At 48.4% G+C, this 144,179-nt stretch overlaps 2 protein-coding genes across 6 annotated transcripts; one reads left to right on the top strand and one right to left on the bottom strand.

Annotated features, from left to right (window-relative positions):
• The first annotated feature begins 13,554 nt into the window (after window positions 1–13,554).
• On the top strand, window positions 13,555–22,342 carry GPX4 (glutathione peroxidase 4). Its single transcript, XM_066604746.1, has 7 exons — window positions 13,555–13,664; window positions 17,348–17,442; window positions 17,541–17,685; window positions 19,758–19,909; window positions 20,986–21,010; window positions 21,084–21,143; window positions 21,599–22,342. Exons 1-7 carry the CDS (start codon window positions 13,584–13,586, stop codon window positions 21,629–21,631), a joined length of 591 nt encoding a protein of 196 aa, XP_066460843.1. The 5' UTR covers window positions 13,555–13,583; the 3' UTR covers window positions 21,632–22,342.
• A 41,280-nt stretch (window positions 22,343–63,622) lies between these two features.
• On the bottom strand, window positions 63,623–128,591 carry SBNO2 (strawberry notch homolog 2). Of its 5 annotated transcripts, none has more exons than XM_066604741.1 (32): window positions 128,424–128,590; window positions 114,039–114,212; window positions 112,295–112,383; window positions 108,907–108,994; window positions 99,760–99,921; window positions 98,520–98,606; window positions 98,339–98,435; window positions 98,089–98,249; window positions 97,595–97,728; window positions 95,948–96,038; window positions 94,439–94,582; window positions 89,215–89,332; window positions 89,021–89,126; window positions 87,708–87,861; window positions 87,270–87,446; window positions 80,378–80,475; window positions 80,210–80,289; window positions 78,480–78,674; window positions 78,244–78,371; window positions 78,037–78,165; window positions 76,131–76,266; window positions 75,916–76,028; window positions 75,751–75,822; window positions 75,547–75,655; window positions 73,886–73,957; window positions 73,594–73,737; window positions 73,388–73,482; window positions 72,506–72,598; window positions 72,299–72,430; window positions 67,432–67,508; window positions 66,223–66,413; window positions 63,623–66,128 (listed from the first exon to the last, which is right to left on the bottom strand). In XM_066604741.1, the coding sequence occupies exons 2-32, from the start codon at window positions 114,162–114,164 to the stop codon at window positions 65,707–65,709; spliced, it is 4,020 nt and encodes a 1,339-aa protein (XP_066460838.1). In that variant the 5' UTR covers window positions 114,165–114,212; window positions 128,424–128,590; the 3' UTR covers window positions 63,623–65,706. The 5 variants fall into 5 exon arrangements, with proteins under 5 accessions (XP_066460838.1, XP_066460840.1, XP_066460839.1 ...); XM_066604745.1 differs by having other exon boundaries at window positions 65,992–66,128; window positions 66,227–66,413; window positions 128,424–128,591; XM_066604743.1 differs by lacking the exons at window positions 108,907–108,994; window positions 112,295–112,383; window positions 114,039–114,212; window positions 128,424–128,590 and adding an exon at window positions 104,188–104,345.
• Between the last annotated feature and the right edge of the window lie 15,588 nt (window positions 128,592–144,179).

Genomic DNA, 144,179 nt, shown 5'->3' with positions numbered 1-144,179 from the left:
AACCTTCAGCTTCCATTGACTATGCTTCCGTTTCATCCCATTTGTATTGTATTCCGTGACTTCCCGATAACGACCCCCTGCTATTCTGACTACTCTCATATATATATATATACACACATACATATCACACCCAAAATGGAGTCCGTAGTGACCACCCTGCGGAAACAAGTGACAGAGCTCCAAGCATTCTGTGCCTCCTACCAGGGGAAGTTTGCTGCATTGCAGACATTGGTGCTAGATCATCAGAAGGAGATAATTACCTTACAGAAACAACTGTTGGATTTGCATAATTCAGGCTCGGATGTCCGCACGCTCCTGCCAGCGAAAAATGACCGGAAAAAGGTATTCTTTATTATTAACCTCCTCACTGATAAGGTGCTTGCCTGGGCCTCGCCACACATAGAGACTGGCAGCAATCTCCTCAACAGCCTCAATGCCTTAACGTCCATCTATCATTTTTTACATATACCAATGTACTAAGGTGTTATATGACTGTATATATATATATATATATATATATATATATATATATAATGACTACTTTTAACCCGCATAAGTTTATATAACAAATACATATAATATATTTCTGTCCCTTTTTTTTTTCTTCTACTCTCCCACCCTCTACCTCCTCCTCTGCCTTCTAATCTTCCAATGTGTATTTTATAGCTTGTATGTTTTAAACACCAGCTGAACTGACGAAGGGGTTATCCCTGAAACGCGTTTTCTTAAGCTGATCACGTACTTTATTAAATAAAAGGAGAAGTTTCCCAAACCTTTGGTCGCTTGCTATTTGCTTTAACCTGGAGTGTTGCGCCTTCTCCACTGCCAGTTTTTTAGTTCTATTCTCTTACTCAATGCCTTAACAACCACTATGGGTTAAATCTTTAATGATCTGAACCGTTGTACCACGACTGAGGGGGGTTGCATAGTCTACGACAAAGGCGACGTTCCGTTGCAGAATATATGGCAGAATTTCGTTGCTGGGCAAATGACACCAAATTGAATCCTGCTGCACAACAGAGCTAATTTTGCCAGATATTATCTGAGTGGGTGAAAGATGAACTTTCCAGAGTGGAGAATACTGATAATCTGGAAGACTTCATCCAGTTATGCATCTAGATTGACCAGAAACTTTTCAACAGCGAACAGAGAATGCGGGGTTCGGGCACTCTTTCAGTCAACGCACGTTTTGTGCCCAACCAAGGACTGAAGCTGCCTCCGAACCCATGTAGGTGGACGTCCTCTACAGACCTCCCTCTATCATGGAAAAAGAAAGGCGCCGGGGTTAAAATCTGTAAGTCCCAAAGGACTCTCGCCTTGGCCCATGGCAAGCCAATCCAGCTATCATTAAACAAGGGGATGCCATCTAACACACCTTTGTACCACTAATTCAGAATGGTGTGGAAAGCCTTTCTTCGCTCCACCATTTTGTCCCCCCAACTGAGATTATAACAGGCAATCAGAAGACTCAGTGCTCAGCAATGTTGGATTCAGGAGGGTGGGGGAAACTCATGGACTTATCATTTGCTCGTGAAAAGGACACTGCATCCCAACTCAAGTCCATACCAACCGGTATGGAAATTGTGGACGGGTCACCCTTGTCTTCAGGCGCAGTCACAGAGAAGACAATTGAACTGGAGCGCCACATGAACCTTGACCACCACGAGACAATTAGCTTCCAGCTCATCTCATTCCCCAAGTTTTCAGTGATTCTTGGGATCCCCTGGTTTTCTACCCATAATCCCTCTCCCATCAACTCGGAATCCAGGACTGTTGCCTTCCCTTTAAACTACTGTATGGAAAACTGCCAGATGGCACCATCCCCCCATAAACCAGTGCAAGACCTCGAGGACGACCAACAGTACCTAGAGAAATCACCAGTTCATTTCCAGATGTTCAAGAATTTTTGCAGCAAGAAGGCTGATCAGCTGCCACCTCACCGGCCATATGACTGTTCTATTGAGCTGCTCCCTGGTTCTTCTATTCCATTTGGGCGTATCTTCAACCTCGCAGAACCAGAGTTAGGAGCCCATCCGGAACATCTGGATAAAAATCTAGAAAAAGGCTTCATCCGGCCTGTTTCCTTTCCGGCAAGAACACCCATTTTCTTTGTTAAAAAGAAATATTCAACTCTTCGGCTGTGCATAGACTACTTGGAACTCAACAAGATCACTATTAAGAATTGCTACCCTTTCCCATGAATCCCAGAACTGCTGGAGAGGCTTCAGGCAGTTAAGGTCTTTATGAAACTTGACCTCAGAAGAGCATATAATCTGGTGCAAATCCGGCCCAGAGACGAGTGGAAGACGGCCTTCAGGACTCAAAAGTCCTTAAATTAGTCCCCGATTCCAAGCTGGCCAGTCACCTGGGGATCACAAAGACTTCAGAACTTCTATTTTTTCCTTCTGGTAGCCTGACTGCAGGAGGGATGTGAAGAAGTATGTCATCTCTTGCAAGATATGTGCTCAGAACAAGATGCCACGAGCTTGCCTGCTGTATTTTCTACAGCCCCTTCCAGTCCATGGAGATCTATATACATGGGCTTTATAGTGGATCTTCCCCCCTCAAAAGGGATGACTAGTGTCCTTGTGGTCATGGATCGACTTACGAAGGTGGCTCACTATCTCCATAGAGAAAATTCCCACCACCGAGCACACCATGGAATTCCAGATGATGTAGTCTCTGACAGAGGGGTCCAGTTCACCTCAAAGTTCTGGAGACATTTCTGCACGGCTCTGGGTATTACCGTAAATCTCTCTTCCGCTTTTCATCCGCAGTCTAATCGCCAGACGGAAAGAACAAATCAGATTTTGGAGCAATATCTCTGCTGCTTTAGCTCACATCTACAGGATGACTGGGTGGATTATTTGTCAACAGCGGAGTTCACTTACAACATTCACCCACAGTTCAACCGCCCAAAGCCCGTTCTATTCCAACTGCGGTACATATCCCGTCTTTATTCCTGGCCCTCCTATCAACACTCCAGTCCCAACGGTTAACCATAGATTAACAGCATTAGCAGAAAGGCAAAAGCAACTAAAAGAAACCTTAAAGGAAGCCCAGAATACCTATAAGATGTCTCACCGACTTCGCTAAGCAGTTCCTTCCTTCCAGGTTGGAGAAAAGGTGTGGTTAGCCTCCAAGGACCTGAAGGCGCACGTACCCTCTCCCAAGCTTGGGCAAAAATTCTTGGAACTTTTCCCAATTGCAGCAAGTGTCAGCTAGGTGGCATTCCAGATAAAGCTCCCGGGCCACCTGAGGATTCATCCGGTCTTTCATGTTTCCTACTAAAACCATTTCATGAGAATACTTGTGTGGGAAGACATCAATCACATCCCCCTCGTGTGAAAGGTCAGGGCCAGGACGAGTTTGTGGTAGAAAAAATTCTTGACTCCAGAGAGGTAAAATACAGTAACTTGTGAAGTGGCAAGCGTGTGGGCCAGAGGAGAACTCCTAGGAGTCAGAGAAGAATGTGCATGCCCCAAGACTCACCAGGGAGTTCCACAGAAGGTACTCCCGTAAGCCAGCCCCTGGTACATCCATCCGGAGGACATCCTGGAACAGGGGTGGCTACTGTCAGGACTTGTACAGCAACACAGATAAGAAGAAAAGATAGGTGTGCGGGGTCACCGGCCGGGCACAGGGTCGGATTCTGTAACGGGATCCCCGCATGCAAAATCTGACCCAGTCGTATGCAGCCTGCCTTAGTAGTAGGAGAAAACGAATATGGCTTAACCTCTTAAGGACCAGGCCGTGTTATACCTTAAGGACCAGACACTTTTTAGGGATTTTACCCATGTGGTTGTTTTACTGCCCTATTTTTTTTCCTTCAGCTACCAAAATTATTTTTGCTAAGTTTTTTTAAATATCTCTCTCACTGACCATTTTTTCCTGTTCTTTAGTTTTATTTAGGGCGAAAAATAATTTTTAACATTGTTTTTTGTTAAATAGTATATTTATGCTAAAATAAAGCATAGGAATGGGTTCCTCATTTTGTTTTGAATGTTTTTTATGTATGATTTCAGAATACAGGGCGATACTGTGAAGGTTTTTGTTGGTGTCGGCTTAGCAGCAGCTGAGAGCCAGGCTTTCAGCTGGGGAGACGGCAGGGTACAAGATGGCAGTGTATCACGATGGTACTACCATCTCCTCTCCTGGGAGTCAAAGTACAGGCCAGCTCAGCCCCTCTGCTGGGAGGATAAAATATAACAGTTAGTGATGAGCGAGCATACTCTCTAAGGGCAATTGTTCGAGCGAGCATTGCCCTTAGTGAGTACCTGCCCGCTCGAGAGAAAAGGTTCGGCTGCGGGCAGCGAGTGGCGGAGGAGAGCGGGGAGGAATGGAGGGGAGATCTCTCTCCCCCCCCCCCCCCCCCCCCCGCTCACTGCCGCAACTCACCTGTCACCAGCGCCGGCAGCCGAACCTTTTCTCTCGAGCAGGCAGGTACTCACTAACGGCAATGCTCGCTCATCTCTAATAACAGTCTTTTCTACCGAGGATAAGTTCCAGATTGTCTTTGTGACAATTTGTGCAAAATAATAAACATTAGCAAGCACACAAAATTCTTGCTTTTTCTCAGAAATAGCATAAATTAACTCCAGCAGTCACTCAGCCATTGACATAAATGTCTAAAATGTCTTACTGAGTCCTCAGCTCCACGTAACCCTGGCATATCACTTAGGCTCTACCGAATTTTATTCAATGCTGAACCCGGTGGGAATCAAGTTACTTTCCCAAGAATAGATCCCAATGGATAAACACAAGGATGGACTAGGGCATATCCATCTCGTCACCTCCAAGTCCTCCTCTATACACCCCTTTCATCCACAGCCGAAGGTGGTAGAAGACCAATACTCTGCTGCCGCAGTCCCAACATGGACTTGGAAGAACACTACGAGCAGTCTGTTCAGCAGGGGCGGCGATATTAGGCGGACCCTTCAAACATTCTTTTAGGTCATCCTGGAACACAAATGAGAAATTGTCCTCCCCATAATACTGCACGAAGGGCAGTAAATGTTTGAGTATAGCCCGTCGAGTCTCCATATTGTCCCAGTGAATTAAGATCCATGGTGGGTAGTGAGACCAAACAAATCCCGTATGGGTCGTGAAAAGCTGACCCCTCAAGTCTCTTCCTTCCGCTGCGGCAGAAACAGTCACCGCAGACTTCGCATTAACAGCCGCAGCACACAGGACAGATGGACGGCAACAGCTTCTGTATTTCCTTCTTGTCTCCAAAATACCAATGGGGTTTCACTGGTGGGTAGCCCGCTGGCCTGCCTGAGCAGCAGCCATCACCTCACAGTCCTGACTCTCACTCTTGTCTGAGCACACTCCTTGTGGACTCCTGCAGACATCACTAGCTCCACCTCTGGGCGATTCCAGAAACCCTCCCCAATGAAGTCCCCCCTTCCCCCTTTTTGCTCACCACCAGTAGGAATTTCTTGACGGGAAGAATCGGTGGTCTTTTTTGTGTGAGGAGGAAGGTGTCGTCTGAGCACCATTTTAAGACTCCATTTTGTCACCAAAATCTTTAGACTGTGTGCCAATGTCCAACAACGCCACTTCATCCAACAACACAACAGAGTTGTCAGGATCGGCGGTTCTCGGGGTTTACATGCCCGCATCACTGGTCCTGTCACTCTGGCTGCTGGGGTGCGGCGCAGGGGAGCCCCAGTGTTGGTGACCTCCCCTGACCACTGTAGTCCTGGATGCCGCCTGGTTACTAGGGACACAGCGGGCGCTACCCTGCGTCCCCGCTGTCAGGATTTTGTTCCTCCCTTGGCAATACAGTTCAGCGGGGGAGTGTGCATCAGCCATACTCCAACTTCTCCTGCAGGTTGCGTCCTCTAAGCTCCAGTCCCTGGAGGGTATAAGTCTCCAAGCATGTGAGACTAGACCGAGTCCCGGCAGGAGCGTCGGCGACACTGACCTCAGCGCACACCACCTCCTTCACTGACTACATCCTATGTTCTCCCATCTCTCTATTTCTAAAAGTCTTCTCTAACCCCTCAAACACCAATCACATCACACACAGCAGGTTAGGGGGACAGACAAACAGACTCCAACAAGGTTGATGACACCCACACAAATGAACTTACACATGAAGACAAACAGACCACAAGTGCTGGAGGGTCCCCAACTCTGGGCCACTACAACTTTAGGTCATTTTGTTTTTTAAGTATACATTTTTATTTTATTCTGATTTTTAAACTTATTCCTGTAACTATTTTTTTACCATCTATGTCCCCAGTGACGCCATATAAGACTTCTGGGGGTCATTCACATTGTCTTTTTTTCAATTACACACTTACATCCATAGCAGCCCCAATTGCAGGAAAAACATCCCCCTGTAGAGACAATAGTCACTGGCAGAGCTGATCTGGGTTTGCTAGGACCCTGTAGCTCTGCTGTAAAAGGGGGACCCGGCCGTCACGTGACCACCAACTTGCATAGTGGAGGAAACACTTCCACTTTTTAGTACATAGCGCTCATTGAGGCACACTGTCAGAGTCTCCCGCACGCCGTCACTCTCTCCTGCACGCCGTAGGTATCTCCCAACCATTCTGTCCTTAGTCTTTGAAGGGGGTCTCCAATCTAAAAAAGACTGAGTTGATCTACATCCTGCAGTGCCTAGAGAAGAGTTGTCTGTAGAGTCTGACCCCATTGAGGTAAAACCAAAATTAGAGGGTGTCCCTATTGTGCACGTGTCACTCTCCGCCGGTTGATTCTTGGTGCTGGGGAATCCCCTGCGGTTCTCCGGTGCTGTTGCCAGTTGTACACTTGACCATTCTGATAATCTTCCACATCACGTTGGCATTTGCTCTTTTTAGTCAGTTCGATGCTCTCCTTATGACATTTACAGATTTCTTCAGTTTTCTCAGGTAACATAGGCCACTCTATTTCCATCATTTGTCGTTTCAACAGGCTCTCTATTTTGATCATGTTCTTCTGGCCTTTCATTAATTCCAGTTGTAAATACTCAATATTGAGCAGTATCACATCAAATGAAAACTTATTTGCAATCGCTTCAAATTTCGCACAACTGTAAACGTTGTTAGTCATGAGTGTCGGACGTACGTTAGAGCGTAAGCCCCTTGGTATTTTTTGTGACTAAAGTACTCTGAGTGTCACCATGTGGAGACCATATGAGACAATCTTCTTTTTCTCAATCTCCAATTTTTTCTGTAAAAGTTGTGTGGAGGGAGTGCTAAAAAATGTACCGTACGTAGGAACATCTCAGAGGCTCCTTGTAGCGTCAGCTTCCCTATATGCAAAGGACCATGGGGTATCCGATGCAACATCTTCCGGAGCTGGGTGTTGGCTGGTTGGGGTCTACATCCATATAGTCAAAAGAAACAATAACCCGCAGCACTCACCAAAAAAACGTACTCTGGTGGAGTGGATAACGTGGAACAGGATGCCAGCCTTGAATAAGATTGGATCCTGATCCTCAGTGCAGTCCAAATAAATGAAAGTAGGCAGCATCCACAATGCATGAAAAAATAAATGAAGACTTCCCCCGGGTCCATAACAACGACGTTTCAACCTCTGCTGAGGTCTTTGTCAAGCTGATTATACATAGCCCCAAATATATATTTTTTTAAAACATACAACCAATCACATTAAGAAAATCAAATAAAAGACACCCACCACCAACTGTTGATGATCTCTCCGATTGCCACGGGAAGGTATGGATAGAAAACGCGTTGTGAAAGCAGCTCTGGTTAACCAAGAATGAACGTAAAGCTCTGGGCAGTTTAAGAGCAAACCCGTCCATTACTATCAAACCTGCCTACAAAGGCGGAGCCATTGTCATCATGAACACATCAAATTACAATCTTGGGGTCATGAGACATATGGATGACATACAGATATATGAATTGTTGAGGTGAGATCCCACGGTTCGCCTACAAATGTTATTGAAGACCATTATTGATGAGGCCCTGTCATCGGGGATCATCGATCAGTCATTAGCAGATTTTCTTTATACGTAACATCCAGTGGCACCGTATATATATATATTCTTCCCAAGATACGTAAGCAATTGGACAATCCGTTGGGCAGACTATTTGTGTTGATTTTGGGGTCTCCTGGACCATGTATTACGGGATCATGCAACATTAGCACAATCTTACATTAAAGACACATGGGACTTTTTGGTGAAATTAGAGGGTATTTACATTCTTGATGATACTATTCTAGCTACCCTGGACGTTACATCATTATACACCAATGGTACAACCACAAAAGGCCTGGAAGTAGTCAATGAACGACTGAGGTCATCTGAAATGTCCAACTCTAGCATACAGTTCACCTTGATGCTACTCAAGTTTGTTCTGCACAATAAGTTCTTTGTGTATGATGATAGATTATACCGACAGCGCCAAGGGACTGCGATTGGGTCTAATATGGCCCATACACAAATATTTTTATGGACCATGTAGAAACAACATACGTTTACACTTCTCCGCGCCGGCATCACAAGCCATGTTGGTGAAGATATATTGACGACATTTTCATGCTGTGGAATAGATTAGCAGCTGACCTGTTATTTCATAACACGGTAAATTACATTTTCCCAGAACGTAAGTTTACGTTATTATCTTCAACAGAAAATATAGAATTTCTTGTTGTAATGGTCATCAAGAAGGGAAGGTCATTGGTAACAGATTTATCTCGTAAATCAGCCGATTGTAATAATCTACTTAATTTTTCTAGCTGCCATCCTCACATGTTAGAATCGTTACCATGAAGCCAATGTCTCAGGGTGCGGAGGATTACTAGTGATGATTACATTGATCGCAGGTTGGAAGAGATGAGTGAAAAATTCCTAGGTGGGGGATACCCAGAAAATCTTATTATTGCCGCGCCAGAGAAGGCCGGGTGCTCCCCCGGAAGACCTGTTGATACCTAAAATGAAAGATAACAAACTCCCCCAGATCCCATTTATAACGACCTTTGGACCCATGAGTGAACGTATTTCAGGCGTTATTGGCCCATGTTAGGTAAAAATTGTCCCCAAGTAGAAGAATTCCGGCCCCCTCCTATGATGGCCTATGCACGTGGCTCCAACCTCTAATACACAGACACAACAGACCCTCTCTCATCCCATGTCTGGTAATTTTCCATGTTTATCATGCTCTTGTTGCAACAACTGACTCAAAGTGGATAGTTTTTGTCACCATTTGCCATTGGTATACCTGCCGCTCATCATTTGTCATTTATTTAATCTCATGTCCATGTGGTCTCCCATGTGTTGGGGAGACCACCATGGAAATCAGATCGCGTATCTTAAGTCACTAAAGTACTATACGTTCAAACAAAACAGATCTCCCCGTCCGCAAACATTCTGTATCGGCAGGACATTCTGTGAGTCAGTTAAAATTGTGTGTAATTGATCATGTTGGTAAGAACATCGGGGGAGGGGACAGGGAAAGACCCCTGAAGAAAAGGGAGTGGCGATGGATCTTCAGCCTTGACACCTTGTCCCCAAATGGATTAAATTTGGATTACACTACACAGTTTTTGTGCGGTATTACCTTATTGCGTCATATTATCTCTTTTTTTATATATGAGTTATTTGACACTTTGTCATGGCCCTTTTTATTCATTGTTGTCGGTGTTTGCTGATCTCTCCGACTACATCTGTTTTTTTGGCATACATGTGGATAGCGGCGTCTGCCTCGGCCTGCTTTTGCGATTGCCTTTTGGATTACTCTCAGCATAAAATTATTATTACTTTTGCCCCCTTTCTTCCCTCCCCGGTTTCCCCTCCCCCTATTCTCCCTTTTTACTCCTTCTTTTATCCCCTCTTTTTAGTTATGGGATGTACTATATATATATAATCATACTACATTTTTTGTTGAGTAGAAATAAAGTTTTGCACATGTTCAAACTCCCGGATTCTTTGCTTGCTTCATTCCCCTTCCAATATGCGGTAAATAACGGCAGCACATATTGATGCTTTGTGCTTTGCTGATACAATTCTACCAAGGTATATATATATACACACATCTAAATGAGCGATTGCTTATGTACTAATTGAAGCACAAGATACTCTTATTCTGATTCAATTGCTGTATATACAGCGAGGTTCGTCTCCGAACATCGTATTATAGGGGATCCGTGTTTGACACTTCACACTGTCAGGGTAAAATTCTAAGTACAGCACCAATCAGGCCCACCCCACTTGCCCCGCTGCCGACGGAAAGAAGAAAACACCACACGGAGGTCTGGTATAGTTTCTCACACGGGGACATGACTGCGCTCCGCTTTATTACAGATTACATGGGATCTTATACCCTTTTGTCCCATCACCAGGAATGGGTGATGGGCTCATTGGCTAAAATTCACAGCATAACCATATATGGGAAGTCCGGATTTCCGGCTGAGACAGTGAAAGTTCAGATGCATAGTTGAATGGTCTCCATCTTGATATGGCGCTTCTGGGAAACCGGCCAAGTACACGGCCTTGTGTCTGGTTCTTCTTTGCTGGGTTTGATACATTTTGTCTTCGCCTTGCAAGGCCTTTGGAATATCTGATGTAAGGCGACAGATTAAGTTTTTTCTCATTTGGAATTGAATAGAACTTGCATACAGGTATAAAGCATAAAAAACATATGGCAATATATACATATACCCTCACAACACAGTTACAGCCAAGGACTCTGAAATACAATTAAACTTTTGACTCCATGTATATTTGGGGAGTCAATCACAGCGGTTCCAATATTGATGGAATTCCGGCGCACCAAGTGTCCTATATAGCTAATTTAGGAGGTACTTTCCACGCATGCGCTGACGGGAGAGAGAGAGGGGTATAGCAGTTTATAGCCACAGGACCATCGCAATACCACAGCGGATCACACGCATGCGCAATAGTTGGCTTGGGGGGTTTCGTGTTGTTTGCAAGATCCGGCGCATGTCCAAGGCACATTGAAGGATGCGGGGCTGACATCTTTCGTCTGGTTAACCAGAGCCGCTTTCACGCCGTGTTTTCTCCAACAATAAGCCAACATTGCACGACGGCCACGATTATCACTCAAAAGACGGCTTTAGAGTAATAATCGTTGTGTCTAAATGGGCCTTTAGGAATACCTGGGGTGGGACGTCTCCATCATGGTCACGTTCCGTAAAAGCCCACACAGGATGTAATAATAAATGGCTGTACGGCCGCCGGGGCTTCACCAGTGTCAGATTATCAATGGCCTCGGCAATCTCCCCAGAAGTGATGTCTGTACTCAGAAGCTCTCTGATCCTGAGTGGGAGGTGGGGGGATTCCATGACATTGGCCCCAGACTCTCCACATTGGCCTTATGTCCTTTATATAGTGACACAATGTTTAGTAAGTGTATCATACATTTGGTCTGGGTTGGTGGTGTTGGGGGGGGGGGGGTATCACTTAAGAGTTCAGCCTTCGTCTCTCCCCGTTTTGTTGCTAATAACCTCTATTTATAATATTTAGATCTGGTCCTTTCCTGACAATAGAGCATTGAGATGTGGCGGAGCATCTGTGATCTTCTCAGTCGTGGCCCTCGAGGGAAGACGCTGATTGTAGGTTTCTAATAGGAACAGCCTTCTTCCTGGAGCCACAAGGGCTTTTTTTTGAGAGGGTATGTGAATCGGCTGGCCCCCGATGTGGGCCCTACGTGAGAGCCGAAACATTCAGGCGGCAGCTCAGAACTAGAGTTGTGACCCAAGAGTTCAGAGATCTGACTGGATATCTCATCATCACGTATAAGTGTTCAACCGCCACCTAAATACGGGTCTAGGAGTCACAATGAATCTCCGAAAGGACTAAGCTGTGATCCGACCATACAGATGGACAATGCCTTGTGGTCGTCAGATGGGGTATGAGGGACGTGGACATCAGAAGGTCCCCCCCCCGTGAGGTTGAGGAGAAGGGAAAATTAAAATCTCCCGCCCATAATATTTTGTACTGGGAACATGAAAAAGGTTTGTTGGGCATCACCACATTGTGGGCACGGGGTTCTCCGAGGGGGCAGAGATGTTAATAATGGCCAATTGCAGATTGTGTAATTTACCTAAAAGGACACAGACTCCGCCCTCTTGGACAGTTTCTGTCTGTTTGACTTGGAAGAGAGATGCCTCGTGTAACGGAGTGCGGACGCCTCTGTGCACCCATATAGTATCTGATGGAAGGATCTGGGGGCTACGGGAGAGATGGGCCTCCTGAAGACCACCTACATCTGGCTTATGTTTTAGGTCCGTCAGGGAAGCTGAACCCCACCATGTTATGGGACATTAGACAACCCATTGGACATCTTGTATAAGACGCATGTCCGCCTCGGCCCCCAGACCCCCGGGTCTCCTGTAAGGGTCTGCCGACCGGACCGGCTATCGGCTCAATGACCTGTAAATGATGCAACTCCCAAAGGCCCATTTAGACACAACGATTATCACCCATAAGCCGTCTTTTGATCGATACCCGTTGCATATAAACGTGCCGCCATTGTTCACTGTGCGTTCATCGGTCGTTTCTAGCAAGCTAGAACCGACCCATGGCTCTTATCAGTGCCGCACGCTGATTTTCTCAGTGGGCGGCGCTGATAGCATTCTTTCAGCTGGTATCTGGCTGGCAGTTCTCAGCGGGACAACAGCAGAAAGCTCGGAGAACAATGCAGCTGTTTGCATATATAAAACAGCTGCATTGTTCTCGGAGCTATCGCGGCGGTATCCCGCTCCGCCTGCATGACTCTTAGGTAGCGATCTTCAGCACAGAATAGAACATGCTGCGATTCGCCCCACACATGTCTACGGGCGGACATCGGACACCCGCCCATTAATCCGTCCGTGGGCATTAGCCCGTACTCATTTGTAGACCCGCTGCTGCGACTGTAAGGCCGAGGTCCCACGGCGCCGAAGGCCGCGGAAATCTTGTAGAATGACCGCACGGAAATACCGCGAGATATCTGCGGGGAAAAATGCAGCTTCCAGACCCGCAGCGTTTCCCCACCGGTGTTGGAGCCGCTTCACTCCCTCCATTCCACTGCGGCCGCCACGGAAACAGGGAGAGAATTGGCGTGCTGCGTCTTTGGATTCGGCGCGGCGTCAACTTCAGCCGCCACGGCTCGTCCGCAGCCCGATCCCGCGATTACAGTCTGCAGACATTTTGCAGCAGTTCCGCCCCGTGTGACCCAGCCTGACAGCGAGAGGAAATGCGTTCGCCTCCAGCCGCCTGCGCACGGGGCGGACCTCACATTCAGGATGCCTGCAGCAGAGTTGACCCGATGCCCGGCCAGCGTGCCGCGCCTCATACCAGCGCAAAACACAATGCGCCTTATATGCGCCAAGGACACGTGACCCATGCAAACAGCGCCCTCACGGTGGACTATGGCTGTGAACCAGCCCCGCGCTCGCCTTACTCTGCCATGCTGACCCGCGGGCGGCGGAGCTGAACATTCACCTCATCCGTGAGGTAACCGCGGCTCAGGTGGCCGGGCACGCCCATTACCGCTACTTACCCGCAACTCCGCCCAACCGCACGCTGATTGGCTGCTATAGACCACGCCCCCGCCACGATTGGCTAGAGAGTAGTCGGGAGGGCGGGACCTGGTGGAGCCATGTTGAAATCGCTGTGTAGCGGCGCCGGGCGGTCAGTGCTGCTCGGCGCTGTGAGTGGAGTCCTCGGCCGCAGAGTCATGGTGAGCGGGGTGTGTGCGGGCGGCCCACGGGAGCTCCGGGGCACTGCGGGCTGTCCGGCCGGTCTGCCGCATGGCTAGTGTGGGCGGTATGTACAGAGGTCAGAGCGGAGCCTGCTGAGTAATGTCCGGGGTCACAGTGCGCGGCGTGCGGCCGGTGCTGCTCCACAAGGCCGGACCGCGGATTACCACCGGCTTATGTCCCGCCGCTCGGCTCCTGGCTGCCGCAGCATCAGTGGGACCCTGCGGTGTCCGGTATACACTGTGTGCTGACGTCACAGCTGCAGTTATATCATGGGAGCTGCATATACGGTAGTCCGCTGTCAGAGGGATATATATATACTCCTTGTCAGTAACATCCCCCTAGAACTCCTCTAGTACCCTGTTGTACCGCCTCTAGCTTGGATACATGATGTGATACGGGGGGGGGCATGGAGCCTCTAGTACCCTGTTGTACCGCCTCTAGCTTAGATACAAGATGTGATACGGGCGGGCATGGAGGCTCTAGTACCCTGTTGTACCACCTCTAGCTTGGATACAAGATGTGATACAGGGGCATGGAGGCTCTAGTACCCTGTTGTACCGACTCTAGCTTGGATACAAGATGTGATACAGGGGCATGGAGGCTCTAGTACCCTGTTGTACCGACTCTAGCTTGGATACAAGATGTGATACGGGCGGCATGGAGGCTCTAGCACCCTGTTGTACCACCTCTAGCTTAGATACAAGATGTGATACAGGCGGCATGGAGGCTCTAGTACCCTGTTGTACCGCCTCCAGCTTGGATACAAGATGTGATACGGGCGGCATGGAGGCTCTAGCACCCTGTTGTACCACCTCTAGCTTAGATACAAGATGTGATACCGGTAGGCATGGAGGCTCTAGCACCCTGTTGTACCGACTCTAGCTTGGATACAAGATGTGATACGGGCGGCATGGAGGCTCTAGCACCCTGTTGTACCACCTCTAGCTTAGATACAAGATGTGATACAGGCGGCATGGAGGCTCTAGTACCCTGTTGTACCGCCTCCAGCTTGGATACAAGATGTGATACGGGCGGCATGGAGGCTCTAGCACCCTGTTGTACCACCTCTAGCTTAGATACAAGATGTGATACAGGCGGCATGGAGGCTCTAGTACCCTGTTGTACCGCCTCTAGCTTGGATACAAGATGTGATACAGGTGGGCATGGAGGCTCTAGTACCCTGTTGTACCGCCTCTAGCTTGGATACAAGATGTGATACAGGCGGCATGGAGGCTCTAGCACCCTGTTGTACCACCTCTAGCTTAGATACAAGATGTGATACAGGCGGCATGGAGGCTCTAGTACCCTGTTGTACCGCCTCTAGCTTGGATACAAGATGTGATACCGGTAGGCATGGAGGCTCTAGCACCCTGCTGTACCGCCTCTAGCTTGGATACAAGATGTGATACGGGGAGCATGGAGGCTCTAGTACCCTGTTGTACCGCCTCTAGCTTGGATACAAGATGTGATACGGGGAGCATGGAGGCTCTAGTACCCTGTTGTACCGCCTCTAGCTTGGATACAAGATGTGATACGGGGAGCATGGAGGATCTAGTACCCTGTTGTACTGCCTCTAGCTTGGATACAAGATGTGATACAGGCGGGCATGGAGGCTCTAGTACCCTGTTGTACCGCCTCTAGCTTGGATACAAGATGTGATACGGGGAGCATGGAGGCTCTAGTACCCTGTTGTACCGCCTCTAGCTTGGATACAAGATGTGATACGGGGAGCATGGAGGCTCTAGTACCCTGTTGTACCGCCTCTAGCTTGGATACAAGATGTGATACGGGTGGGCATGGAGGCTCTAGTACCCTGTTGTACCACCTCTAGCTTGGATACGAGATGTGATACGGGTGGGCATGGAGGCTCTAGTACCCTGTTGTACCACCTCTAGCTTGGATACGAGATGTGATACGGGGGGGGCATGGAGGCTCTAGTACCCTGCTGTACCACCTCTAGCTTGGATACAAGATGTGATACGGGGGGCATGGAGGCTCTAGTACCTTGTTGTACCACCTCTAGCTTGGATACAAGATGTGATACAGGGGGGCATGAAGGCTCTAGTACCCTGTTGTACCACCTCTAGCTTGGATACGAGATGTGATACGGGTGGGCATGGAGGCTCTAGTACCCTGTTGTACCACCTCTAGCTTGGATACGAGATGTGATACGGGGGGGGCATGGAGGCTCTAGTACCCTGCTGTACCACCTCTAGCTTGGATACAAGATGTGATACGGGGGGCATGGAGGCTCTAGTACCTTGTTGTACCACCTCTAGCTTGGATACAAGATGTGATACAGGGGGGCATGAAGGCTCTAGTACCCTGTTGTACCACCTCTAGCTTGGATACGAGATGTGATACGGGTGGGCATGGAGGCTCTAGTACCCTGTTGTACCACCTCTAGCTTGGATACGAGATGTGATACGGGGGGGGCATGGAGGCTCTAGTACCCTGCTGTACCACCTCTAGCTTGGATACAAGATGTGATACGGGGGGCATGGAGGCTCTAGTACCCTGTTGTACTGCCTCTAGCTGGGATACAAGATCCCAACAATCGTACATGTTTTCCGTACTTCAGTGGTGCAGGCGATTAGTTCGGTGTCCTAGAGTTGGGGTTGGTCCGCGTGACGCCTCGTCGGTGGGGGGGGGAGCCGCGTGACGCCTCGTTGGGGGGGGGGAGCCGCGTGACGCCTCGTTGGGGGGGGGGAGCCGCGTGACGCCTCGTTGGGGGGGGGGAGCCGCGTGACGCCTCGTTGGGGGGGGGGAGCCGCGTGACGCCTCGTTGGGGGGGGAGGAGCCGCGTGACGCCTCGTTGGGGGGGGAGGAGCCGCGTGACGCCTCGTTGGGGGGGGGAGGAGCCGCGTGACGCCTCGTGGGGGGGGAGCCGCCGCGTGACGCCTCGTGGGGGGGGGAGCCGCGTGACGCCTCGTGGGGGGAGGAGCCGCGTGACGCCTCGTGGGGGGAGGAGCCGCGTGACGCCTCGTGGGGGGAGGAGCCGCGTGACGCCTCGTGGGGGGGGGAGGAGCCGCGTGACGCCTCGTGGGGGGGGGAGGAGCCGCGTGACGCCTCGTGGGGGGGGAGGAGCCGCGTGACGCCTCGTGGGGGGGGAGGAGCCGCGTGACGCCTCGTGGGGGGGGGAGGAGCCGCGTGACGCCTCGTGGGGGGGGAGGAGCCGCGTGACGCCTCGTGGGGGGGGAGCCGCCGCGTGACGCCTCGTGGGGGGGGGAGCCGCGTGACGCCTCGTGGGGGGAGGAGCCGCGTGACGCCTCGTGGGGGGAGGAGCCGCGTGACGCCTCGTGGGGGGGGGAGGAGCCGCGTGACGCCTCGTGGGGGGGGGAGGAGCCGCGTGACGCCTCGTGGGGGGGGAGGAGCCGCGTGACGCCTCGTGGGGGGGGAGGAGCCGCGTGACGCCTCGTGGGGGGGGGAGGAGCCGCGTGACGCCTCGTGGGGGGGGAGGAGCCGCGTGACGCCTCGTGGGGGGGGGAGGAGCCGTCCTCTCTCCCTAGTACTTTGTCATGCCTTAACCTATGAGCTGTAGGAAGGCTCCTCTCCATGAGGTTCGTCGTACAGGGATCCATGTGGGGCCGCAGGGGCCGGGAGGCTCCGGCTCACATGCTACGCGGCGCGGACGTCTCATGGGTTTCTGCTTCTCTTGCAGTGCGCCAACGTGGAAGACTGGAAGAACGCCAAAAGCATCTATGAGTTTTCTGCTACCGACATTGATGGCGGCGCCGTGTCCCTGGAGAAGTACAGGTACGGCCCGTCTCCGGCCGGGACCCTCGCTGGTCTGCGCTGGTGACTAGTCATGGGATAGCTGTGTTCTTGTCCAGTAATGTCGCGTCTTCTTACAGGGGCTTCGTCTGCATCATTGTCAACGTAGCTTCAAAATGAGGAAAGACCCCCGTAAACTACACTCAGCTCGTCAACCTTCACGCCAAATATGCTGAGAGGGGTTTACGCATCCTCGGCTTCCCTTGCAACCAGTTTGGAAACCAGGTAAAGCGGATCGGTCACTGGCATGTCGTCGTGGTAACTGCAATAGGTCGTATGTCGTGTAAAAAAAAAAAAAAAGTTGGTGCAATGCACCCTGGTGGCCAATCTAGTGCATTACACCAACTGAAATCTGTCGTATGTCAACAGACCAATCAGAAACCATCAAATCCCTTCTCTTTCTATGGGACAAATGAAGATCATGGGGCAAAAGGGGAGGGATTTTTTTTTTGGTAGATTTGCCATCAAACCCGCTGCCGTTATGATATTTAGGCGAAGGAGGGAGGATGTTCCCCTACGGTGCTCGGCCCATGGATCCCGGTTGTAGATCACTCATTGCACCACGATCATTCTCCTTGGGTTGTCTGTCCCCCTCATGGTGTATTCAGAGGTGGTTACCCGTCTGACTAGTTCAGGTCTACTGGTATGTGGGGAGACGCTGTCACACGCTAACGTGTCGTGTTACCTCGGCCGCTACGAGAAACATCCAGGGAAGATCTACCGCGCCAAAATCATACAAACTTTCATGTCAAACAGCTGGTGGTCCGCGTCCTTCTAGACGGGCTGGTTCTCATTTAGCGAGTGACGTCACCGGTAGCTCGTCCGCTGGGGCCGCCCGTTTAGGCCTTATTCACACGTATGTGAGGACCGTGGTGTCCAACGGGTTCTTTCAGGCTACAGAACATCTCATGTGAAGGAACCCGTAGGAAGTGATGAGCGTCACGTGTGAAGAAGGCCTCCATACCAGCAGATCCATCCTACAGAATCCTTCAGCCTTTCCCATTGGCTGTAGAAGTGACTGACCGGTGTTTATACTGAAGAGCCAACCATGGTTTCTATGCCGGCGTAAAGTGTGCAAGAAGCTCAGACGCCCCCGTCGGCCGTCCGTCGTCGGCTCAGGTTTACACAGAACAATTCTTCTTCATTTTGCTCGTTTTTGAGCGATTGATCATTCTCCTTAGGAATAACCGTGGGAGGCCAGAGAAGCGTTGGCGGGGAGACCGCTCTACTTCATATAACTCTTGCTGCGGCTGACGCCAATAATCCGCAGCGGTTCAGTGTTCTTGTTGTAGAGTTTGAGTTTCCCAGTAACTATTGGGGGACTCGGCATCGCGCGGACGAGGCATGTTCAGATGTCGCCACTTTATGGCAGCTGTAGATCTTCCATCTCATACCGGATGGAGAAACTCCCTACAACCTCTGCCGTCTAGACGTCCCCTATAGACGCCTCTAGACTAGTATTGTGCCCCCGGGAGGCGGTTCTGTGCCGTCTGGACGTCCCCTATAGACGCCCCTAGACTAGTATTGTGCCCCCGGGAGGCGGTTCTGTGCCGTCTGGACGTCCCCTATAGACGCCCCCTAGACTAGTATTGTGCCCCCGGGAGGCGGTTCTGTGCCGTCTGGACGTCCCCTATAGACGCCTCTAGACTAGTATTGCGCTCCCGGGAGGCGGTTCTGTGCCGTCTGGACGTCCCTTATAGACGCCCCTAGACTAGTATTGCATTCTCGGGAGGCGGTTCTGTGCCGTCTGGACGTCCCCTATAGACGCCTCTAGACTAGTATTGTGCCCCTGGGAGGCGGTTCTGTGCCGTCTGGACGTCCCCTATAGACGCCCCCTAGACTAGTATTGTGCCCCCGGGAGGCGGTTCTGTGCCGTCTGGACGTCCCCTATAGACGCCTCTAGACTAGTATTGCGCTCCCGGGAGGCGGTTCTGTGCCGTCTGGACGTCCCTTATAGACGCCCCTAGACTAGTATTGCATTCTCGGGAGGCGGTTCTGTGCCGTCTGGACGTCCCTTATAGACGCCCCTAGACTAGTAGTGTGCCCCTGGGAGGCGGTTCTGTGCCGTCTGGACGTCCCCTATAGACGCCCCTAGACTAGTATTGTGCCCCTGGGAGGCGGTTCTGTGCCGTCTGGACGTCCCCTATAGACTCCTAGACTAGTATTGTGCCCCCGGGAGGCGGTTCTGTGCCGTCTGGACGTCCCCTATAGACGCCCCTAGACTAGTGTGCCCCCGGGAGGCGGTTCTGTGCCGGCGCCACCTACCTAATTGTAAACTTCTTGTTTTTCCATTCCAGGAACCTGGAGATGAATCTCAAATCAAGGACTTTGCCGCGTCCTACAAAGTAGAGTTTGATATGTTTAGTAAGATTGAGGTGAACGGAGATGGAGCCCATCCTCTGTGGAAATGGATGAAGGCCCAACCCAAAGGGAGGGGAACCCTCGGGGAGTAAGTACTGCCAATACTCTGGGGGCCTGTAAGTTACACACCAAGTTAGGTAAGAATTGTATCCGATGGCAGGCTGGCACTGCGGCATCGCCGATGCGGTGTTTGAGCTGCTACTAATGCCAATTGGACGGTTTGCTGGACTCAATCGCTGATCAGACGCTTTTTTTATATATCAAAGGGTCAATTTCCTATAGTTGTACTCAACAGAGGTATATCAAGAACGACATGGGTTTTTATTGTAACCTTCCCCACTTGAGCACTGCAGCACCGTGCTGCGGTGTATTATGGAAATGCATTGCAGCACCACGGCTATAGACACTTCCCAGCTCCTGCTTTCCCTCCTGATGAAGGCACACGGTGTAGTTCGGGGTGATCCGTCTGATACTAGTGGTGTGCTCCGTCATGCGTGTTTTAGGGCGGTTATCCCTTGAGGATACACCTGCAGGGACTCTCTGCGGCCTGAGGGTATGGCTCAGATAATCCACACCAAGGGATGTGCGGTAACCTGACGGAATTATCTGACGGACTTCACCTTTCGCCTCTCTGTAAGTGACTGCGCCTCCTTTCTATCTTGTGGCGGTTTGTTTTTTTTTCTCTGCAGTTTGGATGAGTTTTGCTGCACTTATCGTTGTCACGATGTAACCAGCTCACCGGATCGGGGCAACGGTTACATAGTGTTCCCCGGACTTTGGGTTGGTGGCAGTGGATGAGTACATGCGGTCCTCTCGCACGGGGCGAGCAGTTCCAGTGATGTTGGCTCTAGAGCTCTTACACAGAAGCAAGGATCGCAGCCGGCAGGGAGGCGGAGTGGATTGGCGCGTTCTCCCCCGCCGCCTCCATTCACTGTTAGCAGTCATTCACAAGTGACCGTCTGCTGTGTACACTGAACGGCACGTCTGCGTGCAGAAACAGAAGGCCTCTCGTCCCGCCGCCGCATGCATTTATACGGGGCGGTCATCGTTTACAATTTATGGAGTGCAGGGCTCTGAACGATCATCCGGGGTACAAGGGCCAATAGACTGGTTTAATTGCTCCTAAGTGAAGCCGGTGTAATCAACTTGTGTTTTTCCTTCTAGTGCCATTAAGTGGAATTTCACCAAGGTAAGTAAGGCTCTGCCGGGAATGTTGGTGGACCGGATTAGTCACTTCACTTATCAGGGATTTCTCGTTACAGTTCCTCATTGACAGAGAAGGGAATGTGGTGAAGAGATTCGGCCCGATGGACAATCCTGTTGTAAGTAGTAGTTTGGGTACTATAAAGTGACCCCCTGATTTCGGGACAGGAGGGCGGAAGGGCAGATTACGTGCAGCTGATTTTGTCTCCTTTCTGTCTCTTCTGCCCTCACAGTTTTCAGGTAGCCAAGATGGCTGCCACCATTATCTAATTACACTATGTACTACTCTGTGGCCAGCACTGATCACATGATCAACACTGGCCAATCACAGAGCAGGTGTTTACTGTTCTATCACTACCAATGCGCGGTGGCCCATTGGGTAGTCTAAAGATGGCAGCAACCACATTGGTTGCCTGAAAACCACACAAGTAACTGGCGCAACAGCGGGTCGCTGACACAATCCGATGCCGGTAATGTTCCCTCTCCAGTCCCAGGACAAAGTAATGGCTGCTATTGTAGAACTCCTCCAACTAGTATCAGTGTGGAGTAATGCGGAGTCCTGTCTGTCTTCTAGGTCATAGAGAAGGATCTCCCCAGCTACCTGTAGGCTCTTCCGTGCTCCCAGTGTCTGACCATGGACAGCAGTCTTCAGTCTCAGTAATGATGGTATGCTTCAAAACCGCCAGGAGGAGGCAGACCGGAAAGTGTGTTGGCGTGCACTTGTGGAAGGAGACTGTACTTCGCTGGCCGGACCTGCGGAACGGACCAAGGAATCATGTCCTTTATACCAATTTTGTTTTCTGTCACTGCTGATCCTTATGTTGAGTTAATAGAATGGCACCCCCCCCCCCATCATATCCCCTACTGGGGCATTTGTACAACCCAGTGGGGTCTCCTGTTCAGATTCCCCATCTGTGACCCATAATGAAGAGGCGCCCAGTAAGAGTGGCCACAGTGAGCAGGACCTGGGCAGTCAGCTGTTGCCCTGGACCCCGTGTTCAGGGAGGGGTTATACATCTTGGCACAGCCCCCATCTAGTATATGCAGTCTCCCATTAGTCACAGTATGGCTTGTATGTAATATTTGTATCTGGCTGGGAATGATGGTCTATAGAACGCTCCGGCCAAGAAGAAGCCTGCCGGGGTAGTATCTACAAGATGTAGAGCTGTTGGCGTCTGGCTATACCCGTCATAGCGGGTCTCTGCAGCCGCCTTGCGTCTGCTATAATCTAATCACTGATTAATTAGTTCCAACTTTGGCGCAAACCTCTTGTATCACAAACGTTCCTTCTGTAATAAACATAGCTGCTGCCCTCAAACCCTCGTATGGTGCTTGTATCTGCAGTGGTGGGCGAAGGTCATCTGGGAGTGTGGCTGAAGGATCTCGGCTGTTCATGTATGTAATGATTAAACTAATACTAGGGGGCGGCATCTTTAGCGGCTTTATTGGATTACCCTTCCTTTTATTGATCTCTAGTCCCAGACACAAACTGCAGCCGTTGCTATCTTGGTGCCTTTCGTGTATCTTTGCCCGGCTGACTTAGTTCTGCTCTGGGGCTTTCATACAGGGTGGTGGCATATCTGCACTCAATGATCAGGAAAGGAAGGGGGGGTGACCAGCGCCGTCTCTGGGGACCAAACAGCACCAGACTATAATGGGGTCCAGATGCTTTCCGCACGGCTCTTGGACTGTGGAAACTGCTGCATGCAGCGCTCGCTCCTCCGGTATTTTGAGCCAGATCTGTGATGGAACTTCCAGCCGGTGGTCCCAACACAGATGTTACATCGGCCTGAGGGCAGGAAACAAAGCCCGGTGAGAGGTGCTAATCTTGCCGATCTCGTCATACAAAAAAAGGAAAAGAAAGCGGTCAGAAAGTCGTGTGGATCAACAAATGGTACCGCGAAAAAGCACATTTCATTCTACGGAAAACCCCCCAGGGGCTTATTCACATGACCGTATATCGGCCGGGTATTCACGCCCGGCTGAGATACGGCGTCTCTCTGCAGGGGAAGGAGGCTGGAAGCTCCGGGAGCAGTGCTCTGAGCAACTGCCCCGTGGCTCTTTGCAATGGAAGAGGGTGGGATGGGGCAGAGTTAAGTCCCAGCAATTAGCTCCTCCCCTCCCATTACAAATAGTGGCGGGGGGCGGGAGCTCAGTGCATTTCTCCTGACTCTGCCAGCCTCCTCCCCCTGCAGATAGGGACACCGTATATTGGTTGTTTGTGAAAACCCTGCCGATATAGGGTTGTCTGAATAAGCCCTGAGTCCGGGGGGGAATTGCCACGGAAATTTCACCTGCAAAGTTGACGAGAGTTGCAAGAAGCTCATGCACATTCTGCGACCGCGCTGCGCCTGACAGGCCGAGCGGAATTCAAAGCCTCAACATGTCAATTGTATCGCAGTGCGGGCGCTCTACTCTATGGGGAGAGATGGCTGTGGAGGAAGAAACCGCTTTCACAACCTGCATCACCTTTCTCAGGACTACGGCTGCGCAAAGCTTGCAGAATTCTCCTGCAGTCCCGCTGTGGCCGTTCCGCAGCCCAACACTTCGCCGTTGACATAGAGAAAGATGTTGGGGCTCTTTGAATGCAGCAATAAAAAAAAAAAAAAGCGCACATGGAGGGGTTGTTCTAAGGTGGTTTTTTATGGTAAAAAAATCTAAAATGTTATAATTTTCCCAAAAGTTGGATAAATAAAGACTGCAGTTCATTCCATAGAGCCCCCATGCAGCTCCGCAGACTGGAAAATACCAATGTCATGGCTCTTGGGCTCCTGCAATGCGTCAACACAAGCAAAAAAAAAACCAACTGCACTGTTTAGGCTGTTTAGTGTATACAGCTATCCTGTTTATCCTACATGCTGAACACCATGAAATGCCAAAACCAAATGACTGAATTTGTTCCGCCCCCAATTTCCCTAAAAAAAAAAGTTATTACATTTATACACCTAAAAATGATACAATTAAAAAAAACTTGTCCCATAGGAAAAAAAAGCCTCATGGCTGATGGAAAATAAAAATGTATAGCTCTAGGAATGCGACAATGAAAAGTGAGAAATTAGTCATTAAGGTGCAAACGGGCTTCGGCTCTAAGGGGTTAAAAAGCCTTTACAGTCTGGTCTCCCATGGCAGCCATTGTGCAGGTCTATGGCTACTGACTGAAGGGCTGTGAAGGTCACCTCGGCTACCATAGAAGCTTGCCTATTACGCCCTGCCTGGGGCGGAGCTTAGTAGATTGTATATTGTATAATGATCACAAGTTCAAGTCCGCGATGAACTAATGAAGAGATTAAACTTGCACTTTTTTTTGTCACCTTTCCAAGAAAATATTGTATATCGTATTTCTTGTTCTGAATCTTGTGGATCTAGAAGGAGTTGAGCTAGGTAAATGTCCTGCTGGAGGGTTTTCTCTGAAGGGTAACTCCTTAGTGACCAAGACTGCTTGCACCTTAATGACCCGGCCAAATTTTGGGCATCTGACATGTTACTTTAACAAATAACTCCGTAAAGGTTCTGCAGATCCCGGTGATTCTGACAGTTTTTACGCCACATATTGTACTTCATTTAGGTGGTAAAAATAGGCAGAATTTGTGGCTATTTATTAAAAGTGCCAAAAGTTACAATTTTGAAAAACAAAATACAACTACAATCTGTCTAATATGTGCAAACCTACTGTGCAAAAGTTGATAAGATCTAGATTTTCATCTGTTTACCTTTATTCTGGAAGCACAATTGAAAAACTTTAGTTTTTTTTTTTAACCCTTTAGGAGTCGTGCCTCTTTAATAACATTTTGTTTTCCTGCACCATCCGAGATTACAAAAGCTCACAGGTGTCAGAACGATAGAGACCCCCCACAAATGACCCCATTTTATAAAATATACTCCTTGTATTCACTGAGGGGGTCAGGAGGGTTTTGATTCCTCAGGGTTTTTTTCAGGGGTTAATGCAATTTAGAGGGGGAAAAAAAAATAAAATGTCATATTTTTGCAAACATGTTTTAAAGACAGGATCTTTTTTTTTTCTATAGTACATGAAACTGAGGATTTACACCCCAAAATGGATCCCCCCTGTTTGTCCTGTGTACATATACCCATTATAGCCCTAATATTATGTCTGCATGCACAACGGAGCAGCCGGTGGCTTTCAGATGAGATGTTTTGCTTGAAGGCCTTTTAGGCCCCATTGCCCACTTGTAGAGCTCTTGAGCAGCTAAAACCATAGCGAACCTCACAAATGACCCCATTGTGAAAACTAGACCACTTAACGCGTTCCTCTAGGGGTGTACTGCGGATTTTGGACCCACAGTTTTTGAATGAATCTGAGCAAAAAAATAAGGGGACAAAAATGCAATTTATTTGTTTATTTTTTTGGCAATATTCATTTTAAAAACCGTTCTTTTGTACAGCACCCATATAAATGAAGACCAACCCCAAAATGGGTCCCCCTGTGTTCAAAAAAATACCTGTTGTAGCCCCGATCTACTTACTGGTCACATGGCTGGGCTTGGAATGGAGGGAAAACACATTGCTCACTTGTGCAAAAAAAAAAAAGGCCTCCTTAAAATGATCACAGATAGCGATCTGCATAAGGCCGGGTCACACAACCAGATGTGGTGGCCGGCAGCGGCCCTGCGGACGGCCGTATAATATACTACACATCACTGCCTACTCACACAGGCGGCCGTGCGCAGTAACCTTCTGTTTGTTTATATTTCCTGCGCTGTCGCGGGTACCCGCTGCCCGTATACAATGTAGATGTGTAAGGGCTGCGGCTCTGGAGCACAATGGTCTCTGCGTCATGGGTATCCACGGTAAAAGAGGGCATTCCTTCAGAACGCACCGCCTGTTGATCACAAGGGGGACGGAAAACACATTGCATGGCCTGTGAGCTGCAAGCAAGTGTGATGCAAGGTGCTGGAGGAGCGCTACTGTACCTGAAGTGAGGGAGGTGGCTTAAAAGAAAAATACCTTGCACCGTGGGTAAATGGCACATTGACAAGCCTGATATCACACCCGCCCGTGTGTAGGAAGCCTTAGTTGTCTGACTGCAGCAGAACATGAGGATTGTGGAGATGGATGAGCCTGAAAGTGGCACCGTGCCAGTCTGATCGATCTCTATTGTTTCATGTTAGAGGGTAAGGCCATGCTCTTCCACATTGTGTGGACCTAGAAGTAGTCCCACATGCGCACCTGTCTGGTTGTACCTCAGGGACCTAACCCATTGCTACTTGTGCTGATGGACAATCAGGAAGATATAATATTGTCATTCTCTGATGCACTTGCTGAAAATAATCGTTATGTCACTTCTATTGCATAGTGAATTAACGCTGCCCCCCCCCCCCTTATAAAAATAAGATTCATAATACATTATATGAACCCCAAAACGATATCAACAACAACTATGGGCCACCCCTCAAAGAACAAACACTCATACGGCCATGTCGAAGGAAGGAGAAAAACTATAGCGTTAGAAAAAAGTGGAGATGAAAAGCTCCCAAAAATTGTAGCATCCTCAAGTCCCAAAAGTCAACCCTCACCAGATGTTAAGATGCACTTGGAGGCAAGAAACACGATGAGAAACACTTCAGCACTCAGACACAGGTAATATCTAAATAAAACTGCACCATCGTTTATACTAATGCACCGTGGGCCCATCCGCCATGCAAGGGCGAACCTTCCTAGCATGCTGAAGCGTGTGTTTCGGTTACTGCATGTGTTGCAGTCCTGGCTTACCTGCATCTTCACACTAATGCCCCTTTAGATAAAACAAGCAGTTGGGCAAATGATGCTCGCTCCTGTGCTGTTACACAAAAGTGGGCATCACTGAAAGTACTGCTGGCATGGAGATGGGGGTTAGGGTGGGTGGCGAGGAGCATTCTCCCCCCACCCGCCTCCATTCACAGTAAGCAGACCGTCGTTCAGAAGTGAGCAACTGCCATTTACACTGAACGGGGCAATTAGTGTTTAAATTCCCATGTGAGCGCAGGAAGCTGAATGAAAAGGGCCGTGAGTTGTTGGAAGTGCTGACTTTTTTGTATATGTTGCAGTGGCCTCATGTGGTGCAAAGTGTTAAGGCAGCAGTATGTAGTCCTATGCTCTTGCTCCTGACCTGAAGGTTGTGAGTTCAATCCCCGCACGATCAAGGTTGACTCAACCCTCTGAGGTTAAATTGCCTGCTGAATCAGTTGTTGCTATACAAATAACAAGTCCATTTCCTACAGCAGGATTTGCTGTGGGATCCATTGGGGAGCATTGGGCCTAAGGAGGTTAAAGTACAACCAGGGGGGAAAAAACCTCTAGAACTTTGGCATCTCCAGAGTCCTAGGGCCTTACAGAGTAAAGTGAAGATGTAATTCTAACTGTACAGACAACCGTCCCTCCACAATTGCGTTTTTCAATACATTATTATTCTTTTTTTGAAAGGGAGAAAAAATAAATAAAAAATGCCTGCACCTTAAGGGGTTAAAGATCAATTTTGTGAAAGAGGGGCAGGGGAACGCAGATCCGTCTGTGTACTCTGCTGAAGAATACACAACTAACATGGAGATTTTGGTAACTTTAAGGGGAGGGGATGTTTTCTGGATGTCCTCGGGCCGCACAGAAGGGTTACGTATCTTATGACCCATATTGGACACAAGGTAATAAATCATCAACGTTAACACACGGACTATAACTTTCCCCAAAGACAAAAATCCAATGTGCTTTTTTTTTCTTCTGTTGGTTGAAGGTAAAAAAAAATTGACTCCGCGACGCCTGGAGCGTTCCTGCTTCTTTCCTCGGATGCTTATGTTATCAGTGGTTTATCTGCAAACACCTGGGAGTCATTGACTCTGCTCTACACCCTGCAGCTCCACCACCTCTGTAACTGTCCTCGGGAGGGGTATCGTCTCTCCTTAAGGAGAGCACCTAAAAGATGAGGCAAGAGACTTATAGGGCCATGCATGCTCCTCTGGGAAATATATGCAAATAAAGAAGATGGAACCTCTGCAGCGCCACCTATTGGATGGCAGCATTCCTGCAAATCAATGTCAGACCCTCTAACCCCTTCCCATCACAGGGTGTAACTGTACGTCCTGACAGAGGGGTACTTAACGCAACAGGACGTACAGTTACACCCTGGGGGTAGCGTGAGATCTTACGAGATCCCTTGCTATCTGGCAGCGGGAGAGCGTCGGGGGCGGGTGGTGTCACTATTACTACTGGGGGCAGTGTCGGGGGCGGGTGGTCACTATTACTAGGGGCAGTATAACACCTCAATACACTTACTGTGTATGGCCAGAGGCCTGGTCCTGGTCACGGTGACACTCTAATTGGACTCTCCAGATGATATGCCGCAGAGATAACGGAGACGAGTCCATTAAATTAGTAATCCGGGCGTGAGCAGATTTACTAATTGAGGAATTTGCAATGAACACAGTGGATTACAGTACTTGGTGAAAATCCAGTTGTAACAATGACACTTGAACGCTCTCTCTATAATATTTACTGTAGATAGACGACTTAGATTTGACTGAAGAATTGATAGAGATAAGCTGAAGGATAAATGACTAAGTGGATCTCAGAGACATGCTTCTCTTCTTCTGCTGTGTGATGCCAAGGGAATGGTTATTAACCGCGACCTCTTGGGGCAAAACGTGCTGTACACCTCGCTCTTGCTGTCTGACGTCCTCCTCCTTCCTGACAACGACTCACTAACTGCTCTCTCTTCCCTTCCTGCAGTTTTTAAACTCCTCCTCCTGCACAGGGACTAATAGAGCTACTTTCTTGCCCTTGGGCTCTGCACCAGTAAGATTAAACCTGACTGTCAGCCAATGATGAGCCACCTGACATCAGGCATGAGCACATTGCTTAGAGCAGAAGGGGGAGAAACAGGGTTTCTGCCACAGACGGGATCTTCTGTATCCAAGAATGGCATACAGACAGGTAAGACAGGAAAGTGTGCTGTGTGTTTTGTAGTGCCCGCTGGGACACTACAGCTCCCCCCTACTTAAAAACACAGCTGCCCTCAGCTGTAATGAGCTGCAAGGGGCAGAAAGGTGTGCCTACCAGGTATGTGTGACAGTACATAAGTTTTGAGAGTTTGAATGGTTTGGATGGGTTAGGACTAGAGATGAGTGAATATACTCGTTTCGAGTAATTACTCGATCGAGCACCGCGATTTTCGAGTACTTCCGTACTCGGGTGAAAAGATTCAGGGGGCGCCGGGGGGCGGAGGGAGGCGTGGCGGAGCGGGGGTAGCAGCGGGGAACAGGGGGGAGCCCTCTCTCCCCCCTGCAACCCCCCACTCACCCACGGCGCCCCCCGAATCTTTTCACCCAAGTATGGAAGTACTCGAAAATCGCGGCGCTCGGGCGAAAAAGGGGCGTGGCCGAGTACGTTCGCTCATCTCTAGTTAGGACAGAATCCTAGCTCCCAACTTGCTATGGGGCACATACATAGCTCTTCTGCCCAAAGACACAAAGAAAATGCATAACATTTGATGCAATAAATAACATAAAATAAATGTACTGTATGGTAGACAACCTGTAGGGAAGGAAGTTTAAAGTAATGTCATGCTGTGATTTCTGCCTAACTTCAGAGTCCTGACAAAGTTTAGCATGTATATCCTGGAAGAAACATGCAGGAACAACAACAGATTGTTCCATCAGGGTGAGCTCTGTGATAGAGTCCTTTTTCTGGGGCGATAGCTGTGATGATTGCGCAAGGGGTAAGTTCCCAACGGGTATCTAATTTTCCTGTACGGTGTTCCTTTTTCAACCAGACCTGGTCTCCAATTTGCAGGTCTGATGCATTGGCACGCTTGTCAAAATCACAAACTTGTTTTTCCCTTTTTTCTTTCAAGCATGTGGCGACAATTTCTTGCGCTCTTTTAACCCCTTAGGGACCAGCCCATTGCCTTTTTATGTGCTAGCTTGCTGGGCCTTAATCGCTGAGGACGTAAAAACATGTTTCCTGCAGGGATTTAGGCCCTGCAAACTGAGGACGTGACAGCTCCATGCTGCCGACTCCCGAAGGCATATTAACATTTTTATCAACATTTGTGAATCAGCCAACCCAAACAACCAATCACTTTGCTGGAATTGCTGAATGGGGCAGAAGTGTTGATGAAAATGTTAATATGCCTCCCGTAGGTAGCCGCTAACCTGGACCTGCCATTCCGGGCTGCGGGAACCCTCCCCCGGTCACATGATCGCCGGCATTTACCGAATGCCAGCAATCATATAAAAGTCAAGATAAATTTAAAAAAAGAAAAAAGGTAAAGATTCAGCTGCCTTGATGGATCGGATCAATCAGAGCAGTTAAAAGTACTCACCCGCCTTCTCCACGATGTCCCGCAGCGCCTCCTGCACATTTTCCGGCCTGGGAAATTAAAAGACTCTCTGGCTCTCGGCTCCCATGTGTAGCTGAGAGCAGAGAGACGTCACCGGGAGCCGCTGTATGTTATCCAATGGATAACAGCGATCATGTAAAAGTACAAAAAAGTTTTAAAAGAGTAAAAAAAAAAAAAAAAGTGTAAGTTTCATCTCCCCTCACGGATCACATCCGTGGGGGGAGATGAAATAACGTACCCAAGGCCCCGGATTTATCCTTGGACCTCACCACGGCTTCTGCGCACGCGCCCGCCACCCAAGGCCTCTGGCGATGCCCCGCGCTGGGATCTTTATCCACGGACCTTTCCCCAACTTTGGTGCATGTGCCCATTAGCAAAATGGTGGCCGCAAGTGCAGAAGCTGTGGAAGGCCCAGGAAATTCAAAGTCTCCTTGCTCCTGGCTATTAAAGGTAGCTGAGAGTCTGGAGCAGTGACCGACGGCTGCAGTGAGCGGTCCCCAGCCGCGTGATCGCCATTATACAATATATAATGGCGATTACGTAAAAGTTAAGACAGTTGAAGTTTGATGCTCCTTTCGGTTTGCGCCCCGTTGTGCATACGGACATAATATTAGGGTCACAATGGGTATGTTTCTGAACACGGGACAAACAGGAGTATCCATTTTGGGGTGAACGTCTTCATTCATACACTACCGTTCAAAAGTTTGGGGTCACCCAAACAATTTTGTGTTTTCCATGAAAAGTCCCACTTATTCACCACCATGCGTTGTGAAATGAATAGACAATAGAGCCAAGACATTGACAAGGTTAGAAATAATGATTTGTATGTGAAATAACATTGTTTTTACATCAAACTTTGCTTTCGTCAAAGAATCCTCCTTTTGCAGCAATTCCAGCATTGCACACCTTTGACATTCTAGCTGTTAATTTGTTGAGGTAAGCTTGTGAAATTGCACCCCACGCTTCTAGAAGCATCTCCCACAAGTTGGATTGGTTGGATGGGCACTTCTGGCGTACCATACGGTCAAGCTGCTCCCACAACAGCTCAATGGGGTTCAGATCTGGTGACTGCGCTGGCCACTCCATTACCGATAGAAGACCAGCTGCCTGCTTCTGCTGTAAATAGTTCTTGCACAATTTGGAGGTGTGTTTAGGGTCATTGTCCTGTTGTAGGATGAAATTGGTTCCAATCAAGCGCTGTCCACTAGGTATGGCATGGCGTTGCAAAATGGAGTGATAGCCTTCCTTATTCAGAATCCCTTTTACCCTGTACAAATCTCCCACCTTACCAGCACCAAAGCAACCCCAGAGCATCACATTACCTCCACCATGCTTAACAGATGGCATCAGGCATTCTTCCAGCATCTTTTCATTTGTTCTGCATCTCACAAACGTTCTTCTTTGTGATCCAAACACCTCAAACTTGGATTCATCCGTCCACAACACTTTTTTCCAGTCTTCCTCTGTCCAATGTCTGTGTTCTTTTGCCCATCTTAATCTTTTTCTTTTATTGGCCAGTCTCAGATATGGCTTTTTCTTTGCCACTCTGCCCTGAAGCCCAAAATCCCGCAGCCGCCTCTTCACTGTAGATGTTGACACTGGTGTTTTGCGGTTACTATTTAATGAAGATGCCAGTTGGGTACCTGTGAGGCGTCTGTTTCTCAAACTAGAGACTCTAATGTGCTTATCTTCTTGCTTAGTTGTGCAACGCGGCCTCCCACTTCTTTTTCTACTCTGGTTAGAGCCTGTTTGTGCTGTCCTCTGAAGGGAGTAGTACACACCGTTGTAGGAAATCTTCAATTTCTTAGCAATTTCTCGCATGGAATAGCCTTCATTTCTAAGAACAAGAATAGACTGTCGAGTTTCAGATAAAAGTTCTCTTTTTCTGGCCATGTTGAGCGTTTAATTGACCCCACAAATGTGATGCTCCAGAAACTCAATCTGCTCACAGGAAGGTCAGTTTTGTAGCTTCTGTAACGAGCTAGACTGTTTTCAGATGTGTGAACATGATTGCACAAGGGTTTTCTAATCATCAATTAGCCTTCTGAGCCAATGAGCAAACACATTGTACCATTAGAACACTGGAGTGATAGTTGCTGGAAATGGGCCTCTATTCACCTTTGTAGATTTTGCACAAAAAAACAGGCATTTGCAGCTAGAATAGTCATTTACCACATTAGCAATGTATAGAGTGCATTTGTTTAAAGTTAGGACTAGTTTAAAGTTATCTTCATTGAAAAGTACAGTGCTTTTCCTTCAAAAATAAGGACATTTCAATGTGACCCCAAACTTTTGAACGGTAGTGTATGTCTGCTGTACAAAAAGAAATGTTTTAAAATGACACAATTGCCAAAAAATTTAAATCGTAAATTTTCTCCATCTGCTTTGCTCAGATTCATTCAAAAACTGTGGGGTAAAAATAAGCAGTACACCACTAGATGAATGCGTTAGGGGGTCTAGTTTTTAAAATGGGTCATTTGTGGGGGTCCTCTGTCGTTTTGGCCGCTCAAGGGCTCTACAAATGGGCAATGGGGCCTGAAACACCTTCAAGCTAAATGTCTGTTCTGTAAGCCCCCGCCTGCTCCTTTCGGTTTAGTTCCCGTTGTGAATATAGACATAATATTAGGGCCACAATGGGTGTTTCTGAACACGGGACAACCGGGGGATCTATTTTGCGGTACAAGTCTTCATTCCTATGTGTGCTGTACAGAAAAATACAGTTTTAAAAATGACATAATTGCTAAAAAAATTAAAATCGCTATTTTTTTTTTCTCCTGCTTAGCTCAGATTCATTCAAAAACTGTGAGATCAAAATCCGCAGTACACTCCTAGATAAATTCGTTAAGGGGTCTAGATTTCAAAATGGGGTCATCTGTGGGGGTTCTCTGTCGTTTTGGCTGCTCAAGGGCTCTACGAGTGGGCAATGGGGCCTAAATCACCTTCAAGCAAAATGTCTGTTCTGTAAGCCACCGGCTGCTCCTTTCGGCCACAATGGAGAGGTTTCTGAACACAGGACAACCGGGAGTAATCATTTTGGGTGCAAATACTCATTTTCATGTGCATTAAAGAAAAAAAAATCCTGTCTTTTAAATGACATATTTGCAAAAATATAAAATTTTATTTTTTTCTCCTCTAAATTTACAGATGAGCGAACGTACTCGTCCGAGCTTGATACTCGTTCGAGTATTAGCGTGTTCGAGATGCTCGTTACTAGAGGCGAGCACCACGCGATGTTCGAGTTACTTTCACTTTCATCTCTGAGACGTTAGCGCGCTTTTCTGGCCAATAGAAAGACAGGGAAGGCATTACAACTTCCCCCTGCGACGTTCAAGCCCTATACCACCCCCCTGCAGTGAGTGGCTGGCGAGATCAGGTGTCACCCGAGTATATAAATCGGCCCCTCCCGCGGCTCGCCACAGATGCATTCTGACAGAGATCAGGGAAAGTGCTGCTGGTGCCGGAGCTGCTATAGGGAGAGCGTTAGGAGTTATTTTAGGCTTCAAGAACCCCAACGGTCCTTCTTAGGGCCACATCTGACCGTGTGCAGTACTGTTGAGGCTGCTTTTTGCAGTGTTGCACTTTTTTTTTTTTTTCTTTGTATATCGGCCGTGCAGAGCATTGCGTCCTGCAGTAATTTTAGATAGTCCAGGGCCAGTAGTGGTGAGGCAGGGACAGAAGACATATACTGTCTATATAGGCAGTGGGCTTTTCCGAAAAAATTTGGGAAAAAAAATCTATTTGGGCTGCCTGTGACCGTCCTGAGTGTACTGCGTCTCTGCTGGGGGTAGTTGTCCTAATTCATACGCAGCCAGCTAAGTGTTACAGCAGGCTTGCGCAAAACTCTTTCCTGGCTCTGCTGTGCGTTCCGTAAGCGAAGTCAGCCTCCAACCACAGGCCAATAAGCGGCACATTTAATTACAGCGTTCTGTTTCTGCACTACTGGTAATACACCATGCTGAGGGATAGGGGTAGGCCTAGAGGACGTGGACGTGGATGCGGGCGAGGACGCGGAGGCCCAAGTCAGGGTGTGGGCACAGGCCGAGCTCCTGATCCAGGTGTATCGCAGCTGACTGCTGCGGGATTAGGAGAGAGGCACGTTTCTGGCATCCCCACATTTTTCTCACAATTAATGGGTCCACGCGGTAGACCTTTATTAGAAAATGAGCACTGTGAGCAGGTCCTGTCGTGGATGGCAGAAAGTGCATCCAGCAATCTATTGACCACCCAGAGTTCTGCGCGGTCCACTGCTGCAACTCTGAATCCTCTGGCTGCTGCTCCTCCTTCCTCCCAGCCTCATCACTCCATTACAATGACACATTCTGAGGAGCAGGCAGACTCCCAGGAACTGTTCTCGGGCCCCTGCCCCGAATGGGCAGCAATGGTTCCAAATCCTCTCCCATTGGAGGAGTTTGTCGTGACCGATGCCCAACCTTTGGAAAGTTCCCGGGGGCCGGGGGATGAGGCTGGGGACTTCCGGCAACTGTCTCAAGAGCTTTCAGTGGGTGAGGAGGACGATAATGATGAGACACAATTGTCTATCACTCAGATAGTAGTAATTGGAGTAAGTCCGAGGGAGGAGCGCACAGAGGATTCGGAGGAAGAGCAGCTGGACGATGAGGTGACTGACCCCACCTGGTTTGCTAAGCCTACTGAGGACAGGTCTTCAGAGGGGGAGGCAAGTGTAGCAGCAGGGCAGGTTGGAAGAGGCAGTGCGGTGGCCAGGGGTAGAGGCAGGGCCAGACCGAATAATCCACCAACTGTTTCCCAAAGCGCCCCCTCGCGCCATGCCACCCTGCAGAGGCCGAGGTGCTCAAAGGTCTGGCAGTTTTTCACTGAGAGTGCAGACGACCGACGAACAGTGGTGTGCAACCTTTGTTGCGCCAAGATCAGCCGGGGAGCCACCACCACCAGCCTCACCAGCACCAGCATGCGCAGGCATATGATGGCCAAGCACCCCACAAGGTGGGACGAACGCCGTTCACCGCCTCCGGTTTGCACCACTGCCTCTCCCCCTGTGCCCCAATCTGCCACTGAGATCCAACCCCCCTCTCAGGACACAGACACTACCGTCTCCTGGTCTGCACCCACACCCTCACCTCCGCTGTCCTCGGCCCCATCCAGCAATGTCTCTCAGCGCACTGTCCAGCCGTCGCTAGCGCCAGTGTTGGAGCGCAAGCGCAAGTACGCCGCCACGCACCCGCACGCTCAAGCGTTAAACGTGCACATTGCCAAATTGATCAGCCTGGAGATGCTGCCGTATAGGCTTGTGGAAATGGAGGCTTTCAAAAGCATGATGGCGGCGGCCCCGCGCTACTTGGTTCCCAGTCGCCACTACTTTTCCCGATGTGCCGTCCCAGCCCTGCACGACCACGTCTCCCGCAACATTGTACGCGCCCTAACCAACGCGGTTACTGCCAAGGTCCACTTAACAACGGACACGTGGACAAGCACAGGCGGGCAGGGCCACTATATCTCCCTGATGCCACATTGGGTGAATTTAGTGGAGGCTGGGACCGAGCAAGAGCCTGGGACCACTCACGTCCTACCCACCCCCAGAATTGCGGGCCCCAGCTCGGTGCTAGTATCTGCGGCGGTGTATGCTTCCTCCACTAAACCACCCTCCTCCTCCTCCTCCTCCAATGCAACCTCTGTCTTGCAATCAAGATGTGTCAGCAGCAGCACGTCGCCAGCAGTCGGTGTCGCGCGGCGTGGCAGCACAGCGCTGGGCAAGCGTCAGCAGGCCGTGCTGAAACTACTCAGCTTAGGAGAAAAGAGGCACATGGCTCACGAACTGCTGCAGGGTCTGACAGGGCAGACCGACCGCTGGCTTACGCCACTGACCCTCCAACTGGGCATGGTCGTGTGTGACAACGGCCGCAATTTGGTGGCGGCTCTGCAGCTCGGCAGCCTCACGCACGTGCCATGCCTGGCCTCATGTCTTTAATTTGGTGGTTCAGCGCTTTCTGAAAAGCTTCCCACACTTGTCAGACCTGCTCGGAAAGGTGCGCCGGGTCAGCGCACATTTCCGCAAGTCCAAGACTGACGCTGCCACCCTGCGGACCCTGCAACATTGGTTTAATCTGCCAGTGCACCGACTGCTGTGCGACGTGCCCACATGGTGGAACTCTACGCTCCACATGTTGGCCAGACTCTATGAGCAGCGTAGAGCTATAGTGAAATACCAACTCCAACATGGGTGGCGTAGTGGGAGTCAGACTCCTCAATTCTTTACAGAAGAGTGGGCCTGGTTGGCAGCCATCTGCCAGGTCCTTGGAAACTTTGAGGAGTCTACCCAGAAGGTGAGCGGGGATGCTGCAATCATTAGCGTCACCATTCCTCTGCTATGCCTCTTGAGAAGTTCCCTGCAAAGCATAAAGGCAGACGCTTTGCGCTCGGAAACAGAGGCGGGGGAAGACAGTATATCGCTGGATAGTCAGAGCACCCTCATGTCTATATCTCAGCACGTTGAGGAGGAGGAGGTGGAGGAGCATGAGGAGGAGGGGGAAGAGACAGCTTGGCCCACTGCTGAGGGTACCCATGCTGCTTGCCTGTCATCCTTTCAGCGTGTATGGCCTGAGGAGGAGGAGGATCCTGAAAGTGATCTTCCTAGTGAGGACAGCCATGTGTTGCGTACAGGTACCCTGGCACACATGGCTGACTTCATGTTAGGATGCCTTTCTCGTGACCCTCGCATTACACACATTCTGGCCACTATGGATTACTGGGTGTACACACTGCTCGACCCACGGTATAAGGAGAACCTTTCCACTCTCATACCCGAAGAGGAAAGGGGTTCGAGAGTGATGCTATACCACAGGACCCTGGCGGACAAACTGATGGTAACATTCCCATCCGACAGCGCTAGTGGCAGAAGGCGCACTTCCGTGGGCCAGGTAGCAGGGGAGGCGCGGAGATCAGGCAGCATGTACAGCGCAGGCAGGGGAACACTCTCCAAGGCCTTTGCCAGCTTTATTGCTCCCCAGCAAGACTGTGTCACCGCTCCCCAGTCAAGGGTGAGTCGGCAGGAGCACTGTAAAAGGATGGTGAGGGAGTACGTAGCCGATCGCACGACCGTCCTCGGTGACGCCTCTGCCACCTACAACTACTGGGTGTCGAAGCTGGACACGTGGCCTGAACTCGCGCTGTATGCCCTGGAGGTGCTTGCTTGTCCTGCGGCTAGCGTCTTGTCAGAGAGGGTGTTTAGTGCGGCTGGGGGAATCATGGATAAGCGTACCCGCCTGTCAACCGACAGTGCCGACAGGCTTACACTCATCAAGATGAACAAAGGCTGGATTTCCCCAGACTTCTCTTCTCCACCAGCGGACAGCAGCGATACCTAAACAATACGTAGGCTGCACCCGCGGATGGAAGCATCGTTCTCTATCACCATCAAAAACGGGGACCTTTTAGCTTCATCAATCTGTGTATAATATTCCTCCTCCTCCTCCTCCTCCTCCTCCTGCTCCTCCTCCTGAAACCTCACATAATCACGCCGAACGGGCAATTTTTCTTAGGCCCACAAGGCTCAGTCATATAATTTTTCTAAACAATTTTTATACGTTTCAATGCTCATTAAAGCGTTGAAACTTTCACCTCAACCAATTTTTATTTTAACTGGGCTGCCTCCAGGCCTAGTTACAAATTAAGCCACATTAACCAAAGCGATTAATGGGTTTCACCTGCCCTCTTGGTTGGGCATGGGCAATTTTTCTGAGGTACATTAGTACTGTTGGCACACCAATTTTTTTGGGCCCTCGCCTACAGTGTAATCCAATTAATTTTTTGCCCACCTGCATTAAAGCTGACGCTACATCAGCTGTGCTGGGCACTGCAATGGGATATATTTATGTACCGCCCGTGGCTTCCTGGCACCCACCCATGCTGTCGGTCCACATGGAGTTGTAACTGCATGTGTCCACTTCTAAAGAACCCCAATCTGACTGGGGCATGCAGTGTGGGCCCAAGCCCACCTGCATTAAACATGACATTACCTCAGCTGTGATGGGCACTGCAATGGGATATATTTATGTACCGCCGGTGGGTTCCAGGGAGCCACCCATGCTGTGGGTGCACACGGAATTCCCATTGCGGAGTTGTACCTGCCTGTGACTATTTATAAAAAACCGCGGTCTGACTGGGGCATGCAGACACCTTGACAGAATGAATAGTGTGTGGCACATGGGTTCCCCATTGCTATGCCCACGTGTGCCGCTCCTGATGGCGGTGGCACAGGATTATATTTCTCACTGCTTCTGTACAGCATTGTGGGCTATCATCCTGCCCCTTTTAAAGAGAGTCGCTGCCTAGCCGTGCCAACCCTCTGAAGTGTGTGCCTGCGGTTCCTCCTCATGACAGACGCACTTATAAATAGACATGAGGGTGGCGTGGCATGAGGACAGCTGAAGGCTGCGCAAGGACACTTTGGTGTGTGCTGTGGACACTGGGTCGTGCGGGGGGGGGGGGCGGTTGGGCAGCATGTAACCCAGCAGAAGTGGCAGCGGAGTGTCATGCAGGCAGTGATTGTGCTTTGTTGGAGGTAGTGTGGTGCTTAGCTAAGGTATGCATTGCTAATGAGGGCTTTTCAGAAGTAAAAATTGTTGGGAGGGGGGGGGGCCCACTCTTGCAGCTATTGTGGCTTAATAGTGGGACCTGGGAACTTGAGATGCAGCCCAACATGTAGCCCCTCGCCTGCCCTATCCGTTGCTGTGTCGTTCCCATCACTTTCTTGAATTGCCCAGATTTTCACAAATGGAAACCTTAGCGAGCATCGGCGATATACAAAAATGCTCGGGTCGCCCATTGACTTCAATGGGGTTCTGTACAGAAGCAATGAGAAATATAATCCTGTGCCACCTCCGTCAGGAGCTACAGACGTGGGCATAGCAATGGGGAATCCATGTGCCCACACAGTATTCATTCTGTCAAGGTGTCGCATAGCTCAATCCACACTGCAAGGGGAAAGCCGTCAGCGCTCTGCCCCCTACCCAAGTCAGTCAGTGCCTTTGTGCCAGACAGGTCAAACACCGCGATGGGAACTAAGTTTGCACCAACAGCATAGGGGGGTCCTAGGAAACCCAAGACATGAACAAAAAATTGATCTGAGCGGCCAAACATGGCAGACTTGCACCGCGCCCACGACATAGGCCTCGGCCCACAGCTTCAGCAATCCTAGGCAGGAAGCGGACTGTCACTGCACCCAGGACATAGGCCTCTGCACAAACCATCAGCAATCGCGGGCCTACAGCGGACTCCTATGCTAGTGTAGCTGTGCACGTCTCATTAGCGCTGTATTGCTCCTGTAGTTTGTCCCAATGCAGTTCCCCGGATAGTAGAGCTAACGTCAGATTAAATACAGGTGGGCTTCAGCCCACACTGCATGCCCCAGTCAGACCGGGGTTCTTTATAAGTAGACACAGGCAGGTACAACTCCGTGTGGACCGACAGCATGGGTGGGTCCCAGGAAGCCACCGGCGTTACATAAATATATCCCATTGCATTGCCCAGCACAGCTGAGGTAACGTCAGATTAAACGCAGGTGGGCTTCGGCCCACACTGCATGCCCCAGTCAGACTGGGTTTTTTTTTTATAAGTAGACACAGGCAGGTACAACTCCCTAATGTGAAGTCCGTGTGGATCCAAAGCATGGGTGGCTCCCTGGAACCCACCGGCGGTACATAAATAAATCCCATTGCAGTGCCCAGCACAGCTGAGGTAACGTCAGATTAAATGCAGGTGGGCTTCGGCCCACACTGCATGCCCCAGTCTGACCGGGGTTTTTAATACATAGACACTGGCAGGTACAAATCCGTAATGTGAAGTCCCTGTGGACCCACAGCATGGGTGGCTCCCTGGAACCCATCGGCGGTACATAAATGTATCCCATTGCAGTGCCCTGCTCAGCAGAGCTAACGTCAGATACAATGCAGGTGGGCTTCGGCCTACAGTGCATGCCCCAGTCAGACTGGTAATATGTACCTTAACAGTAACCGCGTTGGTGGGAATGTGGTCGCGACTGCGGACCTAGTAGCGCGGTTTTATTTAGTTGGTTTTCGGAATGTGGCCATGATTAAGTGGGCCGTGGTGGGGGGATGGTGGGGGGGCTCTCTTGTTGTGTCGTTAAAGGTGAAATTCTTGGACTGCCACCAGACGGACCAATGCAAAGGTATTTGCCAAGAATGTTTTCATTGTTGGAGGAGGAGGGGGATGTTTTTGAAGCACTACGTGTCCTCTCCACGTGTCCGTGGTTATATGCACCTTAACAGTAACCGCGTTGGTGGGAAATGGCCTCGCCGCCATCATGTCTTTGGGAAGCCTCCGTTTCCACACCCCAGTGACATAGCATTAGCAGCGGTATAGGCAGAGCCCAGAATTAGTAACATTTCAGCGGTCGCATTAGGGACAGGCCCGAGTAACATATCACTAGCAGCAGTATAGGGGGAGCACAGTATTAGTTCCATTTCAGTAATAGTAGCAGTCAAGACAGGCCCCAGTAACATATCACTAGCAGCAGTATAGGGGGAGCACAGTATTAGTTCCATTTCAGTAGTAGTAGCAGTCAAGACAGGCCCCAGGAACATATCACTAGCAGCAGTATAGGGGGAGCACAGTATTAGTTCCATTTCAGTAATAGTAGCAGTCTAGACAGGCCCCAGTAACAATTCTGAAGCAGCAGTATAGGGGGAGCACAGTCTTAGTTCCATTTCAGTAGTAGTAGCAGTCAAGACAGGCCACAGTAACATTCCCGTTGCAGCAGTTTAGGGAGATAACAGTATCTTTTACATTTCAGTAGTTGCAGTATAGACAAGGCCCCAGTTACATTTATGTAGCAAAAGTGTAGGCCAACCCCACACACCTTGCTGTACCATGAGTGCAGGCGAAGCCCATAAAAATTACTAGGATTACACTGTAGGCGAGGGCCCAAAAAAATTGGTGTACCAACAGTACTAATGTACCTCAGAAAAATTGCCCATGCCCAACCAAGAGGGCAGGTGAAACCCATTAATCGCTTTGGTTACTGTGGCTTAATTTGTAACTAGGCCTGGAGGCAGCCCAGTTAAAATAAAAATTGGTTCAGGTGCAAGTTTCAACGCTTTAATGAGAATTGAAACGTATAAACAGTGTTTACAAAAGTAATAGGACTGAGCCTTGTGGGCCTAAGAAAAATCGCCCGTTCGGCGTGATTACGTGAGGTTTCAGGAGGAGGAGCAGGAGGAGGAGGAGGAATATTATACACAGATTGATGAAGCTAAAAGGTCCCCGTTTTTGATGGTGATAGAGAACGATGCTTCCATCCGCGGGTGCAGCCTACGTATTGTTTAGGTATCGCTGCTGTCCGCTGGTGGAGAAGAGAAGTCTGGGGAAATCCAGTCCTTGTGCATCTTTATGAGTGTAAGGGTGCCCACCCACTAGCATTTTTTTTACTGCGAAATTCGCAGCGTTTTTTTTTCGGCAGGGGTCTTTGGGCTATGGGACATGCAAAGCTAAAATCGCGATCGCGGTAAATCGCGATTTTGCGCGATCACGATTTTTACATTACAAGTCCCATAGACCCCCTGCAGAAAAAACAAAACCTGCGAATTTCGCAGTGAAAAAAAACGCCAGTGGGTGGGCGCCCTAAGCCTGTCGGCACTGTCAGTTGACAGGCGGGTACGCTTATCCGTGATTCCCCCAGCCGCACTAAACACCCTCTCTGACAAGACGCTAGCCGCAGGGCAAGCAAGCACCTCCAGGGCATACAGCACGAGTTCAGGCCACGTGTCCAGCTTCGACACCCAGTAGTTGTAGGGAGCAGAGGCGTCACAGAGTACGGTCATGCGATCGGCTACGTACTCCCTCACCATCCTTTTACAGTGCTCCCGCCGACTCAGCCTTGACTGGGGAGCTGTGACACAGTCTTGCTGGGGAGCCATAAAGCTGGCAAAGGCCTTGGAGAGTGTTCTCCTGCCTGCGCTGTACATGCTGCCTGATCTCCGCGCCTCCCCTGCTACCTGGCCCTCGGAAGTGCGCCTTCTGCCACTAGCGCTGTTGGATGGGAATTTTACCATCAGTTTGTCCACCAGGGTCCTGTGGTAGAGGCATCACTCTCGAACCCCTTTCCTCTTCGGGTATGAGAGTGGAAAGGTTCTCCTTATACCGTGGGTCGAGCAGTGTGTACACCCAGTAATCCGTAGTGCGCAGAATGAGTGTAACGCGAGGGTCACGAGAAAGGCATCCTAACATGAAGTCAGCCATGTGTACGCAACACATGGCTGTCCTCACTAGGAAGATCACTTTCAGGATCCTCCTCCTCCTCCTCCTCCTCCGGCCATACACGCTGAAAGTATGACAGACAAGCAGCATGGGTACCCTCAGCAGTGGGCCCGGCTGTCTCTTCCCCCTCCTCCTCCTCCAAAACGCGCTGAGATATAGACATGAGGGTGCTCTGACTATCCAGCGACATACTGTCTTCCCCCGCCTCCGTTTCCGAGCGCAAAGCGTCTGCCTTTATGCTTTGCAGGGAACTTCTCAAGAGGCATAGCAGAGGAATGGTGACGCTAATGATTGCAGCATCGCCGCTCACCATCTGGGTAGACTCCTCAAAGTTTCCAAGGACCTGGCAGATGTCTGCCAACCAGGCCCACTCTTCTGTAAAGAATTGAGGAGGCTGACTCCCACTACGCCGCCCATGTTGGAGTTGGTATTCCACTATAGCTCTACGCTGCTCATAGAGCCTGGCCAACATGTGGAGCGTAGAGTTCCACCGTGTGGGCACGTCACACAGCAGTCTGTGCACTGGCAGATTAAACCGATGTTGCAGGGTCCGCAGGGTGGCAGCGTCCGTGTTGGACTTGCGGAAATGTGCGCTGAGCTGGCGCACCTTTCCGAGCAGGTCTGACAAGTGTGGGTAGCCCGGTTGGAGGCTCAGCGGCGAAAGCCAGCGGTCGGTCTGCGCTGTCAGACCCTGCAGCAGTTTGTGGGCCGTGTGCCTCTTCTCTCCTAAGCTGAGTAGTTTCAGCACGGCCTGCTGACGCTTGGCCACCGCTGTGCTGCCACGCCGCGCGACACCGACTGCTGGCGACGTGCTGCTGCTGACACATCTTGATTGCGAGACAGAGGTGGCGTAGGAGGAGGAGGAGGGTGGTTTAGTGGAGGAAGCATACACCGCCGCAGATACCAGCACCGAGCTGGGGCCCGCAATTCTGGGGGTGGGTGGGACGTGAGCGGTCCCAGGCTCTGACTCGGTCCCAGCCTCCACTAAATTCACCCAATGTGCCATCAGGGAGATATAGTGGCCCTGCCCGCCTGTGCTTGTCCATGTGTCCTATACGGCAGCATCTCCAGGCTGATCAATTTGGCAATGTGCACGTTTAACGCTTGAGCGGGTGCGGGTGCGTGGCGGCGTACTTGCGCTTGCGCTCCAACACTTGCGCTAGCGACGGCTGGACAGTGCGCTGAGAGACATTGCTGGATGGGGCCGAGGACAGCGGAGGTGAGGGTGTGGGTGCAGACCAGGAGATGGTCGTGCCTGTGTCCTTAGAGGGGGGCTGCATCTCAGTGGCAGGTTGGGGCACAGGGGGAGAGGCAGTGGTGCAAACCGGAGGCGGTGAATGGCCTTCGTCCCACCTTGTGGGGTGCTTGGCCATCATGCCTGCGCATGCTGGTGGTGGTGAGGCTGGTGGTGGTAGTGGCTCCCCGGCTGATCTTGGCGCGACAAACCTTGCACACCACAGTTCGTCGGTCGTCTGCACTCTCAGTGAAAAACTGCCACACCTTTGAGCACCTCGTCCTCTGCAGGGTGGCATGGCGCGAGGGGGCACTTTGGGAAACAGTTGGTGGATTATTCGGTCTGACCCTGCCTCTACCCCTGGCCACCGCACTGCCTCTTCCAACCTGCCCTGCTGCTGCACTTGCCTCCCCCTCTGAAGACCTGTCCTCAGTAGGCTTAGCAAACCAGGTGGGGTCAGTCACCTCATCGTCCAGCTGCTCTTCCTCCGAATCCTCTGTGCGCTCCTCCCTCGGACTTACTGAAATTACTACTACCTCACTGATAGACAACTGTGTCTCATCGTCATCCTCACCCACTGAAAGCTCTTGAGACAGTTGCCGGAAGTCCCTAGCCTCATCCCCCGGACCCCGGGAACTTTCCAAAGGTTGGGCATCGGTCACGACAAACTCCTCTGGTGGGAGAGGAACCATTGCTGCCCAATCTCGGCAGGGGCCCGAGAACAGTTCCTGGGAGTCTGCCTGCTCCTCAGAATGTCATTTTCATGGAGTGAGGAGGCTGGGAGGAAGGAGGAGCAGCAGCCAGAGGATTCAGAGTTGCAGCTGTGGACGGCGTAGAAGTCTGGGTGGTTGATAGATTGCTGGATGCACTTTCTGCCATCCACGACAGGACCTGCTCACACTGCTCAGTTTTTAATAAAGGTCTACCGCGTGGACCCATTAAGTGTGAGATGAATCTGGGGACCCCAGAAACTTGCCTCTCTCCTAATCCCGCAGCAGTCGGCTGCGATACACCTGGACCAGGAGCTCGGCCTGTGCCCACACCCTGAGTTGGGCCTCCGCGTCCTCGCCCGCGTCCACGTCCTCTAGGCCTACCCCTACCCTCAGCATGGTGTATTACAAGTAGAGCAGAAACTGAATGCTGTAATTAAATGTGCCGCTTATTGGCCTGGGGTTGGACGCTGACTTCGCTTACGGAACGCACAGCAGAGCCAGGAAACAATTATGCGCAAGCCTGTAGTCAGACCTAGGTGCGTATGACTGAGCTGCTGGAATTCACAGGGCAGAACCAGTCAAGTGGCCAAAGGCCAGTGGTAGGGCTTAAGTATATTGCTTCAATTTTTTAAAATGGTGAGGTGAAAAACCAGACAGACACCGTATATATGTATACTCTTTCCCTCTGGCGGGATGACGGCGATCATGTAACGGACACAGCAGAGCCAGGAAACAATTATGCACAAGGCTGGGTATTAATGAGCGACTAGTACCCCCAGCACACACACAGTAAACTGAAGACAGTCACAGGCAGGCCAAATATAGTATTTTTTTTACAATTTTTGGGAAGAAGCCCACTGCCTATATAGCCTGTATATGGATCTCCCTGTTGGAGGATGACTGTGGTTATTGAAAGCACAGTGCAGCCAGAAAAAATTAAGCGCAAGGCTGCAGTAACACCTAGCTGGGTAATAGTTAGCGACTACTACTACCCCCAGCAGACACGCAGTAAACTGAACACGGTCACAGGCAGCCCAAAGATTTTTTTTTACAATTTTTTGGAAAAAAGCCCACTGCCTAAATAGCCTGTATACCTCTTTCCCTGCCTCACCAGTACTGCCCCTATACTCCGTAAAATGAGTGCAGACTGAGGACGCTATGGTCTGCACGCCCGATATACCAAAAAAAAAATTTTTGTGCAAAACTGCTAAAAGCAGCCTCAACAGTACTGCACACGGTCAGATGTGGCCCTAAGAAGGACCGTTGGGGTTCTTGAAGACTAAAATAACACCTAACGCTCTCCCTATAGCAGCTACAGCACTTTCCCTGATCTCTCTTAGCTTGTGTCTGTGGCGAGCTGCGGGCGGCCCCAGTTTATATGCTCGGGTGGCACCTGATCTCCCCAGCCACTCACTGCAGGGGGGTGGGATAGGGCTGGAATGTCACAGGAGGAAGTTGTAATGCCTTCCCTGTGTTTCTATTGGCCAGAAAAGCGCACAAATTTCTCAGGGAAGGAAATGTAATGGAGTCGAGCACCGCGTGGTGCTTGTCTCTAGTAACGAGCATCTCGAACACCCTAATACTCGAACGAGCATCAAGCTCGGACGAGTACGCTCGCTCATCTCTAAAATATAGATCAAAAATTTGTACAGCATGTTTGCACATATTTGAGATATTACAGTTGAAAATTTGGGGAAAAAAAAATTTCCCAATTTTTTCCCAATTTTGGGACTTTTAATAAATATACACAAATTCTATTGGTCTATTTTCCACCTAAATAAAGCACAACATGTGGCGAAAAAACAATGTCAGAATCACTGGGAGATGCAGAACCTTTACAGAGTTATTTTATGTCAAAGTGACATGTCAGATTTCCAAACTTTGGTCTGGTCATTAGGGCGCAAACAGGCTTGGTCACTAAGGGGGTTCTTCTTTGGTGGTCTTGGATCCAGTCAGATTTGGGGAATGGATTGTAATTACAGATGAGCGAGGACCAAAATGCTCGGATGCTCGTTATCCGAGTCGAGCTTTTTGTAATATTCGAGAGCTCTATTCGAGTAACGAACCCCATTGAAGTCAATGAGAGACTCAAGCGTTTTTGCACTGGACCCGCCCAGTGCCTGCCTGCCGGACGATCTCTCTCTCTCCCCCCCCCCCCCTCCGCCCTCTCCCCGCCAGCCAGCCAGATACTGTCACAGCAGGAAGTAACAAGCGCCATCGAGTAGGCTAATACTTGGACAAGCATGTTCGCTCAACTCTAATTGTAATCATCGGTCACCTGACCTCCGAGCTTGAGATCTTTCTTGGAGGCCGAACATCAGCTAATAGGGGGTATATCCAGTGGAGCAATATGGGGTATTGTTATAGGTGTAGATGAGTTCAGGGAGTAATGTGGGCCAGTGTTCTCTTTGTTTAGGAGAGATAGTTCTGAGTAATTCCAATATGGTTTGATTGGCCTTCTCACAGAGTCCATTGCCTTGGGTGGTGATATGCTGTGGTGCAAAGATTTTTGCAATCATATGTTTTACACAACTCCTGGAAGAGTTGTGACTCAAACGCTGGTCCTCTGTCCGATAGCTACGGCTGCCCAGACCAAATTCTAAGGATAAAATGCTTCCACGCGATGGCAGCGGTGGTTCTGGCGGTGAGATCTTTGACGGGGACGGCCACTGTAAACTTTGTATAGTGATCGATTAAAGTGAGTACATAACTGTCCGGACTAACTGGGCTCAATTTCTAAGTGATCAATGGCAAGAATTTCCAGGAGCTTGGTTGTGATGATAGGATGAAATGTGGCTCTGGTCATGTTGGGCTCTTCTTTTAGTTTGCACTCCTGGCACCATTTTTCGATATTGTTTCTCATGCTGATCCAATAGAAGCGTTGGCAAATGACAGCCTCTGTCTTGTAGACTCTGAAATGTCCAGATCGGTTGTGATAGGAAAGCAAAACTTATCTGGCATCCAGGCAGGTAATGACCATTTGATGCAGACGATGTCCTGATGCAGGGTCAATAGAACTTCTGTACATTTTTCTTTAAGAACAATTTCTTTGTCTTCATAACCCTTGGAGCTCAGGGTCCATGGTTTTGCGCAATATGCTTTTGGGGATAGCGCCTGTGACTAGATGTTCTTGAAGGTCTCCAAAGGTCCTACTGTCTTGCTGTAGCCAGTACGATTTCTTTAGAGCGTCCTCTGGTTCTGCTGAGCGATTAGGGGAACTGGTTTGGCAGTTTTGGTGGGGTTGGTGTAATGTAAAATCTGGCATCTCAATGTCCTCTCGAATGTCCTAGCTGGGGGAATTGTCTAGCTCAGTGGGTAGCCTAGAGAGAGCGTCAGCGTTGGTATTACTTTTTCCAGCGCGATATTTGATTTAAACCGTGAAGTTGGCTAAGCGGGACAACCATCTTTGTGCCAGTGCCCCTGGTTTGGCAGAGTTCAAGTGGGCGACTGGGTTGTTATCAGCATAGGCAGTGAAGGTAGCTGCAGCATGGTAATCTTTAAACTTTTCAATTACTGCCCCGACTAATGCAAGGGGCTCGAGCTTAAAAGAGCTGTAATTCTGATCATTTCTTTCAGCGCCATTTAATGAGCTGCCAGCGTAAGCAGCTACTCTCTCCTTGCCCTCTTGCACCTGACTAAGAACTGCACCTAGGCCCTTAAAGCTAGTATCAGTGTAGAGGTTAAATGGGAGCGTATAGTCAGGAAAGGCTAGAATGGGGGGGGGGGGGGGGGGGGGGGGGGGGGAGTAGTCAGCTTCTCCTTTAAGGCCCGGAATGCCTGCTCTTGCTCTTTCTCCCAGTTGATGGCAATGGGTCTCAAAAGGTCTCTTTCAGGTGACCGCGCACCACTTCTTGCAATGGAGCCGCTATCTGCGCAAATTTAGGAATGAAACGCGTGTAGTACCCCACAAACCACAGAAAGCTCCTGCCGTCTTTTAATCTCTTAGAGGTAGGCCAATTTCCCACAGCGCTCGCTTTTTCTGGATCTGGATATACCCCCTCAGCACTAACAATGTGTCGTAAATAGCGCACTTTGGTTTGCAGTAAGGCAGTCTTTTCTCTATCTGCCTCACTCAGGGGCACTTGCCAATATTCACTGGTCAGATCCAAGGTGGAAAAATATGTGGCTGACCCTAAAGCTGTTAGGGACTCCTCGATGCGAGGGAGAGGATAGGCATCCTTGTGGGTAACACTATTAAGCTTTTTGTAGTCTACACAGAAGCGTATGCCTCCATCCTTCTTCCCTATGGGAGCAGCCCCGGGGCTATGGCTCTCCCGGATGACATGATTGTTCTTCATCTCTTGAATCATGTTTTTGAGTTGTTGGTAGGATGAAGGTGGGATAGGTCTATTACCATTAGCGGGAATGGAGTGGCAGAGGTCCTTGACCTGGCCAAAATCAAGGCTGTGTTTGCTGAAGGCACCTTTCTTTGCTAGCGCCACATTCCTAATTCCCTGCACCTGTTCCAGAGACATCCGGGCATCGCCAATATCCAGCTCAGAGAGCCAGGAGGGAGACCGAGGGGAACCTGTCTGTACGGACTGAACTCTTGAGACACACTGTCAGTCTCACTCTCAAACACATCAGTAGGTTCCAGTAGGGACACTTGTGCCACAGCAGTATACTTATTAAGCTGTGCAGGGATATTCCCAATGTTAATGAGGCGGACCGACACCTTCCCATCAGTCATGGTAGCTAGACTTTCGGACAGCCAGTAAATATGGGTGACCGTCTATTGGGATGGGCTCCACCATGGCCTTATAAGCCAGGCCATGTAAGCCAGGACGTGCCTGGCACCAAAAGACAAACTCAGACTCCGGCGAGACTACAACTGGTCGGACGTCTTTCACACGGGCTCTTCCCACACGGCCCTGTGGATTGGCAAACCGCTGCTGAGCTGATAGGGCCTTTATAGTGGTTTTCAGCACGGCTCGCTGGGCCCGGGATGCTGTGGGCACGTTACTCTGCAGCGTTTCCAACATCTCTGCATAGCAGTTTTTAAGGATATTCATGGCCAGTGTGATGATTGGTGCATTTTTATTGGGCACATCTACTACCAGGATTCCTTGCTGGCATAGCTCTGCCTTCCCAGTATAACAGTCGGTTCCCAGCACCCCACTATAGGTACAGGTAGGCCGTTGCTTGCCACAACATTAAACTTTTTGGGCGGACAGCTAAGAACGTCGGGGGACCAATCTTTCTCAAAGTCACTCTGGCGGATAGTGACTTGTGACCCGGTATCAATGAGCCCAGGCGGGGGCATACCATCCACATATAATATCACTTCTAGACGGGGGCATACATACTTAGAAATGCCCTTCGGAATGTGTGGACCTATTGTCTGTCCTCCCGGGGTACGGTCCTTCTGCCCAGGAGTTGCCCATTTAAATGGTAATAACTATTTCATGTCCACTCAGGCGGCAGTGTTCAGAGAATAACCGTGAGGGGTGGGGATAGTTTCCGGCCAGCTGATGCGGTTCCGGTGCTAACCGGCACTGGGGTGGTAGCGACTGCGGCCTAAAGTGTGGGCGCTCTAGCTCGCTAACTTTTTGACACAGCGTGGTAACACTGCGGGTCAGCTCTGTCATCTGTTTCTGCATCTCCAGCAGTGGGGCAGACATATCACTGCTAGATTGTTCCGCCTGTCTGTATACATCACTCTTGTGGGGGCGGGGCAAGCTCTCATCACTTAAAGGGGTTGTCCCGCGGCAGCAAGTGGGTCTATACACTTCTGTATGGCCATATTAATGCACTTTGTAATATACATTGTGCATTAATTATGAGCCATACAGAAGTTATTCACTTACCTGTTCCGTTGCTAGTGTCCCCGTCTCCATGGTGCCGTCTAATTTCAGCGTCTAATCTCCCGATTAGACGAGCTTGCGCAGTCCGGTCTTCTCCCTTCTGAATGGGGCCGCTCGTGCCGGAGAGCTGCTCCTCGTAGCTCCGCCCCGTTACGTGTGCCGATTCCAGCCAATCAGGAGGCTGGAATCGGCAATGGAACGCACAGAGCCCACGGTGCACCATGGGAGAAGACCTGCGGTCCACCGTGGGTGAAGATCCCGGCGGCCATCTTCGCAAGGTAAGTAAGAAGTCACCGGAGCGCGGGGATTCGGGTAAGTACTATCCGTTTTTTTTTTTTTAAACCCCTGCATCGGGTTTGTCTCGCGCCGAATGGGGGGGGGGGGGCTATTGAAAAAAAAAAAAAAAAACCTGTTTCGGCGCGGGACAACTCCTTTAACACATTCATGCTTGTCTTAGGCTCCTCCCCCTCAGCGGTCTGGGGCTCCGTACCCAGAATAGTAATGGCCAGTTCTTTGAACTGTATGAATGTGCTATCAGGGTGCTGCACCGACAGCATCTTCAGCTCCTGAGAGTCTCCGTTAACGAACCCTCAATGATCTGTTTCCTAAGAGCCTCGTCGGCACCATCCGGCTCCTTAGGGTCAGCCCTTACTACGGCCTTCATGTCCTTCTGTAGGGACAGTGTATAATCTCTCAGTCTCTCCCATCTTTTGCTTCTTAATAAGGAACCTTTTATCTCCGCCATGGTATGCTTATCAAACAGTCTACAGTCTATATAAAATATCTTCTACTGACTTTGTGTTCGTGCAGCCATGGTTTGACCTCCTTGACAGTGGAAAATTCTAGCTGACCCATGAGCATGTCTATCTTCTGTTCCGTTGCCAGTGCATACAAGCGGAGCACTGCTCTCATCTTCCCCCCGAATCCTCTAAAGGGTATGGCGCTCACCACTATATTTAGGTAGCCATGGTGCTCCTAAGCAATAGGGCATAGTTAACGGCACAAAGCTAACGGTGCTAGAAGCTACTGGGGTTGATGCTGCAGGCGCAGTGACTGGTGCAACAACATTTGCAGGGACATCAGCGGTTGGCTAGTTGCCATCGGGGTAATGTCCAACAACCGACATCTTGAATTTAAAGCACAGAAGGTACTATCCTGTTCCTGGGATGTCAAAGTTTGAGGGCTGTAACACCCCAACACACTTACTGTGCGTACGGCCAGAGGCCTAGTCCTTGACATGGTGACACCACACTCTAATTGGACTCTCCAGATGATATGCCACAGCAATAATGGAGACAAGTAATCAGAGAGTGAGCAAATTTACTAATTGGAGTAATTTTCAATGAACGTAGTAGATGGGCGGGTGGTGTCACTATTACTACTGGGGCAACTATTAGGGGTCAGTATAACTACTCGGGCAACTATTAGGGGTTACTTTTACTGCTAAGGCAGCTATTAGGGGTCACCATTACTACTGGGGCAACTATTGGGTGTCACTCTTACTGCTGGGGATACTATTGAGAGGTACTGTTGGTTTGGGTGTAGTTTCGGAGTGTGGTTAGAAACGTGGTACTAAAGTTGAATGGTCAACAGTGCTATGAATGGGCAGAGCTGCCTACGCTGCCCATTTATAACAATGTTGACCATTCAGTTTAATTGAGATGGGCGGGGCTTAGGCAGGGACAGGAGAGACTGCATTTTAGTTCAATGGAGAAGGATGGGGCTAGGAGACACTGCTTTTCAGTTCAGTGTGTCGGCTGTCATTGGGAGCGGGCACACAGGGGGGAGAAGTGCAGGGCATTGTGGGATTGCAGCACAACGGCGCCATCTTTGAAAGCGGCTTACAGCATCAGTTTACAACGTAAGAAACACATTACAGCTGCCATTCCTGCCGTTGTGAGCCCCTGTAAGCTGTGCTTTACAATGCTTAGTGAAAGGAAAGCAGTATTATTGGGCGGACAACCCCTTTATGTTGGGTGAGAGAGCGTGATCTTCCTTAGACCACTTCTTCTGAACCAAGGTGGTCTCTACATGAGCACCCCAACTCAAACATGAGGCATTTGGGAAGTGTACTTTCATATGAGTTGAAACTCGAAACTTTCTCTGGGACAGACGGGCAAGGGTCAACCACCAGGCCCGATCGTGTTTGACAGATAGGCCCATCTTTATGAATCACTCCACACACAGGGCAATCCTGTTGCAAGGAGAGAAGATTTGTTTGGATGAGACAAAATGTGAGTTTAGGCCGACAGAATGGCTTCAATGGCTGAAGTAAGTAAGCCAAACACTTGCATGACATAAAGGAACTCTGATTATAATCAGACTGGAGTGAAATTCTTCAGTACGCCCCAACTAAGAAATGAGCGACTAGGCAAGAGTATTTCTGATTGGCTTTCTTTTCTCTCTAAGAGTTGACCATCTGCTTTGTTCTGTCAACCAGGGGAGCAGATATTTTCTTTGCAATCAGCAAAGCCCCATTGAAAACAATGGTAGAACTCTGTGATCCTTTGCCGTGGCTGTAACCGTCCTGCTAGAGGATCCCTGAAGTGATGAAACCGTCTCGCATCCACACAGCCCCCTTTGCAGAGCCCTGATCTATCTGGGACTTTGTGCTGCTTTGTTGGGTCTAAGTGACCCATTGATACAACACCAGCAGCTAAGGGCGCTGCGAGGGTCTAAGAACCTACGTCTTACCCCCATCCCCCCTGCAAAACAAAATTATGACTCCAATCTGGCAATCGGACTAATCCCCGAATCACCGACCCTTCTGAAGTGATCAGTGAGAACATGTAATATTGTATCACTCAAGAAAAGGCATCCAGAACCCGCTTACATTACCGAGTTTGTCATCAAGGTGTTCAACTTCTCAAACAGCAGGTACAGATAGTCCCCGACTTACGAACGTCACAAGATACAAACAACCCCGTCCTGCAGTATGATGTCATGCTATAGCATGACATCATACTGTGCAGCGATCAGACAGCAGACTTGATAGGCACTCTGCAGAGAAAGCCCTGGGACCTTTCAGAAGACCCCCGGCTGCCGTGGTGACCTTACGGCGTCTCGCAATCCCGTATAGGGTGCCTGAACGTTGGGTGCAGGCCGATTCTTACAGCCGACACCCGGCAGCAGCAGTTCCGACCAGCCGCACCGCTTGTCATAACTGTTAAAGCTTAAAATGCCACAGTGGCATTTAAGGCATTAACCACTCCAAGGAGCGGCGCGGCTCATCAGAAGCGCCGGGTGTCAGCAGTAAGAATCATTCTGCACCCGCAGTTGTATGGAGCGGGATCCACCCCAATCTTCTCCATACAAGCATTTGTTCAGACATACGAACAGCTTCCTGGAACGGCGCCTGTTCACAAGTAGGGGACCATCTGTACTCATGTGCCTAAAAGGATAATGTCATTGTGTTAGCCGAGTCTTACTAGACTACCCACCATGTGACAAACCATACATGGGTAGTTATTGCATATGGGAGTAGTGTGTGGTTTTCACACAGGCATCATCTGTCGATCTGCCACATAACCCAGAGCATTAAAAAAAAAAAAAAAAGGCTGAACCTTGGATTTCTGTCACATTCCTACCAGTGGACTGATTAAGTATTTACTCCTCTGCTCATTTTGTTCTGTTTTAAGTGCAAATTAATCCCATCAGGTCTGTGCCTTGTCATATGTACGTGCACATACGAGTATATATAGCGCTTCGGATATATTCCATGTAAGGCTGAGGAAGGATCCTGAGAGGTCTGAAAGCTCACTGTAACATCATGTATTTTTGTGGGCCAGTAAAAGGTCTCGTATCTACAAGATGACTTGGTTTCTCTTATTGAGAACAACCACAATTATACCAGAAACGTACACGTGGTCAGGACCAGGCGCACATTTTTGTCAAGTTGGATGAAGCCGCTAGGATGTATTGAACACATGAAGAGCCTCTTCATATAGTCAGGACACCATGGGAAATTGTAGTAAGCCGCCTCAGGAAATGCCAGGCTTAGTAAATTTTCCATGTGCATAAAATAAAAAAAATCCATGCTGTACTATGGGCCGGATTACCACTGACCACAATGGGATGGTTGGAGCTTACAGAAAGAAGGTGGCAACTAAAAGAGTTACATAACCCTACCCACTGATAGAAACCCTAATGCGGGAATACACAAGACAATACAATGCCCGACAGCGCTGCCCGTGAAGCTTGCTCCTCTGCGGTAACACAGCGCGGCCAGCAGGGAGGTGAAGCAGCCGGGGAGCGCTCGCCCCCCGCCCGCCTCCATTCACTGTTATCAGGCAGTCGTTAAGTTTTCTGCATGCATTTCCACAGGACAACAATCTGTCAATTACCCGCGGGAGCATGGGAATCAAACAACTGAATAATAGTGTAAATGGGCCCTTAGGATGCAGACCTACTTGTCCACCTCCTGAATGGAGAGGAAGGGTTGTCAAAAGATAGCTGGATGCTCTGTTCTCCATAGATAGCGATGCAGGTAAACTGGAGAGGAACGGCCTGCAATCATTGACCGGTAATACTGGGACTTTTGGGGGGCACTGTTAAAAAAGTTCTATTTTAAAAAGGACCCCAACATTGAAACTCTTGTCCAATCTGCAGGTATAATGTTATAGAGCTGGGGGACAAGTTCTACTGAAGCTTTTCCCATAAAACTATATATTTATCTCTCTGCACATTCTGAACCTACTAGTCCAGCAGGCGGTGCTATCACTTACTGACAGCTATATGCCGTCATACACAGATGGCTGTTAATCACCAATAGCTCCGCCCACTGGACTCTTCAGCTCAGAATGAGCAGAGCTATAAATGAATATACTACAAGTTCTTCTGAATCTTTCCCCATAAGACTACAGATCCGTCCGCTCGGCTCCTCTGGCTCCAGATCATTATTTTCAATCAGATCATTTATACTGAAATATTTTTGAATATAATTACCCCTTAATTTCATGACATTTATACAAGCATAAGTACAAGAAAAAATGGATTATACCTACCTGATAATCAGGTTTCCAGTAGTCTCCACGACAGCACCAATTGAGATTGCCTCCTCCTGATAGGACAGGAACAAACTGAGGTTAAAAGCTCCCCCCCTTCCCCACTTTCCTCAGTGGATTCTAACGAATTGCCGGGGTAGGAGCTCAACTTAAAAATTTTTTATTTTTTTTTTAATAAGATTATATTATATATATATATATATATATATATATATATATATATATATATATATATGTTTTTTGTATATTATATAGTTTCTTTTCTATCAATTTAGGGGGGGGGGAGGTACGGGTGCTGTCGTGGAGACTACTGGAAACCTGATTATCAGGTAGGTATAATCCATTTTTTCCCCCAGTCGTCTCCACGACAGCACCAATTGAGACGTACCAACTAAAGTTTCCCTAGGGTGGGATTGCTGCCGAGAGGACTTTGCGGCCGAAGGCCATGTCCTCGTCCTGCTGCACTTTTACCCTATAGTGTTTAACAAACATGTGGGGTTTCTTCCAGGCTGCGGCTTTGCATATCTGCTCGACCGAAGCTGAGCTATGTTCGGCCCATGAGGCTGCTACTGCCCTTGTAGGATGGGCTTTAAGAGCTAAAGGGATTTCCTTCCCGAGGGCCTTATAGGACTCTATGATGGCCAGGCGGATCCACCTGGCTATGGAGCTTTTTGCTGCTTTGCTCCCTTTATTTGGGCCACTGAACTGGATGAACAAGTTGTCGTTCCGCTTCCAGTGGCTTGTCGCCTCTATGTAGCCTAGGACTGCTCTCCTAACGTCCAGGCAGTTGAGGGTTTTTTCTTCCTCGTTTTTAGGTTTACTAAAATTTGAGGGGATTATTATGTCCTGGGACCTATGAAAATGTGATCCTACTTTTGGCATAAACGCCGGGTCCGTTTTAAGTACTAATTCGGTGGCCGAGATTTTCAGGAACGGGTGGCGAATGGACAAGGCCTGCAGCTCGCTAGCCCGTCTTGCGGAGGTGATGGCTACTAAGAAAATGGTCTTAATAGTAAGCATTTTTATGGGTAGTGCTTCGATCGGCTCGAATGGTACCGTTATCATGGCCCCTAGGGCCCAGTTAAGGTTCCAGTCTGGAAAAAGATTTATGGGCCCAGGCCGTAATCTAGTTGCTGCTGCTAGGAACCTGTTGACCCATCTGTTGTCTGAGAACTTTGTGTCACATATGGCGCTAAGGGCTGCGACCTGGAACTTCAGGGTGCTTGGAGAGAGGCCCGTCTCTAGGCCCCTCTGCAAGAACTCTAAGATTAGAGGGATGTCCGGGATAGAATCCCCGCGATCCCTTCCCTGTCTCCATGAGGAGACCCTTCTCCAACTTTCTGGTAGATAAGGTGGGTAGTCTTTTTTCTGCTGGACATTAACGTTTCTACTCCTCTCTCTGAGAATCCCTTCTCTTTTGGTGAGGATTCCTCAAGAGCCATGCTGTTAAGTGGAGCCTGTCTAGGCTCAGATGGCTCAGTGGGCCCTGCGATAGAAGACCTGTCCAGGTAGGGAAGATGACTGGGTCCTGGACGCTCAGTTGCTACAAGACCGAACCAGCTTCTTTTGGCCCAGAAGGGGGTCACCAGGATTAGTGTGCATACCTGGGTTCTGAAATATTGTAAGACTCTGGGGATCAACGGTATAGGGGGGAAGGCGTACACCAGCCCCTCTCCCCAGTCTTGGCCTAGGGCGTCTACTGCTGTCGGACGATCTCCTGGCCGGAGGGAGAAGCAATTGCTTACTTTGGCATTTTTCCCTGGTTGCGAACAGGTCCAATTGTGGGGTCCCCCACTGATTGATCAGGATTCTGAATGCTTTCAGGGAGAGAGACCATTCTCCTGGGTCTATTTGCCTCCTGCTGAGAAAGGCCGCTTTTGGTTTAGCGTCCCCTTCAAATGGGTTGCCGTGATCGAGAGGATCCGGCCCTCTGCCCAGTGGAAATTTTTCTGTGCAATGTTTTGCAGAGCAGGGGATCTTGTGCCCCCTTGGTGTCGTATATGGGCGACCGCGGTGATATTGTCTGACAGTATCTTTATATGCTGGTCCCGTAGCGAGTTCCCTAACTGCTGTAGGATCTGCCATACGGCCTGTAGTTCCCTGTGATTTGAGGACTGTTCTTTTGTTCTTTGAGGTCATGGGCCCTGAAAGAACTGGTTCCCCACGTGCGCTCCCCATCCCCAGGCGCTTGCATCCGTTGTGATGCGAGTAGCTGGGTTTTGTAGCCAATGAACCCCTCTCCGCAGGTTCTCTGGGGATGCCCACCAACGCAGGCATGCTCTATTCCTTTGCCCATATCCACTGTGAGCCTTAGGTATTTCCGGGACCCCTCGTGGATCGGTACGTGGAAATAAGCATCCTTTAAATCGATGGATGCCCTGTAGGCTCCTTTGGGAATCAACTTTATCGTTGAGGAGATGGACTCCATCTTGAATTTTCTGTATCTGATGCAGGTGTTCAGAGGTTTCAGGTTCACTATCATCCGCTGTTTCCCACAGGGTTTCCTTACTAGGAAGAGCCTGGAATAATGGCCCTGGGTCTCCTCGTTTTGCGGTACGGGGGATATTGCATTTAGTTGTTGCAGGTCCCCAACGGTTTGCCTTAGTAGGTGTAACTGTTTGGAGCCTCCCGTGATAATGAATTTTCTTCTGGGGAGGGACACCAGTTCTATCCGGTATTCCTGCTGTAAGATCTTTGGGATCCATGGGCCTTCGGAAATCGCGGCCCCTTGATCCACAAAGCCCTCCAGCCTTGCCCCTACGGGGATGGCGTCAGGGTCTCTGATTTGGCTCCCCCTGGTGGGGGTAAAAGAGGATATTCCTTCCTCTGCCCCCCTTGGGGTAACTCCAGCGGCCTGTCTTGCCCCTGCCTCGGTAGGCTGTTGCCTTGGGGCCCGGAAGAAGGTCTTCCCTCTCTGTGGCTTTTCTTCCGGGGTTTTTTTTTTTTTTTGTCGGCCGCCTTCTCTAGAATTTTGTCAAGGTCCGGTCCGAACAAAAACTGGCCGTAGAACGAGAGGGCGCATAGCTTATTTTTGACCACGATTTCAGCCATAACACTCTTCTGGCTGAGTTAGACCGGGCTGTAGCTGTCGCCGAGAGTTTGACAGTTTCGGCCGCGGCGTCGGCTAGGAAATTTGTTGCCATATGCAGGATCGGAAGGGAATTTAGGATCTGTTCCCTCGGCGTCTTATTGGTTAGGTGTAGCTGTAGCTGTTCTAGCCGTACCCCCAGAGTTCGCGCCAGACAAGTGGCTGTGATCCCTGGCCTAAGTCTGTTTGCCGCTGCCTCCCATGATTTCTTTAGAAGGCCCTCAGCTTTGCGATCCATGGGATCTTTTAACTGTGCGGCGTCCTCCACTCTTTTTGGATTATTTTGGTGATATTCTTGTGGACAGGGAAGGTATGCTTGCGCCTCTCCTCTAGTCCCCCAAATATCTCATCTCGTAGGGTATGTGGTTCTCTGGGCTCTTCCATGTTTAGGGTAGCCCTGACTGACTTAATCAATTCCATTAAGTCGTCCTGATGGAATAAGTATTTTTTGTAGTCGTCCTAATCTGAGGACTCCTCGCCGCCTGTTCCTCTTGCTCCGACCGATGGAACTCTCTGAGTCGGAAGGCTCGTCAGGAACATACGCCCTTTTCTGGCGTTTCGCTGGCGGCGCCAGCTGTGACGTTAGGGCTGATCTACCTCTTCTTTCACCAGCTTCCTAACGTCCTCCTGATTCCTCTTTAACTAGCCTAGCTACGTATGCCTTGCATAGAGGCCTCTGGTACGTAGCTGGCAGTTTTATCCCGCAATCCGCGCATTTTCTGAGTTTTGTTCTGGGGGTGATGTCTTTTATATCCCCCTGACAAATAAAGCATTTTTTGTGGGTAAATATGCAATTTTCCATACACAATACACTGGATATTGCATTGTATTTTTGCGGGTACATATGCAATTTTCCATACACAATACACTGGATATTTGCATTGTATTTTCTGCCGCACTGGCTACTTACGGCCGCTGAGGCTGAGGTTTCAGCTGTCTCTGGGGCTGGAGCACTCATTACTATACCGATGCTGCAGACACCCTGCGACCTGTAGTGCTGGTTTGTTCTGGCTTCTCTCAGGTTCCTATTTTTTTAACATTTTTCGCGCTCCTGCGCTAAGCCCCGCCCCCTTGGCTCCTGATGCAGATGCGATGACGTCATCGCGCTGGACACGTGACGCGGCGCCCCGCCCCCCGCCGTCGGAGGGCTTCCTGGAGCGCCGCGCTGTAACTTCTGCAGGGAGGACGAGGGGGACTGAGGCTCCCGCTTTGTACCCCCCATGGGCCGCCGCGGGAGGAACCTGGCCCGGGGGTTACCACCCCATGTGGCGTCCCGGGAGTCGTCTGGCTGGGAAGGGAGGACAGGGTGAGCCACTGCCTTCCGATCCGCCTGTAAGTAATCCTGGCTGGCTTCTCCACCAGCTCCTCTCAGAGATCCTGCCTCCTGGCAGGACAGGAAGACACTGAGGAAAGTGGGGAAGGGGGGGAGCTTTTAACCTCTCAGTGTGTTCCTGTCCTATCAGGAGGAGGCAATCTCAATTGGTGCTGTCGTGGAGACGACTGGGGGAAATATAGATCTACCCACGCAAATACAGTCAGGCATTCTATTTGTTCACATCAGTGTTTGGGGAGCAGTAAAGACAGGACCCCCTTAGCCAAATGGTTCCATCTGATGACTAAACCGAACAGTGCCCAATGGCCCCATTGACTTTATTGGGGGCTCGTTCAGCCAGCAGTCAAGCATTTTGCCTGAATTTACAGGATGAAGTAGCACCGCTTGCTGTCTATGCACCCTTAAAAAGGAGAAACCGTATTCACTGCAGATATTCCGGTGACAATATCTCCACCTTATGCAAGACTCCTGCCTTGTGAATGTAACCTGAGTTCTGGGCATTGTAACCTGAGACGCACAAAGCTCACAGAATATGAACTCCATTGTTTTCAATGATCTTATTCACGTGGGCGAGTTTTCCCTTGCGGCATCACTGGAAAAAATGAAAAAAAAACGGCAACCCGCTCTCGGAACGCCTTGGCCATTGTTTGCAATGGGATCTGTAATGGCAGTGGATAGCACTTGCATGTTGGGAAGTCAATGGGAAACACCTGCGATCCTCCGACATGCGAAACACACGCCTGTCGCAATATCAATGATGAAAACTCCTGGCATCTGCACGAAGCACCCACGTTGGCAACCATATCAGGCCGCGTTACTCAGCACTTGGCGCTGTGAATGGAGCCATGATGCAAGTTTTTCAGCAGACTTGCTAAAACTTTCAGCCATTGCAAAGAGTGAAATCCATGTCGACGCCGTGCAGAAATGCTCTACAGCAGGTGAAGGAGATTACTGTACAAGCTGTGAGGATAAGCTACAACTAAATACTGAAGATTTCCGTGTACAGATTCCGCAGCTTACTGCATCATGTGACTGCGGTAATAAGCTCCAGGGTGCAAATCTGCTGCGGGTCACATGCAAAAAAAATAAATAAATTCTACACACCATTCTATATATTGTGTCCACGGTGATTAGCATATTACGGTTTGATAATCCGCAGCCGGCTTCTATTTCCTCCCTGATTTTTTCAGCTGCACATTGAATGGATTTCAGAACTGCATCTGACCCCACAAGGCCACATTCAGATGTCCGGGGGCACGATTGTTGGATGCTACTCACATGGGTCAGCCCAATCCCGCGGGCCGCAGACACTGCATATCCAATTGTGGTCCGTAAACCAGACTAGAATAGGGATTGCAAGTTTTTTTCCCCCCTTATAAAAAACCTTCGTGAATAGCTTAATTTGCGATTACGGGTCGTACACTTGTCTATTAAAACATGGGGCAGGAGGCGGACAGAAGAGAGTCCCTTTGAATGGGCCGTTATGATTGCATTATTCCCAGTTCAGCCCCAGTTTCATACAAGTGTATTACAAGCGCATTACTGCGTCCATCATACAGGCCAGTGTCCAGACCCGCCGACAGGGCTTCTGATCCGAACCCAAGAGAATCGGGGTCAAGAAACTCCACTGCATTCCTGCGCCTGTAATCTTGCATGGCCTAGGTCACAAATGATAGAGGAGCTCGCAGAGGAGCTAGTAGAACGGGTTTCCCATTGACCATCCAGTGCAGGAGGGACAAGGACAGAGCAGACATGTCCCGGGACAGGAACGGTCATTGCTTCCATCAATGTTTTATTCGGAAATGCTGCAGGGTTTCCAAGTAAATACACTTTAAAGTTTGACTCTAAGCTGAGATCCAGAATCATGAAGGCGGGCCGCGCCGTATTATCGAGGTGGGCAGTGCTGCCCTCTTTTGTATATGGGGTGAGCGGTCCAATCTACATACTGCAGGCAGAGAGCGCCCGACGCGGCCCACCTCCAGGAACTTGTCACAGATTCCAATGCTGCAGCGTTTCACAATAAAACATACATGGGGTGATGAGCATGCCTGTCCTGTCATCGGGGCAGCGGTCCGGCAGGGGAAAAGCATCGTATGGCAATTTGTGGCAGGTATGGAGGGTTAGGGTGAGGGCTAACTGTTACACTTACCCTTAAGCCCAGCGTATGTGTGAGATAAAGATCGCAGCCTGCTCCCTTTCAACGCGCATCGCACACGAACAGCCCTATTCTGCTCTATGGGCTTCATATGCAGCACAGCCCCGCTATTAAACTGAGCGGAACATTAAAGAACAGGATCAAGTCACACTCATGACAGTCTGCATGCATTACACGGCCATGTGCAGCGTACTCACAGCGGCAGCCAGCTCCACACGGACTAGTAAAACTCCGCGGGACCCCTGCAGCTTTTAACGCACACGGCGTGTGAATGAGGCCCCCCAAAGGAAAAAAAAATGAATAAAAGTTCTACACCTTATATGGAGCCCAGAGTGCTGCCTTAAGGAATACAAGTCCCAACAAAACCAAGCCCTCATACTGTTATGGTGCGTACAACACGACAACCGCTTAGTAGGGTACGTTTACACGGAGCGACAATGCTGGGGGTTTGTGTTTGGAAAATTCCATGACAATATCCGCAGCATTTCACCAAAAGACATAATCGGAGTACGAACCATCATTGTGGAGTTTGACTTCAAATTAGCTGCCGATTTCAGAAGATACTGCGTTCCCTCGCCTTTCAAGTCTTTGCGCTCTAGGCACCGCCTTAATTCAGTACTCGGCGGCCTCTAGTGAGCGAAGCACCACTGGTCAAGTGATGCAGCAGCCAGCGAGGCTGCGATCACTAGAGGCCACCGGGTGCCCAGAGGTCAGATAAGATGTTGAATAAGTCACGCCCCTGACCACACCCCTTTTGGTAGGGGTGCTGCGCCATAAATTTTTTCCCACCGGGTGCCCCAAGGCTGAAAAGGTTGGGAAAGACTGGGGTAGATTATTAATGTGCAGACTTTTATGGCATATGCACAGGATATACGATGGGTCCAAAGTAGTTACACAGCCTTCATGATAAAATCCCCTTCATCCCTTCTCCCTGGGGCAGTGAATAACTTGTAGGTTGGTCAGGGGCCGACTCCTGGGACCCCGACAGATCCCGAGATCAGGGGAGCAGCAGATGTAAGATGTAGGGTCACTATAGATAGCGGAAAGCATGTACTCCACATGTGCAGCCAGCGCTCCACTCACACAGGGACGCTCCGGGGCCCCATTGTAGGGTCGTGGGGGGCCCAATGCTCAGACCCCCACCGATCTGCAAGTTATTTCCTATACACAGGATAACATAACATGAAACAAGAATAAGATCGGTGGAGGAATCAGCAGAGGCGCTGAAGGCAAGCAGCCGTGTCCGAGGAAACATCCATCCAACACAGGAGAACCCCACAAATACTTGTTCCCTGGAGACAAAACACCTGCTAAAAAAGAAAGGGCCTTTTAAGTAAAAACATCAATTAGACATCTTTTCTACAAAAACACATCCGTGGGCGTTACTGCCCCGAGAACGCTTTAAATATCGCAGCTGATCGGGTCTCAGACTCGCCTAAACATAGTGGGGCAGATTAGGAAATGGCCTTTAAACAAAACCACTGTTGCTGCTGACAGTAACCAATCACAGAGCTCCGCTGTGACCGATCGCCGAAGGCGGCACAGTTTATCTTTTAGAAAGTTGTCATAAATCTGCCCCATCATTCTTAAAAAGCAGATGGAGTCCCAGAAGCAGACGAGCCGCGAAGCGATCCAGTAGCAGCCGTTGCCGACCAACACCAAGTCAAGAAGAAAAACGCGACGCTCTGCAGTGACATTGAAACTTTTACTGAGTTGCTGAGTCCAGCCTTCAGTTACAAATAGAAAATGTAGGAATTAGTTGAAGGCACATATTCTAAATAAAACTGTATACATATATTTATATTACAGACTTTTAAATATGTGTAGAAGACCTGCGTGTGTCAGGACACAGAATCAGTAGCACACAAGCCATAATAACTTAATTGTAAAACATGATTGATCACAGGCACGGGGTGATCTCACCGGGTACACGGGGCAGGGTGGAGGGGCAGCAGCTCCTTTTGGCCCCTCGTACTGCCACAGAGGCATGCATTTAAAATTCCAGAGAAATGTTTTGCAGAACCCTCCCGACAGGGCAAAGGGGGTTACATACCTGAGATAAAATTGGGCATTTGTTTCTGGTAAACACAAAAGACACATAAAGAAGGGGTGCAGCAGTGGAGCACACTACCTGGTGTACACAGCAAGGCACTGGTTGAGACGTTGCATATCATTATTTGCTATAGTGGTAGTCACAATGCGGTAATGTGTTCGTGCACAGCTCCGATCATGGGATAACCTTCAGTCATTCTTTACCCTTGGCTGACAAGTGGGTGCCTGGAGCAAGGGGTGGAACAGGACTGCTAATGGAGGCCCACTGCGTGGCAACAGGATAGTAGTGGTTGAACAATTCAGAACGGGCAGGGAAAAAAAAAGTATTATAAATATATAATTTTATATTTTTTAAATTTATATATAAATTATATAGAACTCCGAAGTCTTTTGAGAAGTTGAGCCAAAACGGTCAGTGCGAGGCACCGGCTTATGCAGCACCATCGGCCAATACCAGCAAGGCGGCAGGGAAAGCACAGAGGGTCAACATCTTCACATGTTCGGTGGAGTCCTCACCTAACGCTAGCATAGGCCAGGACGAGGAGTGTTTGCCCCCAACCTCAGATGTTCAGCTTTACCAATACATCCGGTCACAACCCAAAAAGAAACCAACACGACCTGCCCATCAGGAGCAGCTGAGAAGAGTCCTCCCATATCAATGCGAGTTGGGTTCATCTATTCCTAGCAGGGTCCCCCAGCAAACATGAGAGCGCTTGAAGCCAAGGACGGCGCGGAGAGGATTACTTCCTGTAAGCCGCGGCGGTACGGTGTGTCTTGTACGCGTTGGCCATTATTAGGTGCCTTTCTGTTGGCATGGTCTAGATTCAGTATGATACGGCCATTAACGAGAAGTGCTGAAGCTGTCCCTTTTATATGTATAATGGAATAGCCAAAAGCAGAAGTGCGCTGAAAAAGGGGAACTGGAAAAGAGAGTTGTGACAAAGTTAAATATACGATTTCGAAAAAAAACAAAAACAACCGTCTTTGGCATAAAAACGTAAAAGTGCCTCTGTCTGGCAAACAGAACCAGCCCGAGACATACAGATATGGATATAAATATTTATATACAAACATACCCTGAGCGGACACCCAGGCCCCATCTAGCCACAGGGAGGTGGTCATGGGGCAGCAAATAGTGCAAAGATTAGCAAGGGTTAAAATAATTAAAAGAGCCGTCTCTTCCCACCCCTTCTCCGCATACACATTATACTGATCACACATGCTATTGCTCTGCAGGAGGCTTATGTAGCCAGCAGCGTCTGAAGCTCGGCAGAGGAGACCATAAAGTGCTGTGCGCTGTGAGAAGACAGCTCATGGACACCAGGGGCCCGGACCCCGAGCCTACCCGATGCCGGTCCCACCACGGAGCGCAAATCACATAGTGTCGCACTCCCGGCGTGAAGTCTGAACATTGCAAGTCCCACAAAATAGGGACAGACTGCAGTTCGTGCAGCACCTGATATGTCAGCCAGTTAGTAAGAATGGGGACTTGTTAGTTACTATGCTGGGATGTCAGAATAAGCCTCTGCGTGACGCTCGGTCCTCTGAAGGATGGCGGACTGCTTGCTTTGGCTTCCGAGACTTCTATTAAGTTTTGGTATTTCTGAAAAATACACTTTTTCTTAATGGAGCTCGTTAGTAAAATCCAAACTCTGCTGTACTAGTCTCTCCAACGACCAGCATCAGACTGCTGCTCCGAGGTCACCGGGCACCCCTTTAGTTGTCAGCCCGTACCCCAGAAGTCCGTTTTCTCCCCTCCAAACTGGATGACGCTCTGGCGGTCCGCAGACGACGGCTCTTTTGCTTTTTGAAGCATTTCCTCTATAATCTCTTTGACATCAAGCGGGTCAGTGAGAAAAAGGTCATTAGAAAGGATGTTCCCTAGAGTTTCAAAAGGATAGCCATGCGGTTCCTGCACGGTTGGTGGCGGCGGCGGACTGTAAGTCAAGTCCAAAATGTCGGTGTCTGGAAAAGGGGCTGATGGAAATAAAGAAAAGTCCAAAGGAAGTGATGCAGAGTGTATGGGGGGCAAGGACCGCCGCTGAGCGTTCAGACGAGACTCCTCATGCTTGCGCTTGACTTTCAGATCCATCTGCTTGAGCTCCTCCTGGACTTTGTAGACACACAACTCCGGGATCTTTATGCCTGAAACGTAGGGGAGACAAGAGCCCAGTGATGTTAGCAGTCATGTCTGGAAGGTCACAACACCTCTTATACCCGGCGGGGACGGGCGCCTTACCCACTTGCTTGTGTTTATCCTTGGTTTTTAACCGTACGATCTGCAGGTAACTACTGCTTGTAATGTCAGAGATCACAGATGCCATCCGACTCCAGACTCGGAGCAGAGAGCCGCACAGCATGTAGTAATGGCGCAGGCGCAGACCTTGCACGCACTCCTTCCCTTGGTGCACCGTCTTACAATTCCCACTCCTATAAAACATGTAAAGCAGTGACAGGAGTGATGCAGGGGATGCAGGCCGGGACACAAACAGCATTCAGCACTCTAATGTTTTTACATTATTCATGGCAGGAGGGTAAAGCTTAAAAAGGGGAAGAAAAAAGTTTCATGAAAAGTAGCCGTTCTCTCCAAAACACACGTTTGCTGGTCATGTGGATGGCAAAACTAACCTGAAAATCAGCACGCTTTAACCCCTTGAGTGGCACACTCGGAAATTTTCTGGGAGGAGCTCCACTGCCCATAGCGATATAGCCCAGAAGATTTCCGGGCTGTGTTTTTTATTATGGGACCTGCAGAGCACAATGCCACAAGCTGTGGTAGTGAGCTCTGCCTGCACAGACCCACACAGAGCAGTGCAGGACTGTGAAAAAAGAAGCAGGAATATATTACCGATGTGCCATCTCCTGCTTCTATATTTAAACTGCACTGCTTTGTTTACAGGTTGCCACGGAGGCCATCGATGGTCTCTGTGGCAGGGAGAGCTGGTGCTTGGCTGTCAGAGGATAGCCAGGCACCAACTCTACACAGCAGAGAATGGAGAGAACCTCCGATCTCTGCTGTTTAACCCTTTGCATGCTGCTTTCTATGCGACTGCAGCAGGCAAAGGGCTGTCACTATCGGACTCCCGGAATGTGATCAGGAGATCCTGATGGGTCTCTGTGGAAGTCCACTAAGGAGACAAAAACATTTTTTTTAAAGTTTAAAAAACAAAAATTAAATGCAGATCATGCCATGGATTTCACACAGTGCACTGCGGGCATCCACAACAGGCAGGGCATACGGACTGTGGATCTGAAAGTCTAAGGATGACTTCTTACACTGAGAATGCAGTTTGTTGAACCCCTTTTCACTTCCATTTTTCTCTGTAGTTTGCACTTTCAGATTTGAGTTACACTACTGATACAAAGGCTGTAAGGAGTCCTTACTCTGCTTCCAGAGTTCATTTATTAGTCTGCAAACCTACAGGATTGTGCACATGGGTTGTCTTACCACATGGTATGGGAGCAGTTGCTTAAAGAGAACTCGTACTGCCGTTCCCAGTGTTGCTGAGCCTCCTCCGCAGATACCTGCAAAATTACAAAAGGAGACCTGTAGTCACTCATCAAGGAGGTTACTGGAGAGACGCTTTATAGACACTGGAGCTCCACATCACAAAATAAGCAACACTTAGAAAGTAAAGTCCACGCAAAAGTTTATGCCCGGAGGGGAGGTACATGACCCCAGGACTGGAAGAACACTAAAAGTGACCACACACAGAAGTAGGCTGAACAAATAAGCATCTGGTGAACGATCAGTTTGCAGACACACATTTTAGGCCAGATTGTCCATCAAAGCTGTTCAAGCTCGCAATACATGACATAGGTCACCAATATCAGATTAGCGTAGATCTACTGCCCAGGTAAGGTCATGACCAACTCCTAGGGTTCTCACCTTGTGAGGTTTTCTTGGTAGACTCTTTGCCATTGCCTACTCCAGTCATCTTTTTACCCCCTACCAACCTTGGAACGATGGAAGGCCGAGTCAACCTTGAGCCAGCTACCTGAACCACGTGGGGATTGAACCCACAAACCTTAAGGTCCTGTGGAGAGCTTAAGACTGCATTTCTGCTGCCTTAACACACTGTGCCACATGGGGCTCTTACTGTCCAGGACCCCCACCCATTAGTTGGTTGAAGAGGCTGTGGGGCTTGGGTAAATGCTGCAGCCACTTCAATGCACTGTACATTTTATAGCAGCTGAATCCCAGTCACTTGAAAGAGACGGAGCAATGCTCAGGCCACGTGACAAACGAATGAGATGTCACGATTTAAGAAGAGCTCACAACTCTCACCCAAGTGCTGCAGCGTCTACAAACAGCAGTATGACAGGAATCCCGAGACGTGGACTCCCATCATCTGGTACTAATAACCTATACTGCCTGTAATGATAGCCATTCCTGATTGGCTGGACTCGGCACATATGACGGGGGCGGAGCTACGTGATGACACGTCCAAGGGGGCGGAGCCAAAACACTGCTGCTGCCGAGCGGAGCCGAAGGGAGAAGACCCATCTGCGCAAGCGCGTCTAAAAAAGCAAGACGACACCGAAATTAGACGGAGCCATGGAGACGGGGACGCCAGCAACGGAGCAGGTAAGTGAATAACTTCTGTATGGCTCATATTTAATGCACGATGTACATTACAAAGTGCATTAATATGGCCATACAGAAGTGTATAGACCCCACTTGCTGCCGCGAGACAAACCCTTTAAGGAAAAAAAAAAAGATTTGTTATACAGACACATTTACTAAAATGTAGTCCGTATCCGTCATATCTCTCTTCATAGAAAGACGGAAAAAATATAAGCAATCATGTAAAAGAAAAAAAAGGGCGTTTCATCACCCCTCACAGATCATGTCCGTGAGGGGAGATAAAATTACGTAGCGAAGGCCCCCGGATTTATCCATGGACCTTACCCTGGCTTCTGCGCACACACCCGTCACCTAAATAGCAGAGGCATGCACAAAAGCCGCGGACTGCCGGGGTAATTTAAAACCTCCCCGCTCCTGGCTACCAAATGTAGCCGAGAGCCTGAAGATGTAATGGAGGGCCGTGTTGAGTGGTCCTTGGTCATGTGATTGCCGTTATCCAAAGGATAATGGCGATCAGGTAAAAGTAGAAAAAAAGTTTGTTTCACCTCCCATCACGGATCCGATATGTACGGGGAGGTGAAATTACTTACCTAAGGCCACCGGCGACGTCCCCCGACGGGATCCTTATCCACGGACCTTCCCCAGCTTCGGTGCATGCGCCCGTCGCCAAAATGGTGGACACAAGTGCAGAAGCTAAGGAGGGCCCAGGAAATTTAAAATCTCCTTGCTCCTGGCTACTAAAGGCCACACTGGTGTTTTTCAAATGTGCATTCAGCATAAAGTAATCAGATGGAAATATATAGCGTGATTGCACATATTTGAAATATTGCAGTTGAAAATTTGGAAAAAAAAACTAAAAACAATTTTGGCGCTTTTAATAAATATACACAAATTCTATCAGTCTATTTTACCACCTAAATGAAGTACAATATGTGGCGCAAAAACAATGTCAGAATCACCGGGATCTGCAGAACCTTTACGGAGTTATTCCATGTTAAAGTGACACATGTCAGGTTTCCAAAATTTGGCCTGGTCATTAAGGCACAAACAGGCTTGGTCACTAAGGGGTTAAGTGATTTATAGATTGTGAGAGATCCATGCCACTCTTGCCCCAAACCACCCCAGGATGAGTGCCAGTATAATACGCACGCGATCGTATGACTATATGTTCCCTTTTGGTCCCTCTGTCAGACTAATAAAAGTAGTGTGAAAGCTACAACTCACACACTGCGCCATTGGGGCAAAGATAAAAAATAAAAGTTATGGATCTTGGAAAGCGGTGAAGCAAATAAGACAAAATGTAAGCGTTCTGTTCACAGATATGAGAAGAGACGGGTCCCCATACAAATCCTTCAAGAAAAAAGGAAAAGGCCATTACGGTAAAACATCTGTCATAGGTAAGAAGGGCTCAAACTGGATGCATTAACCCCTTCCCGCTGCAGGGCGTAAGTTTACGTCCTGGCAGCCTGGTACTTCCCGCAACAGGGCGTAAACTTACGTCCTGGAGATAGCGCGGGATCACATAAGATCCCGCGCTCTCTCGCAGTGGGAGCCGGCTGTCAGTCACAGCCGGCGTCCCGCTGTTAACCCCTTCCCTGCCGCGATCTAAGTAGATCGCGGCAGGGAAAGAGTTCACAGAGGGAGCGCGGCTCCCTCTGTGTCTCCGGCCGGAACTCGCGATGTCATCGCGAGAGCCCGGCCTGTCACCATGGCAACAGGATGCCAGACACTGGCGTCCTGTATTGCCTGTGCCTATAATCGCTGTACAAGCGATAAGGCATGGCAGAGCAATAGCTCTGCCATGCCTTATGACAGCGATCATCAGGGCAGTGGTTAAAGTCCCTCAGAGGGACACAAACAGTGTAAAAAAAACAAAGATTAAAAAAAGAATTTAAAAAAACTAAAAAAAAAGTTAAAAAAATTATTTTTTAATGCTTTTTCTCAGATTAGCATAAAAAAGGTAAAAAAAAAATAAAACCCCACATATCTGGTATTGTCGCGTCCGTAACGACGTGTACAATAAGTTGCATATGCTTTTGACTGTGCACAGAAAAAAACGCAAAACAAAACGCTAAAAAACTGAGGCAAAATGCTAATTTTTAGCATTTTGCCTCACTAAAAACGCAATAAAAGTGATCAAAAAAGCCGTATGTACCCCAAAATGGTACCAATAAAATCTACAGCTCGTCTCGCAAAAAATAAGCCCTCATAGAGTGCCGTACATCAAAAAATAAAAAAGTTACAGGACTTTGAATGCAGCAATTTAGAAAAAAAAAAAAAAGATTACCCAGAAAAAGGGTTTTTATTGCAGAAACGTGGGAAAACCTAAAAAAAAAATGTAAGGATTTTGGTATCGTTGTAACCGTACCGGTCCGCAGAAAAAATGGAATGTCTCATTTATGCTGCATGATTAACGCTGTAAAAAAAAAAATCTATGGCAGAATTGATGCGTTTTCTCTCCCTATCATTAAAAAAAAAAAAAAAAAAAGGTTTACAATATAGTCTATGTACCCAAGAGTGGCACCGATAAAAACTACAGTTCGCCACGCAAAAAACAAGCCCTCATACGGCCGCGTCGACGGAAAAATAAAAAAGTTATGACTTTTGATAAACGGAGAAGAAAATCCGCCAAAAATTGTTGCGTCCTTAAGCCCAAAATAGGCCGTGTCATTAAGGGGTTAAGGACTACTTTTCTCTAAGACACGGCGGAGCAAATTTAGTGCTCAAAATACAACAAATTGCGCCACAAAACTGTCTTAAATGCCAACTTGGCTAAAATAGGGGCGTGGCCTCCTTCGTGGCACAATGTTTGACATAAACAACTACAATGGGGGTTACTTATTGCTGGATTCACTACGTAGGACCCCATTACTTACTGGGGTCACTAATACTCCTGCCGCCACTATGAGGGTCCTCATTATTATACAGTCTGGCTACTCCCGCACGTTACCAAAACGCTGCATTTGAAGCCGTGGTGTTTTACCGCTATTTCGCACGGCATTTTCAAATGCGCTTGACAGTGTTTAACGTAAACAATCATTCCGAGTTTGACAACGCTGGACTAGACAGCCTTAGCATGCTGACAAGACTTACCACCAGCAGGGGTCGCTGCGAGGAACCGGCTGCATTTTAATAAGGTCGTAGTTGGCGCCAATTTCTATGCGGTATTAGTATACAGACAGTATTCGTAGATGCGCCTCAGTGACTGCACTACAGAAGGACAAAGGAAGCTGGTGTGCAAAACGAGAGCGACTGGCCAAATCTGCCAGGTTCTCACAATTTTACTAGATGGACAGATTGATCAACGTTGAGGTTCTCCTGGAATGTTATATTGATCAACGCCATTTTGAGAAGTTTTTCTTTTTCAATGGGGTCCTAAAAACAACCTTTCAAGTTGAAATGTTACCAAATGACAATGAGGCAGATGAATAATCTTGTCTGGTAGTTCGTGCAAACACTCATCAAACATGCTGGATTCATACTGAATGCAGCACATCTTAGTCCGGGTTATCTTTATACCACCTATTACTTGCTTAGTTTAACCCCAGTTTTGGCACATGTTGGCATATTTGAGCCCCTTCCCACGCTCCTTTTCGAATGTGGCTACAAATCGTCTTAACGCTCCGTCGTAAATGTGGTGCAAAGCATGAAAGACAGTAAATATTCCCAATGACACAAGATCTATGAGGATGATACATGCTGGACGATCCGCAATGAACGAACACACCTTATAATACTTGCTCAGCAAGCTATCCAGCGTTTCACATTGGCTCTGCTTGCCAATGTTGGGCTTGTACAGGTTATAGAACTTCCCTTGTTTATGCTCAGCCAGGACCGCAGAGTACATGTCGCCTCGTACCTGGAGAAGACAGGGCGGGAGTAAATCCTTTGGTCATACCGATCAGAGTTGGGCAAGTAAGAAACATTTACAAACCTTAAATGACCGGAAGAAGCCTTCATTTGGGCCTTGTAGATGCTCAGACTTTTCCAGGGCCTTGTCCCAAGCCATGCCACGATCAACGCTGATCTGTTGGAACAAAACGGTGGAATCACAGGACCGGTCTGCTGCTCAATGAGGTTGTGCTACCATGATGGGAAAGTCACGCAAGTATCCACACACACTCCGCTGATCCACTGGAACTACATACTGATCACCATGAGACGCTGGCGGCACGTAGACTTGCTATGGTTACAATTAAAGGGGTTGTCCCGCGAAACAAAGTGGGGGTATACACTTCTGTATGGCCATATTAATGCACTTTGTAATGTACATTGTGCATTAATTATGAGCCATACAGAAGTTATTCACTTACCTGTTCCGTTGCTGGCGTCCTCGTCTCCATGGTGCCGTCTAATTTTCAGCGTCTAATCGCCCGATTAGACGCGCTTGCGCAGTCCGGTCTTCTTCTTTTCTCAATGGGGCCGCTCGTAGCTCCACCCCGTCACGTGTGCCGATTCCAGCCAATCAGGAGGCTGGAATCGGCAATGGACCGCACAGAAGACCTGCGGTCCACCGAGGGTGAAGATCCCGGCGGCCATCTTCGCAAGGTAAGTCAGAAGTCGCCGGAGCGCGGGGATTCGGGTAAGTACTGGACGGTTTTTTTTTTTTATGCCTGCATCGGGTTTGTCTCGCGCCGAACGGGGGGGCTATTGAAAAAAAAAAAAACCCCGTTTCGGTGCGGGACAACCCCTTTAACTAGGAGTCCCCTGGCAAGTACTACTGACCAGCATATAATTACAGGGAATCTCGTCACTGTATACAGGGACTCCACGAAGAACTACAAGTAAGGCACCAAAGGAAACCTATTGGCTTTACCTTATAAAATACAACTTGTCCGTCCTGAGGATGTCCGGGAGTCAAGTAAGTCTGTTTACTCTCCTGATAGATCTCATCCACCCCAGGGGCCAGATCTACGACAGAGAAACCTAGTAAGAACAATCTGCACAGTGCAAACAAATACTGACCAGTGGCTCCCGGTATTGGCCGATGCAAGACCTTTAATAGACCACAGTCCGGCTCACCTAGAATGCCCATGTCATATTTCCCATCCTTCTTATCTTTTTCAATAAGGAAGTCAAATGTGTCAGAAAAAAACTGGAACAGGCTGTTTTGCTTGTGGACCTCCAGACCCAGCATCCGATTCAGGAACTTCGTCACAGAACACTCTGGGGGACATCAAGAAGGTAAACCGTTGTGTTCAAGGGTCGTCAATAAAGAGCGTCGGGCAGTTTAAACACTGACCGTTCTGTATGAGAACTGCAGGAGTGTCCGGGAGAATCACGAGGCTACAGAGGCGGCCAGTAAATCACTTACCTTTGTCAACAACAACATTGTATTTGGTCTCTCTGCAGCAAATTCCCACCGACAGCAAGCCCTGCTTCATATCTGCAGAGGAAATAATGAGGTCAGACTACAAGGAAAGAGATCCGGCTGATAGAAGGCGCGCGCACATTGTATATAATGCTAATTAGGATCACACACCAGGAAGAAGAGTCGCAAGCAAAACCAATGTACGGTAGTAACATGCCAGGTCGGAACCATGAGGGCTAGAATCATGTAATGATATTACTACAGCTAATATGCTGACGACCATAAAACCAGATTTATCTTATGAATGGGGCAAACACCGTCTAACCATAGTTTAAAAAACACAAAAACTGAATTACTGTGAACTGAATCTATTGTCGGAGCCACTATGGAGCCTCAGGCTTTGGTCTCGTGTTTGGGGCAGGGTTAGGCCACGGACAGCACACCGGCCCATTACTAGCCTACGAGGCTATACGCATGAATGTATGAGGGTCAGTGTGAAAGGCGAGACACCTTGTGGCATGTCCTGTTCTTGTCCATTTTGTGAATGGTAAACAAGACATGCCAAGGTGTATCCATGTGCAGAGACCCTCACATTACGTCTAGTGTGCACCGAGCCTTAAAGACAGTCTTTAAAGATGCTCCCTTTATTGTACATCAAGGCTTCGTTCACATTTGTGTTGGAAGACATAAAAGCGCAGATCTAGCACAACATATGGCGCCATCTTGTCCGGTAAACTGCCACAGCTTGATGGAAGCACGAAGGGCCACTTACAGTCAATAGGATGTGTTGAGTGCCATTCACTCCCATCATGAGATGGATCCGGCCCCAGCTGGCATACCATATTCCTTTTCCTATGACGGTACAGGAAAACAGAATGCCCCAACGCAGATCTGAACAAACCCTGAAAACGTGTAGATAACCTACCAGCCCACTTCTCATTAAAGGGGTTGTCCCGTGAAACAAAGTGGGGTATACACTTCTGTATGGCCATATTAATGCACTTTGTAATGTACATTGTGCATTAATTATGAGCCATACAGAAGTTATTCACTTACCTGTTCCGTTGCTGGCGTCCCCGTCTCCATGGTGCCGTCTAATTTTCAGCGTCTAATCGCCCGATTAGACGCGCTTGCGCAGTCCGGTCTTCTTTTCTCAATGGGGCCGCTCGTAGCTCCGCCCCGTCACGTGTGCCGATTCCAGCCAATCAGGAGGCTGGAATCGGCAATGGACCGCACAGAAGACCTGCGGTCCACCGAGGGTGAAGATCCCGGCGGCCATCTTCGCAAGGTAAGTAAGAAGTCACCGGAGCGCGGGGATTCAGGTAAGCACTATCCGGGTTTTTTTTTTTAACCCCTGCATCGGGTTTGTCTCGCGCCGAACGGGGGGGCTATTGGAAAAAAAAAAAAACCCGTTTCGGCGCGGGACAACCCCTTTAAGGACAGGCTCCCGGCCTGATGCTGCTGTGGCGATAATCAGAACACGTCCTGTTCTGACAGACCTTGTATGGATACAAATCTCCATTTCCGTCAATGACCACATATATGTAGACACACTAATAAGCGGTGATCCGAATACCCACAATAAACGGTTCCAACAAGGAACATCGGTTGTGTCTGATTCAATCTTTCCCGGAACAGTGAAACCCTGTATTACGTCAACTCACCCTGAAAGAAGGCGGCAGGACCCCCGGGGTACCCTTGTGGGGGAGGCACATCCCTTTGTGTTTGGTTCAGAATGGCAGATAAAATCTGTTCCAGTGATCTTGACCCATACTAGACATAAAAGTAACAGGAATGAAATCAACAGACCCATGACAGCGCGGTCAGTTCCTGCAGCCACCGGCGGGGGGGATCTAGGGCAATCTAACCTTGTTTTCAAAGTTGTACTTGCTGAGATCTCTTGACTCTGTAGCTCTTCGGTCTCCGTGAGTAAGTGCGCCCTGTCCAGGTATACAAACACAGTTTGGTGATGGCACTGGTGTGGAGGTGCAGACGACAACAGTTTAAGCTAGAGTAGTAAGACCCCTCCTCACCAGGCTTTCCAGTCTCTTAGCTACAATAGAAGCAAACCTCCTCTCTCCGGCAAGCTCCGATATAAGGAACACATACTCCGGCGCAGAGACTTGGTTGGATCTGTGTGTGCGTCCTAAACGAGTCAAGCAAACAATTCGGCGGGTCAGGAGCAGAGAAACTAACGAATTTAATCAATGTGAAGAGGATCCGAGACGGAGGCGGCATCCGTACTCACCGAACTGCTGGATGGCCCTGTCCGCGCTCCACGGTAGCTCCAGGGTCACATGTACTCGGCGACGCTTGTTCTCTACCCGGCGGTCAGCTTGTAGGGAAATACCTGAACTTGATGCCTCCGACAGAATTGCCACAAGCTGGATGTTCCATGTAGATGGTCAGAAGTGGGGGACAAATATCAAGGAGAGAAATACGTGAGGAGGCGGCAACGTTATTCTATTTGACTGATAAAGCACAGATTGTGTACATTTCTATCAAAGACGGTCAAAACCTGAGAAACGGGCTGCAAGTTTTCCACTCATAAAGTGATATGATTTTCCCATATTGTACTGACCTCTGATATATCATACATAGTTATTAGAGCGCCCCCTTATTACAGTCCTGGGTATAATAGATGATGGGAGAGATCTCTGTGCTGACCCCGGATATACTATACATAGTTATTAGAGCGCCCCCTTGTTACAATACGGGGTATAACAAATGAAGGGAGAGATCTCTGTACTGATCCAGATATATTATACATAGTTATTAGAGCGCCCCCTTGTTACAGTCCTGGGTATAATAGATGATGGGAGAGATCTCTGCACTGACCCCTGATACATTATACATAGTTATTAGAGCGCCCCCTTGTTACAGTCCTGGGTATAATAGATGATGGGAGAGAGCTCTGTACTGACCCCTGATATATCTATACATAGTTATTAGAGCGCCCCCTTATTACAGTCCTGGGTATAATAGATGATGGGAGAGATCTCTGTGCTGACCCCGGATATATTATACATAGTTATTAGAGCGCCCCTTGTTACAATACGGGGTATAACAAATGAAGGGTAACATGTATTTCCTGCCCATGTGCAGAACCGCACATGTATCAGTGTTACACCTCATCTGCCACTTTTCTGCCCCAACGTATTCAGATAAATTTAGAACTTTGCATAGTTTTGTGTCATCTGCAAATATCGATATTTTACTGTACAATCCTACCTGGGAATATATTAAAAAAAACAGGGACCAGTACTGGCCCCTATGGTACCCCACTAGTAACCCCCCCCCTCCCTCCAATACTGGCCCCTATGGTACCCCACTAGTAACCCCCCCCCTCCCTCCAATACTGGCCCCTATGGTACCCCACTAGTAAACCCCCCTCCCGCCAATACTGGCCCCTATGGTACCCCACTAGTAACCCCCCCTCCCTCCAATACTGGCCCCTATGGTACCCCACTAGTAAACCCCCCTCCCGCCAATACTGCCCTCTGTGGTATCCCACTAGTAACGGTGACCCAATTGGAGTATGTACAATTTATAACCCCCCTCTGCTTTCTATCACTGACCAGTTACTTCCACACATTCAAATTTTATATACCAAGCTTTTAAGCGGAATCCAGATCCACCTGTAACCACCTTGTGTCTAGTTTCATATCATAATTTTGTATCGTTAAGTCATGGAGGTTCAGAGTTGGTATGGAGGCGCTGCCATTGCAAATTGTATGGCAGATTGTGGTATAACGCAATACTATGGTATTACATCATACTGCGGAAGCGATCAATTTGCGGTCTGGATTCCGCTTAAAAGCTTATTATATCGCCTCTGTCTTCCAAGAAAAAGTCTGATAAAAAGCGATTAAAAAGTCAAAAGTACTCCAAAAATGGTAACAATAGAAACTACAGGATGTCACACAAAACTTGAGCCCTCACACAAGAGGCTACAGCCGTCAGAAAGCGGCGCTAGAAAATATATTCCAAAATAAGAATTGGTATCGTTGTAGTCAGACGAACCCTAGAATTAATGCATCATGCAAGGTTTGACCCCCCATATTAGTGAGAATGAACGATTTGCTCTTTATATGAAGTAATCTTAGAGAAGGAAGCTGTGTAATCGAAGCACAACTAAAAGCCCATCGGCCCACCTTGCTGCCGTTCAGAAAACGTTCCTTTTCCCGCAAATTTACATTATCTATTGATAGGTTCTGCTCCGCTCGAGATTCAAATCCGACCCGATCAAGACGACGAACCACTCGGCCTTTTCTGCCAGTCATCTAAGGAGGAAAAGCCATTAAAAAAAAACTGGGCAAATTAAAAACCTCTATGAAGATGGCAAATTGTGGGGCACATACTTCTGCCACATGGTCTGGACCCCCGAGCTCGTCTATAAGGACATCCAATGTATTGAGAGGCAACACCTTTCCTAATTCTTCGACCTTAGCCAACAAATCCATCTTCATTTGTTCCACTTGTTCTGGACCTTGTAGTACCATGAAAAAAAACAAAAGACGCGTCATTGGGCGCTGACCCACCTTTTATAGCCCGAGCCCCAATACCCGATACTTCCCATCACTCAGTGACAGCTTACCACGATCGGGCACTATGTGGCCATTAAATGTGTGTTCCACAAATATGACGTCATCGTTGTCCTGTAAGGACTCCGGAGAAGAGTTGAAATCGCTGTCCAGCACTCCCTCAGAGTCCGAGCTGCTCTCCTCGCTGTTCCGGATTAATCCCACAATATCTCCCCTCGACACCTTCCCACTGCGCGGTTTTCCACGTTCTGTGAAGCATTTGAAAAAGTGAGATTTTATAGGTCAATATTCAGAAAACAAATCAGACGCCGACGGAGAACGATTGTGAACAAAAACCGTACAACTGCCTCGATTGTCTTAACCCTTTCCAATCCACTGTCGGGGCTGCCCCGACATCATTTTCCTCTATAGCTCCGATGTCGGGACAGACCCGACATGCTGTTTCCTCCCACGCTCTGCTGACAGAGGCCACCCGACACACTTATGTGAATAAGCGAGCTGCAAACAGCACTGAACAGCGCTGGATTCTTCATTTACTGAAAGCCAGATGTTCCTTCTCCTCTGCCCTGCTGCCCTGTATTCTCCGACATACAGGAGGGGAGAAAGAACATGAGTGCAGTCAGTAAATGAAGAGCCCAGCGCTTATCAGTGCTGATAGTGAATGCCCGAATGTGCTTCCCTCCCCCTCTCTGCTGCCGGAGAACACCCGACACCCATTTTTTTGTCAGTAAGTGAGCTGGAAACAGCACTGGACCGCGCTCCATTCTGCATTTACTGAATGCCCCCGTTTCCAGCTCACTTACTGACATAAAAGTGTGTCGGGTGTTCTCCGGCAGCAGAGAGGGGGAGGGAAGCACATTCGGGCATTCACTATCAGCACTGATAAGCGCTGGGCTCTTCATTTACTGACTGCACTCATGTTCTTTCTCCCCTCCTCTATGTCGGAAAATACAGGGCAGCAGGGCAGAGGAGAAGGAACATCTGGCTTTCAGTAAATGAAGAATCCAGCGCTGATCCGTGCTGTTTGCAGCTCGCTTATTCACATAATAGTGAGCAAAAGAAATGAGAAAAAGTGGGAAGGAGAGAAACCACCTTTTAGGGCACCTGCACACGAGCGAAAATTCCGCGGCGGGATTTCCTGCGGAATTTCCGCCCCTGGAAGCTGCCATAGGATTGCGTTAACAAACGCAATCCTAGGCAGACGGCCGCAATTTGGCTGCGCGGCAAACAAATCGCGGCACGCTCTATTTCTGTGCAGGGCTCGCAGAGCCCCGCATAGAAACGTCACTCACCGGCCGCTGGCCCCGCTCTGTGCATGCGCCGGCTGCCCAGCAGCTGGCACATGAGAGAGCCGGGGCCGCGGGAGAGGTGAGTGCCCGCGCTGCTCTCTGCAGGCACTCGGGTCGGGTCCCGCTGCGAGAATTCTCGCAGCCGGATCCGACCCGGCCGTCTGCAGGCGGCCTTACTGTGAAACATGTACTAGGAAGCCTGGACTTCATCCTGCAATTTGTTTCAAAAAGTATCACGCGCTAAAAAATTATAAGTCAAAATAAATAAAAACCTTTTAATTTATCTAAAAGTGCTAATAAAATCATTAGATAATTTGTGTGGTTTTCTATGTTGTTGTTCCAAGTAATCCACCAACCTCTTTCCCGCACAAAATAAATTGGAGCTGGGAAAAATGAGCGTGGCAAAAAAATTGGATTGGAAAGGGTTAAAAATGGAAACAGTAAAAAAAAAAACCGTCAAAAGCAAGAAGCGAGGAGGGTTGGCTGCGACTCACTTTTCCTCTTCACCAAGTTTTTCTCCCGTTTCCTTTTGCTTGAAGGGAAATGCTTCAGGATCAGGGACTTGAACACTCCTCTGCAGGTTAGAGCAAGGCACATCACCACGTTTGTAAGCAGAACGCGACTCTGCTCTCTGCATTGTACATGTAGGTTTGTGTACTCACTCCGCAGCCGACACGAAGTGGTCAAGATGGCCATCGTTCTCATCCATAACTTCCCGCGTGCGCGCTTCTCCAGTAGACTGCAAACCAATAACAACACACTGCAAGACAAAAAGACACTCATTGCAATCAGGCAACATTCCCAGCAAAACCAGTTCATTAACGCTCATCAATCCCATCTCCCTGCCACCAGCATCCACCAGCCAGTTTGTGGATTCCTTGGAATTACTCAACAGAAACACAAACAAACTCAAATGATGGATTAGATTAGAAATTTTTTGAAAAATTAAAAAGTGAGACAATATGCATTATTATAATAACCTAATTGGTGTATATACTGTACATATGATACTCTGTATATGTATAGCGCCAACATATCCCGCAGCGCTTACATAGACAGGGGGAATACAGAAAGACAAAAGTACAAACATTACAGAACCGCGGTTACATAGTAATCAGCTGATGGAGACAATAGGGGTGCGGGTCCTGCTCCAACGAGCTTACATACTACAAGTAATGGGGTGATACAGAGGGTAAGGGGGCTTTGTTTAGGGAATGCGGTATGCCTCCCTGAAGAGGTGTGTTTTTAGAGCACGCCTGAAGTTCTGTGAGTCCTGGATTGCCCCTATAGCCTTTGGTAGTGCGTTCCAGAGGACCGGTGCTGCTCTGGAGAAGTCTTGGAGGTGGGAATGAGAAGTTCGAATTAAAGGGGCGCTCAGTCTGGTTTTGTTAGCAGAGCGGAGAGCCCGGGCTGGGTGATGGATTGAGATGAGGGAGGCGATATAGGGGGGCGCTGCGCTGTGGAGGGCTTTGTGAATGAAGGTAATGAGTTTAAATTGAATTCTGTATTTAACGGGCAGCCAGTGCAGTGACCGGCACAGGGCAGAGGCGTCTGAGTAGTGGCTGGACAGGAAGATGAGCCTGGCTGCCGCATTCAGGATGGATTGGAGATGGTAGAGTCTGGTGCGGGGGCCGATCAGCAACGAGTTGCAATAATCGAGCCGGGAGTGGATGAGGGCGACAGTAAGCGTTTTTAGCGTGTCTACAGTGAGAAAAAAGAGGATTCTTGCGATGTTCTTGAGGTGCAGCTGACATGTTCGGGCCAGAGATTGGATGTAGGGGGTAAAAGAGATCGGAGTCGGATATGACCCCAAGGCAGCGGGCATGTTGTCTAGGAGTTATGTTGGCGCCACACACTGAGATGGAGATGTCAGGAGGAGGTCGGTTAGTGGAGGATGGAAATACCAGTAAGTCAGTTTTAGAGAGGTTTCGTTTTAGGTAGAGTGAGGACATAGAGTTAGAGACAGCGGACAGACAGTCAGTGATGTTCTGGAGGAAAGGTGCAGAGATGTCACGGGCAGAGGTGTATAGCTGGGAGTCATCAGCATAGAGGTGGTATTGGAGGCCAAATCTCCTGATGGTTTGTCCAATATGGGCTGTGTAGATGCAGTAGAGGAGGGGGCCGAGGACCGAGCCCTGGGGGACCCCAACAGCAAGGGGAAGGGGAGGGGAGGTAGAGCCAGCAAAGGAAAGACTGAAAGAGCGGTCAGATAGGTAGGAGGAGAACCAGGAGAGGGCAGTGTCCTTTAGGCCGATGGAGCGAAGCATACTGAGGAGTTTGTGGTCAACAGTGTCAAATGCTGCGGAGAGGTCGAGGAGGATCAGTAGGGAGTAATCGCCCCTCGATTTGGCTGTCAGTAGGTCATTGGATACCCTTGTAAGGGCAGTTTCTGTCGAGTGTTGGGGGCGGAAGCCAGACTGTAGGGGGTCTAGGAGAGAGTGCTCTGATAGGTAGCTTACAAGGCGGGAGTAAACCAGGCGTTCTAGTAGTTTGGAGATGAAGGGGAGGTTTGAGATGGGTCGGTAGTTGGCAGCATCAGTCGCGTCAAGAGTCGGCTTCTTTAGCAGTGGGGATATGATGGCGTGTTTGAAAGAAGAGGGAAAGATGCCAGGTCAGAGAGAGGTTGAATATAGTGGTGAGATGGGAGATGACCACTGGGGAGAGGGAACGGAGGAGGTGTGAGGGGAGAGGGATCGGAGGAGGTGTGAGGGGAGGGGGTCGCTAGCGCAGGTGGTGGGGCGAGCAGAGAAGAGCAATTTGGAGACTTCTTCCTCTGTCGCTGGTCTGAGTACAAACAGTGAGCAGGAGCTAGATGCAGTACTGACAAGACTAGGGTCAGGGCTAGTCTGGGGTTGGGAAGTTATTTCCTGACGGATGTCATCCATTTTCTTTTTGAAGTAAGCAGCAGCTCTTCAGCACTGAGATCCGTCACCGGGGGCTGCGGTTTAGGGCTGAGAAGGGAGTGAAAAGTATCAAAGAGCCGTTTAGGGTTGTGGGATAGTGAGGAGACTAGAGAGGTGAAGTAGACTTGTTTGGAGCGGTGGAGGGCAAGGTTGTAGGTTCTGAGCATGAATTTGTAGTGGAGGAAGTCTGCGGATGTTTGCGATTTCCTCCACAGCCGTTTAGCACTTCTAGAGCACCGCCGGATGAAGCGCGCTTGAGGCGTGAGCCAGGGTTGGCGCGTTCTACATTCGATGGCTCGGGTCCTGGGGGGCGCCGCTTCATCCAGGGCATGTTTGAGAGCGTGTTGTAGTGAGCGGCAGCCAGGTTGGGGCAGGAGAGGAGAGAGATGGGGGACAGAGAAAACTGCAGGGATTCAGCAAAGTCCTGGGTGTGAATGGCCTTAAGGTTCCTTCAGGTATGGTAGGTAGGTCAGTCTATGGAGATGTTAGGGAGCTGGACAGAGAAAGAGAGGAGGGTATGATCTGAGAGCGGAAGAGGGGAGTTAGTGAAGTTGGAAGCAGAGCAGAGCCCGGGAAAGACCAGATCAAGAGTGTTGCCATCTCTGTGAGTGCGAGAGGCTGTGAGTTGAGAGAGACCAAGGGAGGAGGTGAGCAAAAGAAGCTGAGAGGCAGATGGGGAGACGGGTCATTAGTGGGGATGTTACTCTTTTTCTGCCATTATACAACGGCGCTATATACTGGCTAAAGCCAGTACTGCATGAGGTGACACATTGGATCGGCTCTGACAGCAGAGAGGCTGGCAATATACATATGAGAACCCCGACGGACGTCTTCCAACATCGGAGCTGTACAGCCTTAAATCATAATGTCTTCAGACGTCAGACAGTGGATTGGAAAGGGTTAAAATCACTTAAGATGAGGGTTGGAATTTCGCAGGATAGGAAACATATGCATATTACAGTATGCAGCAGAGGTCTGATATTGGACTGCTCCCCGGCATACTGTAATATACAAATGCAGAAGACGACTCCATTGACCTCTTTTCTGCATACTGTTAGAAACAAGTGCCCGAGCTATGCAGGGAAATCTCATTGGCAGACGAGATCCGACACTGGACTGGAAAGGGTTAAAGGGGGTTATTCCCATCTCCAGAATTCTATCTCAATGTGTTCAAAAATCAGAATTCCCTCCCCATAGGATGAGGTGTCCAAACGGCTCCATTCTCCAGATATTGCAGCTACCGATTCTCTGATCGCTTTATGTTTATGGCTTGTTGCCATGGAAACAGACCACCTCTTCTATGGAAATAAATAGCGCACAAGGATAGCCGGTGGAAGGCCTAGAGCGCATACATCCAAGATCCCGGCCATCAGATTCAGATGGAAGATGTGTGCAAGCAGCGGCATCCTCTGCCATTTCTTTCCATAGAAGAAGTGGTCCGTTTCCATGGCAACAAGCAGTAAACAACTAGAAAAACTATCAATATCTGGAGAACGGAAATAAACATCTTATGGGTGAATGGAGGATTTAGCAATTTCACATACATTGAAATAGGATTTATAAGATCCCCTACAAAGCCCTTAATGCAGAATATTCAGTGCTTCATCTGGCGTCCGCTCATCCTCATAGATTAGGCAAGGACAAGATGACCTTCCAGTAAGTGGGGTGCTTTTTGTATATGTGATCCTACAGCTCCGCTACCTGCAAACTAATGCCCTATTTACATGGGACGACTGTCCTCTAAACCAGTGTCCTCAGGGACCACCAACAGGTCAGGTGTTCAGGATTTCCTCCGTGTTGCACAGGTGATGTCATTATTGTCGGTCCTCAGACATCACAGGTGTTCTTACTATAGGAGATCCTGAAAACCTGACCTGTTGGTGGTCCCTGAGGACTGGAGTTGGGGACCCCTGCTCTAAACAATCCGCACAAGCGGGTGACGTCACCACTAGTTGGCGCTCTCACAGAACGTTTAGACAGGCCAATCACCGCTGAGTATCGCTCACTTCTCACTCAGTGCTTCCCGCTGCCATAGGACTGCATTAGATAATGCAATACTATGCAGACAGATGCGATTTGACCGTGTGAAAACTCGCGTGGTAAACAAATAGCGCATGGCCCATTTCTGTGCGGGCCTCGCAGACATTCCGGCTCTACTCTGCGCATGTGCAGAGAGAGAAAATGCCGGACGGGTGAGTATAAGGTGAATGCCGGGACACGGGGCGCATCCGGCTACGAGAATTCTCACAGTGGGGTCCGACTTGGCCGTCTGCCTGAGGCCATACTCACTGATATACGGATACAGGAGGGCAGATATTTACACCCCGTAACCCCCAACATGCAGACTGCTAAACAGAGGAACAAGTAACAGCGAGGACCCTGATGAGCCGCCACTCACAGCCCTCCTTACACCGAGGGGGGCGGCTGCTTAGGGCCGATTCCTGCACAGGAAGGTAGGTACAGGGTGTCAGATGACAGGATACGTGTAGTGCACCATGCAGGCTTACAACCCATTAGTGACGCCATATCTGAACCCAGTGGGATGCCCTGCACCCCACCAGCACCCCGGGCTCCCCAGCGATCACAGCCGCATTGCATGTTACTGATAAATATCGAGAAATGCAAGGTATTAGCTGATATTGTGGGCAATATACGTGAGCCCACAACCCTCGTCACGGGTCCTCGCTTATTGTGGGGCCCTACATGAATATCAAATTAAAATCACAGAACGGGAAGAATCAAAACAGATAATAAAGTAAAGAAACCTAAAAAAATAAATCCCAGAAAGTGGCCATATACTGAGTGATCTGCTGATCCAGGGGGCAGGTCTTCTGTCGTGTATATATCTGCCCTCTTGTATCAGTCAGTATATGGCCACGGTCTGTGACTCTAGATCTGCATGTGCAGTCCAACGCTGCCAAGTTTACATGTAGAAATGGTGTCCTGCAGGGCTGGGCAGAAGGACCCCAAATTAAAAGCTTGATTTTATTCCAACCTTTTCTGATTTTGAATTTCATTTATTTTTTTAATTAAACAAGGTAAACAATAGCCGGCCAATAATAAGGGGGGCTGCAGGCCAATAATAAGGGGGGGGGGGGTGTGCACACAGCAATCCTCAATACATACTGATTAGCTATTGTTGTGCATGCAATCCTGGGGTGTGACCGTCCGCTATACACCCCACTACAACTCAATGAGTCGTCCAGCACTAGCACCCTTGCACTGATCGTATAGCGCTGTGATACCGGACCGCTAGGGGTACAGCAATGCTGTTTAGATGAAACTTGGTGGAAGGTTAAACTACTCTAGAAGGGGGTACGGCCTGACTAGAGAGTTTGGGGGTGCAGGTCTTGTTTGAAGTCAGAAAGCAGGGTGAAAGGTTTCTGTAGGATGGGGGCAGGGAGAAGCTGCAAGTAGCCGCCCGTTACTGGTGCCCCAATCAGCCGCACAATGTGAACGCAGCCGTAGGTAATATGAGCAAGAGGATCTATTGGTACTTGGTTACCGCAGTGCGCTCACACCGACTCCACAGAAACAACATGGTTTTGCCTGATTGAGCCAGGAAGAAAACATAATAAGACTACAGATTTTCCCTTTAAAGTGGGACCGGATGTCATATGATCACAAGTGGCAGATTAGTTGCAGACATTTCTGGCATGGATGAGACCTGCAGAAATCCCCGCACACATGACTGAAGCACATTTGCAGAAAAGTTTTGCAAAAAAAAAAAAATTTTTACTTGTGTATAGTGTTTCCCCCAAAATAAAACCTACCCCTTGAAATAATACCCCTCGCTACACTACCAAAAAAAAAAGGAATACATTACCTAGCAGGCGCGGTCTGGTTCCTCACACCGCTCTTCAGAGGTCTGCGCTGTTCCTGCAGTCCTCGCCGCTCGTACATCACTTCCTTGTTTGGGGATTCATAAATCCCGCCTCCTGGAAGCATTGGCTGCGATTGGTTCTTGAGCTTTGCACTCAATCAATGCAGAGCTCAATGAACCAATCCCAGCCATCGCATTGGTTCAATCAGTACTGCATTGAATGGCTGCGCCACGGTGCTCAAAGAACCAATCAATAGCCATTGCGTTGTGGAGGCAGGACTTACGAATTGGCTGAGCCGTGGATAGCCAATCAATGCAGCACTGGATGAACCAACATGATGGCTGTAATTGGTTCATTGAGCGCTGCATTCATTGGCTGAGTGCGGCATTCGAGAACCAACCACAGCCATCACATCCTGGAGGCGGGATTTAGGAATCTCTTAACCAGGAAGTGATGTACGAGCGGCTAGGACTGAAGAACAGCGTGATGGACGTGGATCAAGCCTGCTGGGTAATTAAAGTAAGACCTTCCTGAAAATAGTGCCTCATTTGGGGCTAAAAATGAATATAAGGCGGCTCTTATTTTTGGGGAAACACAGTAAATCTGTATGCCGTTAATGGTCTACATAATTATTACAGCATACAGGGTATCTGAAACCAAAAGGCAGAAACAAGAACTGTAAGTGAAGTAGGAATAAGGTAATTGTAGGGGAATTTGCTCCATTGAAAGAGTAATAGGCCTTTAACATGAGTCATTTGTTTTTCTTCATACCCAACAGCCATGTACCCCCCCATCCCACCCCCGGCACAGCGAACATCTCTACTCACCTTCCCTTTAGACAATTCCTGCTTAGCCAAAGCTACCAGACGCTGTACCTTCGCAGCAATACACAGGTACTTAAAGAATCGTTGATGTGAGGACCAGAACTGACCCCACAGAGATTTTCGAGAATCCAAACCAATCCAATCAGCTGCTGTCTGGAAAACGGTCAGCGCTTCGGCCCACTAGGAGGAGAAAACGGCAACGAAAAACCAGAGTGAGTTGTTGAAATAATCGCCGCCCTCGTCATGTTGAAAGGGGTTATAATGGGCCGACTGCGTGCCATCTGAAAGCAGATCGGAGACTTTATGGTGGCATAAAGCTGACCCATCCCCAGATCGATTACCCACTGACCAGACACTGGTATCACATTAACGTCTTAGTCAGACAACCCCTTTAACAAATTCCAAACCCGTTACACTTTCAATCACAATGTATCGCCCTACCAGCTGTGCCGCCCGGTTGTACATCTGTTGGAAAGACTCATCCAGGGGAATTTCTTCAATTCGGAAATTGACACCAGTGAAACTGAGCTGCCTTGCGATGTACATACCGCTCAGCTTCATGTCCATGGCGACAATCTCCATGGCCCCGACACCCCTGTATAGGAGAAGAAAAGAAACTAGTTTAGGGGTTTATGGGAAACCTGCATAGGTGGCGTGTCAGTCTGAGAACATACATGAGGAGAGCTGCCCACTGGCACAACAGTTGTGCCCAGGTAAGAGACTTGTATTTAGGGCCCATTCACATCTGCGCTGCAGGCTCTGTTCGCAGAGTCTGTCGCAGGTTCTATCGATATTCTGGACAGCATCGAGTAGCACACTGGGCTATATCATCCGGTGGGCACCATTAGGCTCAGTTAGAGAACGGTTGTGTCACCGCTCCCAACACGAAACAGGCATATGGATCCCATAAATGGAGACGTGAACAAGTCCTTAGAATCATCTGTTCTCATGACAGCCATTTATGAATTACGAACAAGAACCATCACCCGGTAACAGTTAAAGGCTATGGATGCCTTGGGGGGGGGGGGGGGTGAGGGGGATTAGGTTACTTAAATTCATGTATTCTAGAATAAAATCATTTTTTGCAATAGGGGTTCATTAAAAGCGTTGCCTCATTAGGCCCGTGCAGCTTCTACACATCACTGTATATAGTACAACTGCAGACTGACTGTCCCTTCAGATCGGTCCATGAAGCAGGACTGCTGGCTTATTTTCAGCCTTCTAAATCCTCCCCTGAACCTTCTGATCAGATCATTTATGACCACAACGAAATCTTTGTTGTCATCCTACATTCGTTGATGAGGAGACCCGAGTCCGTCAGCCCAGCTCCACCGGCACATCACCGCAGGCAGCACTCGTAGACCGGCTGTCAACAGGAGATACATAGAAGCCATAGAAGACGAACGGGGCAAAATTTATTAAGCCATATTGTGAAAATGATTAACAGCCCAAAAGACATGCGAGCGGGTGGAAAACCGGTTCCAATTATTAGATATTCTGTTTGTTCTGAATGGCGCAGCTCTTCATGCTCACCAAAAATGTGCCTATAATACAAATTACATGAAAAGTGGCCATTTCTAAAAGTTCTTTTTTCACATGTAGCCACATAAAACACGAAAAGGTTAATAAGAACCGGATCTAAACATCTTTATTCTTTCTCGGATGATACAGTCCCTTTAATGTTCACTAGCCAAGTACTGGCGGTCACGCTCATTTAATGACGCCCCTCGTGTGCTGCGCTCCGGGGAGAGTACCTCTTTTCAATGGCGTGCAAGAACTCATCAAAAGTGCTGAAAGAAGTGCCCTCTCCCCAGATACCGAGGCGACTCATGTAGATCATGTTCTTGGGCTCGGACGCACCTGCAACAGGGCGAGAAGAAAACAGACACTGACACCCCACACCAAAGAATGAGGATTATGCCAACATCACTAGGGGACCCCAACTCACCAGTGGCACTGGCATACACAACGCGAGCCAAAGGCAAGTTGTTCTGTAGCTCTAAAACTGCACGGCCCATTTTAGTGCATGAGGCATTCTTGGCTTTGTGGCATTCATCAAACACAACCTGCCATAAGATGGGTTAAGGAAATAACCAGCAAAACTGTGAAGACATTTTCCCAACACCTATGCACTTTACTTAACCTCTTCACGACTCATGATGTAGTGTTATGTCATCGAGGCCCGGGGTTTACAGTACGGAGCCGGATCGGGGCAATCCCGCACCATACGATTTGGGCACCATCTTTATCCAACAGCTGACACACATCCGCAACATCTCCGAGCAGCACTCCCGCTGATCAGAGCCGTTAACCCTTTACGTATCAGTTCTGACAGCATCATTTAAATGCCCTGATCGATGTTCGGGGGTCCCTGTGATGAGATTATGGAGTGCCGTGCAATTGCCATGGCAGCCAGGTGCCTTCTGAAAGCCCCCAGGGCTGCCAGTGCAGATTGCCCAGCATGCCTAGCTTGATAAACTGCCTGTCAGATTGCGGTATAATGTAATACTATGGCATATCATACTACAGGAGCGATCAACCCATCGCAGAACAATGCAGTGTGTGCATCACAGAAACAAGACCCCCAAAGATGCACTACTGAGGAAATCCAGGAAACCCGACCTGTTGGGGCCCTGGGGACTGTCTGCATTAAACATTGGCGCAATGCCTCCTAAAAACGTATTCCCTAGTCTTGCAGGGTGACATCCTATGTACAAGATACAACCCTGAGCCATCCCCTGAAGACATGGCCTATTCTAGACCTAATCACAAATATAGATCCGCGCCACCACACAAATGAACCGAAGTAAGGGGGATTTTTACTCACCTGGTGCACAGCGGGATTCTTCGTGAACGCAAAGAACCCGCTTGCACCGATGATCCCCGTTTGCCTGTAGAAATAAAGATGTTCCTTCTTGCAGAAAAAAGATCCCCAGTGATCCTTAAAGGAGATGCAGCAGTAGGAAAAAACCCCAGTGGGTGATAACACCTTACAATGGGGAAAATACAATCTGTAGAAGACAAGAAAAAAATCCTCCTGCGCTCTTTGTTTGGGGCTTTTTTGCAATCCGAAATAGGGACTTCCAAATCACCAAAATATACAGTCAAGTATATTTTATTTATACAAAAAAGACTATAACAGTCTTGCAACGCGTTTCGACGCTATTCAGAGCGTCTTTTTCAAGCATGACATAACACAATCTTAGTTGCTTTATATAGAGTCACTTACTTTTCCTCCATGTGCGGAGTCCGGGGCTCGTGGCATGGGACGCCGGTCTCGTCGCTGCTGACGTAACCATTCAAGCGACGGCAGTTTTGATATGACGGCTCTAGTGAATGAAGTTACGCTATTGGCGTGGCTACGTTAAAAACTTACGTAGTTTGCGTAACTCCGTCCCTATGCGCTGGGCTCCGGACTCCGATAGGAGAGCATACATTTATAATTCCGCTGTCTGCGGTTTTACCTTCTAGACAATAAGAATAGAATTACATCACAACAATATTCTTGATTATGTATAAAACATATTTTTTTAAAAAAACATTAATTTAAAATAACATCTATATATATATATATATATATATATATATATATATAAATATTTTATCTCTATTTTTTAAAAACTAATCACAGAGAAGGGGAGTATGGTTTTTTTATGGGTCTACATTTGATCATCTTACGAGGGTACCTATGAATTAATATAAAAAACAATCCTAAAATGATATCAAATAACATATAATTGATTTTTATATACTAAAAAAGACCAAAAGAGTATATATATGTACAAAATATAAAAATAGAAAAACCCAAAAGTTATTTTTTATTCATAAAATGTAAATAAATATTATTAAATATTGCTATTTTTTTAAAAAAAAATTTTTATATTTTTTCTAATACTTCATTTAGCCCTACAGGTATTAATGAATCCATCCTATAGATCCAGAACATTTCTCTGGCTCTTAATTTCGAGAAGGAGTGTGTGCGGATATATTCCAAAGGTGTAATGCGTAAATTATTTGGATTTTTTTGATGTTTTAACGCAAAATGTTTTGAAACACTATGTTTCATATACCCTTTAGAAATATTAAATCGATGCTGATTTAGTCTGGAACTTAACGTGTTTGTAGTGCGACCAATATATTGTAGTCCACATGAGCATTCAATCAAATAAATTACAAAACGGGAACAACAATTCAGAAATTGGTCTATTTTTATATTTTTCTTCTCTCTATTACAATAGACCTCTTTTCTTCCTTGTACAATATTGTCGCAACATTTACAACGTTTTCTTCCGCATTTGTATACTCCTACTATTTTTGGTTTCTCGTACACTTCTTCTTGGAATTTTTTTAAAGGGTTCGAAGGGGCTAATGTATTTTGTAGGGTTTTATTTCTACGGTACACTATTTTTGGTTTATTTTGGATTGCTTTATAAAGTATGGGGTCTTTCATCAAAATTTCCCAATTTTTCTTCATAATTTTTTCGATCATATTACATTGTGAGTTATACTTAGTGATAAATAGAATGTTTTTTTGGACATCTAATTTATTTCCTTTCCCCAGCTCATCGAAGCCGCCTATAATAAAGCCTATAGTGATCCTTTTTGTGCAGAAAAAACTCAGAAAGAAAATAAATTAGATGTCCAAAAAAACATTCTATTTATCACTAAGTATAACTCACAATGTAATATGATCGAAAAAATTATGAAGAAAAATTGGGAAATTTTGATGAAAGACCCCATACTTTATAAAGCAATCCAAAATAAACCAAAAATAGTGTACCGTAGAAATAAAACCCTACAAAATACATTAGCCCCTTCGAACCCTTTAAAAAAATTCCAAGAAGTGTACGAGAAACCAAAAATAGTAGGAGTATACAAATGCGGAAGAAAACGTTGTAAATGTTGCGACAATATTGTACAAGGAAGAAAAGAGGTCTATTGTAATAGAGAGAAGAAAAATATAAAAATAGACCAATTTCTGAATTGTTGTTCCCGTTTTGTAATTTATTTGATTGAATGCTCATGTGGACTACAATATATTGGTCGCACTACAAACACGTTAAGTTCCAGACTAAATCAGCATCGATTTAATATTTCTAAAGGGTATATGAAACATAGTGTTTCAAAACATTTTGCGTTAAAACATCAAAAAAATCCAAATAATTTACGCATTACACCTTTGGAATATATCCGCACACACTCCTTCTCGAAATTAAGAGCCAGAGAAATGTTCTGGATCTATAGGATGGATTCATTAATACCTGTAGGGCTAAATGAAGTATTAGAAAAAATATAAAAAATTTTTTTTAAAAAAATAGCAATATTTAATAATATTTATTTACATTTTATGAATAAAAAATAACTTTTGGGTTTTTCTATTTTTATATTTTGTACATATATATACTCTTTTGGTCTTTTTTAGTATATAAAAATCAATTATATGTTATTTGATATCATTTTAGGATTGTTTTTTATATTAATTCATAGGTACCCTCGTAAGATGATCAAATGTAGACCCATAAAAAAACCATACTCCCCTTCTCTGTGATTAGTTTTTAAAAAATAGAGATAAAATATTTATATATATATATATATATATATATATATATATAGATGTTATTTTAAATTAATGTTTTTTTAAAAAAATATGTTTTATACATAATCAAGAATATTGTTGTGATGTAATTCTATTCTTATTGTCTAGAAGGTAAAACCGCAGACAGCGGAATTATAAATGTATGCTCTCCTATCGGAGTCCGGAGCCCAGCGCATAGGGACGGAGTTACGCAAACTACGTAAGTTTTTAACGTAGCCACGCCAATAGCGTAACTTCATTCACTAGAGCCGTCATATCAAAACTGCCGTCGCTTGAATGGTTACGTCAGCAGCGACGAGACCGGCGTCCCATGCCACGAGCCCCGGACTCCGCACATGGAGGAAAAGTAAGTGACTCTATATAAAGCAACTAAGATTGTGTTATGTCATGCTTGAAAAAGACGCTCTGAATAGCGTCGAAACGCGTTGCAAGACTGTTATAGTCTTTTTTGTATAAATAAAATATACTTGACTGTATATTTTGGTGATTTGGAAGTCCCTATTTCGGATTGCAAAAAAGCCCCAAACAAAGAGCGCAGGAGGATTTTTTTCTTGTCTTCTACAGATACTATTCTAGACCTAAGGATGCAATGATTTGGGGGGGAATTTTCATCTACATTCGTCATAAGCCATACGTTTTTTCCCTTCTGCTGACGCGGCCGTATGACTCCTCTTTTTTTCAGCATGATGAGCTTTAGTTTTATTGTTACCATCTTCTCAGCATACGTATACATGTAATAATATATATATGATTGATACAATTAAGTCGATCCCAGAATTACCTTTTTCCCCTCTTTAGGTTTTTCCACAGTTTTAGGTGAATTATTATTTTTCGCTGCATTCAAAGTCACAGAACGTGTTTAAACCCATCGATGGAGCTCCGTGGGGCTTGTTTTCTGAGTGGAGTTATAGCTTTATTTTTACCATTTTTCGGGTTACGTACGGCTTTTTTTGGTAAGCAAAATAAAACAAAAATCTGAATTTTGGCTCCGTATTTTATGGGGAAACTTATTTATTAAGATTTTCCGTGCCGGATAAATAGTGTGTTCAATTAAGGGTGCAGATTGTTACGGATGCCGCAATACCAAACGGTTATTTTTTTTGTTTTAAACAGAGGGGAAAAATAATAATTTTTTTTTTTTTTTTTTTTTTTACAGACACTTTTTTATGTCCCTGAAGGCGGCTCGAACCTGTGATTGTACGATTGTTATAATGATACATTACAGTACATCTATACTGCAATGCATTATAGCTTTCGATTACATGCAACGGCAGACCCGGACTCCAGGCAATTGCGTCCAATTGTCACGGCAACCCATCGGCCTTCCATAACATCGCGGTGGGGTGATTACGTTACAGAGAAAAGCACACACCCTCTAAGCCCTTTACACGATTGTGGCACGTACGGGGTTAGCAGTGGGGATTGATGTAGATGGCAAAGACTCAGCTTCTGAATCTGTGCCATGCACAGGATACAGGTCTACGTCCTGTTGCTGCAAGTACCGGCGGCCCAGCATGTACACTTATGTCACGTAGCAATACTGAACACGATACGTAGAAACACAAACGGAGGATACAACGCCATTAAAGTTCTCTCCACACCAGTCTATAATCTGTCTAATCCGAGTCCGATGTTGGCCTCCAGCTTGACTCTCTCCAATAAGTGCTGAATAGGTTGCAAAAAGTACGCCCTCCGATGCAGAAGTGTCTCCATATTTAATCTGTAAAACAAACCGAAAACACGGAGGCGTAAGAATCCATAGATAATGAAGGTCCTGAATGAGTGCGGCGCCATCATACCGAGAGGCAACAGTGAAGGCGGTAAACGGGGGACAGCAGAAGGGGGATCTCACAAGGGCGTGCCTGCATGGGCTTTAGTGACGGGTGAGCGCTGCTAAGTCACTGGTCAGTTTGTAGCGCTCCCCTACTAATTGGATCTTCATGGCTTTTCCACATGGCAGCGGCTCATCAGAAAGCCCCTTTAAGGCAGTTTTCCCACAAGACAGAATATTCCACAGGATGTTGCAAAATATTCCGCTGTCAAAATCCACCGGTTTATATGCGGATATCGATGTGGAACTGTGGGCAGAGTTTAGCCGACTCTCAATTCTGCATCAAAAGCCGCACGTTACTCATGCAGGTTCACCCACACAGTGGAACATTATACAGCTCTGCGTGAAAGAACCCCAATGCCGGCTGCACACGGAGGAGGCGTCCGCCTCTTGGTTGTTCAATGAACGACCTTGAATACCAGACATGTCACAGACTAAGCTGTCCTCCAGTCATACTTAATGGGGTTCGGCTGCAATCAGCAGGTTACAATCCCTCAGTGTCCGTAATGGATTTTCTGCACCAATGTCATCTCTGAACAAAAACTTGAAGCCACAACTAAAACGTCAATATTCTTTATTCGCATCAATTAAAAACATAACTGGAAGAGGTGGTGGAAAAATAGCCCCTGTAGATGCAGGACTGTGAAGAGTGACGGCCGCTTGTGGGTCTGAATCACGGCCGGCGTTCTCTCTGCATGTACGGGGTGTGTAGGATCTTGTCTGCCACCTCTGCCCAATGAGGTTTTTAAATGGCCAGGAATGAAAGATATTGACTTCCCGGCTGTCAATGCTGCCAAGATTCAACTTTTTCTTTGGAGACTTTTGCCAATGTGGTCTCTGAGATGAGATATTACAAGGGGTTGTCGAGTTTGTTTACAGTTCCTAGCCTGCATTACATGACCTGCGATGTTACCACATTTTCAGGCCACGTGGGCTTGTAGTCTATGGTCCCAAATCCAGGACATCGCTGATCATGTACAATTTTGTGGCAGGAGGTTGTATTTCCCACGTAGCGGCTGCAGCCTAAACAGAGTGGAGCGCCGGGCGCGCAATGCAAGTATTATTTATGGAATTCCCTCCGGCCGTCACCAATTGTAAAGCACTTTGTGGCAGCCAACAGCATTGGCGTCTTTTCACAGAATGTATAGATGTGGAGCTATCAGACTAAAGCGCAGAACTGTCAAATACTATATTATACATTGAAAAGTTCTAGAAACAAGTGGTCTAAAGTGATGAGGAGCTGTAAGGGCTTACCTTACTAAGGGCGTGCACCGGGATACAGCTGGCCTCAATGTCTCGCAAGTCTCGCTCGGCATCACAGCGCAGGTCGTTGGATACACTGAACCTGGAGAAGAAGAAAAGCCGACCGTGGGATTCATGTAAGGCGGTTATTTTATTGAAAAGGTTAATCTGAAACACAACACTGACCCGGTGGGGCCCGATACAGCAGAAGGGTTCTATGGGAAGTGGCCCTTACTTGAAAAAAATTGGGCAGATCTCTTCTCTTTCATAAACCGGTGATTATATAGGACATTTTGCATCTTGTGATGTATTGCATGTTCTCATGTCTAAACAACCCCTTCTAAGAAGAAAGACACCTTGTACAACTGGCAGAAAACACTCAGCAACCGGCTAGTGTTGGCAGAGGAAGCCGCAGGCCTCCGCACATTGCCCTCGCAGAACCCTCTAGATGGCCATGCCAAACCCACGGCAGAGGCGGCTGCCTGCAGCTCTGTTCTGGCCAGTAGTGGTGCTCCTGATATTATGGACAAACATATCATGTTAGCACATGCACAGTAGCTGGCGGCGATGCTTATCCCGCGACACTGCACAAGTGCCACGGGACGGACGGCTTCCATTGACTTCAATGGAAGCCGGTTGCGTGTAACCCGCACAAAATCGCAGCATGCTGCAATTTATTCTCCACAAGCAGAAAATCACAATCAATTTCCACTCGTGGAGATGAAATGGCGTTTTGCCATTGAATGCTATGGGCTGTATTTTCTGTGGCGTCCAGAGGTGTACGCCCGCCGCAGCTTTCCGCAGTGCAAATACACCCGTGTGTAGGAGGCCTTAGACATAGATATGGGAGAAAAACACAAGAAAGTGGCTGAAAACTGTACAAAAAACCCACCCGACCCCACACTCAAGGCATGAGAAGTTTGGGAAAACCGCCAAAGAGCGAGTGAAGAAAAACGCCACATAAACCGCGCTGTTTGCAGACGTCCAGCTACATCTGGCAGCTATTTTTCTGTGTTTAACAGCCCAGGAGAAATCTGTCGAGTTCTGATGTGAAGCACAAAGTGTTAAACTACCCTTGTATACAAGTTATTAACCCCTTAAGGACGCGGCTCCTTCTCACCCCCCCATTTCCGTTCTTTCCTCCACCCATACCTCCCATTGATCCATCGGCTTAGCCGTCTGATGACTCATTTATGCGGGACGAGGCGTATTCTACAACGGGGTTATTTAAAGTACTCAAAAAGTTCTAAAAAAATTCTAAATGGAGTGAAATAGAAAAAAAAACAAAAACTGAAATAACGCCATCTTTGGAAGGGTCTTGTTTCTATGACGTACACACTGCCACACAGATGGCATGACACCCAGATTCCACGGGTCAGTCCCATTACTATGATACCAAATTTACATTGTTTGGGGTTTTTTTCCCGAAGAGATGTAATTTTTTTAAGCCGTTTCCTGCCGCCGTCTGTCCACACCGTTGTGCGCGGCTCTTTTGCAGGACGGCCTGTAGTTTCTATTGGTATTTTTGTATACATATGACTTTTCATTGCATTTTTTCTTGTTTTCTGCACCGTGTGGCTTAAATAGCAGCACAATTAGGATGAAACCCGACATGAGAGATCAGAGACTTTAATCACAGAAGTCAAACTCAAAACTTACCAAAGAGCTTTTTTCCTGCCCTTTAGGAAGTTTTCCAATATGATCCCGGAAACGGTTCGTCCCTTTCCCACACCAGCGCCATCTCCAATCAGAAATCCGGCACGCTGACCACCAGGAAGAACCACTTCATGTTGCTTTAAAAAAGAGCAGAACAGAAGATGTAATGAAGCATCTTGTAAGTGAGCTTCAGGCTGCGTTCACACGCTGCAGAAAGAGCAAACCCTGTTCATGTGGAGGAAAGAACAAGGTTGCAGATCTGCTGCTGTAACCTGCGGTCTGCTGCAATGCGTGAAGCCAGCCTCAAGCTGCAGCAATCCGGTGACTGCACACACCTGACAGGCGTATACTATGGCCTCAAGCTGCAGCAATACGGTGACTGCACACACCTGACACGCGTATACTATGGCCTCAAGCTGCAGCAATACGGTGACTGCACACACCTGACAAGCGTATACTATGGCCTCAAGCTGCAGCAATACGGTGACTGCACACACCTGACAGGCGTATACTATGGCCTCAAGCTGTAAAGCAGACAGAAGCCCCTTATCGACAATAGAACTAGGCAGGGAAAGTGAGTAAGTGATGTCGGGAGGAGGGACGCTGGACAGGGTGCTGGTCTCCACTACTCGGTCAGGATGCTGGATACCTAGTTTGGCTGACAAGACAGAAAAAAAAATGGTATTTCAGTAAATAAAAAATACACTAAAAGTAGAAGAGGGAATTAGTGCTTGTATAGGGGCTCACATTTAGAAGGCATGTAATCTGCATAGGTCTCAGTGTGCCCCAGCTCCTCAGCATCTTCATCGTCATCGTCATCTTCCTCCACTACAGGATTTGATGGCTGTGCAAGAACAAGAAGTAGAATTTATCTTCAGCCTGACAACTAACAGTCCTCTCGGGTGTATCACCGGCACGGAGGTCTCACCCGCTGCGGCACGGATGGCGTATTAATGATCGCTTGCAGGTCTTCAAATCTGTCCAGACCGAGAAAGGGGTGAGCGGAGGAAAGAAGCTGGCGAGAAAGACATCCAGTTAGTAAATATGACAACATGTTACTGTCGAAATATAACAAAAGCCAAGACGATCTAAAGCAGACGGAGAGCCGTGCTACTAATATAAGGGGAACACATCTAAATCTCTCAGCACAACTCCGAGAACGCAGGAAACAGAGCGAATATACAAGGGCTACGAAATCACATAAGATGACGTACCAACCGATGTGCTGCCTGAAAACCCCAGGTCTGCAGTTACTGTTGGGGGACAGATTAGAAAACTATCCCCAAAAGGACAGAGTAGACCGAGGATAGAACAGGAGCTGCAGGGGGTTCCGTCACCTACTTCTAGCCCCATTAGACATGGTATGAGGCTACAAGCAGGTGAGCCGCTGAGTCTGGGGCTGTAAGAGTTATACTTACTCCCCCATCGTTCCTCCGGTGTCAGCGCTGGAAGCGGCTGCTGAATGCATTGAGCCGTGCTGCTAAATAGTCCGCCTGTTCTAATGTTATAATGGATGGACGGCTTAGAACCACTGCTCAATTCATCAAGCTCTCACATCGGGGACGGCAAGTATAACGCTCCCATCCCTAAACATAGCGGGCCGTACACGTAGCACATCGGGGACGGCAAGTATAACGCTTCCATCCCTAAACATAGCGGGCCGTACACGTAGCACATCGGGCTAACAGTAGGGGACAGGAATCATCATATACATACATCCAACTTCTAGAAGATTGTAAACTCCTAATATTTAGCAAACACTTAGAAGCATGAACAAGGGGCTGCAGACTTCACGGACAGCTGATCACTACACCCCAGTGTATAGTACATCATCCCATCATACAGCACAGGGCCAGGCATATATAACAGCACCAATGTATAGTACATCATCCCATCATACAGCACAGGGCCAGGCATATATAACAGCACCAATGTATAGTACATCATCACATCATACAGCACAGGGCCAGGCATATATAACAGCACCAATGTATAGTACATCATCACATCATACAGCACAGGGCCAGGCATATATAACAGCACCAATGTATAGTACATCATCACATCATACAGCACAGGGCCAGGCATATATAACGGCACACTAGCTAGGACATCAAAACCATTCCAGCAGTAATGAGAACGGCTGCAGCAAGAAGAGGGCGACGTACCGATGTAGTGCTGGTGTCCTGTGGCGTGGGGTCCCATAATGTGGGGACATTACTGAGACTGTCAATGGGCAAATAATCTTGTGTGTCCTTGATATCCGATAAAGAATCCGGGGAAGACAGGATGGAGTGGTTGGATAACTCATTAAAATACGCGGGTGGGTCCTTTAAGAGAAACAGAGAGAAGTCGTTTAAAACTAAAAAGTGAAAGAATCCTCTCTGCAATCAAAGTGCGAGTCTGAGAAGTTACTGCCCCTCCGTCCATCGTCATGTACGACGACCGGTCAGAGAAGAGCTTATCCCTGCGCAAACATCCAGACGCCATCATTTACTCAATTAGCAAGAAAGTGGCAAAAACAAATGTCAGACACTTCAAGACAGTTTATGAGGACATCGGGATAGTTGTGGTGACTTCACAGCAAACGCACCACAAGACAGATCGGAGCGATAGAGGCGCCTCCGTCCTATAAACCGCCCGCATGATGTACCGCCACCCCAGCTACAATCACTTCTTAAGGTCCATCCTAGGCGCCAATCAATAACAGTAATTAAATCATTGGCTTCGCTGCATTTCATAAGACACATTAACCAGAGGAGACGGACATTAATGTGACTGCGCGTCCTACTTGTGGTATCGCTTCTCACATCATGCCGTTAATCACATCAGGCCGATTCAACAGCAAACTTTTTTCACCCATGTTAACAGCAAGTGAAGAACGAAAACCCATACCAAGCCGCTCACTAATGACCCCGTCCTGCCGTTAGAACTACTACGTTTATTTCTGCAACCGCCCTCCACGCTACTTGTGGGTAAACCCAAATTATTCTGAGAAGGGGAAAGAAATCTAGAACCTGGGACAGCGACAATAATGACCGGTATAGAAGAGCTCCGTCAATTACATAACAGAGCCGGCCGGCAAGATCAGAAATAGTCAGACACTGGAAGAAGAGCTCATGATGGAACTCGCTGGAAACCCCAAGTGTGAGATCACCTACCTACCAGGGTAATGAAGGGAGTCGTAATGCAACATAGAAGATGGTCACTGCCGTCCTTAAGACGATCACAATAGGAAGATGGGATCACATAGAATTAAACTTTAAACTGTAGACAAAACGACACCAAAACCACAAACTGGGAAAACCGCAGCTTTCTGCCGCAGTTCCTGATGCAGTCACCAAAAACTGCGGCAAAAGCATGCCTGGTGTTCCTGCTGCGGCATAAGAGAGTCACCACAGCGAATGCAGATGACACATAAGTCGGTAGAAAAGTCTCCACAGAAAAAAAACGGAGAAAAACTAAAATTGGAAATTTTTTTTTTTTAGATGTGTCCGACTGGGCTTTTCGCACGTCGGTAAGGTTTTCAGCAGGTTCAATCAGTGGTTATATGGAAACTAGCGTGCGCAGTCAGTGGAGGAGCCGTGCGCCGGTCTAGATGTGACGGGATTCATCTCTAGCCCGCCTAATAAATGTGTAATCGGGTGATTTTATGACCCAGCGGACCTTGGACTTCTCTGTACCCGGCCAATCGTACTTGTAGGTGTGAACACGATGTGGTTACCTTTCTGTAAGGAGAAGGAGGAAGCTGGAAAGGTTAAGCAAGTATTTAGTAAGAGCTGCAGTGACGAAGCAGAGGGGATTGGAAACTCCCTATAATCACCAGACGTATTACAATGAAGGGGTTAAAATGTAACCGGCCCTCCGGGCTTTACACAAAGATTTCATTTTTATCATCAGAGGAAAAAAAAAAAGACAAAAAAAATCCCGGAGTAACAAAGTGTTCATCACTGGAGGGGGTCAGCGCCGAGAGCCAAGACGGGCTCCACTATTACAAGGAAGTACAGTGCCGCACTTCAGGACTAAGACAAGGCGGCAAATCAGACTTATCTCATTAACTTCAACAGCAACCGTCTACAGCACTATCCTCCCCCCCAAACATGCTGGAGCCCCTCACTGTCCTCCCCCCCCCCCCCAAACATGCTGGAGCCCCTCACTGTCCTCCCCCCCCAAACATGCTGGAGCCCCTCACTGTTCTCCCCCCCCCCCCCCAAACATGCTGGAGCCCCTCACTATCCTCTCCCCCCCAAACATGCTGGAGCCCCTCACTGTCCTCCCCCCCCCCCCCCCCCCAAACATGCTGGAGCCCCTCACTGTCCTCCCCCCCCAAACATGCTGGAGCCCCTCACTATCCTCTCGCCCCCAAACATGCTGGAGCCCCTCACTATCCTCTCCCCCCCAAAACATGCTGGAGCCCCTCACTATCCTTCCCCCCCCCCCTCCCAAACATGCTGGAGCCCCTCACTATCCTCTCCCCCCCAAACATGCTGGAGCCCCTCACTATCCTTCCCCCCCCCCCCTCCCAAACATGCTGGAGCCCCTCACTATCCTCTCCCCCCCAAACATGCTGGAGCCCCTCACTATCCTCTCCCCCCCAAACATGCTGGAGCCCCTCACTATCCTCTTCCCCCCAAACATGCTGGAGCCCCTCACTATCCTCTCCCCCCCAAACATGCTGGAGCCCCTCACTATCCTCTCCCCCCCAAACATGCTGGAGCCCCTCACTATCCTCTCCCCCCCAAACATGCTGGAGCCCCTCACTATCCCCCCCCCCCCCCAAACATGCTGGAGCCCCTCGTAGGTCCATCAGGATCCGATTACCAATGGGAGCCACGATGCAAGTGTGAATATGCCAAATGAAATGGGATTTCTTCATCCTTCGGGTGCATCTTGTGAGACTCATCAGAATGCCCTTATTAACAGTCCATTGTCTCAGCCACACTTCTAATCATACAACAGGCGCAGTTGTGCGACCGCCGCGGGCCGAAGGGGATCACAATAGGTCGATTCCAAATAACGCAATAAGACAATACTGACATCTCTTTATAGACGCACCATAATAACAGCCCCCGCAGATAAAGCCTCAATGTATAACCATCTATCCCATCAGGCAGTGAGGGGCTTGTAAAGGTAAGTGGTCGCGGGTTACTTACATTAGACTGCTCGGATGGCAAGAGGTTCCCCATTATTCTCTAGGGGCATTATCGTTAATTGAAGACATTTCATCTGTAATCATTATGTAGTTAAGCAGCGAGGAACCCAGCATTAATTCACTGGATGTCACCGAATACATGACAGCACCAATACAGGGGTGCTAAGGTGCCCAAACTCCGGCATGGTGGAAGAGCCACTACAGACCCCATGACAAGACCATCTCCACCCGTAGCATCCCAGGGATTCGGAGTATTACCTGTCTAGGCTATTGATACCAAAGCAGCCAGATTCATCCATTTACTAAAATTACTCAAATTATATTATTTGGTCTAAAAAAAAAATAAAGGACCAGCTGAGATCATATCCTACATGAGATAATTTCATGTACCCCCCCCCCCCCCCCGGGAAGGAATATGGCTTAATAAGAGCTTATTTACATCCATGACCCTTACAGCAAATCCTCGCTCTTCGGAGGATTCCTGGGAAACACCTCCCCAGACTAGGTATTACAGGAAGAGCCCCCCACCCTTGCCAACCATTATGGCTTTAAGACCCTCCCTTATTGTGGAGCGATAGATTCCCTGCTCCTCAGATTACTGGAAAATAACATTTCCCCCCGCTCACCGATAATGCCGAGAAATGGCCTCAATGCCAAAGTTACAAAACCGCTCGAGCCCCTCGGACTCGCCATCAGCACGCAAAATGTGAGATTTCTGCTTGACGAATACAAAATTACATCATATGGTTTAAGCAAACAATTCTGTAAAAGGCTACAATATCAGACAAGGCTCCGTAATGCCCATTAGAAGTTCTTCCTGCCCACAGAGTTCTACAGAAAGACCCCAATAATCACCACCAAATGTTGCCAAAATAGGGTTAATTTACCAATTCTTGGCAACACTTACTCCAAGCTAATCATTATCTGTATGACAAGAGGGCACCCCCAAAAAGCAGCAGTACGTCTGCCGGAGGGGAGAGGAGAAGCACCCGGTGACCCTCGTCTATGGGAGGCGGCAGGAACTTGGACACACAATAACCAAGTAGTGACAATCCTAGCAGGTGTGCAGAGCGATACAATGTATACGGGTCACAGAACAACAGACCTACAGCACATTGTACAGAGACGGACAAGGAAGTCCATTATCCCCTAGGACTGCTCACAGCCTAAACATTACTCAACGCATTTCTCAGAAAAACCACTTTTGCCTTAGAAGTAGTTTGGCTCATATACTTGAGAAGTTAGGGACCTTCCCAAGAGAAGGAGGAAGCGGAGAACAGACTTGCTGTGCCTTAAGTTTCGGCGTCTTGCACAACAGCGATAATGATCAAAGTGAAACTGATGCATGTCCGTGTTGGTGTCAGGCGATGCTTAGCATGCCCCCAGGAGGAACCGAAGAACCGGTGGGCACACGGACCCCAGAGAGACCAGGAGATGTCAGTACCTTGTGGACGGAGGAAAGCTTCAGCCAGAAGTGCAGTTGTGACATACCAACAGAACAGAGGAGCGCTGATGGCTGGAGAGAGGCAGCTTCCACATGACAGCACAATCCCACAACAGCTGGCGCCCCCTCCTGCTCTCCTCCTTCTCTCCTCCCCACCTCCCTCCCCCCAGGGTACGCGGCCAGCCCTGATCCCACTTCCTCTCACTGCTCTTCTGACTTTCAGGAAATGATTCTCTGCGAGGATTCCTGGCAGTCACAACACTTACTGTGCCTGGCAGCAAGCTCCGCCCCTCCATGTACCTGTACCTGCCCTGCCAGCCAATCACAGCAGGACCACTGCGGCTAACTTAACCCCTCACCTGCTGCAACTCGGAGAACTACAGCAGCCCAGTAACAATGTGGGTTGATCAGCTCTTTAACTCCTTCTCTGCTGGGCATGCCATTAACCCCTTCGCTAGAGTTCCCCACCCATAGGGACTACTTAGGCTTTGACATTGATTCTTTCTTTGTTCATTCCTCCCTCCCCCCAGAGAGCAATTGAATTGAGGGGAATGGAGAAGATTCCAGGAACTTTAATATTTACAGCAGACCATGAACACGCATTAAGTTTAGCACCAGCTCCAGGAACTAGGAATAAAAAGCTCCTCTGAACATGGTCCCCTCGCCCCCACCGCCGCCGGCAGACCCACCCTGCTCACAAACGGCAAACAATGCGCACGCACAATGTGTTCAGACGCTGGGTGCCCTGCGACACCCCAATAATGCCAGTGTAACCGTGGATTTCACCAGAGATTTAACCCTTTCATTACATTCCCGGAATTAAACCTGCGCAAATTGTGGAAGCGCCATCAATAAGGATCCTGTAGCTTGCTGTCTGAAATCCACTATAAAACTGTCCCATGTGAACCCCGCCTTCACACGGGTGCATGTGAGCGCAATCTGCAGAACATACAACCCATGTGTCTTCACATTTCAGTAGTGCAAAAATATTGTTTAAAAATTGCAGCATATTCCATTTTTTTGCAGATTTGCACCCCAAAAGGTCCTTATAGAGGTCATTTGCACGTGTAAAACACCCCATAATTCCACTGGAAAAATAGCACATCTGGAACTCGTTAAGACTAATTAGCCATTTCAACCGATGCATCTTTGTTTGCTGTGTGCAAAGTAACATGCCCTGAGGGCGCAAAAAGTAAAAGGTGCCCATGTGCATGCACAAAAGCATAGTTCGTTCCACGAATACGCCCATGTGAGGCCGGCCTTCGGACGGTGGGCATCTCTTCCAGTGGATTGGTGTGCAAAACATTCGCAGCCCTTGTGGTAACAGCAAAGTGGGTGAGGAGATAACGAAACGCATCCGAAACGCTGCAGTAAATCCATGCAGAAACTGAGCTGCAATGCCCTGTAGTATATATGAAGCATGCGCTGTACCCCATGCAGCGGATTCATCTGTGGATTCACCTCTTTCAATTATGAAATCCACAATGATTTGGGCAGAGCGAGGGTCTTTCAGGGTGCAATGTATTTTTCCACTAAAAACATCGCTCCCGGTCGTGTAAATTGCCGAGAAATTGCTGTCCGTGAGCGCGGAAAAACGCCCATTCATGCAATTTTGCAGCGCAGGAAAAAAAAAAAAAAAAAAGCAGACGTAAAAAAGCATACGTCTGTGTGAAAGAACCTGTCATCACCATCTCACCCCCAAAACTAACGTGGGCTGAAACATCAATCCCTTCTAATGAGTCCGTGTATCCCGCGCCAGATGCAAATGAGCAGAGAAGAGTCATCTGGCAGAGAAGAGTCCCGCTCATTCAGGAGCCGCTGAAGCCCCCTTTCCTTGTAGGACAGGGTTTGCTGTGTAATGGGGAATGTGGCAGCCGTCTATCAAGAGAAAGGAGTGCGGTTAGCTCGGCCGCTCATGAATCAGCATGACTCTTCTGCCAGATGACTCCTCTCAGTGGATATGCATACAGGGCAGGAGAACTCTGGAACCGGATTGTGGAGATATATGGGCTCAGTAGGAAGACAGAAGGCATTAGAAGTATTAGAGAGAAGGGGCTGGCAGGTCCCTTTACATATACAGATTTTTGTATCCAATCAGACCTTTATTGTATAAATAACAATTGTTCTGATTGAACCTGTTGGCTTATCCCATGACTGCAGTTAGGAAATCAATATTCTAAGGCGAGCCGCATCCAGGTGATGCAGGGATCCCGCGGCGGTCACAGCCACGGCAGAGGATTGCGGAGTTCTCCCGTTGCTTTCACTTATGCCGCTCCCATTACAAACAATGGGGCTGTGATGCGAGATCACGCAGCCAAATAGAACATGCCATAATTTGTTTCTCGCATCACATTGCGATGCCATGCAGGTAGGTATCGCTCATGTGTATGAACCCAGTCAAATGGGCGGGCTTCACAAAACGCACAACTCCAGCACGATTTTATCAGCTATGTTGTAAGCACCCCAAACAGATTAGATGGAAGATGGTCAAAGCTGCCAATTACAACAGTGCCGACTAACCGTGAAGGCAGATGTCCAGGGAAGGATGGGGCACGCTGGATTTAACATGTACTGGCCTTAAGAGCCGCTGGCAGAGGCTGCGATGGAGCGCGGGTCCTGTGGCTTATATATGCAGAGCAGCCACAGACATTGGACCTGTGCAGGAAATCTTCGTGTTGGACGAGGGCCGATGCTGGATCGGAAATTGTTACAGTCTCAAAAAAATTGCTAATAAAAATCATTTGAGTTGATTTTTATATGTTTCTATGGATTAATTCCAAGGAATCCACAATGCCCTTTCCCACCCAAAATAAAAGCTGGGGAGCGTGTGGGGCAAGGAAACTGGATTGGGAAGGGTTAAGGGAAAAAAAATCATTCCTTACAGCAATCTCTGCACTGGACAAGGAGTTCCATGCATGTGGATGGGACGGTCTCTGCAGTACAGAACGATCTGCAATACAGCCGCCATGTGTGCATACACCGTAAACGGCCGGCTCAGATCATTCAGCTTCAGGACCGGCATCTCAGGAGACCGAGCCCAGCGGCACGAGCTTCATCAGCAGATCACTAGTGGAAGGCAAGTTTACAAAGCTACATGCCAAGTTGTGCCCCCTGCCTTCCATCTCCAACACGAGTCAAGCTACACTTGGGCCTCCGGCATGGAACGGACGGTGTGACCCAAGGCAGACGTAGCGGACTGAATCTCGGAGCTCTGCCACGGACTGTTATGGGGATCCACACACACATTTAGTGGGGTGCCCGATGTGGAAGCCATGACCAGGTCAGTTCTTGTTATTTAACAGATTTCAAAGCTTTTGCTACATGAACCAAAACACGGATTTCCATAACGTTCAATAGAATGCTAAAAGGACATTGATATCACAGCAGGTTTGGATGCAAAATGAACGGCAAAACAGCGATGCACAAACAGAGCCTTATTCCAACCAACCCACTGCAAATGCCTGGAAGAAATAACGTGTTTCCCTGAAATTAAGACCTACCCCGAATGTAAGCCCTAGATTAGGAAAAAACCAACACAAAAAGAGTCAATACTCACCTGGCCTGCAGTGCGAGTCCCTCGTGATGGACCCCAGCGCTGAGGCAGGCTGCCGTGTCCTCTGTGCTGAGAAATCCTCTTTCTGGTGACGGGGCTTTGAATACCCCGCCTCCAGCAAAGCAATCGTGATTGGATCGAGCGCCAGCCAATCAGAGCCGGCACTCGATCATTCACAGCCATTCAGTGAATGACATCACTGAATGGCTGCGATTGGCTAGCGCAAGACCCAATCACAGCGCTCGCATTGCTGGAGGCGGGGTAATCAAAGCCCAGTCACCAAAAAGAAAAAGATACCTTAGCGTGGAGGACACAGCAGACTGTCGCATCGCGGCCGGAGACCAGCAGCGCGAGGCACCAGGACACCGTGGACCAGGTGAGTATAAGCCCCCCATCACCACCCGAAAATAAGACACTGTGCCTCTTTTGGGGCAAAAATTAATATAAGACAGTGTCCCTTTTTCTGGTGAAACACGGTAGTAGAAATTTACCTGGAGAAAACATTACTACATAAATAAGTGGCCCTCATAAGAAACAAGATGCTTGTCTGAACAGCCACCAATACAACGAAGAGCTCATATTAAGACCCCCCAAATAAGCCAATTACTGAGAATGATATCAGCACGGAATCCTGATCCCATACCCAAGAAATCAGATACAAATCACCAGATACAGACGTACATAAAACACCTGAGAAGGCAGAACAGCGACTATGAGAAGGCCGTAAACGTCTTGGATCCATGGTAATTTGGGAAGATCTTTGCACACAATGCAGCAGAAGGCATATTTACAGGTTACCGGAGAGAATGCCTCTCCCATCCAACTGTTCAGTCTGATCACATATACATTACTGGAAGGAGAACGGCACAACATTCAGCACAGGTCACCACAAAACTGCAGGCAGCAGGCGGAGGGGGGAGCGCAGCGGCAGCAGAAGAGACCGTGCGCAGGAAGGGGAAGCAAGAGCAGAGCCAGAACAAACAGGGAGACTGAAGGGTTAAACAGAACAAGGACACCGCTTGGTTGGTAGAAGACAAACGTGAAAGTGTGGGGAAGCAGACAAAAAGAACTAAAACGGCAAAGATTAACACCAGGATGCAGGAATGTCTGAGGAGTAAGGAAGGCGGCGCTGATAGTTCATGCAAACATTGTGAAGACCGTCTTACCTGAACGTACGGCTGGCTCTCAAAGTAATTAGAGAACGGCGTGGGATAGCTCCTACTGAAATATTCTGTTTGACCATTATAATGTAATCTGAGAAGAAGAAAGAAACAAAATGGAACAAAGAAAGGGACACACACCTCCTTGTAGGAAACCTGAAGACATAAACTCAAGTGCTCGCTGATGGCCAGAAGATGCTGGAAAGATAAGGGAAGAAACTTGCATTTCTTGGCAGGGAACGAGTAAGGCCTTGTTTATATCTGCGCTGAAGGCTTCGCCGGGAGCCTCCGTTGCAGATCCATCGAAAAAAAATAAGAATTGCAAAGCATGCTGGATCCTGTAAATTGATGGACACAAAGACCCCACTATAGTCAACAGGGTCCACCAGGCGGCATTGATATACATCATGTTGTGCATCCAGCATGATCATTATTTTTGCCCTTATATTGCTATAGTGAAGTGGAAAAAACCAATAGTGCAGAGGTGTATGAAGCCTAAACAAGATGGCAACATCTCCAAGACAAGAAGGAGGGGAGGTAAGACAGTACCAGACCCCCATGACCACTTGTTTGGATAGAGTATTCATAGAGCACCTCGCTAAGCACAGGAAACGAGAACTGCTTCCATAATTTGCGCCTGACTGTTGTCTTGCTCTATTGGCACCCAACTACCTAAACTCCCTGTTACTTACAGCCAGCAAAGAAGCATTCCCCGGAGTTACCTACTCCATCAGATGCCTCCTGCTGCCTTTCCCAGGCAAGCCCTGTGTACCATTTAGTCCTCCTCTCTGGACTTAGCAGGTCCCGTATGGTTGCTGGAACCATCCTGCTGTCATGTAACTAGTGTTAAATGACCCATTGCATGCTATGAAGCAATATGCAGGCAGCACCGGCCCCCCAGGACACTTGTCTACCTAGGAGGTCCGCTTGGCCTGAAGACTATCTATTCCACAGACCTTCTCATAAGATGCCTCCAAGGTTATGTAGTAAAATATAGAATACTTCACCCCTATAACTTCTCCGTTTGAAGCGCCCTATCCTTAAGAACCCCGCCAAAATCCGCTGCTGCCTTTGCATGGGACCAATGCTATGGATGCTGAGACCTTTTCCTGTTGCTCCACTCTGGGTGCGTCCTGTAGTCAGGTGTGTCTTCTAGTGCGAAAAGTACGGTAATTACTCCAGTACTCCGCTCTTTTACCGGTTTGTCTACATTATGCAAAACAAATGTTCTGCCACCAAGACAGCCACGGAGGGCAAGAACAGGAATGTCGCATGACGTTTGGAGATCAGCATGTGACTACACAAGGCCCCGTTGGATTCTTAGAGTAATCTCAGTAGAGGTGGGGGCCGCTAGTCACAAACGGAAACAAACTAAAGCGCCATCCAACGCAGGCAGCAATGGAACATTAGGCTATGCCCCAAAGAAAAGACAGCGTTTAGGTATTTCACGTACACACTGGAGGACTAAGGCTAATTTCACAGAGCCGAGCGCGATATCAGTTTGTGAAACCTAAGCGGATATCGCACTCGCCAATGTGCGAAGTCACCGTGGATGCGAGGCATTTTTCGTGTTAACGTCTCGCATCACTTCAGGGAATCAGCCATCCTCCGTTGCGTCTTTTAGGTTTTTCAATAGGAAACCTCACATCGCACTCACGCCTGCAGCGCTTTGCTGGCCCCATTGAAACAATGGGTGAGGGAACGCCCAAAGATGGGACATGCCGCAATTGTTTCCTGCGATGTGTAAGACTCCATTGAAAAGATTGGGGTCATGTTCGTACAAGAGGTGTGCGTCTTGCAATGCACAAACCTTCGGACTGTTCTCGGTGTATGGAAGCGGCTCTGATTCCAGCACGTTTCACGCTCCTACATCCCGTCCTACGGTAATCCGAGGTGAAACCGTTACTGTGTAGCAATAGCTGCAGGATAGCTGCGACACTTGCTGATTACCGTCTGCTTCTTGTAATCGGCTCCTTAAGGTTAGCTTGGAGTATTACTCGAACATCTCATTGGTTCATCTACATTTAGGCTGATCCTTTAGTGTCCTCACAAACCGAAAGCTGCTTTGCTAATCCTTGTAGCCGTACAAACATTGTGGCGATTTATGACAACTACTGATAAGAAAACGGTTTTTCTTGCCCATAGCAACCACAGGGCAACTTTCATTTTTCTTTTCGGCAGCCGTCATAAATCTGTCCCGTTGATATCATTAAGGGACACTCAAAGTGTCTGAAGTGGGATCTTGCAGAAGAGCATCCAGAGCCTCCTGTAAGCGACACATGCGAGAAGACTCAACTTTACCTTAAAGGGGTTGTCCGGCGGCGAAATCAAAACATTTTTTATTTCTACATACCCCCACATTGTGCCCCGTTAAAAACAATCCCTTTGTTATTTAAAAAAAAACACAAACAAAAAAAAAAAAAATGCTTACCTGCATCCCCGTTTGGGCAGCTGCTTCTTTTCTTCTTTTAAAGATGGCCACCGGTCCTTTCCCAAGGTGCACCACGGTTTTCTCCCATGGTGCACCGCGGGTCTTCTCCCATGGTGCACTGTGGATTATCTTCTCCTGTCTTGCGTTCCACTGCCGATTACAGCCACCTAATTGGCTGATCGGCACCACGTGACGGAGGCGGAGCTACGATGACACGGAGAAGAGGGAGGAGCCAGGTCACAGCTCGTGAGCCCGGAGGTAGACAGAAGAGGAATCCTTCGGTGCGCAAGCGCGACTGTTCGTGCGACTAAAGAAGCAGCTTTAGTCGGCGCCATGGAGACGGGGACGCCAGCAACGGAGTGGGTAAGTGTATAACTTCTGTATGGCTCATATTTAATGCACGATGTACATTACAAAGTGCATTAATATGGCCATACAGAAGTGTATAGACCCACCTGCTTTCACGGGACAACCCCTTTAAGCTACACAACTCCGGCCCTCGGGGGCCCCAACAGGCCATGTCTTCAGGAGATCCTATGCAATGTCTGACTGACAATAATGACATCACCTGTGAAATCCTGACAACATGGCCTGTTGGGCTTCCTTGATCTAGACTGCATTGTTAAGCATCATACTGCAGATTAAAGCAAATCTTCACCGAGTTCGGACTGAGACCAAAGAGCAAAAAACACCAGGAAATAAATCTAAAAACAAACCTGACCTCAATAAGGAAATAAAAGATGTAACAGGAGAGCCACTCAACGAGGCATGATTTGGCAAGATCGATGAAGTAAAATGGTACAAACACAAAGCGCCATTTGTTTTCAATTAGGAAGAAAAAAAAAACAAAAAAAAAACTTTTAGGTGGCCCACGTAGAAAACTGCAGAAACTATCAAATCATTTGCATCATCAGCAACAAATTTTGGCAAGCAGAAAGGTGAAGAGGGATAGGTGGAACTTACGGATCTGAGCTGGTGATAGGAGCATGGGGCAAGCAATGAGCAGGTGAATATGAGTAATGTGTCCACTGGGTAGCAGCCAGCACCGGGGCCTGAAATCACAGCAAAGGTGCATCAGAAATCATTCATACCCAACCCAATAATGAGAAGACGACAATACTGTGCTGTTTAGTAGCATGCACTGGTCCCTGTGCGGCCATCACACGCATGTGCAGCAGTATCACACAGAAGCCTTCCGTTCCATCCATCTGAGCGGGCTTCGGAGACATCCATGCAGACGTCACCTCATTTAGATGCATGGAACAGATTGTGTCCGTGAAACTGCTGTAACAAATCTGGGCTTGTGAACATACGGCAATAACCACCTCCAACACCGGGCGAGTAAGCACAAGAGGTCCAACTGCTGTTCGCTGCCAAGATGCATCAATGTATGAGCAGATATGACATATCTTCAGCTTGATTACTCCATTTCAGTTTCTATCTAACTAGAAGGGAGAACAGCCCACTTCCTGATTTGTGGAGGACGGTCGCCCTTCAGAGCATTTAGAACAGTTCATATTCATTAGAGAAACACACACTTTCATCATCGCAGATTAAGCCCTCATCCGGGACAATTCAGCAAAGTACCAAATACAGAAAACAAAAAATACGGTGTATGCCGATCACGCGGCCGCTATGGAGAGACTGGACTCGCTCAGAGACCGTTGTCAATATGTGTTTGGGCAACTCAAAGCTTACTGACTTTAGAAAGAACATCTAAAGCCATTCGGTACAAAGTAACTGACGGGCACGTACCCAGCCGTCCTATGCTGCTCATGTCAGTAGGGTAGGTCACTGCTGCACCAATGGAAACAGGGGCCATCGGGGCACCGCTGGATTGGGAAAGTGGGTTAGACTTTTTCTAGATCCCAAAACCCCCCTAACACTTTAAGGCTGCTTTCAAACAGGTGACAAAACACACGATTCTGCGGCAATGCGAGAGCGTGAAAAAAACGCATGTATGTGAAGCCCACGCTTTCCAATGGGTTCCTTCACATTAGCAATGCTTTCTCTGATGCCATCTTATGAGGCAGAAAAGAAAAAAAACCCATCATGCTCTATATTGCCGCGATTTGCGCTTTTCTTTTTTAGAGCTTTTGTGCAATGCGATGCAACTTGAACATTAAAAAAAGCCCTAGCTGCACGCCATAAAAAACAAACAAAAGGAAGAAAAAAGGAATGCTTACCTAAAAGCCTTGGGCTGCGTCCTCGTGCTGCTCTGCCACGGGTCCTGCAGTCCTTGTTAACTCACAGAAGATCACTTCCTGGTTGCAGGATTCATAAATCCCACCTCCAAGAAGCGATGAATCCTATTGGTTCATCCAGTGCTGCTCAGCCAATCAATGCAGTGCTGGATGAACCAATCATCGGTCAACCATTGCACTGTGGAGGTGGGATTTATAAATTGGCTGAGCTGCGGCATTGATTGGCCAATCAATAAATCCTGCCTCCACAGTGCAATGGCTGACTGTTGATTGGTTCATCCAGCGCTGCATTGATTGTTTCCTTAAGTTTGAAAGAGTTTTAGTATATAAAATATATTGAATAAAAATATAAAAAGTTTGGGTCTTCAGGAAGCACAGCCTAAAAGTGCTGGGGGCTCAACCTGGAGCACAGGTACAAGGCCGACACACAACGCCCAGCAGGTATCTAATGAATGTTAAAGAAGTATACACCATCATAACTGGGACTCGGGGGGAAGCCTCACCTCCGCGACAGACAAGGCGGGCTGGTATGGCATGGTGGCAGTTGAGCACATTGCGTTGGCTCCGTGTTGTGACTCCGGTTGTGGGCATCTCCCCCCCCCGTCCATCACAGACACCGTGCAGGGCATTAGGATCCTTGAGGTAGCATGGCGCAGTGGCTCTGGTTTAGGGAATACCTATGAGAGAGAAAGGAATAAAGGGGGTAAGATTAGCAATTAAAATATACAAACAAGATGATAAACCCAACAGTAAAACGAGGCGCGCACCGGGCATATTGTACGTCTGTCCTTCCAGCCACTGAGCTATAGGGGAGCCTTCACACGTACCAGAATACGCCGTCTGCAGAAATCCGCACCGCAATCACCTGACTAACACGGGTTTACAAAGGGTTAATTCTGCCACATTTAAACATGTGGATTCTGACAGCAGAATATTCCAGAAGCATCTGCAACATATTGTGGGAGCTGTGAAGGCCATAACTCGGGGATGGACCAAGAACTCTGAGCCGCCAATCAGATCACTCCATGGGTCAACAAAAAAAACATCGCAGGAAACAGAGAAAACAGCAGGGGTGCGCAGCCCTAAAACAAGTTAGTGACGCAGGTTGTGTCACCAGCATTAAAACATCTGACCGGACCAAGCGCTCATCTTCTGGAAGCCTGCCCGTGTGACAGATGAAGTCCTGGGTCCATGTAACAAGACGGGAGGAGACAGACAATATTTCACAATGATGCCAAAGACTGCCAGAAGGTTACAGAGAAGAGAATTGGGAAAGGTCCTTCAGTAGAAGCCCCGTCCGAGAACTCCGTATGCTCCGCCTACCTTTAATGGGGTTAATACAGCCAATCAGAAACTCTGTGCTGTCTCTTTATACAAGAAGGTTGAAAGTTGTCGTCCGCTTCCATGGAGAGCAGGAGGTTTACATGCTGAGAACAAGCCCTACAGGGGGCGGCGCGCTACATGCCAGAGGGGCGATGAACGCTGCACACTTATTCATCTACGGCTTACACTTGGAAGTCCGCGGGGACGGAGCCGTTTAGGGCTGAAGTAGCAAAGAACGCTACTCTAAGACACAAGTGCACTCAAGTATCCGTCCTAACAGTTTCCTGGTCGTTCGTCACGTTCCCCTCTGCTATATTATATAACACACACACACACCTCGGTGTCATCCTGCCGCTGAGGATAACGGGGTGACGGCTTAAAGGGGTTGTCCCGCGCCGAAACGGGTTGTTTTTTTTTCAATAGCCCCCCCGTTCGGCGCCAGACAAACCCGATGTAGGGGTTTAAAAAAAAAACAAAAAACGGATAGTACTTACCCGAATCCCCGCGCTCCGGTGACTTCTTACTTACCTTGCGAAGATGGCCGCCGGGATCTTCACCCTCAGTGGACCGCAGGTCTTCTGTGCGGTCCATTGCCGATTCCAGCCTCCTGATTGGCTGGAATCGGCACACGTGACGGGGCGGAGCTACGAGGAGCAGCTCTCCGGCACGAGCGGCCCCATTCAGAAGGGAGAAGACCGGACTGCGCAAGCGCGTCTAATCGGGAGATTAGACGCTGAAATTAGACGGCACCATGGAGACGGGGACGCCAGCAACGGAACAGGTAAGTGAATAACTTCTGTATGGCTCATAATTAATGCACAATGTATATTACAAAGTGCATTAATATGGCCATACAGAAGTGTATAACCCCACTTGCTGCCGCGGGACAACCCTTTAAAGGTGCTCTCTAAAGCACAGGAAGTGTCAGACTATCATCAGGCTCTGGTGGTCGGTGGGAGAACTGCAAGATTTAAAGGTTTGGTTCTTTTATAATATAGAACCCCCCCACAAACTCTTAGCCGTGTTTAAGATAAAGACTTGAGGGTCGTTTTCCGATAACACAGAGAATGCACAAAGGAATAAAGATCCAATATAAATCTGGCATCGACCACATCCCCTCCTCCTCGCCATCCTGTGTCTGGCTGCAAGACAACTCCATCTTTGTGTCTTCTGCTTACAGGACGGAGGGAGCGTCAGAGGGGTTTTCCGATAACACACTGGTGGCGGGAAGGGCAGATGACGTTTCAAAGCAAACACAAAAGGCCTCCGTATTCATCTCTCCCTTACAGCTGCCCTCATCTGGTTGGTTACCCACATGACCACGTGCTAGAAATGAAACAAATGAAAATAAAGTGGAAGACCCCTTTAAGCTCAGCCCCGCCCCCCAGCCAGTCATCAGCCAGAGATGGGGAGCTCAGCAGGAGATTCCCCTCTGCTCTCTGCACAACGTCTAGAAGGGGATGTTCAGATTTAGCCGAATCGCTGCAGTGAAAGTTTCACAACTTGGGTGGAGTGACAGAAGTGCCGAGTGTCAGACAGATGAGCAACTACTGAGGACCCCGGTAATAGTTCACCCCCAGAATAGTGTCACACTCCCCGCTGATCCACACCCTGGGCTATGCTAGAGCCGGGGGGTCCTACACTGGAGGACTTATGCCAAAGGATGGAGAAGGCAGTCATGTCACCCAGAAATAAGGCGGCGGTTGGGTGGGGGGCACAACAGGTTCGGCTGACAGGAGCAACTTCCATGGGTCCCAAAGGAACAGGAAAACAACTGGAAGACGTATCCATCAGTTCCGTTGGCGGACAGACTGCTTAGACATGATGGAAGGCGTCAGCTGAAGACGATCCACAGCAGATACATTGATATAGAATCTAGGAGCTTTGTGCCCACGGTTCTAAATCCACGGAAGTGATGCATTATGGGACTCCACTACTGTACAGCATCTTCATGTAACATTACTGAAGGTTGGGCTTCACAAAGGCCCGTATGGCCATACAAACGTTCAGGGATGCACGCAATTACTGGCGCACAAACTAAGAACCGCACACAATGCGAGACGAGCGGCGCCATTTTGGGGTACGCTGACCGGATTGTAATACTCTTATTAATCCTTTTTATGATAGCTGGGAGAGAAAACGCATCAATTCCGCCATCGATTTTTGTGGGTTTTTCATAGCGATACGTTTGTTCTGCAGGTCAGAATGTCTTTTCTAAATCGCTACATTAGGGCCTCGTGTCCGCTGGCAAAAATTAATTGCAGATTCTGCGGGTGAAATTTTGCCCATAGGGAATCATTGGCATCTGCAGTCAATTAAATTGAATTTTGCAGCGGCGGACGGCATTTTAATTGATAAGCGTTTTTCACGTGAGAGAAGAAAAAAAAAAATAAAATAAAAAGCAGCCAATCCATTTTAGGCCTCATGTCCACTTAAAAAATACAATCCGCGCAGAATCGGTCGCAGATTTCCGCGGCGGATTTCCACGCAGATTTGCTTTAAATGGTATTTTTTTGCATGCAGATATCCGCACACACCGCTATCAATGTGATAGCAATGTTGCCGATCTGCGCAAAATCCGCGGCAGAATGGAGCATGCTGCGTTTTTTTTCTCTCGCGCGTAAAAACCGCAATTCTTTTAAAATGCCATCCGCGGGTGCAAAAATCTATTTAATGGACTGCGGATGGCCAATGATTCCCTATGGGCAAAATCCACAACTCCATTAAGGCCTCATGTCCACGGGAAAAATCAGGCCCGCTACGGATTCTCCATGTAGAATCTGCAGTGGGTCCCTCCTGCCCCGCGGACATGAGCGCTGAAAATAGGAATTTAAAAGAATTTACCCATCCGTAGCGGGCGGGGAAAGCCTTCTCTTCCTCACGGCCGGATCTTCTTTTTCGGCCGGCGGATGAATTTGTCACGCCGGCGGCACGTCGTCGACGTGCCGCACGCATGCGCCGGGCACATCCGCCGAGCCGAAGCAAGAAAGATCCGGCCGTGAGGAGAGAAGACCTTCCTGGCCCGCTCTGGATGAGTAAATACTTTTAAATTCCTATTTTAGGTCTCCCGCGGATCCGGACGGCTTCCATAGGCTTCAATAGAAGCCCGCGGGAGCCGTCCCCGCGGGAGACCCGCACGAAAATGGAGCATGGTCCAGATTTTTTCATGCTCCATTTTTTTTAAAATCCCTTTTATTGACCCTCCGCGGGTATTTATCTACCCGCGGGTGGTCAATGCATCCCTATGGGGTGCGGATCCGCGTGCAGGTAATCCACTGCGGATCCTAAATCATATTTTGCCCGTGGACATGAGGCCTTAGGGCTCATGTCCACGGGCAAAATATGATTTAAGATCCGCAGCGGATCTCCCGCATGCGGATCCGCATCCCATAGGGATGCATTGACCACCCGCGGGTACATAAATACCCGCGGATCGTCAATAAAAGGGATTTTAAAAAAAATGGAGCATGGAAAAATCCGGACCATGCTCCATTTTCGTGCGGGGCTCCCGCGGGGACGGCTCCCGCGGGCTTCTATTGAAGCCTATGGAAGCCGTCCGGATCCGCGGGAGACCTAAAATAGGAATTTAAAGTATTTACCATCCGGCGCGGGCGGAGAAGATCAGCTGTTCCTCACGGCCGCATCTTCCTTGCTTCGGCTCGGCGGATGTGCCCGGCGCATGCGCGCGGCACGTCGACGACGTGCCGGCGACGTGCCGCCGGCGTCAGGAATTCATCCGCCGGCCGAAAATGAAGATCCGGCCGTGAGGAACAGCTGACCTTCTCCGCCCGCGCCGGATGGTAAATACTTTTAAATTCTTATTTTCGGCGCTCATGTCCGCGGGGCAGGAGGGACCCGCTGCAGATTCTCCATGTAGAATCTGCAGCGGATCTGATTTTCCCCGTGGACATGAGGCCTTAGTGCGGATTCCGCGCAGATCGGCCACATTGCTATCAATAGGTGCGGATATCTGCATGAAAACAAAATACCATTTAAAGCAAATCCGCGCGGAATCTTGCAGAAATCTGTGCGGATTGTATTTTTCTAGTGGACATGCGGCCTAAAGTCCTATAACTTTTTCTTTTGCCATGGACAGAGCTCTGTGAGGGCTTATTTTTGCATGACGAGCTGTAGTTGTTGTGAGCATCATTTTGGGGCACCTACAGCTTTTTTGAACACTTTTATTGCGTTTTGTGGGAGGCAAAATTAAGAAAATGGGTATTTTGCCTCAGTTTTTTAGTGGGTTTTTTTTTTCCACGCTTTTTGCCGTGCAGGATAAACTGTGTGCAGGTTGTTGTGCGAGTGGTTATGGACACAACGATGCCAAATGTGTGGGGGTTTAATTTTTACGCTTTTTTCTTATACTAATACGAAGGTGGGGGGTGGGGTGGGGGGAATAAAAGGTTTTTGTTTATTTTTTTATAATTTTTTTCTAAACACTTTATGTCCCTGAAGGGCCCCTGATCCATAGCACTTTATGTCCCTGAAGGGCCCCTGATCCATAGCACCCATGATCAAGTCCTGCAATGCCTTATCGCTTGTTAAGGTGCTCATAGGCAATGGCAAAGCAGGACGCCTGTAGCTGGCATACTACTGCAATGGTAACCCAATGGCACCCTAAGATTACATGGTGGAAGTTCGAGAACGTCACAGAGGAAGCACTCTGCCTCTGTGGACCGTTTACATGTCGTGATCTACATAGATCGTGGCATGTAATGGGTTAACAGTGGGGGTCATTGTCCCGATGCACCCACGCTGTTGTAGTGCGAGGCCAAAAACAAAACCCAAAAATGTTTTTTTTAATATTCCCCCAAAATGGCGCAGCTAAAATACAATTGCTTCCACAGCAAAAAACAGATGGCGGGGGCCGACATAAAGAAATATATATATCTATCACACACAGTTAGTCCCCTACTTGCGAACAGGTTCCAGTCATAGTCATAGTCATAGTCATAGTCATAGTCATAGTCATAGTCATAGTCATAGTCATAGTCATAGTCATAGTCATAGTCATAGTCATAGTCATAGTCATAGTCATAGTCATAGTCATAGTCATAGTCATAGTCATAGTCATAGTCTGTCCTCTACGGGGTCTACAAGACGTCAGACTAAGCACAGGAAGTCAGCAGCTTGATGTCACATCGTACCGCCCATACTGGGCCAACAGACGCTGCCAGGCGAGTAGAAGGTTGTTTTTTTCTATTATTATAGGGACATTGATGGGCAGTGTTAACCCTAAAGGAGAACTATAATCTTTTAAAGGGACACTGAGGGGAAGCACTATTACTTTTCAAGGGGTCATTAATTTTTGGTAAGGTGCAATACTAGTAAGGTGGGACACCAAAGGAGCATTATTGCTATGTGGGAGCATGATGGGGGAACTATTATTTTGTGGGACGTTAAGAGCAGCACTACAGTGTTTCTCCAAAAATTAGACCCGGTCTTATTTTCAGGGGATGTCTTATAATTGCCGAGCATGCGCCGCACAGGTCCCTCCCACTGGTTACTGCTGGTTTCCTTGCAGTTCTCAGTGCCAACAGAAGATCGCTTGCTGGTAACTGGGTTTGTAAACCCTGCCACCAGCAAGCGATTGCTCCGTTTGGTTCGCTGAGCACCGCAACTCAGCCAATCACTGCAGCGCTCGAAGCAATCACAGCCATTCAATGCGATGGACCCATTACAACTAATGTATCCAAGCTAGAGGCGATACAACAGGGTACTAGTCTCCATGCCTGCCTGTAGGACATCTTGTATCCAAGCTAGAGGCGGTACAACAGGGTACTAGAGTCTCCATGCCTGCCTGTAGGACATCTTGTATCCCAGCTAGAGGTGGTACAACAGGGTACTAGAGCCTCCATGCCCGCCAGTATCACATCTTGTAACCCAGCTAGAGGCGGTACAACAGGGTACTAGAGCCTCCATGCCTGCCCGTATCACATCTTGTAACCCAGCTAGAGGCGGTACAACAGGGTACTAGAGCCTCCATGCCCCCCCCGTATCACATTTTGTATCCAAGCTAGAGGTGGTACAACAGGGTACTAGAGCCTCCATGCCCCCCCCCCGTATCACATCTTGTATCCAAGCTAGAGGCAGTACAACAGGGTACTAGAGCCTCCATGCCTGCCTGTATCACATCTTGTATCCAAGCTAGAGGTGGTACAACAGGGTACTAGAGCCTCCATGCCCGCCCGTATCACATCTTGTATCCAAGCTAGAGGTGGTACAACAGGGTACTAGAGCCTCCATGCCCGCCCGTATCACATCTTGTATCCAATCTAGAGGTGGTCCAACCCCACAGGCCTCATGTACATGGGCGTTCTTATGTGGCTATTTAGATGTAAATTGCTACCATGTGACACGGATTCCAATGCCTTCATTCACATGGGCAGTTTTCGGGCACGTCAAAAATACATATGGTCGGCTTTTGGGGGCCGCGCCAAATGATAGATCTTGCTATTTAAAGGGGTGGTCTCGCGAAACAAAGTGGGGGTATACACTTCCGTATGGCCATATTAATGCACTTTGTAATGTACATCGTGCATTAAATATGAGCCATACAGAAGTTATTCACTTACCTGCTCCGTTGCTGGCGTCCTCGTCTCCATGGTTCCGTCTAAATTCGCCGGCAGCTTGCTTTTGTAGACGCGCTTGCGCAGTCCGGTCTTCTCCTTTCAGCACGAGCCGCTTCAGTGTGCTCCCCGCTACAGCTCTTCTGCGCATGCGCAGACGAGCTGTCACTGCTCAGGAGCGCGCTGGAGCGGCCATTCTGTACCATCCTCTGTTAGAGGAAGGTGCAGAGCTGCCGAGCTGTCCGGAGAAGCCGCCCAGCTGTCCCGCCGTCCAGCTGTCCTGGTAAGTGATGGGCCGGGGGGGCTGTCGCTGCGATGGGGGGGGCTGTCGCTGCGCCGGGGGAACTAGCGCTGGGCCGGGGGAACTAGCACTGGGCCGGGGGGGGGGCTGCCGCTGTGATGGGGGAACTAGCGCTAGGCCGGGGGGGGGGCTGTTGCTGGGCCGGGGGGGCTGCCGCTGTGATGGGGGGGCTGTCGCTGCGCCGGGGGAACTAGCGCTGGGCCGGGGGGGGGGGGGGGGGGGGGGGGGGAAGGGCTGCGCCGGTTACCTTCTGCCTGGCGGTGGGTGACAGGTCGGCCGTGTTCACTCCAGGGGTCCGGTCGGCGGCTGCGGGGCGTCTGGTTGCCATGGAGACATAGCTGGTAGCGTCTCGGGAGCGCGCACGTCGGGCTACAGCAAGCGATGCGAAAAGAGCCGGCGGCCATCTTGGGAAAAAGTTTTATAAGTTGCTGAAACGCTGGAACGGTAAGTAGAAACCAGCTAGGAAAGTAATTTACAGGGGTAATTAGTAATGTATGTTTAATTAGGGGGACTGGGCAAAAAAAAAAATTCACTGCTTCCTCGAGACATCTCCTTTAAGCTAATAAAAGCCATTCTGATGACCATGAATCTCCGGGATGCGGCGTATTTGTGGCGCGATACGCTCATGTGAATGGGTGAGGAAACGCTACTTCATTTCGGAATTAGATCGTGGCTATTCTTCTCTACTGGGATGTTTGGGCGCATGGGGCCAGTGTGAAATAGTACACACAAGGCATAGGGCTTATCACACACGGACGAGCGCGATATCGGGCCGTGAAACTTGGACTGATATCGCGCTTGGGAACGTGCGATTTCTCCGTGGATGCGAAGTGTTTTAGTGTCTAAACCGCCTGGCATGACTTCAGGGAAGTCGGATCGGAAAGCGTTTCCCCGTTGTTTTCAATGGGAAGCCTTGCACGCCACGCAATATTTTTACCAGCCCCAAACATAGGGCGTACCGCTGATACAGCGGCGAAGCATAGGCCATCACTAGTATATAAGCAGGGTCAGCCAGCCAGGATTCCCACAACTGCTCACCAGATTGGTGCTCTCATGCACTGAGCTGATTGCTGAAGGAAGCAGAAAGCTCCATTCCTACTGCAGTGGCCAGGCACAGTATTACACAAAGTTCCCATTCCCCTTTAACTTAGAGTCGTCATGGTCTCCCGAGATCCCTGGCAAACAATAGATTTTGCTGGGGCGAGACTCAGCTGGCTTTGTGTAATAGATTAGCAGCTTCTTGTCAGACCCTCTCCTCTGACTTACAGGGGTCCCTGCTGGCTTATAGACCAATTCTGGTTCATACCGCTGGCTCCAAAACTGCACAATTACCACATACAGGATTCTGGAGTCAAGCATGCTATACCTTCAAATTTTTGACCCCTGACCCCCAAACGCTTTGCTTCTTACTTTTATCCACCACCACCATTTTTTCTCTTTAGATATAAATGTAACAAGTCAAATCATTTGGGTAAGAAGCCCTAATAAGGGGAGGCGCTACAGTATAGCACCCATACAACACATAAAAGTACAGAATAATCACATACTGCTTATTAATATGGGGGGGGGGGGGGGGGGGGGGCGACACTTTCGCAAATAATGTCATCCAATCGCTGTTTCATTGTATTTTCTGGAAGTCTACTGATACAATTAATCCAGTCAGCTCGCCATTAACCTGCTTAACCCCTTCCCTCCCCATGACGTAAGGGTACGTCCTAGAGGCAGGGTACTTCCCGCAACATGACGTACCCTTAGGTCATAGGGATAGCGCGAGATCATGACCGATCTCGCGCTATCCCGCAGCGAGAGCCAGTCGTCACTAGTAGCCGGCCTCCCGCTGCGACAGCGGGGGTGCATTGGAGATGCGTCCCCCACTGCTAACCCCTTCCTTGCTGCGATCTAAGTAGATTGCTGCAAGGAAAGGGTCCACAGAGATAGCGCGCTCCCTCTGTGACTTCAGCCAGCTCTCGCGATGTTATCGCAGAGAGCCCGGCTGGTTGCTATTGCAACAGGACGCCAGACACTGGCGTCCTGTATTACCAGTGCCTGTGATCGCTGTAATAGGCGATAAGGCATGGCAGGACGGAAGTCCTGCAATGCCTTAACGTAGTGATCATCGGTGCTACAGTGTAAGTCCCTCAGAGGGACAAAGATGGTGTAAAAAGATCAAAATAATGTACAAAAATTAAAAACACAAAAAAAACCCACCTTTTATGCTTTTTCTCATATTAGCATTAAAAAAATGTAATACCTTGTAACTGAGACGTGCCGCTATTATTCAGCAGGATTCTACAGAAACAAATGAATTACTTTCAGTTACAAAACTTTTTAAAAGTTTGTTGCAGCGATTATCAGTCGGTGTAAGTGGGGATAAGGCCAGCGGCCCGCTATACACATGCAGGCTCGGCCTAGCGGGATGGGCTCCGAATGCAGAGGAGGACGTGGTCACCACCAGATACTTAATTTCAGCGCCTTAATTCCAGAGAACGAATTGGCTGAGAAGCTGAAGTCCAACAGCTAATCCTGATCTCCACAATCATCTGCTCTGTGTATGACAGTACATACAGGGGGGCGGTCAGTCACTGGTAGCTCCGCCCACTGGACTCCACCTCAAACTGTGCAGAGATCTAAATGAACAAAACTCTCTAAAAGTTCTACTGAATCTCCCCCATAAACTATAAATCTGTCCGCTCGGCTCCGCCTGCTCCATAACACCATGCCTGCAGATTGGACAGCACGTCCAGGTGACTGGTTCCCTTTAATGTGTATTGATAAACTACTAATGACCACTTGTCAGTATGTGAGCGTTTCTCATGCTCCACCTCTGGTGACATCATCACTTCGCAACCTGTTGACATCATCGAAGGTCCTACAATGTACATAAAACACAGAGCCGGACCGACAGAAGAACACCACAGTTAGGGCTCTTGAAAAGGGGAGGACAAAAATAACAAAATGAGAATAACTAAGCTGTTATTATCTCAGGACACAACTCCGCAATCCTGACACAAGACACCAACCTGCTGCCACCACAGAGATCCAGTGAGCTAAAGGACCTGTGGTGACGTCACTGCTGTGGGAGGAGCCAAGCTGTGTGTCTTGTGTGGGGATTAAGATGGATGTAGTAGAGCTTTGTGTGTGATGGGCGCAGATCCTAATGGATATACCATGTAGCAGAGCTGTGTGTGTAATGTGTGGAATCAGGATGGATGTAGCAGAGCTGTGTGACGTGTGGGGTAAGGTTGGGACATTGAAAACCGATATATCAAAATATTGCTATATGGCTGATGCTTTGGCGATACTTTTCATTCATATTGTTATGTCCGATATATCGGTAACATCGATAGTTTAAGGCGGTATAATATTGATTTTTGTAAGGAAGGTACGTGTCTTGTGGTCCGGTGACCACATGTTCCTTTCCTTTGTGTTAGGACAGGAATTAATATTTCTTGGCTCATTAGATAACGATTATTGGGGCCAATGATAAACTACTTCTTCTCACAGACCGAATATTAATTCTATGTTTCATCTGTAACTTTAATCTATTTTCCTGTTATTAATAGTTAGAAGTTAAAGGGGTTGTCCCGCGGCAGCAAGTGGGTCTATACACTTCTGTATGGCCATATTAATGCACTTTGTAATATACATTGTGCATTCATTATGAGCCATACAGAAGTTATAAAAAGTTTTATACTTACCTGCTCCGTTGCTGGCGTCCTCGTCTCCATGGTGCCGACTAATTTTCGGCCTCCGATGGCCAAATTAGCCGCGCTTGCGCAGTCCGGGTCTTCTGCTCTCTTCAATGCGGCCGCTCGTGCAGAATGCCGGCTCCGTGTAGCTCCGCCCCGTCACGTGCCGATTCCAGCCAATCAGGAGGCTGGAATCGGCAATGGACCGCACAGAAGAGCTGCGGTCCACGGAGGGAGCAGACCCCGGCGGCCATCTTCAGCAGGTGAGTATGAAGACGCCGGACCGCCGGGATTCAGGTAAGCACTCTCCGGTTTGTTTTTTTAACCCCTGCATCGGGGTTGTCTCGCGCCGAACAGGGGGGGGTTAAAAAAAAAACGTTTCGGCGCGGGACAACCCCTTTAATAAGAAATTCAACAGTTTAAGGTTTTAAAAGAAAACTTATGTTTTTTGCTGATTTTTGCTTTATTAACCCCAGACCGGTTTATTTTTATACAGCATTTAAAAAAGTCGATATATCGAAATATGGATAGTTTTCCACCAATATTTTACAATAATCGATAGTATCGACTATCGCTAAACAGACTATCGATATTTGTGTGTCGATGTCCCAACCTTAGTGTGGGGTGAGGATGGATGTAGCAGAGCTGTGTGTGTGAGTGATGTGCTGTGTGTGTAATGTGTGGAGTCAGGATGGATGTAGTAGAGCTGTGTGTGTAATGTGTGGAGTCAGGATGGATGTAGTAGAGCTGTGTGTGATGTGTGGGGATCATAATGGATGCAGTAGAGCTGTGTGTGATGTGTGGGGATCATAATGGATGCAGTAGAGCTGTGTGTGATGTGTGGGGATCATAATGGATGCAGTAGAGCTGTGTGTGATGTGTGGGGATCATAATGGATGCAGTAGAGCTGTGTGTGATGTGTGGGGATCATAATGGATGCAGTAGAGCTGTGTGTGATGTGTGGGGATCATAATGGATGCAGTAGAGCTGTGTGTGATGTGTGGGGATCATACTGGATGCATCATATAGTACAGCTGTGTGGTGCAATGCGCCACCAGAAACGCTGGAACTATAATTTCCTAATAATTACTAGTCAGTATATTATTAAAAGGAGTTATCCGAATTGTACGACCTCAGAGCCACCCCTTCCCCATGCAGTAAGATATCCAATAGTCATATACTTGCCTCCGCTCTGGTCTCCATTCTGCACGGTTTATAGGACGTCACGAGGGCTCCAGTCAATCGTAGAGCTCAGTGATTGATCGCCGAGCTCCGATATTAGCTGCAGCCAATGGCATCCTGTAGACCAGGCGGGGCTGCAGAGACCGGAGTAAACTTTATTTTCTAGCGTCGATTAGCAATGATCTATTAAATATTTTGCAGAGTTGGTTCTCCAAATCAAGGGGCAGCCGTCATCTAATACATGTGACATCCGTGGGCATCTGGCCCTAGACAACGCAGGGCTGTGGCCCCTCACTGGACACAGGGGATAGTGCGCTGTAAGTGTAGGTACAAATGGCCAACCAATCTGTATGGGGGTCACCAGCAGCGGGGTCTTCATAGCCCAAGGGCATGTTCACATGGGAGATCTGCAGGGGAACCTAGACTGCTCCATCACAGATATCAAATCAGCGGGGCGACCGCGCGGGGCGCACGGAGGTCCAGCGGAGCGGCGACCGCGCGGGGCGCACGGAGGTCCAGCGGAGCGGCGACCGCGCGGGGCGCACGGAGGTCCAGCGGAGCGGCGACCGCGCGGGGCGCACGGAGGTCCAGCGGAGCGGCGACCGCGCGGGGCGCACGGAGGTCCAGCGGAGCGGCGACCGCTCGGGGCGCGACGACCGCTCGGGGCGCACGGAGGTCCCGCGGAGCGGCGATCGCTTCCGCCCGCCTCCACAGTAAACAGGGAGTCGCTCCTAAAGGAATCCCAACCTGAATGATGAATAAGCAGATGAGTTGTTGTTGAGTCGCTGTCGGCGTTCACACTGAAGGACTCACATCCAGATCTGCGCCATCCAGCGAGAAGCTGAGGCGTCCCATGTGATATCGCTGCAGGACAAACATCATCAGGAGCCGCAGCCCGCCCGTCCAGCAGCAGGTTGTGGTCAGACGGTACGGCGGGCGGGCACCACGGCCTCCGTATCAGAGCGCTGCCGCGCAGCTTCCATCCCCGCCATCTGCAGCGTTCGGGCGGGCACCACGGCCTCCGTATCAGAGCGCTGCCGCACAGCTTGCATCCCCGCCATCTGTAGCGTTCGGGCGGGCACCACGGCCTCCGTATCAGAGCGCTGCCGCGCAGCTTCCATCCCCGCCATCTGCAGCGTTCGGGCGGGCACCACGGCCTCTTCCCTGCAGCCCGCGCACAGCGCTACTCATTGTGTGGTGGTAGCGCCTGGTACTCCGCCTCAATCCGATTCACTTGAACGGGACCGGGCTGCATACAGACGGCGCTACCAACAGGGAAGAGGCCGCGGCGCTCCCCCAAACACAGCGGCCCTGGCAGCCGGGCCCCACCATAAGTCTACGATTAGCGTTATATACCACACATCAGGCCCGCGGGACGGATCTGGTCGGCCATGTTGTTTTACGGGAGCCGCAGCGAGGTCCGGACGCAGATGGAACCACCTTTTCCGAATAATGTAGGGAGCGTCTGCCATCTTGGATTCTGAGCTGCGGCGCACCCCCACACAAGTGGTGGACTGCTCCAACCCCCTAGCCACCCGCCACGGTCGGCCGCAGGCGGCTAGAGAGGGGAGGAGCTACATTTAGGGGTCATTCACACCGGCGAACGCCGTTTGTATGGGCTGTATGGTCACCCCACGGACTGCGGTCCGTAATACTGGGCCTGCGGAGGCTCCTCATGTAATACACGCATGGAACATGTATGTCTGGCAGCCAACACAAGGACAGGGAGCACGGCGCCTGTACGCGGCCCTCGGGGGCACCCGGGGTACAAGGGCTGTGGCCCCTCGGGCCCCCACACCTCCCAGCCCCACAGGAAGCTCTCACCACAGAGGTCCTCTCTACTTCCGGCCAGGACAGCGCCGCCTCCCGGTAGAGCTCAGAGCCACCGCCGCCGCTCCGTCTGTTTACTACTTTGTCCGTTAACGCCTCCGCTATCCGGAGCCCGAGCGTCTGTCACTTCCTGCTTCCGGCGGCCATCTTTACTTTACACGGACTTCCGGCTCTGACATCATTGGGCGGGACGCCGAGCGCCATGGCAACCAGCGAATGACGTCATTCTGCCTCACGGCTGCTGAGTGGCGTCACTATTAGTCACAGCGGGCCGCTGATTGCGCAATCCACTTAAACGGCTAGTCACTGCCCCCCCCCCCCCCGGAAATGTCACATTTCTGTAACTGTAGACTTTGGCGCACATCCGTCCCCTGACCGAGGGTCATCGGGGCGCCCGCCGGGTCACTCTGCACTAACGGGGCGGGGTCTGCGTTCACGGCACCCTCTGGGGCAGCTTTACTTTACGGCGTTGATGCAATAAATACGACAGGCTGATCCTGTGTGCAATCACACACCACATTTATACAGGAACACCTAAAAATAGAAGAAGCCCCCCAAAAATATCTTTCTGCCATCATTTTTGCCACCATACATCTCCGTTGCCATGGCTACGCGGCCTCTTGCCTCCAGGGGGAGCTGTAGATTGTATTGGTCCCACTTGGGAGGACTGGGACTTATATTGGGGGCCGAGTGACCAGAGGGGACACAAAGCTGGGGGGGAGGGAGAGGATTCAAAAAGATCTAGAAGGGCTTGCACAGTGGGCGGCGGCCAACAGAATGATTAACCCCTTAATGACGCCGCCCGTTTTTTTCCTCCATCGCGTCGCTGCCTGCGGCTTGTTGTTTTTCACTGGTGCTACTGAATGTACCGAAAAACTTTTAAAAAGTTATAGTAGAGTAAAATGAAAAAAAAACGACATTCCGCCATCTTTGGTGCGTCTTGTTTCTACGGCGCACAAACTGCAAAGACCTAACCCCCGTATTCTGCGGTCGCTGCGGTCGCTGCTTAACAAACTGCTATCAGTTTTTTATGTTTTTGTTTGCTTTTATTTTGTTTCAAAGACATTTAATTTTTCACAATTTTCTGCGCCATCTTCTGCGCGCAATAACTTTTTTCTTTTTCCGTCGGCGTCGTTGTGCGGGGGCTCATTTTTTGCGGGACTTCCTGTAGTTTATGTTGGTACCATTTCGGAACACAAACGACGTTTTGATCGCTTTTTATTGCATTTTTTCTGGGAGACGGGGTGACTGAAAAAGTGCATTTCTGGTGCTCTTTATCTTTTTTTCCGGATGACATTCACCCTGCGGGGTAAATAATGCGCTACTTTGATTGATCGGACTTTTGCGGACGCGGCGATACCAAATATGTATTTTTGTTTTAGTTAGTTAGATTTTTTTATTATAGATATGGCAAAAGGGGGGTGATTTAAACTTTTAATCCTTTTTTTCAACAATGAGTAAAACTTTATTGTTCTTATTTTTACACTTTCTTTTAGTCCTCCCAGACGACCACAACATACAGTGTTTTGTTCACTCCTGCAGTTTGATGTAATACCATAGCATTACGTCATGCTGCAATCTGACAGGCAGTTTATTAAAGGAGATGTCCCGAGGCAGCAAGTGGGTCTATACACTTCTGCATGGCCATAATAATGCACTTTGTAATATACATTGTGCATTAATTATGAGCCATACAGAAGTTATAAAAAGTTTTTTACTTACCTGCTCCGTTGCTAGCGTCCTGGTCTCCATGGTGCCGACTAATTTTTGGCCTCCGATGGCCAAATTAGCCGCGCTTGCGCAGTCCGGGTCTTCTGCTGTTCTCTATGGGGCTCCGTGTAGCTCCGTGTAGCTCCGCCCCGTCACGTGCCGATTCCAGCCAATCAGGAGGCTGGAATCGGCAGTGGACCGCACAGAAGAGCTGCGGTCCACGAAGATAGAGGATCCCGGCGGCCATCTTCAGCGGTAAGTATTGAAGTCACCGGACCGCCGGGATTCAGGTAAGCGCTGTGCGGGTGGTTTTTTTAACCCCTGCATCGGGGTTGTCTCGCGCCGAACGGGGGGGGGGGTTTAAAAAAAAAAAAACCCGTTTCGGCGCGGGACATCTCCTTTAAGCCACCCCACAAGGTCGGCTTGATGGGCAGTCTGCTGAGGCTGACCTGGGCCCCGGCTGCCATGACACCTGCATGTCTCCCTGCAATCTCAGCGAGGGGGGCCATACAGGATTCCCAAACATCGGGGGATTTAAATGCCAGAATTGACAGCAGAATTTAAAGGATTAAAGGGGTTGTCCCGAGGCAGCAAGTGGGTCTATACACTTCTGTATGGCCATATTAATGCACTTTGTAATGTACATTGTGCATTAATTATGAGCCATACAGAAGTTATAAAAAGTTTTTTACTTACCTGCTCCGTTGCTAGCGTCCTCGTCTCCATGGTGCCGACTAATTTTTGGCCTCCGATGGCCAAATTAGCCGCGCTTGCGCAGTCCGGGTCTTCAGCAGTCTTCTATGGAGCCGCTCGTGCCAGAGAGCGGCTCCGTGTAGCTCCGCCCCGTCACGTGCCGATTCCAGCCAATCAGGAGGCTGGAATCGGCAGTGGACCGCACAGAAGAGCTGCGGTCCACGAAGACAGAGGATCCCGGCGGCCATCTTCAGCGGTAAGTATTGAAGTCACCGGAGCGCGGGGATTAAGGTAAGCGCTCCGGTAAACTTTCTTTACTTCCCTGCATCGGGGTTGTCTCGCGCCGAACGGGGGGGGGGGGTTGAAAAAAAAAAACCCGTTTCGGCGCGGGACAACCCCTTTAATAGCTGCGACCTTCCGCGCGGCCAATTGCAGCTATTGTCCGCGGGTGTCAGCTCTAATAAACTGCTGACATCCGCAGTACATGAAAAGAGGTCACTCCGCGACCTCTCTACATAATACCCTGACGCTGCAGGACGTAAATGTACGTCCTGGAGCAGGAAGGGGTTAACAAGGAGAAATGCAAAGTCCAACATCTGGGCAAGAAAAATGAAGAAATCACATACAGAATGGGAGGAATTGGGCTAAGCAGCAGCACATGTGAAAAAGACATGGGTATACTAATAGATCATAGACTGAACATGAGTCAACAATGTGATGCAGCAGCCAAAAAGGCAAACACAATTCTGGGATGTATTAAGAGAAGCATAGAGTCCAGATCACATGAGGCCATTATCCCCTCTACTCCTCCTTAGGCTGGTTTTCACAAAGGCGTATATCGTCTGGGTTTTCCCATCCGGCCGATATACGCTGCCCCACTGATACATTGGTTTACAATGCATCAGTTCACATGGGCTTATTTCCGCAGCCTAAAAGCACCTGGCCGGCCAAGAGAGTGCATTTCGTCTGGCCGCTTTTACGTCACTGGCGGCTGCGTAGACTCTTATGGGAGCCAATGACAGCTGCTGGAGAAGGGAGGTGGAAGGGAGTTCAGCAGCATGACTGCTAAACTCCCACTCTCTACCCTGCTCCTCTCCGCCCCGGCTGTTTGCAATGGGAAGGGGTGGGGCGGAGCTAAGCCTTGCCCCGCCCCTCCCCATTGCTGGCTACAACAACGGGCGGAGATGGGGCAGGAGCTTAGCATACTAGCTCCCGCCCTGTCTCCTCTTTCCGCGAGACGGCGAGGGGGGGACAGCAGAGCTAACTACAGAGAGCCCCGCCGGGGACCGCCGGCACCTGCTAGGTGAGTATGGACTTTTTTTTAGCATTCTTGGCTGCGTTTTCAACTGTGCCATAACGCTGCTGAAACTACAGTAAACGCAGCATTGAAAGCCGCTTGTGTGAGGGAGGCCTTTGGAGACCAAGTGCGCAAACTGCAACCCAAAACCGTCTTTTTTAATCGCAAAGTGCCAACACATCAGGGGGCGGGGCTTATCATGACGTATGATTTTTACCTCCATCACTATAAAAAGGACAGGGTCGTTTCAAAATAGTCAGGGAGGAGCGCCGTGTGCTTGTTTCCTAGCTGGAGCGCTGGAGCACCATTGGTGCGGATTTTGACTGGAAATCAGTTGCGTATCGGCAGCTGATCTCATACTATGCAGCGCTCCCCCTCACCTCCTCCGAAGGCTTCCCGCTGCCAGCGCTCCCCAGCTTCTGAAGCCGGAGGGGCGCTCATGATCCAATTGATGTCATCTTAAACAGCCTGTATGGGGAGGATCTCCTTCCAACCACTCCATTCCCGCCTGCTCAGTACAGACCACCAGATCACACCATAAAGAATCATCACACTGACAACTGCCTTTATACCTGCTTGACAGGTAAATCCTTGCTGTTTCTGCATCCATTTCTATTCTGCACAATTGTCTGTACATGCACTGGCGTACTGCTAGGGGTCTCAATTGGGACCCGGCCCCTAAGCAAACTAGGACCCATGAGCCCCCTGTCAGATACAGTCTCACTACCGCGAGCCAGCTGTGGGTGACGCTGGGGGAGGGCTGTTACCTGGGGAGCCGGCAGCCAAATACAGGCTGCAGACTTTACCAGTGCGCTCCTCCCTTTCACTGAGAGACTGCAGTTGTGATTGGCCACAATTGCAGTTAAACAGTGCCCTGTTGGCCGCGTGATTGGTCCGGCTTGTGGTGCACTGACTAATCATATGTCTATCTATCTATCTATCTATCTATCTATCTATCTATCTATCTATCTATCTATCTATCTCCTATCTATCTATCTATCTCCTATCTATCTATCTCCTATCTATCTATCTATCTATCTATCTATCTATCTATCTATCTATCTATCTATCTATCTATCTATCTATCTCCTATCTATCTCCTATCTATCTATCTCCTATCTATCTCCTATCTATCTATCTATCTATCTCATATCTATCTATCCATCTCATTATCTATCTATCTATCTATCTATCTCCTATCTATCTATCTCCTATCTATCTATCTATCTATCTATCTATCTATCTATCTATCTATCTATCTATCTATCTATCTATCTATCTATCTATCTCCTATCTATCTATCTATCTATCTATCTATCTCCTATCTATCTATCTCCTATCTATCTATCTATCTATCTATCTATCTATCTATCTATCTATCTCCTATCTATCTATCTATCTATCTCCTATCTATCTATCTCCTATCTATCTCCTATCTATCTATCTATCTATCTATCTATCTATCTATCTATCTATCTATCTATCTCATATCTATCTATCCATCTCATTATCTATCTATCTATCTATCTATCTATCTCCTATCTATCTATCTATCTATCTATCTATCTATCTATCTCCTATCTATCTATCTATCTATCTATCTATCTATCTATCTATCTATCTATCTATCTATCTATCTCCTATCTATCTATCTATCTATCTATCTATCTCCTATCTATCTATCTATCTATCTATCTATCTATCTATCTATCTATCTATCTCCTATCTATCTATCTATCTATCTATCTATCTATCTCCTATCTATCTATCTATCTCCTATCTATCTATCTCCTATCTATCTACAGTTAGGGCCAGAAATATTTGGACAGTAACACAATTTTCGCGAGTTGGGCTCTGCATGCCACCGCATTGGATTTGAAATGAAGCCTCTACAACAGAATTCAAGTGCAGATTGTAACGTTTAATTTAAAGGGTTGAACAAAAATATCTGATAGAAAATGTAGGAATTGTACCCATTTCTTTACAAACACTCCACATTTTAGGAGCTCAAAAGTAATTGGACAAATAAACAGAACCCAAACAAAATATTTTTTTTTCAATATTTTGTTGCGAATCCTTTGGAGGCAATCACTGCCTTAAGTCTGGAACCCATGGACATCACCAAACGCTGGGGTTCCTCCTTCTTAATGCTTTGCCAGGCCTTTACAGCCGCAGCCTTCAGGTCTTGCTTGTTTGTGGGTCTTTCCGTCTGAAGTCTGGATTTGAGCAAGTGAAATGCATGCTCAATTGGGTTAAGATCTGGTGATTGACTTGGCCATTGCAGAATGTTCCACTTTTTTGCACTCATGAACTCCTGGGTAGCTTTGGCTGTATGCTTGGGGTCATTGTCCATCTGTACTGTGAAGCGCCGTCCGATCAACTTTGCAGCATTTGGCTGAATCTGGGCTGAAAGTATATCCCGGTACACTTCAGAATTCATCCGGCTCCTCTTGTCTGCTGTTATGTCATCAATAAACACAAGTGACCCAGTGCCATTGAAAGCCATGCATGCCCATGCCATCACGTTGCCTCCACCATGTTTTACAGAGGATGTGGTGTGCCTTGGATCATGTGCCGTTCCCTTTCTTCTTCCCATCATTCTGGTACAGGTTGATCTTTGTCTCATCTGTCCATAGAATACTTTTCCAGAACTGGGCTGGCTTCTTGAGGTGTTTTTCGGCAAATTTAACTCTGGCCTGTCTATTTTTGGAATTGATGAATGGTTTGCAACTAGATGTGAACCCTTTGTATTTACTTTCATGGAGTCTTCTCTTTACTGCTGACGTAGAGACAGATACACCTACTTCCCTGAGAGTGTTCTGGACTTCAGTTGATGTTGTGAACGGGTTCTTCTTCACCAAAGAAAGTATGCGGCGATCATCCACCACCGTTGTCTTCCGTGGACGCCCAGGCCTTTTTGAGTTCCCAAGCTCACCAGTGAGTTCCTTTTTTCTCAGAATGTACCCGACTGTTGATTTTGCTACTCCAAGCATGTCTGCTATCTCTCTGATGGATTTTTTCTTTTTTTTCAGCCTCAGGATGTTCTGCTTCACCTCAATTGAGAGTTCCTTTGACCGCATGTTGTCTGGTCACAGCAACAGCTTCCAAATCCAAAACCACACACCTGGAATCAACCCCAGACCTTTTAACTACTTAATTGATTACAGGTTAACGAGGGAGACGCCTTCTGAGTTAATTGCAGCCCTTAGAGTCCATTGTCCAATTACTTTTGGTCCCTTGAAAAAGAGGAGGCTATGCATTACAGAGCTATGATTCCTAAACCCTTTCTCCGATTTGGATGTGGAAACTCTCATATTGCAGCTGGGAGTGTGCACTTTCAGCCCATATTATATATATAATTGTATTTCTGAACATGTTTTTGTAAACAGCTAAAATAACAAAAACTTGTGTCACTGTCCAAATATTTCTGGCCCTAACTGTATCTATCTATCTATCTATCTATCTATCTCATATCTATCTATCATTCTATCTATCTTTCTATCTATCTATCTCCTATCTATCTCCTATCTATCTATCTCCTATCTATCTATCTATCTATCTATCTATCTATCTATCTATCTATCTATCTATCTATCTATCTATCTATCTATCTATCTATCTATCTCCTATCTATCTATCTCCTATCTACTATCTATTTATCTATCTATCTATCTATCTATCTATCTATCTCCTATCTATCTCTCTATCTATCTATCTTTCTATCTATCTATCTATCTCCTATCTATCCATCTCCTATCTACCTATCTATCTGTCTATCTATCTATCTCATATCTATCTGTCTATCTATCTATCTCATATCTATCTTTCTATCTATCTATCTCCTATCCATCTATCTATCTATCTATCTCATAACTATCTATCTCCTATCTATCTATCTATCTATCTATCTATCTATCTCATAATTTATCTATCTATCTATCTATCTGTCTATCTATCTCCTATCTATCTATCTCCTATCTATCTATCTATATATCTCCTATCTATCTATCTATCTCATATCTATCTATCTATCTATCTATCTATCTATCTATCTCCTATCTATCTATCTATCTATCTATCTATCTATCTATCTATCTATCTATCTATCTATCTATCTATCGCTATTATAAGTTATAATCCCTGTATATAATTGCTCACTTTACACACAATTTAAAAAACGCATCAAAAAGATGCAGTTTTTAATATTGTATGCAGTTTCCTAAAAAAGTATGTGGTCTTTAAATACCGTATGCAGTTTTTTATACTTGGGGTTTTTTTTAAAAAATTTTTTAAAAGTACAACAAAAAACACGAAACCGCACCCCAAGGTCACTCTCACACATGCGATCAGAACACGCAGCTCGAAATCATGCCATTTTTACCGCAGTTTTGACTGGTGTTTTTGAACACATGGTACAGCGCTTGACAGCGCTTTTTAACGTACCCCATTAGGGTGACTACTAGAGATGAGCGAGCACCAAAATGCTCAGGTGTTCGTTGCTCGAGTCGAACTTCCCGCGATGCTCGAGAGCTCGTTTCGAGTAACGAACCCCATTGAAGTCAATGGGCGACTCGAGCATTTTTGTATGGAACCGATGTTTCGCATAGTTTATGACTTGTGAAACACCAGAAAACATCAGAAAGTCATGGAAACACCACAGAAACGGATAGGGAACATCAGGGGCAGCATGCATGGCTGCATCTGAGGCTCCCAGGTCCCACTACTAAGCCAAAATGGGGGCAAGAGTCTGGCGTCACCCTCCTAACAATTTACTTCGGACAAACCCTCATTAGCAAGGCACACCTTAGCTAAGCACCACACTACCTCCAACCAAGCACAAGCACTGCCTGCGGGACACACCGCTGCCACTTCTCCAGGGTTACATGCTGCCCAACCCCTCCCCCCCCCGCACGACCCAGTGTCCACAACGCACACAAAAGTGACCCTGCGCAGCCTTCAGCTGCCCTCATACCACACGCTCGCTTCATAGCCACACCACCCTCATGTCGATTTATAAGTGCGTCTCCCATGAGGAGGAACCGGAGGCATACACTGCAGAGGGTTGGCAGGGCCAGGCAGCGACCCTCTTCGAAAGTGTGGGCGATAGTCCACAATGCTGTTGAGAATGGATGATAAATTGACGTATGATCATCATTCCAATCCTGTGCCACCTCCGTCACAACATTTTCAGGAGCCGCAAACGTGGGCATAAAGGGGACTCAGGTGCCAGCACTTCTACACATCTCCACAATGCAGCAATACTCTGTGTGGGAAGCACATGAGCAGGCCCAGGGTCAGGCATGGTCCCAGCCTCCATGTTGTGTGACCCAAGGTGCCGCAAGTTACATAGCAATAAGAAATCCATGTGTCCCCACACAATTCATTCTGTGTAGGTGTCAGATAGATCCACACCGCAATAGGAAGTCTTTGAGTTCCTTGGGATCGCCTATGCTGTTGGTGCACAAAGATGGTATTACACAAGAAGAAATCAGAGCGCCCAAACATGGCAGAGTTTCACCCCGACCAGGACCTCGGCCCACATTTCTACCCTAGTCAGTCAGTGTATTTGTGCCAGATAGGTAAAACACCGCAATGGGAAGTCTTTGTGCACCCACAGTATAAGCAGACCCCAGTAACATTTCTGTAGCAGAAGTATAGGTGGACCCCAGTAACATTTCTGTAGCAAAACTATAGGCAGACCCCAGTAACATTTCTGTAGTAAGAGTATAGGCGAACCCCAGTAACATTTCTGTAGCAGAATTATAAGCAGACCCCAGTAACATTTCTGTAGTAAGAGTATAGGCGAACCCCAGTAACATTTCTGTAGCAGAATTATAAGCAGACCCCAGTAGCATTTCAGTAGCAAAAGTATAGGCGAACCACTGAAACATTGGTGTACCAAGTGTATAGGCAGACCCCAGTAACATTTCTGTAGCAAGAGTATAGGCAGACCCCAGTAACATTTCTGTAGCAGAAGTATAGGCAGAACCCAGTAACATTTCTGTAGCAGAAGTATAGGCAGAACCCAGTAACATTTCTGTAGCTAAAGTATAGGCAGACCCCTGTAACATTTCTGTAGCAAAAGTATAGGCAGACCCCAGTAACATTTCAGTAGCAAAAGTATAGGCGAACCCCTGAAACATTGCTGTACCAAGAGTATAGGCGGACCCCAGTAACATTTCTGTAGCAAAAGTATAGGCGGACCCCAGTAACATTTCTGGAGCAGAAGTATAGGCGGACCCCTGAAACATTGGTGTACCAAGAGTATAGGCGGACCCCAGTAACATTTCTGTAGCAAGAGTATAGGCGAACCCCAGTAACATTTCTGTAGCAAAAGTATAGGCATACCCCAGTAACATTTCTGTAGCAGAAATATAGCAGACCCCAGTAACATTTCTGTAGCAAGAGTATAGGCAGACCCAAGTAACATTTCTATAACAAAAGTATAGGCAGACCCCAGTAACATTTCTGTAGCAAAAGTATAGGCGGACCCCTGTAACATTTCTGTAGTAAAAGTATAGGCGGACCCCAGTAGCGTTTCTGTAGTAAAAGTATAGGCAGACCCCAGTAACATTTCTGTAGTAAAAGTATAGGCGGACCCCAGTAGCGTTTCTGTAGTAAAAGTATAGGCAGACCCCAGTAACATTTCTGTAACAATAGTATAGGTGAACCCCTGAAACATTGGTGTACCAAGAGTATAGGCGGACCCCTGTAACATTTCTGTAGTAAAAGTATAGGCGGACCCCGGTAACATTTCTGTAGCAAAAGTATAAGCGGACCCCAGTAACATTTCTGTAATAAAAGTATAGGCGGACCCCAGTAACATTCTTGTAGCAGAAGAATAGGAAGACCCCAGTAACATCTCTGTAGCAGAAGTATAGGCAGATCCCAGTAACATTTCTATAGCAAAAGTATAGGCGGACCCCGGTAACATTTCTGTAGCAAAAGTATAGGCGGACCCCGGTAACATTTCTGTAGCAAAAGTATAGGCGGACCCCGGTAACATTTCTGTAGTAAAAGTATAGGCGGACCCCGGTAACATTTCTATAGCAAAAGTATAGGCGGACCCCGGTAACATTTCTGTAGCAAAAGTATAGGCGGACCCCAGTAACATTCTTGTAGCAGAAGTATAGGCAGACCCCTGTAACATCTCTGAAGCAGAAGTATAGGCAGACCCCAGTAACATTTCTGTAGTAAAAGTATAGGCGGACCCCAGTAGCATTTCTGTATCATAGTATCAGGAAGGGGGTCACTATTCAGTAACCCCTCACGGTTTTTGGATACTGTACTTAGAGAATTTGTCGTTAAATCCAGATCTTACCTCAGAGACACTTCGGACTTCTTGGTTAAGATCAAGGGACTTAAAGCGACCCCATCGTCCATTCTTGGGTCCTTCGATGTGGTGTCTTTGTACACGAACATCGAACAGCATCTAGGTTTGGAGGCGGTGATGAAAAGGTTATTCAGCTCTGATATGCCCACAGATTGCATAAATTTTGTCATGACCTTGTTGGATGATGTCCTATCTAAAAATTATTTCATCTTTGACAACAAATATTACCGTGAAAATAGGGGTACCGCCATGGGGTCCAACGTGGCCCCTACGTACGCCAATCTGTACATGGCGGAGGTTGAGGAGTCATCTATTTATACCTCCCCGGCCTGGATCTTTATCCAGGCCTGGTGGAGGTATATAGACGACGTCTTCTTTATCTGGACAGGCACAGAGCATGATTTGAAAACCTTTCATAATGAGCTGAATAATATCCATCCGATGCTCAAATTTACGTTGACTTCCTCCACTGACCGGTTACAATTTCTAGATGTGCTAGTCCTTAAACAAGGGGATGAACTCTGTACTGACCTTTTTGTTAAGTCAACAGATCAAAACACTTTGTTCCGTTTTGATAGTTTCCATCCACCGGGAATGCTCAGATCACTCCCTTGGAGTCAGTTCCTGAGAATTCGCCGTATTGTTGATGATAAGTATTTAGATGAGCGTTTGACACAGATGTATCGTAAGTTTGGGGCCAGAGGTTACCCAAGTGATCTTGTGACAGAATTAAGTGTAAAAGCTAAACAGAAGGCCTGTGATTCTCTTTTTGTAAGGACTAACATTGATCAACCATCTAGGCTCCCGTTTGTTAGTACATACTGTCCCCTTAGTGGTAAGATTGCACAGATTATTCGAAAACACTGGCCATTATTTAACTGCTGCCATCCTGAGATGGCTGAGTTTGGTTTGCCTCCGCTCATGGCCTACAGAAGAGGTATGAACTTTAGGGATAAATTGGAACATTCGGATATCAGCTCTCCTGGTGTGGACAGGACGGGAGGCAAGGCTGGCAATTTCCCGTGCCTCTCGTGTGCAAGTTGCAATAATTTGCAAAAGGGCTCTTTTTTTGCACATCCGTGTACGGGTAAACGGTATAATCTCAGACATTGCTACACGTGTCTCTCATCATTCGTCGTTTATCTGATTACATGTCCTGGCGGATATATGTATGTTGGTGAGACTACGAATCCGGTCAAGGACAGGATTATTAAACACAAGAGCACAATTAGGACATGTAAATTGGATGTTCCTGTAGCGAAGCACTTCTGTGATACCAACCACTCAATCAGTCAGTTAAGATACCGCATCATCGATCATGTACCACATAATAAAAGGGGTGGTGACAGAGAAGAAAGATTAAAACGGTTGGAGTTAAGGTGGATTTTCGAACTAAACACTCTCCAACCTAATGGTTTAAAGGGGTTGTCCGGCCACACAGGGTAAAAATTTTTATAATGCTGCTGCTTCCCTTTCAGTAAGGATAGTAACACACAGCATACAGGGGCTCAAACCGGCCGGCAGATCAGCTGCAATGTCAGTTTCTTACCTTAGATTCTGATCTTCACTGCAGCTTTCAAAGATGGCGCCTCTGTGCTGCCTTCCCACAATGCTCTGCGCTCTCCCTCTTCTGTGTGCGCGCTCTCCATGGTAGTAAGAGACATGAAAAGGCAGGATTTCCCTCAGCTCACGTCCTAGCCCCGCCCACGACACGCCCACCTCTATTGAACTGATCTACAGTCTCTCCCTGCCCAAGCCCCCCCCCCCCTCTGCATACTATACTCAGAGGGGTTGTGGCCAGGGGAGACTGTTATACTCTCATGGTTCACGATAAAATCCTACCATGAGTGTAAACAGCAGCACTGTGTATAGTGAATGGAGAGGGGCTGGGGAGAGCCGAGAGAGAAGTCTCCTGTAGCCCCCCACTGCAAAGCTACCTACTGCCCCCCCCCCCCCGCTAAAGTAAAGTAAAACAAAACATATCCTTACACACACATGCCCTCATAGTGCCCCTCCCACAGCGACCCCCCTCACAATGACCCCCCCCCCCGACTTCTGTCAGCCGGGTCCCTGCACACACACACACACATCACTGCACCCCCCCCCCCCTTGCACACATCCATCCATCCATCCATCCATCCATCTCTCCCTCTCCCCCCCCCCCCTTCCCCCGGGACTTCTGACAGCCGGGTCTCCAGACACCACTAGCACACACACACATCACTGCACCCCCCCCCTGCACACTTCCATCCATCCATCCATCTCTCCCTCTCCACCCCCCCCCCCCCCCGCGAGAGCCCGCCCCTCCACTCATTCTTACCTTGGAGATGAAGAGCCAGCAGCCACGCCTCCCCTGCAGGCAGAACTGAGCTTCCCAGCAGCTGAAGTTCTTCTGCACATGCGCAGAGCTGTGCTGGAGAAGCGTGTCTCCGTCGTCCCGACAAGAAGAGGACAAGAGACTTGTCGGAACCCATGGCAACCGAGGAGCAACACAGGGGGGGGGCACCCCAAAAGGTAAGTGAATAACTTCTGTTTGCCTAATTTACAATGCACAATGTATATTACCAAGTGCATTGTATTGGGCAAACAAAAGTAATGAGACCTAATGTTTATGGCCGGACAACCCCTTTAACCATAGAATACAATGTGCTTCCCTTTCTGTGATTACCTTCTGTGGATACCATCTATTTTTATTTATTGTCACATCCTTCTCTTGTCATGTTTTACGTCTTGTTCAATATTTTCTGATTTTATATTTATTGTATTTTTCTTGTGTCTCCTTAGGTGTCGTTTGGAGGTACACTCAGCCATGACCCGCAATATATTTTTTCTGCATACTTTTGGGTCCTTTTTTGTGTTTTTTATTGTGATTATGCGATTTACAGACCAGGTTTTGTATATGTATTTTGTTTTTGTGTTTAATAAAGTTTTTTGTTGATTTATCCGATTTAGTTATTGGTTTCTGTCTATATAGATTTTTGGGGGGGATTTTGCTTTGTGGTATATTCTAATAGTGTGGCTTTTTTGTTATTTGTGGTTAGCGTCTATATTATAATTTTACAGTCAACACATACTGTCCTTCAGAATATGTATAGCTATATTGAATAATCATTCCACCTTTAATGCTTCTGCATAAAGTGACATATGAGGTCACATTTGTGATCTTTTGATTGGTTATGATACTGTAGGCTTTGCCTATATTAAGTGGGTAGTTTTGGTCCATTTTCATGTTATTCTCCTTTAATTGGTGCCTTGTTAGACACTCTACTACCTTTCATTAAGGGGTTAATATATGGTTTCATTATAATCAACCACCCGTTTTGATGTGGGACTTATGAGTAGGGTTTGACGCAGTTCTGACATGCGCAGTAAGGCCCGCTGGTATGACGATCCTATGTTGATATGGAGTGCTTGCAGAGTATGCGCGTTGCCCTCAGTTGATGTGAGGGTATGACGTGATTGTGCCATACGCAGTAGGAATGTTGAGGACTTTATGGGAAGGGCATGATGCGGCTAGGACATGCGCAGTAGCGCCCGGCCGAGTGACGGCCCCGTGATCTGTGTGGATAGTTAGCGCATGTGCAGTTGGGCTGTGAGACGAGTTGCCCTCAGGTGATGTGAGGGCATGACGTCATGCTGACATGCGCAGATGGTGAGTTGGGAATGCAGCACAACGTTTAGTGTAGATGCATAGGGACTGTGGGCAGAAAGGGGTTAAGAGTAGAGCGAGGATAGAGTTAAGGTGGAACTGGAACAGGAAGAGGAGGAGCCTAGAAGAAGAGGAAGAAGGAAGACGTGGGAAGAAGAGAGAGGATGAAAGAATGGGTAAAGAAGAGAGAAAAGGACAGAGAACCGAAGATAAGAAGGAGCAGAAGACAGAAGTCGGAAGATAAGCAGGAGCGGAAGATAGAGGACCGAAGACTGCGAAGAAAAGAAAATGGACGACTTACGGATGAAGATCGGGGAAGCAGTCCGTCAAGAGGGAACGGGATGGCTGGAGCGGTTGCTCGAAACAGTCAGAGCCCCACAAGCTGCAGCATCGGCCCTGCCAGGAGGAATGGAGGAGGAACAGCAGTCAGTGTTGGCGGCGCGGCAAGCAGAACGGGAGGAGGAGACAAGGGGGAGACCGAAGAGGAGGAAGAACCCCCCCCGGTATGCCTTAGCCCGAGCCCGGTGGCAAAAGAAGAGTCAGGAGACACAGCCCAGGAAGGGGAGAAGCCCCGGGACCCGCACCGCCGAACAGACCGGTGACCCAGAAGGCGGGAGCACAGAGGAGCGCCGGCGGGAGCAGATGGCAAGGAGTGGAGAGCCTTCGCAACAGGGAGCCGTACTCACCGGAGAGCCGAGGAGCCACAAACGAGGGAGACGAGAGGGCGTCGAGACCGAGCAGCGCGCTGGCGGGCGCTCAGCAAGGAGAGGTAGGAGAACTCAGCAGGGCGAGCGCCAAGAGGGCGGCCGCGGGAAGCAGCGCGGGAGCGGTCAAGATGGCGGCCGCGAGAAACAGCACTCAAGCTCACAAGATGGCGGCCACGGAAAGCAGCACACGTGCGCCCAAGATGGCGGCGCAGGTGCACTCCACGTGGGCAGCCGAGATGGCGGTGCCGTAAGCCGCAGTCGGGGGGACACAAGATGTCGGAGAGCCGGGGCAACACGTGTCCCGGGGGAGCGGCTCCTGCGGTGATTGCACGGCGCAGAGAAGGAAAGGGTAGGCAGGAGC

Source organism: Eleutherodactylus coqui, chromosome 5 (genome assembly GCF_035609145.1).
Source record: "Eleutherodactylus coqui strain aEleCoq1 chromosome 5, aEleCoq1.hap1, whole genome shotgun sequence".
Taxonomy (NCBI): Eukaryota; Metazoa; Chordata; class Amphibia; order Anura; family Eleutherodactylidae; genus Eleutherodactylus; species Eleutherodactylus coqui.
This window is presented reverse-complemented; position numbering and strand designations above follow the sequence as displayed.

What these genes read in the sequence shown, in the direction of transcription:
- SBNO2 (XM_066604741.1), bottom strand. Translation starts at nt 114,164, where the DNA reads ATGCCCTGCACGGTGTCTGTGATGGACGGGGGGGGGAGATGCCCACAA. An exon ending in AGGACACCAGCACTACATCG is followed by an intron (nt 98,607 to 99,759) that starts GTACGTCGCCCT and finishes CTTTCTCGCCAG; the next exon opens with CTTCTTTCCTCCGCTCACCC. An exon ending in CAATGTTGTTGTTGACAAAG is followed by an intron (nt 73,738 to 73,885) that starts GTAAGTGATTTA and finishes GATGTCCCCCAG; the next exon opens with AGTGTTCTGTGACGAAGTTC.